Source organism: Salmo salar, chromosome ssa17, assembly GCF_905237065.1.
Source record: "Salmo salar chromosome ssa17, Ssal_v3.1, whole genome shotgun sequence".
Lineage (NCBI taxonomy): Eukaryota > Metazoa > Chordata > Actinopteri > Salmoniformes > Salmonidae > Salmo > Salmo salar.
This window is the reverse complement of record NC_059458.1, coordinates 64,909,436-65,025,540: the sequence shown is the minus strand read 5'-3', so window position 1 is coordinate 65,025,540 and position 116,105 is coordinate 64,909,436. Positions and strand designations below refer to the sequence as shown.

The 116,105-nt window shown below is 42.2% G+C and overlaps 6 protein-coding genes across 15 annotated transcripts; 4 read left to right on the top strand and 2 right to left on the bottom strand.

The window, feature by feature from the left end:
* The first annotated feature begins 3,421 nt into the window (after positions 1-3,421).
* On the top strand, positions 3,422-14,776 carry LOC106576415 (transmembrane 7 superfamily member 3). 4 transcript variants are annotated; one of them, XM_014153571.2, is made up of 13 exons: positions 3,428-3,728; positions 4,748-4,801; positions 5,546-5,700; positions 6,773-6,923; positions 7,398-7,518; positions 8,783-8,954; positions 9,087-9,264; positions 9,808-9,894; positions 10,337-10,417; positions 11,546-11,698; positions 11,843-11,940; positions 12,117-12,279; positions 12,395-14,776. In XM_014153571.2, exons 1-13 carry the CDS (start codon positions 3,656-3,658, stop codon positions 12,646-12,648), a joined length of 1,740 nt encoding a protein of 579 aa, XP_014009046.2. In that variant the 5' UTR covers positions 3,428-3,655; the 3' UTR covers positions 12,649-14,776. The 4 variants fall into 4 exon arrangements, with proteins under 4 accessions (XP_045555930.1, XP_014009046.2, XP_045555931.1 ...); XM_045699974.1 differs by lacking the exon at positions 4,748-4,801 and having other exon boundaries at positions 3,422-3,728; XM_045699975.1 differs by lacking the exon at positions 9,808-9,894.
* A 171-nt stretch (positions 14,777-14,947) lies between these two features.
* On the bottom strand, positions 14,948-21,880 carry LOC106576416 (FGFR1 oncogene partner 2 homolog). 2 transcript variants are annotated; one of them, XM_045699977.1, is made up of 6 exons: positions 21,756-21,880; positions 16,334-16,487; positions 16,092-16,209; positions 15,782-15,924; positions 15,556-15,669; positions 14,948-15,437 (listed from the first exon to the last, which is right to left on the bottom strand). In XM_045699977.1, exons 2-6 carry the CDS (start codon positions 16,466-16,468, stop codon positions 15,300-15,302), a joined length of 648 nt encoding a protein of 215 aa, XP_045555933.1. In that variant the 5' UTR covers positions 16,469-16,487; positions 21,756-21,880; the 3' UTR covers positions 14,948-15,299. The 2 variants fall into 2 exon arrangements, with proteins under 2 accessions (XP_045555933.1, XP_014009047.1); XM_014153572.2 differs by lacking the exon at positions 21,756-21,880 and having other exon boundaries at positions 16,334-16,802.
* Positions 21,881-22,508: 628 nt separating this feature from the next.
* On the top strand, positions 22,509-25,632 carry med21 (mediator complex subunit 21). Of its 2 annotated transcripts, none has more exons than XM_045698489.1 (5): positions 22,509-22,955; positions 23,452-23,541; positions 23,838-23,952; positions 24,546-24,646; positions 25,136-25,632. In XM_045698489.1, the coding sequence occupies exons 2-5, from the start codon at positions 23,500-23,502 to the stop codon at positions 25,313-25,315; spliced, it is 438 nt and encodes a 145-aa protein (XP_045554445.1). In that variant the 5' UTR covers positions 22,509-22,955; positions 23,452-23,499; the 3' UTR covers positions 25,316-25,632.
* Positions 25,633-26,746: 1,114 nt separating this feature from the next.
* LOC106576417 (serine/threonine-protein kinase 38-like) lies at positions 26,747-36,609 on the top strand. Its single transcript, XM_014153574.2, has 13 exons — positions 26,747-27,135; positions 28,706-28,845; positions 29,365-29,416; positions 29,577-29,699; positions 29,917-30,124; positions 30,837-30,991; positions 31,243-31,345; positions 31,472-31,533; positions 31,768-31,885; positions 32,037-32,160; positions 32,655-32,750; positions 32,959-33,050; positions 33,402-36,609. The coding sequence occupies exons 2-13, from the start codon at positions 28,712-28,714 to the stop codon at positions 33,524-33,526; spliced, it is 1,392 nt and encodes a 463-aa protein (XP_014009049.1). The 5' UTR covers positions 26,747-27,135; positions 28,706-28,711; the 3' UTR covers positions 33,527-36,609.
* A 3,747-nt stretch (positions 36,610-40,356) lies between these two features.
* On the top strand, positions 40,357-61,995 carry LOC106576418 (aryl hydrocarbon receptor nuclear translocator-like protein 2). 5 transcript variants are annotated; one of them, XM_014153583.2, is made up of 18 exons: positions 40,357-40,607; positions 40,906-41,014; positions 45,894-46,020; positions 46,130-46,168; positions 46,289-46,330; positions 47,127-47,284; positions 47,803-47,891; positions 48,601-48,693; positions 49,462-49,579; positions 51,503-51,649; positions 51,848-52,079; positions 54,902-55,008; positions 55,279-55,426; positions 55,656-55,708; positions 55,796-55,907; positions 56,115-56,199; positions 57,224-57,329; positions 60,736-61,995. In XM_014153583.2, exons 3-18 carry the CDS (start codon positions 45,971-45,973, stop codon positions 60,891-60,893), a joined length of 1,737 nt encoding a protein of 578 aa, XP_014009058.1. In that variant the 5' UTR covers positions 40,357-40,607; positions 40,906-41,014; positions 45,894-45,970; the 3' UTR covers positions 60,894-61,995. The 5 variants fall into 5 exon arrangements, 4 of the variants coding, with proteins under 4 accessions (XP_014009058.1, XP_014009052.1, XP_014009050.1 ...); XM_014153577.2 differs by lacking the exon at positions 40,906-41,014 and having other exon boundaries at positions 47,806-47,891; XM_014153575.2 differs by lacking the exon at positions 40,906-41,014.
* A 23,807-nt stretch (positions 61,996-85,802) lies between these two features.
* On the bottom strand, positions 85,803-89,359 carry LOC106576440 (protein mono-ADP-ribosyltransferase PARP12-like). Its single transcript, XM_045698686.1, has 7 exons — positions 89,138-89,359; positions 87,879-88,875; positions 87,563-87,656; positions 87,305-87,377; positions 87,050-87,180; positions 86,812-86,957; positions 85,803-86,489 (listed from the first exon to the last, which is right to left on the bottom strand). Exons 2-7 carry the CDS (start codon positions 87,955-87,957, stop codon positions 86,263-86,265), a joined length of 750 nt encoding a protein of 249 aa, XP_045554642.1. The 5' UTR covers positions 87,958-88,875; positions 89,138-89,359; the 3' UTR covers positions 85,803-86,262.
* Between the last annotated feature and the right edge of the window lie 26,746 nt (positions 89,360-116,105).

Sequence of the window (116,105 nt, the reverse complement as noted above, 5' to 3'; positions counted from 1 at the left end):
CTCCATGGATGGAAGGCTCATGGCAGTTCTTGAAAATAAGGGTGGCTATATTGGTCACTGAATATTTTTGAAAGGCCAAAAATTTTATATAATTGTCATTTTGTGTTACTTATCTGTTACACTTACTCTAAAAATTGAGAATCAACAAGTGAGTTGAGAGAAATTATTTTTGTAATTTAGTTGCCTAATAATTCTGCACACTTATATATTTCCCTGAGAAAGACAAAACTCACTTTTCCTTTGTTAAACATTCAGGTTTGAGGTTCAATAACATTTTGGATTGAATGAGAGCATTGTGTTTGTTCAACAATAACATTAATCCCGAGGAATACAATTTGCCTAACAATTGTGCACGCAGTGTACAGTGCCTTCAGAAAGTATTCATACCCCTTGACTTATTCCACATTTTATTGTTTTACAGCCTGAATTAAAAAAGTATTACCTTACCTTCAAATATCATGTTAAACACTATTATTGCGCACAGAATGAGTCCATGCAACTTATTATGTGACTTGTTAAGCACATTTTTACTCCTGAACTTATTTAGGCATGCCATAAAAAAGGGGTTGAATACTATTTGACTTAAGACATTTCAGCTTTTCAATTGTAATTAATTTGTTAAAAAAATATATATACACTACCGTTCAAAAGTTTGGGGTCACTTAGAAATATCTGTGTTTTTGAAATATATATATTTTTTTGTCCATTAAAATAACATCAAATTGATCAGAAATACAGTGTAGACATTGTTAATGTTGTAAATAACTATTGTAGCTGGAAATGCCAGATTTTTAATGGAATATCTACATAGGCATACAGAGGCCTATTATCAGCAATCATCACTCCTGTGTTCCAATGGCACGTTGTGTTAGCTAATCCAAGTTTATTATTTTAAAAGGCTAATTGATCATTAGAAAACCCTTTTGCAATTATGTTAGCACATCTGAAAACTGTTGTTCTGATTAAAGAAGCAATAAAACTGTCCTTCTTTAGACTAGTTGAGTATCTGGAGCATCAGCATTTGTGGGTTCGATTACAGGCTCAAAATGGCCAGAAACAAAGAACTTTCTTCTGAAACTCATCAGTCTATTCTTGTTTTGAGAAATTAAGGCTATTCCATGTGAGAAATTGCCAAGAAACTGAAGATCTCGTACAATGCTGTGTACAACTGGCTCTAACCAGAATAGAAAGAGGAGTGGGCGGCCCCGGTGCACAACTGAGCAAGAGGACAAGTACATTAGAATTACATTAGAGTGTCTAGTTTGAGAAACAGACGCCTCACAAGTCCTCAACTGGCAGCTTCATTAAATAGTACCTGCAAAACACCAGTCTCAACGTCAACAGTGAAGAGGCGACTCTGGGATGCTGGCCTTCTAGGTAAAGTTGTAAAGAAAAAGCCATATCTCAGACTGGCCAATAAAAAGAAAAGATTAAGATGGGCAAAAGAACGCAGACACTGGACAGAGGAAGATTGGAAAAAAGTGTGATGGACGGATGAATCTAAGTTTGAGGTGTTGAGGTGAACATTCTTGAGATGCAGAAAAAAATAAAAAGAAGCTGGAGGAGTGCTTGACGCCATCTGTCAAGCATGGTGGAGGCAATGTGATGGTCTGGGGGTGCTTTGGTGCTGGTAAAGTGGGAGATTTGTACAAGGTAAATGGATCTTGAAGAAGGAAGGCTATCACTCCATTTTGCAACGCCATGCCATACCCTGTGGATGGCACTTAATTGGAGTTAATTTCCTCCTACAACAGGTCAATGACCCAAAGCACAGCTCCAAACTATGCAAGAACTATTTAGGGAAGAAGCAGTCAGCTGGTATTCTGTCTATAATGGAGTGGCCAGCACAGTCACCAGATCTCAACCCTATTGAGCTGTTGTGGGAGCAACTTGACCATATGGTACGTAAGAAGTGCCCATCAAGCCAATCCAATTTGTGGGAGGTGCTTAAGCCATTTTGCCACAACTTTGGAAGCATGCTTGGGGACATTGTCCATTTGGAAGACCCATTTGTGACCAAGCTTTAACTTCTTGACTGATGTCTTGAGATGTTGCTTCAATATATCCACATCATTTTCCTACCTCATGATGCAATCTATTTTGTGAAGTGCACCAGTCCCTCCTGCAGCAAAGCACCCCCACAACATGATTTCTGCCACCCCTGTGCTTCACGGTTGGGATGGTGTTCTTCGGCTTGCAAGCCTCCCCTTTTTCCTCCAAACATAACGATGGTCATTATGGCTAAACAGTTCTATTTTTGTTTCATCAGACCAGAGGACATTTCTCCAAAAAGTACGATCTTTGTCCCCATGTGCAGTTGCAAACCGTAGTCTGGCTTTTTTATGATGGTTTCTCGGAGTGGTTGAAAACAAGTTTGAATGACTTCAACCTAAGTGTATGTAAACTTCCGACTTCAACTGTATATACACTACCGTTCAAATATCATTCCACTTTGAAGTTATGGGGTTTTGTGTGTAGGCCAGAGACCCCCAAAAAATCTCAATTTAATCAATTTTAAATTCAGGCTGCAATACAACCAAATGTGGAAAAAGTCAAGGGGTGCGAATACTTTCTGAGGACACTCTATCTGTTTCATAATTATTATTATGTTTTTTTATAAGATATTGTGCATTTTACCAAAATTTCCACAAAATTCTCATTATCGTAACAGTCAAAAAAGTAATAAACCAATACATTTCTAATATTTTGTTCACATTTCTCGCCAAATGAAAAAATCTGAGTTAAACATAACACTGAAAATAAATTAAATTATAAAATAATTATAAAATGATGTCAGACTTTTCCAATTTGAGTGTTTTAGCGGTTTGGTAATGAGAAGGTCAAGTGAGGTAAAGTGGGTGATTGAGAATAAGAACCTCATTCTGAAGGCATTTGAATGAATCAATTAATTTAACCTCAGCTACTCCTCTGAATTATTCATCATAGGTTAAAAAAACGAAATATGATAGTTTAATGTAAACGTCAACTTGTATTACATTTTTGATTTTTGGACAAACTACAGCAACATATTTTGTGTTTTATTCAAATAAGATTGGTTTTTCTAAAGTAAAATTGTATACAATTTTGGACCCGAGAATTTAGTCTGGATGCATTTCGGTTAATGAGAATTTGGTATGAAAATGTACAAAATTCTTTCGAAAATTAAAAATGGATTTAAAATATACACTTTGCCAAAAGCTATACATCTTAGTCCTTAGAATGATAAAGTTAGTTGATTTTTGCAGATACATCATGGTTTTGTAACTGAATTTGCCACAAATATGTTTAAAACTGGTTTCATTATAATCACCCAGTTGCTGTTTTGTTCGGTGATTTAATTAAATTTAAAATCAGTGCGAGGTTACAATCGCTGCGCTCTGGAACGCACACTAGGACTAGGGACTGGGACCTGCCCAGTTTGTTTTGACGTCTCCTGGAGAAAGGAAGTGGCTTGTAGCAGTTGACATTCGTAGTACGTTTGAGCGGCCGGACGTGGTTGAGTTGTTCCGCGGAAGCAACAACAGCAATGAAAACGAATTTGTAGCCACGCTATGTTGCACTGGCCTGTCGCAGGAAAGCCTTTATTGAATATATCACCAAATGTGTTGCAAGTGAATGTAGCAGACTAGGAAGTAGGAACGTGGGCCTGAAGAAAATGCCGTCCTCCTGGCTAATGTACATATTTTTATATGTCTTGGTCTGTGATGGAGTTGTAGCACAACTGGAAAGTAAGTCGTGCTTTTAATCTTTTAAAATAAAATTGCCATTTGATTAACTTGTATAACTTTTAGATTACATCAAGGTTGATGGCTAAAAGCCAATCATACTCTAGCAAGCGTCTTATTGTTTTATATGAAGAAGATATATACGCCTTCTTTGAATCAGAGATATCAACTCCACTAACTTAATGAATTGTTAACCATTCCTATGTTGGGAGATGTTACCTATTGTTGCAGTTAGTCTTCACATTGAGGTTGGAGAATCTGAACCACTCTCAAATTCATAGATGAAACTATGGATGCACGGGCTGATAGTCCATGACATGAACTAACGTTAACTAGTTGTATTTTGAAATGGCATTGTTTGTTTACAAAGACTCAATTATGAACAAAAACATACAATGGAGTAAAACATCCTTATTGATTGGGTTATGATGAGGTGAAGACAGTTGTACTAGTTGCTTGAAAAGGGGAAGCAGAACAGTATTCAATATGTCTTCAACAGTAAAATAGTTATGTGGAATTAGTCTGGCATTTCAAAGTAGGCTATTATTGTTCATGGTAAAAACAGTTTTATCTTGCCCTCAATTTCATACCCAGGTTGTAAAGGCTATGTAAACGCTACACTAAACAGGATAAAATGCTGATTGTATACACCCACTCTTGCCATGCCAGTATACACAGCATTCAAAAATATATATTTCTCTCATGGAATCTAATTCCTTTACTACTACATATAATTGAAATGTAGGGCTAATTACACTGCAAGTGAAATGGTTGCTAGTGAGGCATCTTGGGATTGGCCCTAGTGAACAGGTTGGATGCCATTGACATGTAATGCTTGTGAAAGCAGCAGGCATTAGGAATTGGCTCTTTAAGTTTTCCCCCCACATCACATGTTAAACGAAAGGAAAAGAACGGTAATGCTTCTTTTTCAGTCTAACCTTGGTATCGGTCACGATGAGAATACAGTATACGCATGCGCAAATTACTCTTGTAACCTGACAAACCATCTTATGTGTTTGAAGATTCAACAGAGAGAGACAAGAGACCGGTGAGAAAGACAGGTGACAATTCAGGAGGTATGGACAGACAGAGAGACCAGAAAAGTAGACAGAAGGCTGCACAACGGAAGGGGAGCAAGAGAGTAGAAAGTGAAAAAAGCCATGTGTAATACACAAGCAGTGAGAACATCCAGTTGCCTATTTGGACATTAGCTAAGCAGTGTCACAACAGTTACAATGCAATAGTTGTGTTGTGTGAGGATCTGGCCTGCCTTGTTTTTGGTATATGTTGTGGATTGAAGGTGTCATTCTCAGATGTACTTACGATAGGCTCACATCCTGGATGATGTTGTCACAACCACAGGGGTAACCACATAGTCACAGCACCCTGTGCGAGATTTGTCAGTGGGACGTCAACGTAAATCAGAATAGCAGAACTGGAAAGACATTCACACTTACGGGTGTGAACCAACTCATAAAATATTTTAGAAAAAGGCTCAGTGCTGTTAGCCTTGTAAGGTGAGGTATTGAAAACAGCGGTGTCAATATTTTTTACCCCTACATTTTTGGGGGAAAAAGTATTACTAGTTAATCTCTTTCTCTGAGCAATTGTATTCGTATAAAATGATGTAATTTCCAAATTTGTTGAGTGTAGAATATACTGTAGCTCAGTTCTTTAATTTTTGATTTTATACAGTCATTTTGGCTCATCTTTATCAACAGTGTCAATCATTTCGGAACCCCACCGTATATAAATGAACCTAGTAACAGGTTGTGGATAGCCAGGGAGGATAATGCTGTAACATATATTTCCTCTCTCAGATCGGGTGGTTTTCCTGTTCAACACCTTTCAGAACGTGAATGTGAATGAGAACGAGACAGTGCAGGCCGTGGTCTCCAGAATCCCCCCTGAAGTGGCCTTTATCACCCTCCAGTTCCATACACAGCACAGCAATGCTACGCTGTCCTACACCAGGGTAAGACACTGGCTCACACACAAACACACATGCTCAAGGTAAAATAGATTTATGTAATAGTCTAATTCAGGTCAGTGTTCATTCATTCAATATGACCTATTAACCTATCAAACACGTACAAACAAACACACACACACACACACACACACACATGATTGGCGCTGATCGGTCCACTGACTTGTGGAGGGAAGTCAGATGATGTGGAACCAGACTGGTTGCTCATCATGGGAGGAAGATGGGGCATGAGGCAAGGGTAAGATGGGTTGACCAATCCTGGCCTTGGTCCCAGAGATCCTAAGGGTTGGGTGAAGAAACAGTCGCCAATCACCCTATCACACACACCGTTTCTAGTAACCCACTTGCGACAGAGTCTTGTGAGATTTGCAGACACTCTGACTGAGTAGAGCTGTGGTCATGTGTTACGCTGGTCACAAGCTCTTTGGTGCTGACGGAAAACGTTGAACGCCTTTCCCTCTTACTACTGAAAACGCTTTGAACTAACTCAAAGTAGTCCTAACTCAAAGTAGTCCTAACTCATGGTGAGAATAGGCTAAAGCAGTTAACATGCTCTGACTGTAGTGAAGTCAACAATGAAAACAGTCCCCAACTGTTAAGGGGAAAATGTACCAAACACAGCATAGACAGTTAATGAGTGTCGTCTGGAAGTGAATATCACTACAAGTCATTCTTTCTCCACTATCAAAACCATCTGGCAGGTATAGCCTACAGCTAGGTGAGAAGAGGTGGTCAGCTGGGCGTCTGTGCACATTTCAGTAGTACTTTACATTACAGCACTGAATAAAGCATTAATAACATGGTGGTAGTATGGTAACTACTACGTTAGAGTTACTCACAATGGAGACATTATTTGCCGGATACGTAGAAAATTGAGAGCAACTGAAAACTTTCAGGCAAATCAGTGCATTGAAATCAACTAAAGATTGACTTTAGAACACAGGTCTTCATGGGATTTCAGGCTTTGGTTTGGTGACTGATTTGGATGGATTAGGGCTGTGTTGTTGACTGACTATTTGAGTGATTTTCTGGTTGTCTGGTTGACTACTTTGGGCAGATGCCAGGGCTGGGTCTCTCTCTAACAGCGGTGGACTCAGGGCTTCTCTCACCCCTGATCCCCGGTCAGACCAAGCTTTCCTGGTTCCTGCTGGCCCCTGATGGGGACTCTGTGGCCGGCACTGGGGTCATCCTCCCCTACACCAGCTCTGGTATGTATGCCCTTCCATCTCCGCATCCCCAAAAAAATCCACCAATTCCTCTACAGTTTTAGGTGGCCTCCCACTATCTGTCAAGGGGCTACAGTATGTTACCTTACATCACATTCCAGGATATTTGACCTCTCACTACTCACCCTCAATCCACCATTGTTTTAACCACTCCATATACCATGTCATAACAATAGCAAGAGGTTCTAGTAGATGTGGAGCCCGTTTCAAACAAACCCCAAAACAAATAGTCGACTGAGGACAAATTTCAAAGCTGTTTTGCCATCCACCAAACTGATTGTATCTGTGTAGAGTAATCTGCACTCTACAACTTCTCCACAGTCACCAGTAGGCCATCTGCATAGACCAATGGTACAAACTCTCAACAGTCTATTACTGCACTGTCAATGGACTTCAAGAAAAAACAGTGACTTTTGATTGGCTGGTTTTAATTACGTGTTTTCTCTCTCTCTGCAGACCCAGTCCCTGGATCTTGTAATCTGGAGTTTGACCTGGACATTGACCCAAATGTGTATCTCCACTACAACCTTTTTGAGACTACTATCCGCTTTGCACCTGCAAATATTGGATATTCAAGGTAACAACACACTAGAGGGTTTATATATGAGCATCTTGGATTTAACCACTTCTGTCTCACTGCAAACAAATGTAAGGCAGGGCACTCTCTGTATATGTTTTGGATTATATGTTTTAAAGTTAACCCTGGTGAAAAGCCAACATTTAGCCAAAGAAATAGTCCTGTGACTGAAAGACAATGCAATCTTATGAGTGCATTATGTGCTGTCCTACATTTGTGTGGCTTTTGTTGTGGTTGAAGCAGAGTAAGACATTTCTTAATGCCAGGGCTCTGACTAGGAATGTGCTTTAGTAGAGAAAAGAGATTTACCCACAAGTGGTGAGGTACAGTGATTGGAACCCAACCTCTTCTGAATTTTTGGATAGGGAAATCATTGATATCTTGTTATGTAAATAAAGAAAATACTTTGTTGCTATTAATCTGGCTATGGTGCGATAATTATCATAAGAGTTGGCAAGACAGCCCAAACAGATCTGGTGACCAGGCTATGGGAAGTGCTGGCTCGCATTACCACGGACCGCAGAGCGGAAACACACACGCTCTTCTGTCAGGGCCAAGCAGACTGCAGAGCGGAAACAAACACGCACAATCTTCCTGTTAAAATTTTACATTGGCCTGTGGTCTGTAGACTGAACTGTATCTAAATTTACCTGGAACAAAAAGAAACTGATATTTTGAAAAGCAGTGATTCAAAAAGCGAAAGACCAGGGAGGTCTGGGGTGGTCTGTGGCAAAACATTTTTGTTGTTGTTGAATGAGACAAAAGTGATGGGGACACTTCTTTTGCGTAGTCTCTAAATTATATATTTTTTTAAAAGAAAGAGACTATGGCCCTTTCTGTTGCATTTTCATATTGCTGTGTTTATTATTATTTGTAACAGCCCTTCTGAGCCATCTTATTTCATTGTGAAAAATATATGTAGAAAAATTGTTAGAAAAAAAATTATTTCGGTTTTTAAAGCTAGAATCCTTAATAGGTGAAAGTGCCATGTCCGTTTAGGATATTACAACAACAAAGAAGTTACTGTAAACAACCACAGTTTTCCTCATCTGACATCACTGCACACGCAGTGATAGAACAGCCAAATATGCAGTGCAATTTGTTTTTACGACGCTGCCAGACTGACTCTTCTCTGTTGTCATCAATAAAACAATAACAAAGGCACTGGGGCGAACAGTGGCACTGTTTCCCCAAATGGGCATTTGTACTTTAAAGCAAACTTTTAGAATCCATTGTGAACTGACCTCTGTTGGCACCTCCTCAGGGGCTCCAATCCGCCCGCCTGTGACACTGAAGTAGGTGAAAACACTCGCTGGCGCCTGAGGTACGACATCTACCAGTACTTCCTGCCTGAGAGCGACCTATCAGAGCAGAGCCTCATCACCAGCATCCAGAGTGTGGCCAATGTGCAGACCATGAGAGAGCATGGGAAAAGGGTGAGTTGATAACAGTGTGAATGTAGTGCAAAATGGACATGTATAAAAATACAGATTGGGATTGTAGACTGTAAACTTGCTGGTTGTGGTGTAATGGTATGCTGAGCTTTTCTCCTTTTTTTCTTCCTGTAGATCATGACACTATCATCCAATGACAAGACAGAGGTAGTGTTTAGCTCCATCCCGGGCCAGGGTATCATCTACTCTGTCATAGTCAGAGACCCAGTGCTTAACACCTCTTCCTCGTATATCCCTGTCCACACCTATGCCTGCAGCTTCTCCTCCACCCTGGATGGCTGTGACACTCTGGGTAAGTGGGACAACCAGCACTGGGCCAAAAGGGTCTTTTTGCAGGGAAACGTCAGTCAATATATGTCTATAATGGAGACATTTCCAAAGATATGAGTATTCCTGTCTGAATTCCCAGGGCCTTATTCAATGAGACTTGTTGTTGAGTGGAACGAGAGCATAATGTCATTCTACACAGAAGACGTTTACTGTACTGCAATCGTTCTGTCTGAGACCTTGAGGGCTATTTCCGTGAAAATCCTATGGAATGCACCTTGAAGGACAGCATGCATTTAAGACCAGGGAAGATCAACACCAGTCCCCTGGGAATATGTTGTCAGCTGATTTCAGCCTCTATTTTCATTAGCAACTGACTTATGAACCCATATGTCAACTCTCGTCAACAGTAACAAACTGTAATGGAGCAATAAGCAATTTCAGAGCAGGAGAAAAAAGACAACCAGTTGACACAGAGTCTGCTGCTCTTGTTAGACCAACAACAAGTTAGACCAACTATGGGGAAAGACAGAATGATTAAAGGTTGATGTACTTTATTTTCTTCTAGGGAAGATATCCACAAGGATCTTCTTCACCATCGCTGGTTTAGCTGGCCTCTTCGTGTGCTTCTTTGGGCACCGCTTTTTCAAATGTGGTGAGTAGGGGGAAACAAGTGTTGACTTACCAAGTTTTCCACTATATCACTGGAAGATAAGTCTGGGAAGTCGAGGGCTTTCCCTCCCTATAGAACACCAGTAATAAATAGCCACTCCCAACTAGCTGTATCCCGGTTATTTATGGTTTGTGAAAGTCCAACTCTCATTTAAAGTTCATGCCAGCCAGCTAATGAAAATATGGGCTGGAGGTTAAAGGTCTTGTTGTAAACTGTTGCTCCCACATAATATGCAAAAAATAATGTGAAAGAAAAATAATAAATACTCTTCGCTGGTCATGTTTTTAGTCCAGTAGCAGGTTTAATCTGGGTCTGGGAAACCAGTCCTAGATGTCATGCTAGAAAATAGAGGAGTGTTTACTGTGTTGCTCTCCCGTATTAAACTTTCCTCCCTTGTTCCCCTCCCCATCTTCCTCCCTCTTAGAGCTATTCTGTATGGGCTTTGGTTTTGCAGCGTTTCTTTTTTTTGTCCTGATCACAAGAACTACAAAACTGGACTATGACAGTAAGTTTAAGTGATTTCAAATGAACATAAGAAGATTGTTGACCTTGTCAGACAGGTTGATAAGGATTTTAATTATGTCGTTTTTTCTATAGTAAACATTGGCTTCAGTTTATTTGGTCATATGCTTGTTCAGTTCTCTCTACTCTCTCTGTAGTTTTTAATTAGTCTCCAAAGCATACAGTATTTTGGAATGAAATTAGCCATACAAACTGGCTTTGGGGCCAGACAAATTGAATTAATCGTCACAGGTCTCTCATAAATGCAAATTAGATAGTCATGCCATATGAATATGATTTTCCCCCAAAATGATCCTATTTTCATTTGGAAGCTCCAGTCGGTGCCTCCTGAAAGCATAGAGTTTTTCTGTGATTCAATCAGGTCAGCTCAGTTGAAAGAAACTCCTGTTGGTCTCCTTAACTGGGAAATGCAATCAGATTAGCCAGTGCTAAGTCAGTACAGTTGTTACAGTATGGAGATAAGTGATGATATGGGACATGTGCCCCACATGCCATCTAAAAGGCCTAGCAAAATATGTCACGTATGCATTTTATGCTTATGTTACAGTTTGTGTATGTTGATTTGGAGAAACCTAGAATGGCTTGCATGGGTGTTAGTGCTCCCCATATGCAAGGTGATGTCAGTGTTGTCATAGAGGATGGAGGTGAGCGTATGAATTCAGAATTACACACTCGAACCCTACTGTGATTTGGTCAGTGGTGGAGCTGATGGATGGGTGCCAGAACTCATCCAGGATGCAATGGGAAACTTCCCCAGTGCACAACACACAGTTCCGTTTGAAACAACACATTTCTGCATAGAACAAACATCTCACTGTAAAAGCACATGTTCCAGTAATTAAGTTGGCGCACGGGTTCCATCATGCTGAAGAGCACATGGTTTAGTGTAAAGACAATTTAAAGAAGGTTAATCTATCTGTAGAGCAGTTGAGTTTAGAATTGATGGAGAAATTCCTGGATTTGCTTTCATTTATTTGGGGTCAGTCTGAGTTGGACCACCTGCCAGAAGCTCAGGTTCTCATTCTTCTATAGCTCTATGAAAAATAAAGATATTTGTCCAACTCCCTCTCCGTCTGACCCTGACAGAAGTGTCTGTGTTTCCTCCCTGCAGTCCGCCTGACGCTGACAGCAGTGATTGGCGTAGTGGGGGGAGTTATCCTGGTGATGAGCTGGTGGCGCTTCGGCTCAGTTATGTCCTGTGTCGTCGTCGTCGGTCTCATGCTGGGGTTCCTCATCTCCTCCATTGTCTTCTTCACGCCTGTCGGTAAAAGAACCAAAAAATACCTACATCAGATTATAATTTATTTGATTTACTAGTTCAAGCAGGATAATGCTCAATCAGATGAATGTTGTATGACACAGAAAGTATTGTAACAACGTTGTAAAAAAATTCTCATCACTTCCTCAGGTGACATACAGGTGTTCCGTTCAAATGTGGTGTTCTGGGTGACGTTCAGCTGCATCGTGGTGGGGGTACCGCTCTTCTTTGTCCGCTGGCCAAGAGAGGTAGGCCCTGATCCCTACCCTTCTGCACGTTCTTTACAGTGGCTGTCCAATTCAACGCCATAGTCCCCTCCCACTTTAAACTCAAGAAGGGCTTAGAACTTTCAAAGATTTGGGAGGACAAATGTGGAAATGGAGCCTCTGGGTAATATTGCTGTGTGGGTGTTGTCTGTCTGCAGGGTAACATCACTACGTGTGGTGTAGCTGGAGCCTATGCTGTGGTGCTGGCTGTGAATGCTTACATATATACCAGCCTATCCTACATCACCCTTAACATTCTCAAACGCTTCCTCAACGACAACTTCAGCAAGGCCTTTACTGATGTGCCTTTCCAGGACATTGGTGAGTAAAATCACTTCAGAGAGTTTTCTTTTATTTAACCTGCAGGCAGGCCATATGTTGTGCACCTGATTTTGACCTTTCAACCTAACATATTTTTGTCCTCTTGGTATTCCAGATTTCATGATGATCACAGTGTGGGTGGTTCTGGGTGTGTCTGGTATCGTGCTACAGCTCTACCGGGAACGCACACGGCCCTTCTTCCCCCCCAGCCCTTACCTCATGTGGCTGCAAGAGCGGGAGCGCCGCAAGACCAACGTTCTGGACCCAAGCCACCACACGTCCTCACTCCCTTCCCGTCTCCTCGCCCGTGCCCGACAGCTGACTGGCAGGAGAGAGTCCGCTGGCGAGCACACACCCCTCCTCCTTTAAACCCACCCACTCAACTTAGACCCATTTTACCCAGCCAGGTAGACAGATTCACCCCACTAGGAGGGTGCTATGGGGCATGGGCTCTCTATCTACGGGGAAGCACCATTGTGTTTGGAGTCTTTCTATTCCAGATTATGGATGTTTTGATTCCATTGATGGTAACAGTCCATTAAGGTATTATTTATATATGCTCGGGGAGGAACTTTGCCACAAAGTGCACACAGAGAATTTTCAAAGCATTATTTTTTAGCATGATTTGTTTCACTTCCTCAGTCTTGTGGTATTTGGCTGCATTTTCTTAGATGGTACTGAGGAAGCTGTTACCACTGCCACTTAATATTGTGCCAAAATAGTTAGGCACCATCTCTCCTAGTACATCACAGTGCCTTTAAACAACTAGGGTTACAGCATACCGGTATGGGCAACATATGTGTTTTAATACCACTGAATAGCACAAGAAACAATTTGGAACAGTAAGATTGAGATGCATCATGCAGCCAGTCATTTTGAGGTGGCTTTGACAGCAACATTTGGTAGGTAGGTAGGTATTCATTTTAGTGTAAAAGTAAGTATACTTTATCTTAATACCACTCAATGAAATTGGAGGGCATATGTCCCCCCAGTTTTAATGGGTATGAAACCACTGTCAGGGAGTTCTGGGTATGCCCATTTTGGCTCCAATGGCTGTAAATTGTTTTTAATGTTTTGTAAACATTTTCATATGCAAACTGTTACTTTTACACCATGTTTTGTAAAACTGTGTATTTAGAGGCCACTCCTTTTTTCTTTGCTTTTTACAAATATGAATAATTCAATTTTTAAGAAATATGAGAGCTGTTATATTGAAATATGCATGTGTTTTGGGGACCCTTTTTGTTAAACATAGTTGTTGAATCAAACACTATTAGTGGTATGGGTGGGAACTTGCAGCCTAAAATGTATCCTCTCTTGATTTCATGGACATGTCTGATAGCACTCTAAAATCATAAACCACAAGTGGTAGGTTTAGCTGGATCCTGAGCACTGATGTTTATAGGAAATGGTGATATAGCCAAGCCCTTCAGTATTTCCTGAAGTGTTAAGCAGTAGCAGGAAGAGCAAATGACAAGAGCCAGAGCCATTGCTCTGTCAGGTGGCCTAACGCTTCATTAAAGTGGGCCTGCTGTTTATGTTCTCTATTGCCAGCTTTCGTTTGGTAAAGCATTTTTGGTGTTTCCCCTATGACGTTTTTTTAGCAGTGGTAGCTGGGTGGGTGCATTGCTAGTATTGTAAGCACAATGTCCTGCCAGCTGTTCCCATAGACCTCCAATCCTTTGAGCCAACGACTATTCCTTTAAAAGCACGCCTTGGCAATTTATTGCAGCAGTGGGCCACCACTGCTAAATGAACCGAGGGGAAACACTGATTTTAAGGGAGTTCAATGTGTGTCTTCTGGGACTTTTCTTTAGGTTCTTTCTCTCTCATTACCCACCCAGTATGTGCTTTGGTATGAAAAGCTGGCTTGAGGCATTAATGATGTGTACAGGAGTTTGCCTGCAGTCACATGACATGGTTTATTAATGCATTCCATGGTTTATTAATGCATTCCATGGTTTATTAATGCATTCCATGACCAATGTCAGTTTTTCCTCCAAATGTTCAGTAATATTGAAGCTTGATTAAGTGGATAATTTAAGAGATTATTTTTCCTCTTGTGGAAAACAACAAGGTATCCTCAGATGCAGTCTAATATCCCACCACTGATTTGTAAATCCTCGCCATTTGCACACGACAGGTTGTTGAATTAAAATTTGATAGAGAATGTATTGATATTTTATGATTATCACCCGACAGGATTCAGATTAGTGTCAAGGATGAAAGACTGAGTTTCTCAGAGTTTCCAAACCAAAACACACAGGGGTGTGAGGCCGACATTGTAAAGTTATAGCCATACTGTTGAAATGCCTCACTAGGAAATGCTTCTATGCACTAAGATTACTAATGATGCTTTCTTAAAGGTTAAGGTTGCCTTTCAGTATTTTTCACTACAGCTCTTAGGTACTTACCTTGTCATGTTTTAAAATGGGCTGTTTGTCTGTGTTTCTGTTTTGTGAGAAATTATTTAATAAATAGTTTTTCCTAAAAATCACTTGTTTGTTTCTCTGCTCCCAAAATGTGTCATCAGTTAAACTGTGATGTATCATGGTGCAACCATTAAGTCCAAGTACAGTAAGTTGTGCATTCAAACGAGTCCTGTTCACACATACGGTGTTTCCACCACTGGGTTTCAGCTGGAGGGCACTAGCCAAACTTTAACATGTTTCTTTCAAGTGTTTTATTGTCATTCAACAGCAGCACTTTCACACATTCACACTTTAAAACCCCACAGGCTCATCATATAGCACAATGCGTGCCAACACAAAAAATGCATGACAGACTACACCGCTGGAGGATTTTCCCATTTGTCTCAGAGGCTTCCTACTGTATACCTCCATTGTAGTGTGACAGGTGGGCGGCAGTATGACCTGGGGCATCGTTCATTGTTGAGTGCCCTCTGGGAGTCTGCGTGGCTTTAGGTGATTGGGGGGCATGGGCTGTACAAGGTGGCAGGGGGGGCATATATACATATATACACACACACACACACAGTCCAAGCTAGTGCTGGTGTGGGCCTAACTCTTCCGGAGGCTGATGTCGGCGCTGGTCAACAGGGCAGACAGGGATGTGCTATCCGAGGCCTCCTCTCTCGTCAGAACTAGGAAGGCCTCTCGACTGATCCCTAGCAGCTCACGAAGACCACTGTTCTCCAGCTGACCAAAAAAAAACATGCATACATTTTTAACAGTATGTTTTAAAATAGTAGTACTGTTAGTACTCAGTCAATGCTTTTAGTAAACAGCGAGAATACAGCCAACCTGTGTGACTCACCTCTAGTTGCTTGATCCTCTCCTCGTCTTCACACAACCTCCCCTCATCCACTTCGATAGCCTTCCTCATCACCGTAGCCATCTCGTTGATCTTGTCTATGTGCGCTTGCATTTCCTGCAGAGTCAGAATAGAAACTATATAAATATTTGCTTTGAACTTCCTCAATACAAGAGGAAAGGGTAGCTCCTGAGTATGATGTGACACTAGAAGAGTGTTGGTCACTCACAGTGGTGTGCTGCTCCTTTAATTGGGTGACGATGGCTGGGTCATCCTTCTTACTGGCCATGAGGAGTCTGAAGACCTGCTCCCTGTATTTAGTCATGATGAGCTCTATGGCCGACTGGTGTTCCTCCAGGGATGTTCTCAACTCTGCAGGGAGAGAAGACATGAATACACACATTATACTCACATTTCTGTGGATTTATCCAGACAGGGTACTTTTTCAACTGGTAATATGCCTGTATTATGAAACCAATAAACATAGTAGGTTAATTTGTTTTTCAGCTTATCACACTCTCTCTCACACACTGCTCTACCTATGTTTTCCTGCTGTAGGTCACGGATCTGCCGGTTTTCCTGCTGGATGCCCATGACGAGGCTGGAACGGGGCCGATGCCGGGCCACCTGGTTCAGCGATTCAATCTCCTCCTGATACTGCAAACAGATACATAGAACTCCAGTCAACTCAGCTCAACTCAACAAAGGTCAGTTAAAGGCAAGTGTGTACCGTTTCCAACACCATTCAAAAGAGCTGCACCACCAGTGTCATTGGCATTACCTGTTTCATGGCCTCCACCCTCTTGTTAAGGGACGTCGTCTGTTCGATAAGTACCTCCGCTGCATTGTCATGGTTGCGAAGTCTTTCCACCAGCGACTTGGCGTCAGACAATACATTTTCTAATGAACACGTCATCCCCGTTTGAAAAAGTACACTGGACGGAAAATAAATAAGGTTAAGATGCCACTCCAAAGCCTCACCAAACATGAATACATCATTACATTTTTCCCCCTTCTCCCTAGAATGTGCACTTGCTCACTGCCCCTCAAAGATTTGAAAGCATTGGATTGGTATAAGAATGTGCTAGACTAGAGCGAGATCCAACTATATTTATCAAATCAGTCCTAAAGTAACTTTTTATTTTATTTATTTCACCCTTATTTAACCAGGTAGGCAAGTTGAGAACAAGTTCTCATTTACAATTGCGACCTGGCCAAGATAAAGCAAAGCAGTTCGACAACATACAACAACACAGAGTTACACAGAGTAAAACAAACATACAGTCAATAATACAGTAGAAAAAAATATGTCTATATACAATGTGAGCAAATGAGGTGAGATAAGGGAGGTAAAGGCAAAAAAAGGCCATGGTGGCAAAGTATATACAATACAGCAAGTAAAACACTGGAATGGTAGATTTGTAGTAGAAGAAAGTGCAAAGTAGAAATAGAAATAATGGGGTGCAAAGGAGCAAAATAAATAAGATAAATAAATACAGTAGGGGAAGAGGTAGTTGTTTTGGCTAAATTATAGATAGGCTATGTACAGGTGCAGTGATCTGTGAGCTGCTCTGACAGCTGGTGCTTAAAGCTAGTGAGGGAGATAAGTGTTTCCAGTTTCAGAGATTTTTGTAGTTCGTTCCAATCATTGGCAGCAGAGAACTGGAAGGAGAGACGGCCAAAGGAGGAATTGGCTTTGGGGGTGACCAGAAAGATATACCTGCTGGAGCACGTGCTACAGGTGGGTGCTGCTATGGTGACCAGTGAGCGGAGATAAGGGGGGACTTTACCTAGCAGGGTCTTGTAGATGACCTGGAGCCAGTGGGTTTGGCGACGATTATGAAGCGAAGGCCAGCCAACGAGAGCGTACAGGTCGCAGTGGTGGGTAGTATATGGGGCTTTGGTGACAAAACGGATGGCACTGTGATAGACTGCATCCAGTTTGTTGAGTAGGGTATTGGAGGCTATTTTGTAAATGACATCGCCGAAGTCGAGGATCGGTAGGATGGTCAGTTTTACAAGGGTATGTTTAGCAGCATGAGTGAAGGATGCTTTGTTGCGAAATAGGAAGCCAATTCTAGATTTAACTTTGGATTGGAGATGTTTGATGTGAGTCTGGAAGGAGAGTTTACAGTCTAACCAGACACCTAGGTATTTGTTGTCCACATATTCTAAGTCAGAACCGTCCAGAGTAGTGATGCTGGACAGGCGGGCAGGTGCAGGCAGTGATCGGTTGAAGAGCATGCATTTAGTTTTACTTTTATTTAGGAGCAGTTGGAGGCCACGGAAGGAGAGTTGTATGGCATTGAAGCTCGTCTGGAGGGTTGTTAACACAGTGTCCAAAGAAGGGCCAGAAGTATACAAAATGGTGTCGTCTGCATAGAGGTGGATCAGAGAATCACCAGCAGCGAGAGCAACATCATTGATGTATACAGAGAAAAGAGTCGGCCCGAGAATTGAACCCTGTGGCACCCCCATAGAGACTGCCAGAGGTCCGGACAACAGGCCCTCGGATTTGACACACTGAACTCTATCAGAGAAGTAGTTGGTGAACCAGGCGATGCAATCGTTTGAGAAACCAAGGCTATTGAGTCTGCCGATGAGGATGTGGTGATTGACAGAGTCGAAAGCTTTGGCCAGGTCAATGAATACGGCAGCACAGTATTGTTTCTTATCGATGGCGGTTACGATATCGTTTAGGACCTTGAGCGTGGCTGAGGTGCACCCATGACCAGCTCTGAAACCAGATTGCATAGCGGAGAAGGTGCGGTGGGATTCGAAATGGTCGGTAATCTGTTTGTTGACTTGGCTTTCGAAGACCTTAGAAAGGCAGGGTAGGATGGATATAGGTCTGTAGCAATTTGGGTCAAGAGTGTCCCCTCCTTTGAAGAGGGGGATGACAGCAGCTGCTTTCCAATCTATGGGAATCTCAGACGACACGAAAGAGAGGTTGAACAGGCTAGTAATAGGGGTTGCAATAATTTCGGCAGATAATTTAAGAAAGAAAGGGTCCAGATTGTCTAGCCCGGCTGATTTGTAGGGGTCCAGATTTTGCAGCTCTTTCAGAACATCAGCTGACTGGATTTGGGAGAAGGAGAAATGGGGAAGGCTTGGGCGAGTTACTGTGGGGGGTGCAGTGCTGTTGACTGCAGTAGGCGTAGCCAGGCGGAAAGCATGGCCAGCCGTAGAAAATTGCTTATTGAAATTCTCAATTATAGTGGGTTTATGGGTGGTGACAGAGTTTCCTATCCTCAGTGCAGTGGGGAGGAGGTGTTCTTATTCTCCATGGACTTTACAATGTCCCAGAACTTTTTTGAATTTGTGTTGCAGGAAGCAAATTTCTGCTTGAAAAAGCTAGCCTTGGCTTTTCTAACTGCCTGTGTATATTGGTTTCTAACTTCCCTGAAAAGTTGCATATCACGGGGGCTGTTTGATGCTAATGCAGAACGCCACAGGATGTCTATCCCTGTTCTCTCCTCTCTGCACAGGCCATACAAACGCTTCACACCGCGTGGCCGCTGCCACTCTAACCTGGTGGTCCCAGCGCGCACGACCCACGTGGAGTTCCAGGTCTCCGGCAGCCTCTGGAACTGCCGGTCTGCAGCCAACAAGGCTGAGTTCATCTCAGCCTATGCTACCCTCCAGTCCCTAGATTTCCTGGCGCTGACGGAAACATGGATTACCACAGATAACACTGCTACTCCTACTGCTCTCACTTCGTCTGCCCACGTGTTCTCGCATACCCCTAGAGCGTCGAGCCAGCGGGGTGATGGCACTGGAATCCTCATCTCTCCCAAGTGGACATTCTCTCTTTCTCCCCTGACCCATCTGTCTATCTCCTCATTTGAATTCCATGCTGTCACAGTTACCAACCCTTTCAAGCTTAACATCCTTATCATTTATCGCCCTCCAGGTTCCCTTGGAGAGTTCATCAATGAGCTTGACGCCTTGATAAGTTCCTTTCCTGAGGATGGCTCACCTCTCACAGTTCTGGGTGACTTTAACCTCCCCACGTCTACCTTTGACTCATTCCTCTCTGCCTCCTTCTTTCCACTCCTCTCCTCTTTTGACCTCACCCTCTCACCTTCCCCCCCTACTCACAAGGCAGGCAATACGCTTGACCTCATCTTTACTAGATGCTGTTCTTCCACTAATCTCATTGCAACTCCCCTCCAAATCTCCGACCACTACCTTGTATCCTTTTCCCTCTTGCTCTCATCCAACACTTCTCACTCTGCCCCTACTCGGATGGTATTGCGCCGTCCCAACCTTCGCTCTCTCTCTCCCGCTACTCTCTCCTCTTCCCTCTGCTCAAACCTTCTCCAACCTATCTCCTGATTCTGCCTCCTCAACCCTCCTCTCCTCCCTTTCTGCATCCTTTGATTTTCTCTGTCCCCTATCCTCCAGGCCGGCTCGGTCCTCCCCTCCTGCTCCGTGGCTCGACGACTCACTACGAGCTCACAGAACAGGGCTCCGGGCAGCCGAGCGGAAATGGAGGAAAACTCGCCTCCCTGCGGACCTGGCATCCTTTCACTCCCTCCTCTCTACATTCTCCTCTTCTGTCTCTGCTGCTAAAGCCACTTTCTACCACTCTAAATTCCAAGCATCTGCCTCTAACCCTAGGAAGCTCTTTGCTACCTTCTCCTCCCTCCTGAATCCTCCTCCCCCCTCCTCCCTCTCTGCGGATGACTTCGTCAACCATTTTGAAAAGAAGGTTGACGATATCCGATCCTCGTTTGCTAAGTCAAACGACACCGCTGGTCCTGCTCACACTGCCCTACCCTGTGCTTTGACCTCTTTCTCCCCTCTCTCTCCAGATGAAATCTCGCGTCTTGTGACGGCCGGCCGTCCAACAACCTGCCCACTTGACCCTATCCCCTCCTCTCTTCTCCAGACCATTTCCGGAGACCTTCTCCCCTTCCTCACCTCGCTCATCAACTCATCCTTGACCGCTGGCTACGTCCCTTCCGTCTTCAAGAGAGCGAGAGTTGCACCCCTTCTGAAAAAACCTACACTCGATCCCTCCGATGTCAACAACTACAGACCAGTATCCCTTCTTTCTTTTCTCTCCAAAACTCTTGAACGTGCCGTCCTTGGCCAGCTCTCCTGCTATCTCTCTCAGAATGACCTTCTTGATCCTAATCAGTCAGGTTTCAAGACTGGGCATTCAACTGAGACTGCTCTTCTCTGTGTCACGGAGGCTCTCCGCACTGCTAAAGCTAACTCTCTCTCCTCTGCTCTCATCCTTCTAGATCTATCTGCTGCCTTTGATACTGTGAACCATCTGATCCTCCTCTCCACCCTCTCCGAGTTGGGCATCTCCGGCGCGGCCCACGCTTGGATTGCGTCCTACCTGACAGGTCGCTCCTACCAGGTGGCGTGGCGAGAATCTGTCTCCGCACCATGCGCTCTCACCACTGGTGTCCCCCAGGGCTCTGTTCTAAGCCCTCTCCTATTCTCGCTATACACCAAGTCACTTGGCTCTGTCATATCCTCACATGGTCTCTCCTATCATTGCTATGCAGACGACACACAATTAATCTTCTCCTTTCCCCCTTCTGATAACCAGGCGGCGAATCGCATCTCTGCATGTCTGTCAGACATATCAGTGTGGATGACGGATCACCAGCTCAAGCTGAACCTCGGCAAGACGGAGCTGCTCTTCCTCCCGGGGAAGGACTGCCCGTTCCATGATCTCGCCATCACGGTTGATAACTCCCTTGTGTCCTCCTCCCAGAGTGCTAAGAAACTTGGCGTGATCCTGGACAACACCCTGTCGTTCTCCACTAACATCAAGGCGGTGACCCGATCCTGTAGGTTCATGCTCTACAACATTCGCAGAGTACGACCCTGCCTCACACAGGAAGCAGCGCAGGTCCTAATCCAGGCACTTGTCATCTCCCGTCTGGATTACTGCAACTCGCTGTTGGCTGGGCTCCCTGCCTGTGCCATTAAACCCCTACAACTCATCCAGAACGCCGCAGCCCGTCTGGTGTTCAACCTTCCCAAGTTCTCTCACGTCACCCCGCTCCTCCGCTCTCTCCACTGGCTTCCAGTTGAAGCTCGCATCCGCTACAAGACCATGGTGATTGCCTACGGAGCTGTGAAGGGAACAGCACCTACATACCTTCAGCCTCTGATCAGGCCCTACACCCAAACAAGGGCACTGCGTTCATCCACCTCTGGCCTGCTGGCCCCCTTACCTCTGAGGAAGCACAGTTCCCGCTCAGCCCAGTCAAAACTGTTCGCTGCTCTGGCACCCCAATGGTGGAACAAGCTCCCTCACGACGCCAGGACAGCGGAGTCAATCACCACCTTCCGGAGACACCTGAAACCCCACCTCTTTAAGGAATACCTAGGATAGGATAAAGTAATCCTTCTAACCCCCCCCCCCTTAAAAGATTTAGAAGCACTATTGTAAAGTGGTTGTTCCACTGGATATCATAAGGTGAATGCACCAATTTGTAAGTCGCTCTGGATAAGAGCGTCTGCTAAATGACTTAAATGTAAATGTAATGTAAATGATGTTTTTGTGTTGGTTAAGGGCAGTCAGGTCTGGGGAGAACCAAGGGCTATATCTGTTCCTGGTTCTACATTTTTTGAATGGGGCATGCTTATTTAAGATGGTGAGGAACGCATTTAAAAAAAATAACCAGGCATCCTCTACTGACGGGATGAGGTCAATATCCTTCCAGGATACCAGGGCCAGATCGATTAGAAAGGCTTGCTCGCTGAAATGTTTCAGGGTCGTTTGACCGCTGACCCATTACGGATGCAGCTTAAAGTTAGACTTTTAAGATCTAAGGCAAAGTTACTCATCATGCAAGGCTACATCTTGGCATCCATTACATAAATACCTGACTCAGATCTTGGCACATATGTCCTGAGCTTGTCAAAATGCATGGGCTAAAATACTGACAGCGTCACCATATCAAAACAATACTAAACATCCTGATCTGATCCCTCATTAATGTACCTTTACTGCCTAAGTAGCTAGCTAACTCGTATCTCCCGGTCAGCAGGGGCGTATTCATTACGTAAACCGTTTACCCTTTAAGAACCAAACGGAAGCAAACAGAGCAAAACGAGAGTTTCTACTGGACAAGTTAAGGTAGGTCCTGCCCCGTTTGCTTCCGTGTAGGAAACGTTTTACAATAGAATCGGCGTAATGAATACGCCCCTGGTACAGCTAACCTTCAGAGTTTGTCTCTGACCAGTGGACATCAGAAGGATGTTTGCAAAGTATTCGAACAAAGTACTTTAGCTAGCTGATAACCTACCTTTCCTTCCAAGCACGCTTAATCGGAATTATGTCGTTAGGCAGTTGTCAGTCAGATACTAGCTAGCTATCGTTACAGCTAGCGGATCAACAAGGTTAGCTATTTAAATGCTACGGAAATCAGGTAAATCGGTCACTGAAAATACAAGAAAACAAAAGCTGAAAGAATCTAATATTGGCATTGTATTTAATTCACATTTGATATACTTAGCTGTCAGAAGAAAAGTGAAATTACACATAAAACAAACCAATACTCGTAGATTTACCTTAGCGATAAACTCCTTAGCCAAGCGGCACTCTTCCTGTTGTTACTGCTGCAGCCTGGGAAATGTATGGGCACGTTATTCAGATAAGCAGCGCAGCGCTACGGTCAAACTGGATAGCATCCCCTCCTATATTCCAGTTAGAATAGCTAGGTCTATCAGACACTTTTCCCCATTCGGATACTGATTTCATTATATAGTTAAATAAAGGTTACATAAACAAATGTATAATGATTTTTTATATATATATATATATAACATATCTGATACTCCTTTCCCAGTTTTGTGTTCTTTTCTTTAATTTTATTTCACTGTTCGTTGTGTACTCCAACCTGCGGATGGCAACAACGCGCTAAGAAACGTCTTGTCTGTCCGGAAATCCAAGGAGAAGGAGAAACAACAAAGATGGCGGACAGGCTAACGCAACTTCAAGATGCAGTCAATTCTGTATGATTCATTTTTCATTTAGCTATTAGTACACCCAATAAATTATTTAATGCTCAGCAAATTGTCATGTTACGTTTAGATTGACTGACTTATAAGTATTTGGAAGTGGACTAGGCTGAATAATGACAGCTAGCTTGTTGGCTAAGTTCTCTTTAATTGGTTCTCGGTTGCAAGGTTTGCTGAGTTAACTTTAGCTACCTAACAAATAATCACGTTATTTAATGTCTCATGATTGTGTTAAATCAATATTCTCCCGTGATAATATGTCCATGACATGTGTTTTTGATGTCATTCAGCTTGCTGATCAGTTTTGCAACGCAATCGGGGTGCTGCAGCAGTGTGCGCCGCCAGCTTCGTTCAGCAACATACAGACAGCAATCAACAAGGACCAGCCATCGAACCCCACTGAGGGTAAGGACCTGTCAGATATTAGATCCAAGTGGGATACCACCGTTTGCTACAATTCAAATATTATTTGTCACATGCGCCGAATACAACAGGTGTAGACCTTACAGTGAAATGCTTACTTGCAAGCCCTTAACCAACAATGCACTGGTGTCAGAAGTGGGCTGTACTCCACAGAAATATAATCCTTGATTCTATTTCTATGATGTACTCTCCTGTGATGCTGTTTGAGTTAAGGATGGACATAGGAAGGCACTTGAAAGAAAGTTGGAGTGCTTCAAGTTCTTTGGGGTTTGTATAACGAACCTAGCCAATGTAAGTCTGTTACAACCTTCCCCAAGTTGGAGCAGTGGTCAGTGTGTTTGCCTTAGGACAGGGTGACCCAATTTCAAGACACACCCTTGGCATTCGCTTACATTATGTTAGCCACTAGCAATGTGAGTCATTTGACACTTTGCTGATACAAATTTAATCTCATGTTGCACAAATATTACAATTTGTCAGAAATCATGACATTGACCGGACAGCGCTATTTGCATATGAAAAGTTTACGGATTACACCTTTTAATTTGAATTGGGGTTGTTTTTTCTTTCCCTAGAGTATGCCCAACTATTTGCTGCACTGATTGCCCGGACAGCTAAGGATGTGGACGTGCTGATTGACTCACTGCCTAGTGAGGAGTCCACGGCAGCTCTACAGGTATGGAGGTTGAATTTACTCCTGTGACTCAACGGGAGTGGAAAACCACCAACTAGTGCCATTCCCATGTTGAAAATTATTATAGTATGTTCTTTCAAGTGAAAGCGATAGTTCACTTCTAATTCTGTATTGCTATACTCTTACTTTTGAAATAGCATGTGGGGCCTGGGAAGGACTGGCTGGAATCTGTAACTACTTTGGTTGCAATCCAAGTCAGACTTGTAAGTGGCTATCATTAGCATTGGTTACCATAGCCCTGCCCCGGACATACATACAAATAGCTTTGGTAAATCACCTTATAAGAAGTGTAGGTGGGAATATTGACTCTCCACTCTCACTTTGGCACACATTACTTCAATGAGTTCACGCTCAAATAACTACAATTTCTATGCATTTTGTATGGCGATTTGATCGACTTTCTTTGCTCCCTCTTTTTCCCCTCACCCCCTCTCTCACTTTTCTTATCTTACTCCCTGCCCCTCTCCCTAGGCAGCCAGTCTGCGGCAGTTGGAGGAGGAGAATCATGATGCAGCGGCACGTCTCGAAGACGTGGTATACCGAGGGGACTTGCTACTGGAGAAAATCCAAAGCGCCCTGGCTGATATTGCTCAGTCACAACTTCGTACACGCAGTGGAGGGCCCAGCCAGACCACACCGCCTGAATCATGACCCCACACAACATGGGGCAAAGACATTCTCACATCACTTTCTCACATAAACACACCAGAGGGTGCAAATGTGTGCAGGAAATCAAATAAAGAGCCCACCTGAACAGCTGACCTCTCAAGGAGGTGAATCTATGGAAAATACTTCTCGCAATATGTGAGTGGGACATTGGGAAGTTGGTGCTTGGGGAATTCAGTGAGGCTAGCCATGAACCCACATGTTCCTTTACACAAGGACCTTGATTTCTGCCAGCAAGGAACTGTTTACTCTGTCCTTTTCTTAGTGCACACTATTTTGGATTAAACAGCACTGCTCCGGCATCAACATCTGCTGTCATTTTCTTAACCCTGGTTATTTTGAGGATGCTAGTTAAGGGTCTGCTGACTGCTGTTGGTAGTCATTTTTGTACATACTGAAAGAAGCTGGTAAAAATAACAATCCTAAATTGATAGAAGCCCATTTTACATGCTGCATGCCAGCAAATCATAATGCTTTACATGCAAGCCCTGTCGTGTTTTAAAAAGTCAGGTTTTGTATTTTATATGAATGTTTTTATCAACTGTTTATTTCAAGGCATAAATGGCATTTTAGAATTAAGTAAAGTGTTTGCATTTTATATGGAATGTTAGTGCTGCACATTTTGATATGCAACACAGACAAACCTTGGCCCCACAGAAAGATGGCTTTCAGAATGCCCCTGTTTTTTTAAAGTCTTATATACTGAGTGGATTCGATTAAGCAGCCCGAGTTGAACCGGGCTATGGACCATCACGTGACTGGGCGAACTCAGTGAGGGAGGCGCACCCTGCTCAAATCGAACGGTAATCTGCGCGGCTCGGTGATATTGTTAACATTGTGCATCATTCGGAAACATGCTATTTTCCATAAAATATATGTTTGAATTGAACTCGTTTTCATTGGGACGGCAGATAAACCCTTACAATCAAAAGCAATACCTTTACATGTGAAAAGACAATCCCACTCATTACTACACATGCTTAATTAACCTACATCACTTTTGTTTTGAGCAGATTTGGGGCACCTGGCTCACCACAGGGAGGCAGCCCAGTTTCAAAACGAATGCAAACAACGCTAACCCGATTCACCCGGCACATAATTCAACTCCTTCACTAGCTGGGAAACCGGGCTTCAACGTTTAATAGACGTGAGAAGTGTTCCAGCGGCTGCCTGCATTGCAGTCCTGTCAGATCGTTAAATAATTTCCTGTATTATACTGTATTTTCAATTACTACAACGTAGGCGGCCTGGAACGCAACTACGCTCAGGGTAAACCGGTGGACCGACCTGAAAAAAGTCATATTACTTTCCTCTGATTGGTAGATAGCTAGGTTACGTCCCCCAATGTTTCCACGAGCGATTGGTTAAAATAAACATTCCTTTCATTTTCTCTTCTTCTATTGGCTAATCTAGGTGTCATTCATGTAGCATGCACTTGCGTGGAGTGAGAGCATTATGTTTTTAATGCATCCATTCCGGGAGTAACGTTAATTGGGTATTTTACTATTTATAGGGAGGGTTCGAGGTCGAAGATGGACGAAAGGAGACGAGCAACGCGTACAAAACCCTTGTACTGATAGTATTGTTAAATATCAGAAATAGTTGTCATTGACTCAAGTCTTATTTTCTCCATACACCGTCCGTGTTTGCAATGTGTGAAGTTAGTTCACGCTAGATAGCTAGTACCGAACGTCCCGTCTCTCCCCTCATCCTGTAGCCAAATTTACGGACCTAAATTCTGTCATATTAGAGCAGGGCTAGGCAGCTAGCCTAGCCATCATTTAAATCTGGAGCAGGATACAGAGGTAGGTAAAAGCTATTATTAAACCCACGCCTGTCTGTCTATCTGTCTGTCTGTCTGGTGGGAGGGCTTTTCGGGATAGTTTTGACATTATGGTCAACGTCGATCAGCAACTATGAAGAATCACAGCATTCAATACAGTTATCTTCTTTTTGGCAGACTCTCGTTGCATGCATACCTGTGGTTTTGTCATGTTTACGTCTGTTTGTTACGCACCCCAATGCACGAATCATGGCAATGACGTATTCATCATCACCTGCTCGTACTGTCCTTATAATAAAGACTGGCGCCACATAAGCAGCGTCCTCATCATGGGCATCTTAAAGACATTGAGTCATTGGAATTGAATGAAATAACATGTCCTTACATTCTAATTTTGCGTCTAAGTCCAATCATTTTCTATTTTGGATCTAGCTATGTATCAAATTCAATAGTTAAACATTCTTAAATAACAATGGGACCTTCGAAACACTGGTTTCAAATCAAGCTTTGGTAAGGCCATCAGAAATAGCCCTATTTCAATTATGCCTGAGTAGTGATGAGATACAGAATGTCTGAAATCCATACAACAAAGGACATTACTACTGGCTTAAATCTCAGGAAAATACAATATGTTGTTGTTGCTAAATTGACATACCTAATAGTATAATTAAAGATGCCCTTTGCATAGGTGAAGCAGAAGAAATTTCAAGGGTGAAGTTTTAGGCAACCAGAGCAGGAACCTGGTGCACAGCTCATGAAAACAGGCATAAGGGAATTGTGTTGTGATTCATTGGCCTGGTACATGAGCTCAACCCTAGTGACCAGTTCCCCAAGACACTCTTCCTCACTGCCTATTGAACTGTAGCTGAGGGCATGTAGCTTGGTGTTGTTCTTGGCTGTGTGTATGTGTCCCAGACAGTCCCCCTCCCTCTGGCATCATGACTGGGTCTTTTCATGCTGAAGGGGAGTTGCTTCCTGTCCGGTGCTGACTCGCAGGGTGGAGACCACTTGGTTTCTTGATTGCATGTTTGTTAACATTACTTTTTTTCCCCCAACTGCACACAATGGCCCTTCTCTCTGCACCTGTCTTTCAAGAAAGAGTGAACTTGCATCAAATCAATGTTTTGTTTTTTTGTCATGTACACTGTTTAGCAGATGTTATAGCGGGTGCAGCAAAATGCTTATGTTACTAGCTCTTAACAATGCCGTAAAATGTCAAGCAAGAACACAAATAATACAAGATTTAATCAAGAAATATCCGATTAACCTAACAACCCAAATAGCACTGTAACAGTCATCCAAATGCAATCTATACCCATCTACACTGGATGAATTTACATAAGATATACTAAGAATAGTACAACAGCAACATTAATGTATTAGAGTGGGCATCACTGGTCTGTATTACACAAAGACCAGTTTAAACAGGCTCCTCACTGCTCGTAAGAGACAGTAGCAATACAATGTCTCTCAGATGTTACTCAACTGGAACTAAAAGCTATTGAATGTACAGTAGGCTTATGTTGAATATCAGTACATGTGTATTGGGCCTCAGTCAGTTAGTGTTGTCATTGTTTCCCTTTACTCTACAGGATAGTATGGCCATGACGGGAGGGACTGCAGCTGCCCTTCCCATGAGCAACCACACCCGGGAGAGGGTGACCGTGGCCAAGCTGACACTGGAGAACTTCTACAGCACTCTGCTGACACAACACGAGGAGCGAGAGACGAGGTGCGTGTCTCCTATAGGCCACCCATGCATGTGACAGCCAGGTGTTCTGAATATTTGCATTTGGCAATGCAAGCTTGTTTTAGGCTAAGTTTTTAAGAGGACCCAAATAGTGGGTTGTTATGTTGAGAGAACGAGAGACTTTGTTCTTTATAAAATGGCTGGGGTTCATTCCAACCCGAGCATCCTCACATTTGTGAGCTAGCATCACAATCACAACTGTTTAGCCAGACTGGTTTCAGAGTAACTAGACTGGGGTAGACTGGTTTCAGAGTAACTCGACTGGGGTAGACTGGTTTCAGAGTAACTAGACTGGTTTCAGAGTAACTAGACTGGTTTCAGAGTAACTAGACTGGTTTCAGAGTAACTAGACTGGTTTCAGAGTAACTAGACTGGTTTCAGAGGAACTAGACTGGTTTCAGAGGAACTAGACTGGTTTCAGAGGAACTAGACTGGTTTCAGAGGAACTAGACTGGGGTGGACTGTTTCAGAATGCCTGCATGTTCCCCTCTGTTTTTCCAGGCAGAAGAAGCTGGAGAAAGTCATGGATGAGGAAGGCTTGATAGATGAAGAGGTAAACCTCCACTCGTGTGGCACGATGGCTTTAATTCCAATAATGGATTGGAATCAATGTCGTGGGTAGCACTTTCTTTGCATGTTTGTCACATCTACTATTTTAGAAGAAACCATATGGAACTGATTATTGGTGTATCTGTGCCTATGTTTCTCAACAGAAGGTCATGCGACGCTCCCAGCACGCCAGGAAGGAGACAGAGTTCCTGCGGCTGAAGAGGACCCGGCTGGGCCTGGACGACTTTGAGTCACTAAAGGTCATTGGTCGAGGCGCCTTTGGAGAGGTGTGTTATGATATCTCTCTCTCTCTCTTCAGTTTATTTTCTTTATATGAACCTTTGCGTGTATGCTGGTTGTGGATTAATATGGTCTTTACTGAAGTTTTTAAGGTTTGCAATGCATGGTTTGGTCTGACGACTCATTTATCAAGCAGTTAGCAACTAATTACACTAAAGCCTCTCATGTGGCATACTCATGTGTGACTCCTACGTTTGTCCTCAGGTCCGCTTGGTGCAGAAAAAAGACACCGGGCACATATATGCCATGAAGATCTTGAGGAAAGCTGACATGTTAGAGAAGGAGCAGGTGGCTCATATTCGGGCAGAGAGGGACATCTTGGTGGAGGCGGACGGGGCCTGGGTGGTCAAGATGTTCTACAGTTTCCAGGATAAGAGGAACCTCTACCTCATCATGGAGTTTCTACCTGGTGGTGGGTTTCTCTTGCTGGACACAGTCTGACTCCACAAATTACATCAAACCATTTTTTATTAGATCTAATTACTGGGAATTAATTAGTGACATTACACATTGTACATAGACATCTAGAGCAGAGATCTTTAACCTTTCCCATCATGTTAGTAAAAAAAACTATTTTCACATCTTATCAGGTGAATGATAATGTCAAGGAGAAGCAATCAATTAATAGATTTGGTAGATAGTTTTTCATTATTTTAACCTCCCCACATTGTAATTGAAAGAGGGAGGTGTGAACTCTAACCTGGCCAAAAATGTATGTCCAAGTTAAGAAAGTTTTACCAGCAGCTCCATTGAGTATAATTAACAATAATGAGTGTAATTTGTTCCGACCAATCCCGGTTCTTGTTGCGTCATGCTGATGGCAGCATCTGGTTTTGGCTTAAAAAGGTGAGTCCATGGCCCCATCCTGTCTGGTGTCTACGGTACAGGCTGGTGGTAATGGTGTGGGGAATGTTTTCCTGGCACACGTTAGGTCCCTTGATACCAATTGTGCAACGTTTGACCGCCACACCTTGTACTATCCATGCCCCGGCTGTTCTTGAGGCAAATGGATGGGTGTACCTAGATGGGCGTACCTAATAAACTGGCCCCTGAGTGTATATTTAATTGGTCATTTGTTACTCACTTTAGTGGCATAGTGTCATTAATATCAATGCAATGTGCAGGTGACATGATGACCCTGCTGATGAAAAAGGACACCCTGTCTGAAGAGGCTACCCAGTTCTACATAGCTGAGACCGTCCTGGCCATCGACTCCATCCACCAGCTGGGTTTCATCCACAGAGACATCAAACCTGATAACCTGCTTCTGGACTCCAGGGTGAGACACTGGCCTGGTTCAGGCCTACCCCTGTACACAAACAGACACATGCTCAGAGACACGCACACAGAGACATCAAACCTGATAACCTGCTTCTGGACTCCAGGGTGAGACACTGGCCTGGTTCAGGCCTACCCCTGTACACATATAGACACATGCTCATAGAAGCATTCACTTACAGGTGGCCAATTAAAGTATATAATAACCATTTTGTATTGAAGGTGTGATCGGAGCCTTTTTCTTTTCTGTAGGGCCATGTAAAGCTGTCTGATTTTGGTCTGTGTACGGGACTGAAGAAGGCCCACCGTACAGAGTTCTACAGGAACCTCACACACAACCCTCCCAGTGACTTCTGTGAGTCCCTCTTTACAACTTGTGAATCATTCACTTTTATTTTCACTCAGACAAAATAGAATTCGTTTATTCAGTGGTTTTTATGGTAGAACACTGCCATGTCTTTGAACTTGCAATATTCCACAGCCTTCCAAAACATGAACTCAAAGAGAAAAGCGGAGACATGGAAGAAGAACCGGAGGCAACTGGTAAGAGTTTGTACATGTGAGAGACTATATATTTTACTGCCCATTCTATCTTTGGTACCACCCTTCCCATTGGTCCTTTGAGTAGGATCCTCTCAGAGATCTCATGAGTGTTTTTGTTAAGGATCCTCTGAGCACCACAGACCATGGACTGCTAAACAAGCACACCCAATACTGTAGCCTGTGGGTTGTTTTTTGTTATTAGTGTCTCCCCATCTGTTTGTGTTTAACCAACAGGCCTACTCTACAGTGGGAACACCAGACTACATTGCCCCAGAGGTGTTCCTGCAGACGGGATACAACAAGCTCTGTGACTGGTGGTCTCTGGGGGTCATCATGTATGAGATGCTGATAGGTATGTCTATGTAACCGAGTCAATTACAACATGCCCAAGTCTGTGTTTCATTATGAACTCAAAGATGGCCAGCTAACTTTATGAAATAACATCCTAACTCATTGTTCCTACTTTGTAACATACTGACATTCTCCCCTGGTGTCTCTCTCAGGGTACCCCCCGTTCTGTTCTGAAACACCCCAGGAGACGTATAGGAAGGTGATGAACTGGAAGGAGACCTTGGTCTTCCCCCCTGAGGTGCCCATCTCAGAGCGGGCCAAGGACTTGATTCTCAGGTTTGTGGTCATATGATGCCTTATAGGATATCCACTGGTGTGTGTGTGTATGTATCAGAGTGTATTGTCCTCTTAGGAAAAAATTATTATAGCACTTTACTGGTATAATGCTTTAGTACTTGTTATAAACATGTATGAGCCTTTTTTTTATATCTTATTGTAAGTCTTATATGTTAGGCCTATGTCTCCCAATCTAGAAAATTTGAAGCTAACTCAGAATGGCTGTTACTCAGTTATGATCATTATGAGATGTTAATAAGACATTATAAGATGGTCATACATGGTAATGCCATGTCTTACGATCCAGTTATAATGCATTATAAGTCACATCTGCAGGCTGAGTTACCAAAATGATCACATAAGAGTTATTCTATTCACATCCACAAAAACACGCAGTATCAAACTGCAGTGAAGTAGACATTTTATTTCAGCGCAATGGATTTCCTCTTGTGAAACAAAGCCTTTGGTGCTCCAACAACATGAACCCATTTCAGGTACTGTAATGACGCTGAGAACCGTGTTGGTGCTGTGAGCGTTGAGGAGATGAAGAGTCACGCCTTCTTTGAGCCTGTGGACTGGGAACACATCAGGTATGTGTTTGTTCTTCAGTACTTACATGTGGGTGTCTAAGCATGTGTGATGGCAATATCTTAAAGGAGGTATAACATTCAATCACATCCCCCAAAAAAGCCAAGTCCCGTAGCCTTCATTGGGTTGTCTTTAATGCGTTTCAGCAAAATGCATTTGGAAAAAGGTTTTAAATAGACCCAACGGCTCACATTTGCCCTCCTTCCATAGGGAAAGACCAGCCGCCATCTCCATTGAGATCAAGAGCATTGATGACACATCGAACTTTGATGAGTTCCCAGAATCGGACATCCTTCAGCCAGGTAATAATAATCACTTTGTCTCTATTACTACTTTTCATACATGAAATGCAGCTCAAAGGTTTTCACAATAAGCATGAAATGATAAAAAATGTAAACTATTAAAGCAGAAGAAACATTTGTGCTGCAGTGCAAGTTTGCTTTGGTGTACAGGAATCTTTTGAGTCATCTCTGCCTTAACTCCAATTTAGATTTAAATAGGACCAATAGTCCTGTTATTCACACATTCCTACAGTTCTCAGGTCTAGAGTAATTTCCTATTCCGTGTTGCCCTCTAGTGGCAAGGAGGAGACAATAACACTGGTATTAACCTTAATACACTGTTGTATATCATTTACAATCTTGTTGTTTCAGTTTCCAACGTGACAGAACCAGACAAATCCAAGGACTGGGTGTTCCTGAACTACACCTACAAGAGGTTTGAGGGGCTGACTCAGCGTGGCACCATCCCCACATACATGAAGGCAGGGAAGGCCTGAGATGAGGGAAAATGGGAGAGACAATGTGGATACAGGGTGGGGCGGTAAACCCCTGCTGTGCTGAAAGCACAGGATCAAGAATGATGAGGAGGTTCTTGGTTTCATGCTTCACTGGGGTTTTCCTGCTTGGTCACAGATCCATTGGCAAGAGGAACAGGGATATAAATAATACATGCATCGTCTTTTGTCTTAGGCCTTGCTTGGGCTGTTAATGGGGAAGTTTGTTTTACAACTTAATGTTCGATGGTTCCTCAACCTGAAAAAACTGAACTTCCCCTTTTGAAATGACTACTACTAGGTGACTAAATCAACAGGCGCGTTCCTCTGCCCAGGCGTTGCTGAAGTGTGCCAGATCTTACAACACTTGGATAGGTATTTTACCTATTGGCTAACCACGTTATAGCAATCTGGTGCCCGACGGCGTAGTCGATGACGAGGTACGCAACCATTGGTTGATGCAACGTCTGAGCAGGGGAACGTGACCATCATATCTGCATGTTTATACACTGATTTGCAGGGTCTAAAACACTGTAGAAGGACTGCCCCACACAGGGTATTCGTTGGGGGTTATCCTAGTGACCTCATATGACTGAAGAAAAAAGCATATAGTTAATGATAAGTAAACGTTGTTTTCTAAACTTGTAGGTATAAAAAGTTCTAACGTTTCAAGTCTTTTATGGGTGCCATGTTAGCCAAAAAGTTTCATTCTAGTTACAATGCAAATAGTAATCCTTCCGTCATGGAACGTTCGCTGCTAACATGGAGTATGGTGAGCTATCCATACATGGATTAATCCCAGAGCCATAGATACATTGTGGTGTCTATTTAATGCCTTGATAATCTGGAATTAATAGCTCTAAATTATTTAATGGTGTCAAAGATGCATAGAAAAGCGTTGTAATGTAGAATCAGATTTGTTTTTGCAAGTTAAGAGGACAAGTCATGGATGTCAATGAAAATTCAATGCTACTAATACTTAAAGGTAGCAATATGATGCAAAAAGTAGACGGCATGTTGGGTCAATTTCCGCAACAACTAAGAGTGTTGAAACGTGATACTCAACTTCTCTGCTTTTTTGGTCCTGTGGCTACCATGCTGTATACGGTATGAAGCGCACATGCGCAGATGGTGTGTGTGACTACGGGAGAGCAATGTCTTGCATCTCGCTCATATCAATATCTGCGGATGTCATTTTGCTGAGTAATTTTACAGTAGTTACCTTTCTGTTCAAATTTATTGACAAAGATGGCACCTTTTTTTATTTTTTATTTTTAAATAACATCGGAAATCATGTTTGACCTCCACTTCAAATCACTCCCCAAAATGCATCCATTTAAGTTAGGAACTACATTTAATTAAATGTACCTTTTTATAGTCAACCTTTACTAAACTTTAGTGAACACCCGGTGTGTGTGATGTCATAAATATAGATATTCAAATTTAGGGGTCAAACATTTCAGCGACTATGATTTAGTTGTGCAGAGGTGGTCAGCACAACTGGCATATCCACTAAACTAAATGAATGTAATGTTGCCCTGGCTATCTGGCACAGGTCAAAGTTCAAATGCTATGTGATCTGGAGCAGGTGTAAATTCAATATATCAAATTATTTATTTTGACAATTAACAAATTGATAAATCCCCAAATGTTTGCAGTAGTAAACACACCACACATTAGGGTGCATCATGTGTTAATGACGAATTAAAGTGTTGATGACTAAAATGAAATACCTAAAATATAACAATGCAGAAAGATACCCATAGACTTCCAGTTATTGCTCTAACGCTAGTTAGCATTAACTTGCGAAACTACCTCTAAGTTCCTTCATACTGGACATAGACCTAAAAAGGGTAACCAGGACTTCATCTGACTCTGGGGAAGTAGATAAAGCGCCTCATTGCCAAAATCCCAAAGTATCCCTTTAACTTGTAAATGATTCAAGAAGGGAAATAAAAACATTGTTTACATAGAGAAGAGTTAACTTTTATGAAAAGTAGTTTAACTTAACTCAAATTCATTATTTGATGCATTTGTTCATTCTGAACTCCATTTGTCTTTCACCAGAACATGTTACAAAATATATTAAAGGGATAGTTCACCCAAATGACAGAATTACACATTGGTTTCCTTACCCTTTAAGCAGTCTATGCTTTGTTACCAAATGTTAATGTTTTAGCATTTGTGGCACAAATAATTATGTCATTTGGGTGAACTATCCCTTTAATATAACTGGGTTGGCACTGGGAGGGAGCAGGGAAGGGTTGTGTATGTGTGGTAGGGGATTTGCACAAAATGCTGATAGGTTTCCATCCAATTGGTGACAGATTTTCATGCGAATATTCTAAAATCTGTATAAAAGCTATGTGCATTTTCCTACCAGAAAGGTTTCCATCAAATTGACTTGTTGTGGATAAAAGTCTGCGTGATGACGCAGTGCCCGCACAAAAACTTTTGCGGTTAAAATCCAATGTACCGAATAAAAAAGACAAGCTAGATGGGTTTCTATCGCATTTAACTGTACTTATGGTTTTGTCACAACAAATGTTGCGTTATATAGTCAATGTGCCCACTCTGGTATTGGCACGTGCGCTCTAGCCAACAGCTCGTATATACAGTGCGGGAAGTCTACCTACATGATGAGATTATTATGGGTAAATGTTTATTTAAAAAATTTTTTAACTAGGCAAGTCAGATAAGTACATTCTTATTTACAATGACGGTCTACCGGTGAACGCCTTGTTGAGGCGCAGAACGCCAGATTTTTACCTTGTCAACTCGGGGATTCGATCCAGCAACCTTTTTTGTGAAAAAGCAGCCAAGCATCGATCATCATGTAACCAGAATAAGACCATCGTTGTTTATTGGAAAGGAGCATCAAGCTCATCACTGTTCACTTTCACTACGGGTGAAATTTATCCTAATTTATTTAATCTTCAGTGTAATAAACTGTATGTTTTCCCGACCACACAATATCGCGTAACTCCCAAATTTACTTCGATATGTTTATTATAGCAATACATGCCCATAAAGGAGTTTCCACCGCCATTTAGAGCATAAATCATTTTATCTGCATAAAGATTGCACCTTGTCTACCGTATTTTGTTTTGTCAACATTTGGAAAGTGTACCGACAAATGCGTCGTCACATTTTTGGGGGGGATGGAAACCTGGTTAGTAACATTATTTCCCCCCAAAAAAATCCTATGTGGTATGTTCTGTTTTAATGAAGCCTGTTTCCTTTTCCTGGGAAAGGAGATCGGAAGAGGAATTCCTTGGATGGAATGCACGTAATTTATGAAAATTGCCAATCGCAATATAAAGTCAAGAGAAAAGGCCTGGAAGGAAGAGAGATGACTAGAAACGATTCGGTTGACCGTTTTGTGTGTGGATTAATTGTCAGAGTAGAGGACCTTGTGCATTTCAGGTAAAATAAACTCAATGATTATATCCCAGGACAAATTAGCTAGCAACAGCAAGCTAGCTAAATAGGACAAATTAGCTAGCAAGTGCTAGCTAAATTGCCATAAATGTTGAATGATGTTCGACCTGTCCCCAAATTAATATAATTGGTTCAGAGTTTGTTTTGGTATTTTAACCTGCTTGTCATGATCGCGTTTGGTGTGGGCGGGACAAAATAAATGTATGCACGATGGCGCACGCACGCAGCCGGTTTGGGTTCCGCGCCATCGTGCATACATTTATTTTGTCCCCCCACACCAGACACTATCACAATACGCAGGTTAAAATATCAAAAACTCTGAACTAATTACATTAATTTGGGGTCAGGTCAAAAAGCATTCAACATTTATGGCAATTGCGCTAGTTAGCTTGCACTTGCTCGCTAATTTGTCCTGGGATATAAACATTGAGTTTATTTTACCTGAAATGCACAAGGTCCTCTACTCCGCCAATTAATCCACACAAAATGGTCAACCAAATCATTTCTAGTCATCTCTCTTCCTTCCAGGCTTTTTCTTCTCTTGACTTTATATTGCGATTGGCAACTTACATAAATTAGGTGCATTACCGCCACTGACCTATTTTGTCTTTCACTCACCCACGTGGTTATAACCAATGAGGAGATGGCACGTGGGTACCCGCTTCTATAAACCAATGAGGAGATTGGAGAGGCAGGACTTGCAGCGCGATCTGTCAGAAATAGAACTGACTTCTATTTTAGCCCTTGGCAACGCAGATGCTCGTTGGCGCACGCGAGCAGTGTGGGTGCAATAATTTAATAACATGTATGTCTAAATTTATTTTGCAATCCTCGTGCATGTGACGTGAGTGGTGTAGTCAGTAATAAGTGTTTTATGTTTGTGTGTAATTGGTAGAGGAAGGATGGATGGGGTAATTAATATATTCACTGTAGAACTATATGTGTACAAAACTTTTTGAATATTTGAGTTCATTAATACTCAAAATAATAAATGATTCTAAAACTACAAAGCCCAGAATGATTTAGAACTTTGAGAACCAGGCTCCTATTGGTACAAAAAGGATCCAAATGGATAAGTCACTACATCGGTTGACTATCTTACTGTGTTCCAAGTATAAGAAATAATTAGCATGCAGTCAGATTTCTGCTGCTGAAAGTATCCCAGTAGGGTGCGCCATTGACTTGTGCTAAAAACAATATCAATTGAGCACAGACAATTCTATCAAAAACAGTCAACTTGCTTCTGAATGAAGTCAAAGGTAGGTTTCATTTTCAGGTGCTTGTGAAACATGGTATGTATGTATACTGAACAAAAATATAAACGCAACATTTAAAGTGTAGGTCCCATTTTTCATGGGCTGAAATAAAAGATCCCAAAATGTTCCATATGCACACAAATCGTATTTCTCTCAAATGTGGGACACAAACTTGTTTACATCCCTGTCCAGTGAGCATTTATCCTTTGCCAAGATAACCCAGCCACCTGTTGTGGCATATCAAGAAGCTGATAAAACAGCATGTTCATTACACAGGTGCACCTTGTCCTGGGGACAAGAAAAGGCCACTAAAATGTGCAGTTTTGTCACACAACACAATGCCACAGATGTCTAAGTTTTGAGGGAGTGTGCAATTGGCATGTTGACTACAGGAATGTCCACCAGAGCTGTTGCCAGAGAATTCGATGTTAATTTCTCTCTTTTTCACCTCCTCTCCATTAAATCGAGTTAAGGAGGAAATCGACCTCTGCAGCCAGAATGGAGAATAGCCGGCTGCATGTTTTCCTTTTGGACAGTAAGATGAAATGACTCAATATCGCCATCTGCCGGCCTTTGGGCCACACTACTACTCAATTGTAGTGCTTATGCTTTTAAATGTCCACAAATAACAAAATGAATATATTATTGCTATATACACTATACATGATTAATTACGCTTATTATAAAGTATTACCAAAATATTTATCTCCCCCAAAAAATATTTCGGGAAATATTATGTTAATTTCCAAACATTCATGTAGTAAGTTCGCATGCCCTTGTAGAGACGGGGCGGATCTTATCCACTGATGACGCAAATACAGTTGTGCCTTTTTATTTAAATGACGGATGTTGTGACATCGCATGTAGAACTACAATGCTATGGCTACACAATAATAAATAATGTCTCACGGTTATAGCCTATGATTTACCATCCATTGGATTTACCTAATGTCACTGAGGCATAGGCCTATTATTCGCCAAGGCAAGACGTTTTGCCAAAACAGCCTATTTTACAGACTTATGACAATGTTTTGTAGGCTAGATAGTAGCGTAAATATGTAGGCAAACTTGTGGTGCAATTTATTTATTCGCAGTGTCGTGGCAATTTTAAGATATCACTGTGACCAATGGTCATGCGTAAAAGGCAACTCGTTGTAAATGTCCTCAATCCATGAGGCTCAAGGCTAACCGATACAATTATATATCTTTTTCACACATTTATATAACGTTGTGTATGGGGCTATAAAGTGCTCTGGGACTCATGTTTACTTTCGCTGTAGACAGGCTGTATTCGATTCTGTTGCAAACCGTTTCTTAAACGGAAGCAAACGGAACGAACGTGGAGTGACTTGCCTCAATTTGTCCAATAGAAACTCTCGTTTTAGTTGCAAAACGGAATGCAACTGTTTGAACTAATGATTACACCCGGGGCTACAGACGGGTTAACGAGACAGCTGCTACACGTGACGGTTATATGGTTGTATAACGCAACAATATTTAGGTCAAAGCGATTCTTGTTTGGCACGTGCATACTTACACTTACATAAAGTCTCGTACATACGTCTCGAATAACAACAGGTGAGAGACAAATATGTTCGAAAGAGGGGGGAAAAGACCACTCGAATGAGTTTACTTATATATGGTAATTTGTCAGGTTGGACATGGATATTTACACGACGAAGCAGTGTTTTCACTCACAACAGAAAACCGTTCAATTATAGGGAGCCTGTGTAGTAGCCTATATAGACAATCACTTTTCCCTCAAATACATGCGAAATTACACTTTAGCCTATCATTTTAGAGGATAGAATGAACGTTTCATTCCTAAATCTGGCTGAGCTACACTATAGCCTATTGATAAGGGACTCATGCAGAATACTCTTTACAATTGTAATGATAATGTCATATTGGTGTTTCATGAATGGTTGTCCTACTTGCTCTGGGCTAGACTATAGCCCACGAAACGATTGTGGGTGAATGCAATGAACACTGTCCCCTTCACGGGTGGTTTGAGTGAATGAATGCGAGTGTAGTGGTGACTGGTGATAAAGGAGAAGACAGATTGACCTCTTCCGCGTTTTCCTGGAGTTGTGTCCTCATTACCCAGGAGGCTACTTTATCCTTGCACGTGTATGTCTACGTTTGTATGTCTACCCCCTCCCCGCCTTATTACAGAGTGAGGGGAGGAAAAACATAAAGTAAATTTATACAACAATCCCCCGCCTCTTCTCCCCATCTCTCCTACAGTAGGCTACTTGTACCACATTTAGGCTACACTACCACTTCCTCATGTTCTGTGGCGCCGGGCTGCTGCTGACCGGCTCCAACCATGTCCGTAGAGAATTTAGCCGCCGGCGACAATGACGTGACCGCAGACAAACGAACAGGTACTGGTATACCTATTTGTACCGCGTTCAAGAGAACTCGGAAACTCGTAAGCTGAGCTCCAGGTTGAAAAGGATCAGATTCAACCAATAGGAAACTCTACGCAAAAACCGTACGCAAATTTTCACTTGGAGGTTCTGATCTTTCCGAGTTGTCTTGAAAGCACCACGTGTGAGTTCTCTAGGCTATGAGGTGATGATAGTTTATTGTAGTCGATGCTATACACCGGGTGGGATTGAGGGGAGCTGTTTCCATGTCTTTCGCTTTGAAAAACAATTCTGGTTCTCCCCCAAAATGTAGGTCAGTAGATCAGTGGAGCAAACGCACACTCGAGGAAGTCCTGGGACGCGCCCGTGGAAGTTTAATAATTTTGGCTATATTTGTGGCATTCTACCATGTTATTTCGCAGGTAGGAGTTGTCGTGATTTCATTAGAATATGTGCATGGTGGAATTGTATTTACGGTAAACCTTGTGTAAAATAGATCTTCTGTTCATGCCTTTGGTAATTTTGCCTAGACTAATAATCTATGTCGGTAAGCCTGTTAATCAAATAAAATGGCACCAATCACGAAATGTATGCTTGGATTAAGTTTGCACCATATCCTGTTCAGTCGCACGTATAGCCTAAATTGTGTTTTATATATGTGTTTGGGTAGCCTAAAGTCATATCCTAGCCTACGTGTTTCGATAGTTGTAGAATTTCAATGTATCGCGGCAAATTTGTATTTTTGGTGACGAGAATTTCCCATGTCTAAAGCGTTCTGATGCATTGCCACATGTTCGTAATTTGATCTCCATGACCCCATTGTGATTCTGGCGATGCATGGTAAAATGTTAAAGAATATTTTCAATAAGTGGGTTATGGAACAGTTTCCAAATTCTCATTGGATTTATTAGAACGCAGCCCAAAACAATTATTATTCATTCCCGAACGTGCAAGCTAGGCTAATATGCTGCATGCATGCCTAATAACACAATTTCCCATTCTGTAATTTGCCCATAACATCCAATAATGTACGTGTTATGAATGTAGTTGAATATGGTCACTCAGGTCGCTCCTTTGAAAAGAATACCTATTTGCAGCATAAAACTATTTTTTTTAAATGTATAGGCCTGCCTGGCACATTTTAATTGAGCCTATATGCTACGTCAAATAGGCTAGCTGCGCTTTGTCCAATATGTAACTTGTTTAGGCTATGTAGGCCTGTGTTCAGTTATTTTGTAAAACACCAGAGCCTATAACTTGATATAACTATTCAACGCAAGCTGCACGTGAGCGTTTGGACTCTTATATAAGAGGTAAGCTGTAGGTCAATCAAGCTGCAACACTTGGGATTTTTTTTATCTTGCCTCTAGTCTTTATGCATTACCATCATAGCCCAATAACATGTCCTGGGTTGGTTTATGTAGGACTATAGTTTCACGTTAACAATATGAAATGCAAAGGGACACAATAAGCAAATATGGTGTGACTTTCCTTTATCAATAACAACATTATCCTTGTTGGGAGACTACTCACAGTCTTGCTCTGGACATTGGTTGACAATTCATAATGGTGTTGTAGGCTTATCACCCAATTACTGTAACAATATTTATTTATTTATTCCTGACCTTAATAATTATTGAACTTAAAGTAGTACCAGACCTAAAGGTGTTCTAGGATGACAAACGTTACACAGGAATGGATAAAGAGAATGGACGGAGGAAATAATGTATTACATAGCGCTCTGTTAGGCAACCAATTGTTAAAACCATATTGCCAACAGTCAACTGTACTTCACCTGAATCGCATAGATTCCCCCATTACAAGATGTATTCCCTCTGTTTTGTATATTGAATAAACAAAATGTATTCTACTGTCAGCCCTCTTTCTTAGTATTGTACCTCATCTCATGTATGCATGTGTCCAACATGATTTTGCCTGGCCCCTAGTATTATTCAACACCAGTGCAGAGGTTGGTGTGGGGGTGGGGCGATTCCTGTGGGAGTGAAAGGGGAATGGCTCTTCTCAGGTGAACTAGTCAGATTGGCCAGTGTGACAGGTGTAGAGTTTCCTCACCGTTGCCTTTCTTTTGTTGGCTTAAAAGACGCCAAAGGATTGGAACTTTTTTCAGATAATAAAAACAAGCTTCCTTAAATGAATGGAAGTGTAAAGCTAATGTTCCTCTGACAGAAAATGTGCAAACACAAGGAGGTATGATTAGCCATAATTTGCTGGTGAGGCAGGTAGCCTAGTGGTTAGAGCATTGGACTAGTAACCGAAAGGTTGCAAGATCGAATCCCCAAGCTGAAAAGGTAAAAATCTGCTGTTCTTTTCCTGAACAAGGCAGTTAACCTGTTGTCATTGGAAATAAGAATTTGTTCTTAACTGACTTGCCTAGTTAAATCAATTAATGATTAACTCATTCTAGGCTTTTACATGTAAGCTTGATGAGTTTGTGCAGGACAACTTCACTGGAACCTCCCTTTTTCCATGGCGGGGTTATGATGGGGAGATGAGAATGAAGTGCATAATGTAAACCTGGACACTAATAACTACCTTATCGGGTGTCTGCAATTTTCTATGAGTATAATATAGAATTTGAACGGAGAAAGATGTGTGTAATGTAAATAAGGGTACTTAAACTAATTACTAGCTTATCAGGTGATAAACTACATGCGTTTTTTTCAGTGAATATAATAGGGAATCTGAACTCGGATACTCACCAATACTGCCTTAACTATATACTGCCATAACTTCATGCTGCCTTAACTATATACTGCCATAACTTCATAATGTCATACTGCTTTAACTAGATACTGCCATAACGTCACACTGCCTTAACTAGATACTGCCATAACGTCATACTGCTGTGCTGTCTAATCAATTTTTAGACATGAATGTTCTAGTTTTACCATAGACCCTTTTGACACACTGGGGTTATTGTGTGAGGGCGAGTTTTTGTGTGAGAGCGGCAGGTGAGTAGTGAGGGATAGGGGAGGTTTATTATGAGGCACCAGCCACAGGAAGCTCATTAGATGAGGGAGAGTCCTATTGAAGGTCCATTCATTTATATGGGCTGTGACTGCCAGGGTCTTCATCATTATCATCATCAGCTGAAGACTTGGTCCAATGGTGTAGTGCGATCCTCGCCACAATTATCCAGCCAGGTGAGAGCATCATCCATGGAAGGTTCAGCGGCTGCATTATCGAGCTCCAATGCAGAGGCTTCTCACTCCGTCACATAGGCCTCACTTGCCATACTGTCATCTCTTAGGAAGCCAGGTGTAATTTAGTGTATCATTCAAGGTGATTCAATTTACCTGGTTTCTGCACCACCCACTCATGTCCTGCACAACCAGGGAACTTGTTGATGTCTGGTTCCCAGTTGTCAGTGAGTTCGCGTTTCCCTCTGCATCTCCTATTAGCGACAAGAACTGGATCAACATTTTAAAAGAATACTGTCAATTTTTTCTTTCAGTGAACAGAAATTAGTTTCTGCTTGTATCCCATCCCCCCAAGACACACACACCACACCCTAAGGGGTTGGAAGCACACTGAGCATATACAGGTTAACTGTCTTGCTCAAAGGCACAACAGCAGGAGATGACATGGAGAAAGGCTGGCCTAGCCAGGAAATGACTGCTGCGTATTTACGAGGGGTTGCTCCGGTCCCTTGATGAACTTTGATCCGAAGTAGGTCAACCAAATGAATGTGTAGCACAACCATTTCCCCACATAACTACCTAATTGTATTTGATATGACATTGTCTTCCCCTTTAGTTAGTTACTGCAAAATAGGGATCTCCACTCTTCCCTTTACAATTGTGTTGGACTTAATGACATTTATGATGTTCTAATTTATATCAATTTTCAGTTAATAAATGTTAATGTATCAAAGCATTCTAAATTTACCTCAACCCTGAGCTACTCGCTGTCTTTGTCAAACATCTAAAAGCCACAATGTTTCTACTTGATTGGGCAACAAACTTTGTCAGATTTGTCTTAACTATTTTCATGAAAATGGAATAATAAATAAATGGAGATTTACCCTGCATGATGATACAACTACAGAATTAGCAAAATTATTAAAATTACCGTAGTTCCACTACCATCTCTCTACCTGTGGAATATTTCCACTTGTTTTGCATTTATGCTACTACAGTTTCTCATGCTTGGTGAGATGCCTGCAGGAAAAGGAAGAGAGGGAGGGCAGGGATGGAATCTTATCTGTATTCCACCTCAATGTCAGAAATTACCCCAAAATTCCTAGACATAGCCTAGGTTAGTTCATTAACCATTATTTGTAAAAAAACATTTTTTTAAGTGTTACATTAGAAGCATTAGAATCCCAAAACATCTTCCCCCTTTTAAACAATATTTCAAATAAAATGTCACAGCTTAAAGTAGAATGGGGAGTCAGTCGTGCAGGAAGTAGGTCAATGTTACAGCATTATATAAGCAGTGAGGTAAGGCGATAGCTGAAACCATCACGTCCCACATGCTGGGGGAAAACTGGGATAAAGCCAGTTGTTAGACGCCCTCTTATGGTGACTTTTACTGGGCACATGGAAACTCATCACATGCTGCGCGACAGCCGGGAGAAAATGTCTGTGCCAGAGGTTGGTGTCTGGTAGGCTGATTTAGGTTGAAGAGTTAATTCACCTCACCTGCCAGGTTTATGGCTTTCAAGATGATCAGTTACAAGATGGAAGGCCATTTCCAGTTAGCTGAACTTAAAACTAATTTATACTGAGGAACATTTGTCAATGGGCTTACAATTGAGAGTTTATTTTACAGTCCTCTCAAGTGGATGTTAGTTAGTGCATACATGCTTATCTTGTGACTGATCAACACAACAACATTTATATTTATAAGACGGTTTAAAAGTATTTTTATTTTGAAACTTTTTACACAATATTTTGCACACCCAGGCAGCTTGTAGTGATACAACGTTCCAACCATGTGTATGGGATGCTTGAGGTCAGCATCCATTGAGTTGGTATTTGTGCCATCTTCTGGGGAAATCAAGTAACTGCATTCATTCGTTATTTTATTTTCTCAGTCCTCAGTTGAGGGTTTCAGTTGAGTATTGGGGATATGTGAATGTTCTTCATGGAGGTTTTCAACATTGGCAAATATACAAATCTGGGGAATTAAACAAAACACCAACCCATTTTGTCTCTAGGCCTCCCTAATAGTGTCAGTGCTACAATAATGCATCGATTTGACCGTGGGTGAATTACAAATTATGAGAAATCAAAACTAATGTGTCAGTTTTGTATGGTTCTTGTGCCTGTGGTTTAGGACCCTTGCAGTTAGGAGAAACCAATAGCCTTCTTGTTTCTCGGCCTGACGTCATAATTCCCCACAAGGCAGGAGCCATGCCAATCCAAGAGCTGTCTAGGAAACGGAAGGGGGATCTAGACAACAGGTAAGAGCAGAGAGACCTCACCTTTCATAAAGCAGCATAAAAAGAACAACATTCTTATTTTTGTCTCTTACCCGGTGGACTTATATTTTGTGTTCTCTATGTCTTGCAGGGAAAATGGTGATGCTCAAATGGAGGAGCAACAGAGCAGGTATTTGAAGATTCTTTAGCAATGATTTTTATTTCAGCACTAATCTTGGCAAGATCTCTCAGGGCCAGGCCAAGTGTTGAAATGAATCATTTTAAATAATCATATATATTTCCAATTCAGATCGGAAGACGATGATCAACAGGTGAAAATAAAATGCTTCAGGTAAGAGCCTGGCATACATATTAATTTGCTATATTGAAAGGGAATTAAAGGCCCAATGTAGTCGTTTAAAAAAACCTCAATATCAAATCACTTCTGGGTAACAATTAAGTACTTTGACTGTTTTCAATCAACATGGTCAAAAGTAACACAAATAGCTTCTTAGCAAGAGCAGTTTCTCGAGCAAGAATTTGGCTAGGACTGTCTGAGAGTGGTCCAGGGGAAAACTGAAAACGAGCTGTTTGGCAGATTCACCAGGCAGGCCAAAACTCCATCCCACCAAAACTGGCTGAAATTTCAGGCTGTCATTTCAAACAACTCTTACACTAAAAGGGTATTATCATCATTTTCACAATTTCACAGTATTATTCCAACCTCATGTTGTGGAAATATATATAAAACACAGGGAAATCACATTTTTGACTGCACTGGCTTTAACAAACAGGAGGATACTTTAATATTATATATGACATAGTATTAGTAATATATATATATATATATATATATATATATATATATATATATATATATATATATATATGACTTTAATATTCTAATATTTAATATTATATATGACACTATAGTATTAGTAATATTAATACTGAAGCTGGTGGTATGATGCGAGCGACCACATTAACGTAACGCCAATAATAACAATAACACACACCCTTTCATGTGTTGTTGCTTTTATAAGTGATATCATGTTGACTTGATAGCAACCCATCACACACCTGTATACTTAAGTGTGTGAGATATGTGTGAGAGAGACAAATAAGTGTATTTGTGCCCTCACTCACAGGGAGCCACACAGCCAAATTGAAAAGCGGCGGAGGGACAAAATGAACACCCTTATCGACGAGCTGTCAGCCATGATCCCCTCCTGGAACCCCATGGCCAGAAAGCTTGACAAACTCACGGTTCTGCGAATGGCTGTGCAGCATCTCAAAGCCCTGAAAGGTAGGCCTCATCATCCCAAAACTGCCCCTACAATACGGTATCACACCAGGCAATCTGTGCAGCACCACACATCTCTTTAAGGTAGGTCTCATGAAGCTATACTAATGCAGTAAGAGCCTAGGACACATTGTGGTGGCAAAATACACAGCCGTGCACAAATAGCTTGGTTCATTGCTGCGTTCATTGCTGATAATATAGTATAGATTGAATATTTCTATATATTTTTAACTCAAGTTATGCTAGAGATGTTGAGCTCCTAAGGGACAGGTACAACACAGACTAACAGCTCAGTGCTGTGTTCGTCTCATCAGCAGATGTTGAGCTCCTAAGGGACATGTACAACACAGACTAACAGCTCAGTGCTGTGTTCGTCTCATCAGCAGATGTTGAGCTCCTAAGGGACAGGTACAACACAGACTAACAGCTCAGTGCTGTGTTCGTCTCTTCAGCAGATGTTGAGCTCCTAAGGGACAGGTACAACACAGACTAACAGCTCAGTGCTGTGTTCGTCTCCTCAGCAGGTGCCAGCAGTTCCTTTACTGACGTTAACTACAAACGCAAGCCTTCCTTTCTGCCTCGGGATGATCTCAAGCACCTGGTGCTCACGGTAGGCCGCCCTTCATTCTGTCTCAATCTCTTTCTCCAATCAACCAAGATCAACCCCATTTGGTATTGTGGCAGCAGTCACAACAGTGGGTAGGATTATGTGGTGTATCAATTTACAGTTTTTGTGTTTTGAGTCTACTAGGCTCCAAAAATAGCTGATCATTTTGGTATTGATATGGGAAATATAATATTAACCAATAATATAGTGACCTAGGGTTATTCCTTTATGATTACAATAATGAGGTGAAATCTACAATTGTGTGGTTCCTATTTTCAAAGTGCTGCTTTTTATCCAAAGTTATGAGAGCGCATGTTTCTTCTTCAGACTTTAAGTCTACACTTTATTTTATGGACAGTAACACAGGTATACCCTCTGGGTTTGCTACAGTATTTTTCCATTCAGTCACTAACTAACTTTACTCTGGAAAATCCCTAATTAGAAAAGGATGTGTCAACCGCTCAATTCCATGTAGAATTAAATCATATAGAAATAGCCAGTTCTTTCCCCTCGCTTGCAGTGTTCTGTTGTATAACCTTTGCCAGCTCTGATCTCCCACAAGTGTGCATGTTTGTCACACAGAGTCTGCCATTTTAGAGTAAACAGAGAGAGTGGATACACACTGATGGTTTCAAAGTACTGTAGCAGTGTCAGTGTTTTCATGGATCCAGATTGAAATATATTGAGGTCGTGCCGTGTCTCATTTCCCCAGGCTGCAGATGGGTTCCTGTTCGTGGTGAGTTGTGACAGGGGGAAGATCCTCTTTACCTCAGAATCCATCTCCAAGTTCCTCAACTACAGTCGGGTCAGTGAACTGGTTATACTTAAGCAATAAAGCCCGAGCGGGTGTGGTATATGGTCTGATATACCACGGCTTTTAGCCAATCAGCTTTCAGGGCTCGACCCACCCAGTTTATAATATATAATAAGCAGGTCTGGCAGTCTTAATTTACTACTTAATTCTAAATTGAGCTAATTATTGCGGTGGATTCCAATAATGTCACTATCACTCAATCCTATCTATTATCCACTTAAATACTCTCAATGACAACTTTAGGAAAAGTCCATTACTTAACAGTGCTATGCCATTCATTTAGTTCCATGGTTTGGTTTTCTTTGGCCATTTGTAACAGGCACCCTATGCCCCTACCACTCCCATTGATTGTTAGCTAGTGGTGGATAAAGTTAGCTGATGTTTGTAGTGGCTATCTAAAGAAAACTGAACCATGGATTATATATTCTCCTGGCCCACAGACTACTTACAGGGTGAGGAACTATCTAACATCAAATTGTCAAATACTGAAATTCCCTTTTAATACCTTATAATTTCTGTACCACAGTAAAGTTATACCTGAATCTGTTTCATGCTTTATATTGTGGAGGTGATGCTTGAAGTGGAGACCGGAGGTTTAACCAGAAAGTTCAGGTGGTTCTGAAGTGGGGGATCTGAATCAGTTGTTTCCCCTAGTTCAGAAGTATAGTTGGCTAGCTAGCTAGCTCACACAAGATTTGGTTCCGGGTTCTGAGATGAATAGTTTGGTTCTGATAATTAAAGTGCTGTTTTTGTTTACAGTTGGAACTAATTGGACAGAGTCTTTTTGATTATGTCCACCCGAAGGACATTAGTAAAGTGAAAGAGCAGCTGTCAGCTTCAGGATTATACCCTCGTGAACGGCTCATAGATGCCAAAAGTAAGTCTGCAAAGACTTTATTTAAATGTATCTGTTGCTGGGATTTTCATATCTATTTCTCTCTGTGTTTTGTCTGTGTCTTGTTGAGATGCAGTTAAAGCTATGTCACCACTATAACGGTATTACTTTAAAGAAAGTTGCATCTTTTATCTGAGTTCTATTAGCACAGGGGAAAGAGCAGAGAGCCTGGGTTCTGTTTGTTCTTGCTTTACTGGTTTCCACTTTGCCCTCGTTCACTTTGGAGGTCACAGATTCTTTCTTTTTATGTTCTGTCTTCAATGTGTTTTTTTATATTATACACTGCTCAAAAAAATAAAGGGAACACTTAAACAACACAATGTAACTCCAAGTCAATCACACTTCTGTGAAATCAAACTGTCCACTTAGGAAGCAACACTGATTGACAATAAATTTCACATGCTGTTGTGCAAATGGAATAGACAACAGGTGGAAATTATAGGCAATTAGCAAGACACCCCCAATAAAGGAGTGGTTCGGCAGGTGGTGACCACAGACCACTTCTCAGTTCTTATGCTTCCTGGCTGATGTTTTGGTCACTTTTGAATGCTGGCGGTGCTTTCACTCTAGTGGTAGCATGAGACGGAGTATACAACCCACACAAGTGGCTCAGGTAGTGCAGCTCATCCAGGATGGCACATCAATGCGAGCTGTGGCAAGAAGGTTTGCTGTGTCTGTCAGCGTAGTGTCCAGAGCATGGAGGCGCTACCAGGAGACAGGCCAGTACATCAGGAGACGTGGAGGAGGCCGTAGGAGGGCAACAACCCAGCAACAAGACCGCTACCTCCACCTTTGTGCAAGGAGGAGCAGGAGAAGCACTGCCAGAGCCCTGTAAAATGACCTCCAGCAGGCCACAAATGTGCATGTGTCTGCTCAAACGGTCAGAAACAGACTCCATGAGCGTGGTATGAGGGCCCGACGTCCACAGGTGGGGGGTTGTGCTTACAGCCCAACACCGTGCAGGACGTTTGGCATTTGCCAGAGAACACCAAGATTGGCAAATTCGCCACTGGCGCCCTGTGCTCTTCACAGATGAAGCAGGTTCACACTGAGCACATGTGACAGACGTGACAGAGTCTGGAGACGCCGTGGAGAACGTTCTGCTGCCCGCAACATCCTCCAGCATGACCGGTTTGGCGGTGGGTCAGTCATGGTGTGGGGTGGCATTTCTTTGGGGGGCCGCACAGCCCTCCATGTGCTCGCCAGAGGTAGCCTGACTGCCATTAGGTACCGAGATGAGATCCTCAGACCCCTTGTGAGACCATATGCTGGTGCGGTTGGCCCTGGGTTCCTCCTAATGCAAGACAATGCTAGACCTCATGTGGCTGGAGTGTGTCAGCAGTTCCTGCAAGAGGAAGGCATTGATGCTATGGACTGGCCCGCCCGTTCCCCAGACCTGAATCCAATTGAGCACATCTGGGACATCATGTCTCGCTCCATCCACCAACGCCATGTTGCACCACAGACTGTCCAGGAGTTGGCGGATGCTTTAGTCCAGGTCTGGGAGGAGATCCCTCAGGAGACCATCCGCCACCTCATCAGGAGCATGCCCAGGCGTTGTAGGGAGGTCATACAGGCACGTGGAGGCCACACACACTACTGAGCCTCATTTTGACTTGTTTTAAGGACATTACATCAAAGTTGGATCAGCCTGTAGTGTGGTTTTCCACTTTAATTTTGAGTGTGACTCCAAATCCAGACCTCCATGGGTTGATAAATTGGATTTCCATTGATTATTTTTGTGTGATTTTGTTGTCAGCACATTCAACTATGTAAAGAAAAACATATTTAATAAGATTATTTCATTCATTCAGATCTAGGATGTGTTATTTTAGTGTTCCCTTTATTTTTTTGAGCAGTATATAATATGATGTTGTTGGATCATGGGCTCTGCTGGTTCTTTAGCAGGGTTACAGGTGCAGGACCTTCCTGTGGGAGCAGTTCATCTGTGTACAGGGGCACGGCGCTCCTTCTTCTGCCGCATGAAGCACAGCAGAACAGTTATGAAGACAGAAGACAAAACCATCCAGCCCAGCAGCTCCAAGAAAAAGGGTGAGAGAGCCATGCAAAGACACCTTCACTAAATACATCGTTTGAGCAGAGAGAAACGTGGTGGTCATCAACCCAGAAGCACAATTCATTTTTCTTGATTCCACCTCACTGAGGTTAGCCCTGATAGGGCCTTGATTGGAATTGCCTATGGGGGTTAAGTGTAAACACGAGTTTTATGTACACTGTCTCCCCCTGCAGAGTCTCAACGATACTGCACTGTCCATTGCACTGGTTACATGCGGAGTTGGCCCTCCACCCAGCTGGATGCTGAGAGCAACGATAACGAGTCCTCCCATCTGTCTTGCCTGGTCGCTGTGTGCCGCGTTCACCCTAACAATGCCTGTCAGCCCTCACGAGAGGTCAAGGTCAAACCCACCCAGTTTGTCACTCGCTTTGCAATTGACGGCAAGTTCACCTTCGTGGACCAACAGTAAGTTGTGCCTCTTATCCCCTCCACAAACCGTTTTGCGATTTTTTGCTCATTATTAAATATTATTGGCAAGTGTTGGCTTAATTTTGAACCAATATTGTTCATAAGGGGGCATTGTGGGCATAGCCTTCACGTGGTGAAAAACACTGGGAGGAAAATAAAACTGAATCTATACCCTGTGAAAGTAACCGCCCCTTTCGATTTACTTCTGGATCAAGTCCGCTATTCTTTTGAGCAGGCTTCACGATTATATAATCAAATTCGTAATATATACAGTATATACAGTTATATTTGTTTTTACAGAGCTTTTGCACTTAAGACCATTGCGCTACGTTTTTGCCCATTGAAGACCATTCAAAAAGCCTACAAAAGTTAAAAAACTACAAGGCTGAGGGAAAGTCGCTTCTTGGTAACTTTCATAGCGTATTGTTCTCAGAGTTTTGTTCAGATTCGATCTCTTTCAGCTGAGTTGAGTATGTTTTGATACATACTGTAATGTTAGCCAAGGCTACGGTAAGTTAAATTGGCCTTGGCTAACATTACAGTTATATCCTGGGTAACCCAACCTGTGCTTGTATTAACAGCGAAAGAAAGAAACAAATAAAGAGAAAAGCAATGACGTTGGTTAAGGCAGGCCTGGCAGGCAGTCATCTTGGATAGGGTTTGCCATGGCACCCCCTACCCATACCACAGTGGCTGTAAGTGTAATGGGGTTACCCCAAGTTTTCCAGCAATTGGTCTGAATGCATTCCAAATGAGACAATATGCCCCTTGAAGAGATGACTGTACTGATTATTTCAAGAGATGGCAACAGTACAATACTAATACTGTTGGTTTGAAATACAGATTATAAGTTGAAAAATGTTTACTTGGAACATTGTGTTGGAAATATAATTTTTTATATAGTTAGCATGTCAAGATAAAGACCTTCTAACTTATCGATGGTCAAATAGGCAGCTCCATTTCACAACAGTAGCCCTTTCACGTATGTGAATTTGTTATTGTGACCCAGGCTGTCCTAAAATGTAACACTAGTGGTGAGATCTTCTGACCAACAGCAGAGAGTGCATTGAAGGCATCAGTCCAGTTTGATTTACAGTTGAAGTCGGAAGTTTACATACACCTTAGCCAACTACATTTAAACTCAGTTTTACAATTCCTGACAATTAATCCTAGTAAAAATTCCCTGTCTTAGGTCAGTTAGGATCACCACTTTATTTTAAGAATGTGAAATGTCAGAATAATAGTAGAGAATGATTTATTTCAGCTTTTATTTTTTTTCATCACATTCTCAGTGGGTCAGAAGTTTACATACACTCAATTAGTATTTGGTAGCATTTCCTTTAAATTGGTTAGCTTGGGTCAAATGTTTCAGGTAGCCTTCCACAAGCTTCCCATAATAAGTTGGGTGAATTTTGGCCCATTCCTCCTGACAGAGCTGGTGTAACTGAGTCAGGTTTGTAGGCCTCCTTGCTCGCACACGCTTTTTCAGTTCTGCCCACCAATTTTCTATAGGATTGAGGTCCGGGCTTTGTGATGGCCACTCCAAGACCTTGACTTTGTTGTCCTTAAGCCATTTTTCCACAACTTTGGAAGTATGCTTGGGGCCATTGTCAATTTGGAAGACCCATTTGCGACCAAGATTTAACTTCCTGACTGATGTCTTGAGATGTGGCTTCAATATATCCACATGCACCAGTCCCTCCTGCAGCAATGCACCCCCACAACATGATGCTGCCACCCCCGTACTTCACTGTTGGGATGGTGTTCTTTGGCTTGCAAGTCTCCCCCTTTTTCCTCCAAACATAACGATGGTAAATATGGCCAAACAGTTCTATTTTTGTTTCATCAGACCAGAGGACGTTTCTCCAAAAAGTACAATCTTTGTCCCCATGTACAGTTGCAAACCGTAGTCTGGCTTTTTTAAGGCGGTTTTGGAGCAGTGTCTTCTTCCTTGCTGAGTGGCCTTTCAGGTTATGTCGATATAGGACTCGTTTTACTGTGGATATAGATACTTTTGTACCTGTTTCCTCCAGCACCTTCACAAGGTCTTTTGCTGTTCTGGGATTGATTTGCACTTTTTGTACCAAAGTACGTTCATCTCTAGGAGACAGAACGCATCTCCTTCCTGAGCGGTATGGCGGCTGCGGGGTCCCATGGTGTTTATACTTGCGTACTATTGATTGTACAGATGAACGTGGTACCTTCAGGCGTTTGGAAATTTCTCGCAAGGATGAACCAGACTTGTGGTCTACAATTTGTCTTCTGAGGTTTTGGCAGATTTGTTTGATTTTCCCATGATGTCAAGGAAAGAGGCACTGAGTTTGAAGGTAGGCCTTGAAATACATCCACAGGTACACCTCCAATTGACTCAAATGATGTCAATTAGCCTATCAGAAGCTTCTAAAGCCATGACATCTTTTCTGGAATTTTCCAAGCTGTTTAAAGGCACAGTCAACTTAGTGTATGTAAACTTCTGACCCACTGGAATTGTGATACAGTGAATTATAAGTGAAATAATTTGTCTATTTTATTTTTGTTACTTTTGAGTGAGATTCTTTCTACTTTGGCATTTGATCCCAATGCAGAGAACAAGAACCCAGCTCACTTTACCGGGGTCAAATGTTTGACAATCATTCCATTTACTCTTTTCCATAGAAACAGAAAGTCTGCATCATGTATATTGATGGTTATAGTTAGTATTTATTATGCCATTCTGAAATGATGTACATAGTTAGAGCTGGTAAGTGGACAGAAGATATCAACCTGGTACTGTAGTTGGTTTATAGAGAATAACAGCCTCCTTGTATTCTATCCTTCAGAGCCACCACTGTTCTGGGCTACTTGCCACAGGAACTATTGGGGACATCGTGTTATGAGTACTTCCATCAGGATGACCTGCAACACCTCGCAGAGACACACAGGAAAGGTAATGGAGAATAGTTTGGTTGTCTTTCGTATCTACATATGGGTGAGAACCATATATTCTCCAGATGTACAGGGTGCTCAAACAGATATGAATTATATTTCGGTTGCACTTTATTTTGGGTTACAGAAAATGACCAGGTTCTTACCTTTGTCGCAGGGTAAAATGGTAATTACACCATAATAACCTGTGCATGACTTGTTTTTTATTGGGAGGTTGGGGGGGGATTCAAGCACATTTCAGTGATAGAAGTGCTGTTTTGTGTCTCAACAGTTCTCCGCAGTAAAGAGAAGATTGAGACCAGAAGCTACAAGTTCAAAACAAAACATGGCTCCTTCGTCATGCTTCAAAGTCAGTGGTTTAGTTTTATAAACCCGTGGACCAAAGAAGTGGAGTTTATTGTTTCTACCAACCGAGTTTTGTAAGTTCCTTTTCACATTAGGTCTACATTGTGGGTTGAACAATCTATAATGATATTCAGTAAAATACATTCAATTTAATAATCTGCTTTGAATCAAGACACAATTTCAGTCAAAATTGTCCCATTTTGGACCCAAAATGTAGCTGTTGTTCGAGAGCCCTCTGCGTTGTACTAATGACATCATACAAGGGATGTACAATGATTTGTTGTCCGTTCCCTCTCCACACAGGGGACCCGGTCACACAGAAGCTGAACAGCCAAGCAGCTCCAAGCTGTTGGACGGTAAGAAAAGGAATATTCTGGATATAACTCAGTTTGGGTGTGTGGACCGACCTCAGCTCACTGTCCTGACCCCTCGCTATGTTACAGAAGAGAGCAAACGTACTATCCTTATCCCTGGCATCTCCAGTGGCATGGCCACTATGATCTACGCTGGCAGCATAGGGACCCAGATAGCAAACGAGCTCTTTGACTCCAACAGGTGTGTTGTGTGTATTATGGCATTGTTTTACAATAGCATTGTTTTTACAGAGCTTTCTTTGACCACCAGGAGGAAGCTGGTACTTGTACAGTCAGCTTACATAGTTTTTTGTTTTATTGGCTCCTGAACATTTTGTTACATTAGTTCTGCCTTCTTCCACCGCCAAAATGTCTCTGTTGCATAGACGATGTCTCTGTGTCTGTGCAGGGTCAATTGTTCTCCGTCCAGTGGAACCTCCAGTCCCTTCTGTCCACCTCAGGACAGGTCTCCAATGGTCTCCTCTCATGCCAACGTGAGTTTCCTTACCTACCTCACCTCTCATCCTACTGTGTCTTTAGGGCCCTAGGCAGTAGTTCCATGTTGACAAAAAAAGATGTTGTAAACTATTTTCATTACAGCATAAAGGGAGAGAGCATGGTGTTTTTTACATGCATTTCACAACCAAAACCACTGGAGGTCTCCCTATGAACTGTCAGAAGAATTTTCTAACCCAATGATAATAACTAACAATCAATAAGCTTTGTCTAATCCCCAAGGTTTGTAAGACCCTAGGTTTAATAATAATTAGGCAAAGACTCAGCTTCTGCAAAAGGTTCGTACAGTTTATTCAGAGAACGTTCTGAAGTCCATAATACAAAGACATTCATTTTATGCTCACTCCCTACTTACGCACATACCTCCACACAAACAGTAGATGTCCTACACACATACCTCCACACAAACAGTAGATGTCCTACACACATACATACACACGAACAGTAGGTGAGTTGTATCCCTCCCCAGAGTTCTCACCACTGTTAATCACTACCCAGCGCTGTCTGTTCCTTTCCCCCGAGATTAGAGAGACCTTGAGAGTTACTCCCTTTCTTCTCATAAGTTTCTCAAAGTTCTCGCTAGGTCGCGTCAAACACAGTCTAATTGTTCTCGCTATTTTCTTAGGCACACTCATACACACATACATTTCTCTTCCTCCCGGGTCTCTACTAAACCTTATGGGACTTACGGTTAGTACTTTAATTATTCATTATACATGCTACATAAACTACTAATTACTAATTAGTTACGTTTCAGAGTAGAATTATTTAATCATTACATTTAAACATATAAATCCCTTATTAGAACACATGCCTTGCATAGACTACAAACTTTTAAACTGATTGTAATATTTTGATGTACTTTAACTTATCAATAACCAGGGTAAATATTACCCCTCTTAATAGGTGCGCTTGAAGAGTTTTGTAAATGGAACTTTGTATCAAAAACTCTACAGAGTAAAGATGTTATGTATTATTATGTACCCACTTCTCCTCTTGCAGATGCCAAATGAGGAGGTGACTGACTCAGATACAGTGAGCAAGTCTGGATCAGAATCTGCTTCAAAGGGGGCCACATACGCTGGCAGCAACACACATATGGACACAGGTAGTTACCATTCAAAATCCTATACAAAGTCATTTTTATTAAAAACACTTATTTCACCTTTATTTAACCAGGTAGGCCAGTTGAGAACAAGTTCTCATTTACAACTGCGACCTGGCCAAGATAAAGCCAAGCAGTCCAACACAAACAACACAGAGTTACACATGGGATAAAAAAAAATGTACAGTCAATAACACAATAGAAAAATCTATATACAGTGTGTGCAAATTTAGTAATACTAGGGAGGTAAGGCAATAAATAGGCCATAGTGGTGAAATAATTACAATTTAGCAATTATACACTGGAGTGATAGATTGTGCAGAAGATGAATGTGCAAGTAGATATACTGGGGTGCAAAGGAGCAAAAAAAAAAATAACAATATGGGGATGAGGTAGTTGGGTGGGCTATTTACAGATGGGCTGTGTACAGGTGCAATGATCGGTAAGCTGCTCTAACAGCTGATGTTGAAAGTTAGTGAGGGAGATATAAGACTCCAGCTTCAGTGATTTTTGCAATTCGTTCCAGTCATTGGCAGCAGAGAACTGGAAGGAAAGGCGGCCAAACGAGGAGTTGGCTTTGGGGATGACCAGTGAAATATACTTGCTGGAGAGCCTGCTACGGGTGGGTGCTGCTATGGTGACCAGTGAGCTGAGATTAGGCCGGCTTTACCTAGCAAAAACTTATAGATGACCTGGATCCAGTCGGTTTGGCGACGAATATGAAGAGAGGGCCAGCCAACGAGAGCATACAGGTCGCAGTGGTGGGTAGTATATGGGGCTTTGGTGACAAAACGGATGGCACTGTGATAGACTACATCCAATTTGCTGATTAGAGTGTTGGAGGCTATTTTGTAAATGACATCGCCGAAGTCAAGGATCGGTAGGATAGTTCAGTTTTACGAGGGTATGTTTGGCAGCATGAGTGAAGGATGCTTTGTTGCGAAATAGAAAACCGATTCTAGATTTAATTTTGGATTGGAGATGCTTAATGTAAATCTGGAAGGAGAGTTTACAGTCTAACCAGACACCTAGGTATTTGTAGTTGTCCACATATTCTAAGTCAGAACCGTCCAGAGTAGTGATGCTAGTTGGGCGGGCAGGTGCGGGCAGTGATCGGTTGAATAGCATGCATTTAATTTTACTTGCATTTAAGAGCAGTTGGAGGCCACGGAAGGAGTGTTGTATGGCATTGAAGCTCGTCTGGAGGTTTGTTAACACAGTGTCCAAAGAAGGGCGTATACAGAATGGTGTCGTCTGCGTAGAGGTGGATCAGCGAATCACCAGCAGCAAGAGCGACATCATTGATGTATACAGAGAAGAGAGTCGGCCCGAGAATTGAACCCTGTGGCACCCCCACAGAGACTGCCAGAGGTCCGGACAACAGGCCCTCCGACTTGACACACTGAACTCTATCTGAGAAGTAGTTGGTGAACCAGGCGAGGCAGTCATTTGAGAAACCAAGGCTGTTGAGTCTGCCGATAAGAATGCGGTGATTGACAGAGTCGAAAGCCTTGGCCAGGTCGATGAAGAAGGCTGCACAGTATTGTCTTTTATTGATGGCGGTTATGATATCGTTTAGGACCTTGAGTGTGGCTGAGGTGCACCCATGACTCACTCGGAAACCAGATTGCAATCTTAGAAGCAATGCATTTACATGATCTTTCATTTACCTAGACTGTAATCAATCAGACAGTTTTAAGTGTATGTTTGGGTTACTTAGTTATACTTAGAGTTATTCTTGGTTAGCATACAGTTGAAGTCGGAAGTTTACATACACTGAGGTTGGAGTCATTAAAACTCGTTTTTCAACCACTCCACAAATTTCTTGTTAACAAACTATAGTTTTGGCAAGTCGGTTAGGACATCTACTTTGTGCATGACACAAGTCATTTTTCCAACAATTGTTTACAGACAGATTATTTCACTGATAATTCACTGTATCACAATTCTAGTGCGTCAGAAGTTTACATACATCAAGTTGACTGTGCCTTTAAACAGCTTGGAAAATTCAAGAAAATTATGTCATGGCTTTAGAAGCTTCTGATAGGCGAATTGACATCATTTGAGTCAATTGGATGTATTTCAAGGCCTACCTTCAAACTCAGTGCCTCTTTGCTTGACATCATGGGAAAATCAAAAGAAATCAGCCAAGACCTCAGAAAAAAAATGGTGGACCTCCACAAGTCTGGTTCATCCTTGGGAGCAATTTCCAAACGCCTGAAGGTACCACGTTCATCTGTACGAACAATAGTACGCAAATATAAACACCATGGGCCACGCAGCCGTCATACCACTCAGGAAGGAGACTGTTCTGTCTCCTAGAGATGAATGTACTTTGGTGCGAAAAGTGCAAATCAATCCCAGAACAACAGCAAAGGACCTTGTGAAGATGCTGGAGGAAACAGGTACAAAAGGATCTGTATCCACAGTAAAACGAGTCCTATATCGACATAACCTGAAAGGCCGCTCAGCAAGGAAGAAGCCACTGTTCCAAAACTGCCATAAAAAAGCCAGACTACGGTTTGCAACTGCACATGGGGACAAAGATCGTACTTTTTGGAGAAATGTCCTCTGGTCTGATGAAACAAAAATAGAACTGTTTGGCCATAATGACCATCGTTATGTTTCGAGGAAAAAGGGGGAGGCTTGCAAGCCGAAGAACACCATTCCAACCGTGAAACATGGGGGTGATAGCATCATGTTGTGGGGATGCTTTACTGCAGGAGGGACTGGTTCGCTTCACAAAATAGATTGCATCATGAGGTAGGAACATTTTGTGGATATATTGAAGCAACATCTCAAGACATCCGTCAGGAAGTGAAAGCAAATGGGTCTTCCAAATGGATAATGACTCCAAGCATACTTTCAAAGTTGTGGCAAAATGGCTTAAGGACAACAAAGTCAAGGTATTGGAGTGGCCATCACAAAGCCCTGACCTCAATCCTATAGAAAATGTGTGGGCAGAACTGAAAAAGAGTGTGCGAGCAAGGAGGCCTACAAACCTGATTCAGTTACATCAGCTCTGTCAGGCGGAATGGGCCAAAATTCACCCAAAATATTGTGGAAAGCTTGTGGAAGGCTACCTGAAACGTTTGACTCAAGTTAACCAATTTAAAGGCAATGCTACCAAATACTAATTGAGTGTATGTAAACTTCTGACCTACTGGAAATTAAATAAAAGTTGAAATAAATCATTTTCTACTATTATTCTGATGTTTCACATTCTTAAAATAAAGTGGTGATCCTAACTGACCTAAGACAGGGAATTCTTTTACGAGGATTAAATGAATTGTGAAAAACAGAGTTTAAATATATTTGGCTAAGGTGTATGTAAACTTCCGACTTTAACTGTATGACTAACATAACTTTGTGTATTGGTTGATTTTGATGACAACCTGTTCTCCCCCAGGAGAGAGCTCCCAGATGGACCTGGACAGCATGGTGGGACCAGGCCTCGGTATCCTGAGCAACGACGAGGCTGCCATGGCCGTCATCATGAGCCTGCTGGAGACTGATGCCAACCTGGGGGATGCAGTAGACTTTGATAATATGCACTGGTCTCACTAGCAGAGATTCAAATGCCATGAATTCAGGAGAAGAATTTAGATTCCAATTCAAGAATTGAAAAGTGATATTTATTCTTATCTACATTACTTCATTTATTTATTTAAGCATTTTCAAAGAGGATTTCTTTCAATTCCTGAATTGGGATTTCAGTTCACTTCCAGAATTGAAATGGAATTGACCCCCAACTCCATCAGTCCTAAACTCTGTAGTTTTTGGTTAGACGAACTCCACCCAGGGACTATTTTCATGTGCTCCGCTACCAAGGAAACAGATTTATGTGCTTCTGAGGGACTTCTACAGCTCTCTGTTTAAGTTTCAGCAAGAGAAATCCAGCCTGCTCTAAAACCAGCAAACTCTTTGGTGGCTTACACAGATGGTTCAATTGGTGGGGAGTTTTTGATCAATGTTTCAATGTAACTGAATGTGTACTAAAACCAACCCGAGTTTGCCTATATCTGGGGGCTCACAGATCGATAGCAGCTGGACCATAGTTTGGTACTCTTAGGGTTCCCGCTGGTGTGAAAGTGATCATTTCAAATTCGAAGGGAGTGGACGGAGGCATAGGTTAATCAATTACAAAGTATATTAACTTTGAACACTGATCACTTGTGTGACTAACTTGAAATGAAACATTACAACTGTGTCTTCACTCAAATTGTCAGTGTCTGTTATTACAAAGTGAAATTGTATATTGTTCTGTCTTTTTGCTCTTGCATTGTAGGCTTCTGTGTAGGTGAATCAATATTGCTGCCATGTCTATTGTAAAGACAGCGGCATACCTTTTTCTGAAGTCACTCAGAGGTATAGCTGCTTCTCTTAATGTTTTCATTTACACTGAACCAGAACACCCTGAAGATTGACCTTCAGGGATGTAATGGAGGCTAAACGCACAAACACTTTTTTATTTTGTGAAAAGCATTTACACATTTATTATGCAACGTTGGCGTTGTTAGCAATAGCGTGTGCGTTGCCTATCCTAGAGGAACACAATGGAAATAAGCTCTCAGGCGTTATTATGTTTTGTCCTCAATGGTTTTAAGTATCTGGTCTTCAACTTTTTAATGATCAAATGAAATAAAATACTCACTGGCCGTCACCACAACCAGCGTACAGCGCTTACCCACTTTAATTCTTTACCACTACATCCCTGTGCATCTGCCTTATACAAACACATCCTAGTTTGTTTGAATGTGGAGGTGTGAAACTAATCCAGACAAGGAAAACAATGCTTGCAAACAACCTTTTGAACCTCGCTTCAGCAAACTATCGTGAAAGCCTCTTTAGTCCCAGAACCAATCTCAATACCGTGGCTGCTTTTGCTATGAACAGAGCATTACTTTCTCTCTGTGTGAAGTTTGCACACCTTCCAAATACTAATAAGTGCTTGAAAATAAATGAAGTCTGTATTGTTGGAATTCAATCTAAATCCACTGTACATTCTGTTCTGCAATTGTGATTGCCACTTGAAGGTCAAAAAGGAGAAGTATCAGTGAATCCGTAAAGACTTGAATTGTAATGTCTGTGTGCACTCCTGCAGTGTTGATTATTATTACACTTTTTGGGTGAGGGAAGATCATGGCTTCATGTGCAAACAATCAAGTAATCTAGTACAGAAAAGCAAATTAATAGGCTGCATGTCAAACTTGGATATTCTTTGTCTCTGACAAATGCATCCACGCAATGCAATTAAACATTAAAAACAAATCTGAACCCATTAACAAAGTTGAATATGAAACGTATGTTTTTATCTTGAAAGTTTGTAAACGTCATTTATAGGCATGACTTAAATATAGAAAATCTGGAAACTGCATTTAAACTCAGATGGAATATTAGAAAATATGTATGTGAATGCAATAGTTATCAAGTTTAATTGTTGCTAGGAGTACTATGGTCCTTACACTACCCTCTTCCTTTAGAAAGTGAGTCCCTCTGCTTCACTCTCACAAGTCCCTTGTGATGGGAAATCATTTTTATGACCTCTCAGCAGCGCTATCCCACTTCTGACACCCAGTGTAGTTAATTCAGGGGGTACCGACCAAGATTAGATCCCGGTCCCTGTGACTGTCAGTTCAACACCTTGGCCAATACTGTATGTCATCCATAGAGATTCATATTTGTTGACTTAACAGACAATTGAAAAATAATCGTCTCAGTTGGTAGAGCATTGTGCTTGCAACACCAGGATTGTGCGTTTGATTCCCGGGGCCACCCATACCTAAAATACACTGCTCAAAAAAATAAAGGGAACACTAAAATAACACATCCTAGATCTGAATGAATGAAATAATCGTATTAAATACTTTTTTCTTTACATAGTTGAATGTGCTGACAACAAAATCACACAAAAATAATCAATGGAAATCCAATTTATCAACCCATGGAGGTCTGGATTTGGCGTTACACTCAAAATTAAAGGGGAAAACCACACTACAGGCTGATCCAACTTTGATGTAATGTCCTTAAAACAAGTCAAAATGAGGCTCAGTAGTGTGTGTAGCCTCCACGTGCCTGTATGACCTCCCTACAACGCCTGGGCATGCTCCTGATGAGGTGGCGGATTGTCTCCTGAGGGATCTCCTCCCAGACCTGGACTAAAGCATCCGCCAACTCCTGGACAGTCTGTGGTGCAACGTGGCGTTGGTGGATGGAGCGAGACATGATGTCCCAGATGTGCTCAATTGGATTCAGGTCTGGGGAATGGGCGGGCCAGTCCATAGCATCAATGCCTTCCTCTTGCAGGAACTGCTGACACACTCCAGCCACATGAGGTCTAGCATTGTCTTGCATTAGGAGGAACCCAGGGCCAACCGCACTAGCATATGGTCTCACAAGGGGTCTGAGGATCTCATCTCGGTACCTAATGACAGTCAGGCTACCTCTGGCGAGCACATGGAGGGCTGTGCGGCCCCCCAAAGAAATGCCACGCCACACCATGACTGACCCACCGCCAAACCGGTCATGCTGGAGGATGTTGCAGGCAGCAGAACGTTCTCCACGGCGTCTCCAGACTCTGTCACGTCTGTCACATGTGCTCAGTGTGAACCTGCTTTCATCTGTGAAGAGCACAGGGCGCCAGTGGCGAATTTGCCAATCTTGGTGTTCTCTGGCAAATGCCAAACGTCCTACATGGTGTTGGGCTGTAAGCATAACCCCCACCTATGGACGTCGGGCCCTCATACCACCCTCATGGAGTCTGTTTCTGACCGTTTGAGCAGACACATGCACATTTGTGGCCTGCTGGAGGTCATTTTGCAAGGCTCTGGCAGTGCTCCTCCTGCTCCTCCTTGCACAAAGGCGGAGGTAGCGGTCCTGCTGCTGGGTTGTTGCCCTCCTACGGCCTCCTCCACGTCTCCTGATGTACTGGCCTGTCTCCTGGTAGCGCCTCCATGCTCTGGACACTACGCTGACAGACACAGCAAACCTTCTTGCCACAGCTCGCATTGATGTGCCATCCTGGATGAGCTGCACTACCTGAGCCACTTGTGTGGGTTGTAGACTCCGTCTCATGCTACCACTAGAGTGAAAGCACCGCCAGCATTCAAAAGTGACCAAAACATCAGCCAAGAAGCATAGGAACTGAGAAGTGGTCTGTGGTCACCACCTGCAGAACCACTCCTTTATTGGGGGTGTCTTGCTAATTGCCTATAATTTCCACCTGTTGTCTATTCCATATGCAAAACAGCATGTGAAATTTATTGTCAATCAGTGTTACTTCCTAAGTGGACAGTTTGATTTCACAGAAGTGTGATTGACTTGGAGTTACATTGTGTTGTTTAAGTGTTCCCTTTATTTTTTTGAGCAGTGTATATAATGTTTTAATGTGTGTTTTAGCTGATACTGAAGTGTATCTGTCTATGTTTTTGTCAGTGCCAGTGGGTGTTATTGCTTTTCAATGTGCGTGAGAGGAGGAGATGAAAATGCGTTTTCTCAAGTCAAATCAAATCAAATTAGTCACAAGCGCCGAATACAACAGGTGTACACCTTACAGTGAAATGCTTACTTACGAGCCCCTAACCAACAGTGCAGTTAAAAAAATATACGGTTAAGAATAAGAGATAAAAGTAACAGGCAATTAAAGAGCAGCAGTAAAAGTAAAAAAGAACAATATATACAGGGGGTGCCGGTACAGAGTCAATGTGCAGGGGCACTGGTTAGTTGAGGTAGTATGTACATGTAGGTAGAGTTATTAAAATGACAATGCATAGATGACAGCAGAGAGTGGCAGTGGTGTGGAGAGGGGAGGGGGGGCAATACAAATAGTCTGGTAGCCATTTGACTAGATGTTCAGGAGTCTTATGGCTTGGGGGTAGAAGCTGTTTAGAAGCCTCTTGGACCTAGACCTGGATTAGCAGAGAGAACAGTCTATGACTAGGGTGGCAGGAGTCTTTGACAATTTTTAGGGCCTTCCTCTGACACCGCCTGGTATAGAGGTCCTGGATGGCAGGAAGCTTGGCCCCAGTGATGTACTGGACTGTTCGCACTACCCTCTGTAGTTCCTTGCGGTCGGAGGCAGAGCAGTTGCCATACCAGGCAGTGATGCAACCAGTCAGGATGCTATCGATGGTGCTGCTGTAGAACCTTTTGAGGATCTGAGGACCTATGCCAAATCTTTTCAGTCTCCTGAGGGGGAATAGGTTTTGTCGTGCCCGCTTCACGACTGTCTTGGTGTGCTTGGACCATGTTAGTTTGTTGGTGATGTGGACACCAAGGAACTTGAAGCTCTCAACCTGCTCCACTGCAGCCCCGTCGATGAGAATGGGGGCGTGCTCTGTCCTCTTTTTCCTGTAGTCCACAATCATCTCCTTTGTCTTGATCACGTTGAGGGAGAGGTTGTTGTCCTGGCATCACATGGCAAGGTCTCTGACCTCCTCTCTATAGGCTGTCTCGTTGTTGTTGGTGATCAGGCCTACCACTGTTGTGTCATCTGCAAATGTAATGATGGTGTTTGAGTCGTGCCTGGCCATGCAGTCATGTGTGAATAGGGAGTACAGGAGGGGACTGAGCATGCATCCCTGAGGGGCCCCTGTGTTGAGGATCAGCGTGGCGGATGTGTTGTTACCTACCCTTACCACCTGGGGGCGGCCCGTCAGGAAGTCCAGGATCGAGTTGCAGAGGGCGGTGTTTAGTCCCAAGGTCCTTAACTTATTGATGAGCTTTGAGGGCAATATGGTGTTGAACGCTGAGCTGTAGTTAATGAATAGCATTCTCACGTAGGTGTTCCTTTTGTGCAGGTGGGAAAGGGCAGTGTGGAGTGCAATAGAGACTGCATCATCTGTGAATCTGTTGGGGCAGTATGCAAATTGGAGTGGGTCTAGGGTTTCTGGGATGATGGTGTTGATGTGAGCCATGACCAGCCATTCAAAGCATTTCATGGCTACAGACGTGAGTGCTATGGGTCGGTAGTCATTTAGGCAGGTTACCTTAATGTTCTTGGGCACAGACACTATGGTGGTCTGCTTGAAATTACAGACTCTGACAGGGAGAGGTTGAAAATGCCAGTGAAGACACTTGTTAGTTGGTCAGCGCATGCTCGCAGTACACGTCCTGGTAATCCATCTGGCCCTGCGGCCTTGTGAATGTTGACCTGTCTAAAGGTCTTACTCACATTGGCTGCGGAGAGCGTGATCACACAGTATTATCTTTTGATGACCTTTATGTTTATCAAAAGCATTGAGAATTAAATAACACTGGTCGGCAGAAAGTAATGTTTTCATATTTTCTCATTTGAAACTACAAATTCGTTACACTTGTAGTTTCAAGGTTCGGCAATTGGCAGCAAAATCATAAACTATTTATGTCTTCTCTTGTTGTCATGTGACTTCTTGTTAATGTTAGGTGGAAAGAGAAATTAAAACGTATTGATGTTGACAATTCCAAGGGACATTCCAGGGAGAGCACACCTGCCTGCCTCCCTAAGTCATATCAGGCCTTGAACAGAGCTTATTGAAGAGCGGGGAAGGGAACCTTTTAAAAAGAGTCATACTTTTATGAGAAATAATTTTTTTGATGGGCAATTCGTTATATTTAAAAGGACACCTTTGTCATAGGAAGGAAAAAGGGCAGGTGCTCCAGCAGCCCTAGGGCTTTATCTCCACATGTACCTCACAGTACACCCTGGCAATAACTGAGAGACAGAAAGAAGACAGAGAGCAACACAATGGAGGTTGATAATCAAATGTATTTATAAAGCCCTTTTCCACATCAGCAGATGTCACAAAGTGCTATACAGAAACCCAGGCTAAAACCATAAACAGCAATCAACGCAGATGTAGAAGAACGGATGGCGAGGAAAAACTCCCTAGAAAGGCAGAAACCTACGAAGAAACCTAGAGAGCAACCAGGCTCTGAGGGGTGGCCAGTCCCCTTCTGGCTGTGCCAGGTAGGGATTATAACAATACATGGATAAGAGCTATGACCCAGGAGGTACCACTTTCAAATGGTAAATGCTGAGTGGAACGCTTGGGACGGCCCAATTCTGACGTCACCCATTTACATTTTAGTCATTTGGCAGATGCTCTCATCTAGAGCGATTTACAGTGTTTGTCCCACCTAGATAGCTAGGTGGGACAAACACATATCTCAGTCATAATAAGTACAATTTTTCCTCAATAAAGTAGCTATCAGCAAAGCCAGTGCTAGTAGAAAAGTGCGAGTGTTAGTTCACGGAAGGCAAGGTTACCGCATTGAAGATGACTTTTAAAACGGATAAGGTAAGGGTTAAGGCTAGTGTTAGGGTTAGGTAAGGGTTAATGTTAGGGGTTAGTCAGGGTATGGGTCAATGTTAGGGTTTAAGGTCATCCCAAGGATCCCACTTATCATCTACTTCAGGGGTAGGCAACCCTGGTCCTGGAATGCCACAGGCAGATGTTTTTGATTCAACTGTCTTGGAAGACCAAGTGTGTAGAATTTAGGCAAACATCGAACTGATTAATTAGCTCAGTTGGTCAGGTGTGGTGCCTATTTGGAACAAAATCCTGCAGTACCTACATCACTCCAGGGACAGAGTTGCCTACCCCTGATCTACCCTCTCAAATTTGTCAACAGACAGGATGATTTAGATCCTAATTAATTATATAATTGCAACTGAACCAACAACAAATCAGAACACTCCACCACTGTTCTGATAAACAGCTAAGGGATGGGGTTGTAGAAATGTGACTAGGAGGAAGAACCCTCCAGAATAAGCTGGTCTCTGGCTTACTACGGTTAGACAGGCAACCTCCAAAGTGTTTCAAAAAGAGGACTGTAATGATATATTATGCAGATGAGAATGGTCTAAATGGGAATACAAACAAAAATGTAAATATGGGTAACCCTTAATTTTACAGCCTGTTAATTACTAGGCAATAACTAGTAACAAAGTAACATAGTAACAAAAAGTAAATACATGGTAACTACTAAGTTCCAAAAGTACTTAATAGGTACCAAACAAGTACTACATACTTACTTAGCAAATACAGTAAAGTAAACAATATAGTAGTCCCGTTTAGTCCGAAAGGTTAGTCTTGAGGACCTTATAAGTAGGTACAAAGTACTTATTATGTAAATACTTAGTAACAGCATCTATGTGCTATTTTATACATTTATTACCATGTACTTATTTTACACAAATACCTTCAAGTCAATCGTCCTGACGTTGGTATTCTCTCAAGTTGTTTCTATGTACTTTGCATTTAGTTACCATCAGTGGCGACCCGTCATTCAGGGCAGGTGGGGCAGAGCTACCGGTCAAAAGTTTTAGAACACCTACTCATTCAAGGGTTGTTCTTTATTTGTACTATTTTCTACATTGTAGAATAATAGTGAAGACATCAAAACTATGAAATAACATATATGGAATCATGTAGTCACCAAAACAGTGTTAAACAAATCAAAATATATTTTATATCTGAGATACTTCAAATAGCCTTGATGACAGCTTGGCACACTCTTGGCATTCTCTCAACCAGCTTCATGAGGTAGTCACCTGGAATTATTGTGAATTTTTCAGTACATATGTGGCAATTATTTATTTCAGATAGAGTCAGCAAAACTAGTACTCTATCTGCTCTAGGTCATTGGACACCATTAGATATGCATTAGATAAGCGCACGATTCCCCACATCGTAGTTCCTCTCCGTGGCGTTGAGGCGGTGGGAGAAGAAGGCACAGGGCAGACCGCTGGGACAGGTCAGCCCCCATTCCGACATCTCAAGCATCGGCCTCCACCAAGAACTGGCGGGACGGGTCAGGATGAACCAAGATGGGAGATGTGGTGAAGCAGTGTTTGAGATCCCGGAACACCCGATCAGCAGCTGGGGACCACGTGAATGGAACCTTGGGAGAGGTGAGTGCAGACAGGGGGGAAGCCAGGGTGCTGTAGCCTCAGATAAAGTGGTGATAAAAGTTGGTGAAATCTAGGAAACGCTGCAGCTGTACTTGGGACGTAGGCTGGGGCCAATCCACCACCGCTCTCACCTTCCCGGGATCCATCTGTACGCTCCCTGTAGCGATGATGTAACCAAGAAAGGGGATGGTAGAGCGATGGAATTCGCACTTCTCTGCTTTTACAAAAAGCTGGTTCTCCGGGAGGCGTTGGACGGAGCTGGATATCGTGTTCCTGGGTGGAGCGTGTTCCTGGGTGGAGCGGGAGAAGACGAGGATGTCATCAAGGTAGATGAAGACGAACCGGTTCAACATGTCGCGGAGAACATCATTAACCAGAGCCTGGAACACAGCAGGAGTGTTGGTAAGGCCAAAGGCCATGACCAGGTACTCAACACTGGCCGTGTTGAAGGCAGTCTTCCACTCGTCCCCTTCCCGTATCTGCACCAAATGGTAGGCATTCCGTAGGTCCAGCTTGGAGAACACGGTGGCACCCGGGAGCAGCTTGAAGGCCGAGGAGATGAGTGGTAGTAGGTAGTGGTTCTTCACTGTGATGTCGTTGAGACCCCGGTAGTCGATGCATTGGCGCAGGGTTTTGTCCTCCACAAAGAAGAACCCTGCTCTGGCGGGGGAGGCAGAAGGACGGATGAACTCTGCAGCTAGGGAGTTCTCAATGTAGGTCTCCATATTCTTGGTCTCCGGACCCGACAGAGAGTACTGTCGTCCCCGGAGTGGAGTGGTGCCTGGGAGAAGGTCTATCCCACCATCATAAGGTCAGTGCTGCAGCAGCGAAGTGGCCCGGGCCTTACTGAATACCTCCCAGAAGTCCTGGTACTCAGTGGGAATGGCTGAGAGGTCCGGGGCAGCTTCCGAGCCCCCAGGAAGATTTCCCGGGGCAGGCTGCACTGACTTCAGGCAATGGGCGTGGGAGAACGGGCTCCAGCCCATGATGGCCCCGGCAGACCAGTCAACTAGGGGATTGTGTCGCTGGAGCCAGGAGAATCCCAATACCACGGGAACCTGAGGAGACTTAATGAGCAGGAACTGGATAGTCTCGCTGTTGTTCCCTGACACACGTAGGTTGATGAGGGTGGCATTGTGGGTGACCCAGCCAATAGAGCGCCCGTCCAGTGCTCTAATGGCCATGGAAATGGAGAAGGGCTGAGTGGGGATATCCAGCTCGGAAGCCAGTGTAGCGTCCATAAAGCTCTCATCGGACACAGAGTTGATGAGTACCCGGAGAGATTTTGGCCGGTTCCCGGGCTGCAAGCTCATCCTTCACTTCCTCCGGTACTCTGTGTAGGAACATGTCGAACAGCGCTTCCGGGTTCCAAGCACTCTCAGCTGCCAACGTGTGGAAATCCACTGCGTAGTCTGCTACACTACGGGAGTCTTGGTGTAGCTGGAGCAGATTGCGAGCAGCCTCTCTCCCGGATAACGGAGAATCAAAAACCTTCTGAACTTTCTCCACGAACTCCATCAGACTGAGGCAGACGGTGAATTGTTGCTCCCACACCACCGTGGCCCAGGCGTGTGCCCTCCTGGACATCAGTGTAATGATGTACGCTTTCCTCGAGCGGTTCGAGGGGAACGAAGATGGCTGCTGCTCGAAAATGTGGGAGCACTGGGAAAGAAAAGCCCGGCAGGTTCTGGAATCTCCAGCGTAGCGCTCCAGAGGACGTAAGCTTGGTTCTCGGGACAACGAGGTGACCGGGGAAGAGGCACTGCTAATAGCCCAAGTTACTGAGGAGCTGGGAGGTTACCGCCGTGGTAGGCTGCCTAACAGACAAGCCGCGGAATTGCTCCAGCAATGTGTTCAACGCTTGGTCATGGCATTCGGCCAAGGTCTGCAATCCTTCCATAAGACCACGAAGCAACTCCTCGTGCCTTCCAATGGTGGCTCTTTGGGAGGAGATGGCGTTGCGGAGCTGGTCTGAGTCTGCTGGGTCAGTCAGGGCCGGTTCATACTATCAGGTTTCAGGTATGACCCAGATGTAGACAATGTCAAAGAAACAAGAATGTATTTCTAGTACAGGGGCAGGCAAATGACAGGTCAAGGCAGGCAGAGGTCAGTAATCCAGAGAGGGTGCAAAGGTCCAGAACAGCAGGCAGTCTCAGGGTCAGGGCAAGCAGGGGTCAATAATCCAGAGAGGTGGGGCACGGTATAGAACGGCAGGCAGGCTCAGGGTCAGGGCAGGCAGAACGGTAAAAACTTGAAGGACTAGAAAACAGGAGCAAGAACAGACAGGAGCAGGGGAACAAACGCTGGTAGGTTTCACGAAACAAAATGAACTGGCAACAGACAGAGAACACAGGTATAACTACACAGGGGATAATGGGGAAGATGGGCGACACCTGGAGGGGGGTGGAGACAAGCACAAAGACAGGTGAAATTAGGGTGTGACATAATTAACAGTTTCACTGCCAGACAAGGCCCCGCTGATTGCCAGGTATAGTTGTTAGGTGTTGGGACTGCTGTGGGGACTCTGCTGTTGGGACAGCTTTATGTAGGCCCTAACAGTTTGTGGGCACCGTTTGTCACTCTTATAGTGCAATTAATGCATTGTTTAGTGTTGTGTTGTGTAGTGGCTTTGCTGGCATGCATCCCACATTTTGTTTTTTGTTTGCCCCACCAAGATTTACGTGCTTAAATCACCACTGGTTACCATGTACAGTGTATGTTTGTACTATAGGAGAATAACGGCAAATTCAAAAAAAAATGGTATATGTTCTTAAACCCCTCTGACTAGTTGTTGGACTGACTGTCTTTCAAAGTGTGCACCTCTATCACTCAGTGAAAGCGAGGTAGAGTGAGAACTACATCATGGGGTTATACAGACCCCCACTCACTGCAGGGCTAGATAGAACTTTGTGGAATAATGCAAATCTATGAAAACTATAGACGTTCTGTCACATCGAAAATACTAAATTGGGGAAGTCCAATCGATTGTGAGATATAATAATAATAATAATATGGCATTTAGCAGACGCTTTTATCTTAAGCGACTTAATCATGCGTGCATACTGTTCACTTACAGGCGGCCTCGGGATATTAACCCACAATCCTGCCGTTGCAACTGAGCCATATAGGATAGTTACAGGTTAAGAGGGCTGTAAAATAAAGCTGTTCATATTATTAAGTAAATAACACATACTTTCAGGTTTAGTGGGAACCCTGGGCCAGTTCAACAGACTGCAAAGTTATAGAATGTTATAGGCAGAAATGTATTGTATTGAACTGGTAGGAAAATAGGAAATGATTTTGGCCCTGTTACATTTATGACTACACCTCTCTAGGTTTAGTTTGTTTATCTGTTGGCCTGATTCACTCCTCAAATCAAATCAAATGTATTTATATAGCCCTTCTTACATCAGCTGATATCTCAAAGTGCTGTACAGAAACCCAGCCTAAAACCCCAAACAGCAAGCAATGCAGGTGCAGAAGCACGGTGGCTAGGAAAAACTCCCTAGAAAGGCCAAAACCTAGGAAGAAACCTAGAGAGGAACCAGGCTATGAGGGGTGGCCAGTCCTCTTCTGGCTGTGCCGGGTGGAGATTATAACAGAACATGGCCAAGACGTTCAAATGTTCATAAATGACCAGCATGGTCAAATAATAATAATCACAGTAGTTGTCGAGGGTACAACAAGTCAGCACCTCAAGAGTAAATGTCAGTTGGCTTTTCATAGCCGATCATTGAGAGTATCTCTACTGCTCCTGCTGTCTCTAGAGAGTTGAAAACAGCAGGTCTGGGACAGGTAGCACGTCCGGTGAACAGGTCAGGGTTCCATAGCCGCAGGCAGAACAGTTGAAACTGGAGCAGCAGCACGGCCAGGTGGACTGGGGACAGCAAGGAGTCATCATGTCAGGTAGTCCTGAGGCATGGTCCTAGGGCTCAGGTCCTCCGAGAGAGAGAAAGAAAGAAAGAAAGAAAGAAAGAAAGAAAGAAAGAAAGAGAGAATTAGAGAGAGCATACTTAAATTCACACAGGACACCGGATAAGACAGGAGAAATACTCCAGATATAACAGACTTACCCTAGCCCACCGACACATAAACTACTGCAGCATAAATACTGGAGGCTGAGACAGGAGGGGTCGCTCGCTCAAGTGATTCAAATTCAGATGTAAGTGCTGTATTATAGTGTCACACTTATTTTGTCAATTAAATTCTTGGATCTTAGTTCATAAAAAACAATATTGGTCACATTCACATTTTATTGGTCACATACACGTGTTTAGCAGATGTTATTGCAGGTGTAGCGAAATGCTTGCTCTCAATAGTGCATCTGTAAAAGTTTGTGAGGGTTTTTGGTGCCAAGCCAAATTTCCTAAACCTCCTGAGGTTGAAGAGGCTCTGTTGCACCTACTTCACCAGACTGTCTGTGTGGGTGGACCATTTTAGTTTGTCAGTGATGTGTACGCCAAGGAACTTGAAGCTTTCCATCAACTCCACTGTGGTCCCATCGATGTGGATAGGGGGGAGCACCCTCTGCTGTTTCCTGAAGTCCACGATCATCTCCATTGTTTTGTTGATGTTGAGTGAGAGGTTTTTTTCCTGGCACCACACTCCCAGAGCCCTCACCTCCTCCCTGTAGCCTGTCTCGTCATTGTTGGTAATCAAGCTGTGTATAGGGGGGCTATGGAAAGCCACTGGGCGGTGGGGTATGGCTATTTTGGGTTTCCATAAAAAGCAGGGGGAAAATGCAGGTGTTCCAACAACACAGAAGTAAGACTGGAGGCTACAGGGCTGCTTGTAGGAGTTGCCTTGGTGATGGACCCCGGCTTTAAGTTTACACCCACCATTACTCCAGGCAAAAGCAACATATCCTTACTGGAGTCAAAGTGGTCTGCAGTGCTTGGAGTGCGTCGAGAAGCTGAGGTGCGACAGTGTGTTCTAAGCTATTTGTGCACAGTGCAGTGCCAGTAGCACTGACGCACCAACACCATCTCCAAGCAAATAATGACGTTATGTAAGTGCAAATCTCCTGCAATACGTGGTGGGCAGCACAGTTGGCCAGCAGGACAGAAAAGAAGAGACTGCGTTTAAAAGACTGTTCTTCAGCAAGTTGGATGCTGTCATTGGTGAAATGTCAGAATGATTCAGCATACCGCCAGTTGGTGGAGGCCCTGTGTGCCCTTGACCCAGAGAGCCATGACTTTCTAGATGTGAAAAGGGTGAAACCACTGCTGGATCTAAGCTAAACAGATTTGGTGGAAGCTGAGTTTAGTGACGCTCGCCAGTTTTTGCAAACTGAAATCGCCTACTCAGCTCTAATAAGGACAAATAAACACGACTTGATACCCTGCAACGATTCTCTGAGCCTCTCTGCTATGTCAACGTTTTTTTACTGCACTGAAACATGGACTGACTTTTGGGGCTTCCGCAGCTCCATGCGATAACTCATTTTCCACTTCAACAAAAGTGTTCAGTCAGCACAGAAGAAGCATGCTATACCCAAGGAAAGCTCAACTAATCCAACCGGCATTTGATGGAGATCTTACAAGAAGGAATGATCGATTACTCAGGAAGTTCCACAGAGCATCAAGGAAGCTGCAACTCGTTTGAAAAGGTAAGCTCGAAACAGTCTAGCTGGTTGGTTTTTATCCAAATCTTGCTTTAGTGTGTAGGGCGCTGCCTATGGTGCTGATAGAGTGCAGCGAGATGTCGTCCCATTGAACCTGTCACTTGTTGGTGAAAAGCATTTTTTAAACTTATGTTTATTGTGGTATAGCATGATATAAGCAGAATTCAATATAATTCCAATGCAAGAACCCAAATGAAGCCCCTGGTTATAGCTACACATTAGTATTTTTCATAATATAAATAGATAAGCTACATTTTATTATGGTTTTCTTGGTAGCCTTTTGGTTTTTGTTGCTGCTCAAATTGATTATGTAGGTAAAATTTGATTCACAGAAATGTATTGTGCCATATCACAACTTTTTGCTGAACTCATGAGCGAGCGACATGATTTTCCATGTATGAAGTGGGCCTATATAGGCCTATTTATTTGGCAAGACTGCTGTGCATGGCTGCATCTCACTGTAGTAGGCTGTAGGCTATGTTTTGGTTATTTGGATCTCCATTCGCTTTTTGTTTACTGTTAATGTAACTAGCCTAAATATCGATTGTGTCATGCCTTTATCGAGCTGATATTTTGGTAACTAGGCCTATTTCTTGGTACCGCTGTTTTGTTCGGTTCCATTCATTCACATTCGTAGTTGTGTCTGTATTCTAAGCCAAACTGCTATTCAGTGCTTTTGTTTGCATGCATGAATAACTAGGCTACTACTTTCAACATTTGGTTTGCATTATTTTGGTAAGTCAACTAGCTCTGTGAACAGTTGCATTCACATAGGCTGTTTGTAATAGGTGAATTGCCCTATTGATCTTGTAGCCTATATTCATTACGGCTTAGCTGTATATCGCTGTCCATTGTGCTGATACAGCGCACCAGAGATAGGCTACAGATTTCAACAGCACTCAGTGATGAGTCTCGGGATTTGAACATTATGTTTATTGTGGTATAGAGTGCCTATATAAGCAGATTTCAATATAATTTTAATGCAAGAACCCCCCCCAAAAGCTGATAGTTTTTCAACTAGATAAAATGTGGACATTTTCCATAAAAACAAATATTTCCCGTTTTGTTTTAAGTTATTGCATTATCTCCCTGGTCCCTAAACGTCTTTGCCGAGTGAAAGAAGCAGAGATCACAGATAACCTTACTGATGTCAACGAGATTGAAGCATTCATTCTATCGATTTATGACATTACTTTGGTGGGTAAAGGCTTATTTAGTCTTTCAGGTCAACATATATTACATGGCCAAAAGTATGTGGACACCTGGAGTTGGCCCCCCCTTTGCTGATATAACAGCCTCCACTCTTCTGGGAAGGCTTTCCAGTAGATAGTGGAACATTGCTGCGGGGACTTCCATTCAGCGCACGTATCGGTGTCCTATTGTTTTCTGCTACTTTGAACCCGTATATGGGTATGACTGTAAAGCGCTACCACACAACCTGTGAATATTATGAGAGTAAAACTTTTTTTTTTTAAAGCTCATGATTGGTAATAGATATTACTGAAAACACTATATACTGTATAATGTATACCGGAGATGTCTGAGTACTATCGATCCAAAATATAATGTTTATATAATAAAAACGATATAAACTCTGACCTTAGTAAGTTGTTACTAACGCTATAGGGGAGAAAATAACATCACAACAATAAATATACCAATGACACTTGTTGACAAACAAAATGCCTTGCATAAACACAGACTGCCCCTGAGACACCCGCGGAGAGATGGGGCAGAGCCAGGGTCAGCCATATCAGCATCCCTGGAGGAATTGGGATTTTGTGTCTTGCTAGAAGGCACCTGTATACACCAAAGCCTGGTCAATCGTCATGGTGACAGAAATAAAAGTAGGATGCAACATGGGCAACAAAAAGTACAGAGCAGCCTCATAGAGGATCTAGATACATTTTCTAACCTCTCTGGATTACAACCAAATTATTATAAGTGTAATAAGTGTAAATATTACGTGTTGGATCACCAAAAAATACAACTTTTACATTACCGTGTAGTTTACCAATAAAATGGTCTGATGGTGATGTGGACATACTCATTATACATATTCCGAAATAAATAAATGATCTCACTCCAATACATTTTATAGAAAGTTAGTAAAAATATATAAGATCTTGCTACCATGGAAAGGTAAATACCTGTCTATTTGTGGAAAAATCACCCTTATTAACTCTTTAGTTTTATCCCAGTTTACCTATTTGCTTATGGTTGTCACGACTTCTACCGAAGTTGATGCCCCTCCTTGTTCGGGTGGTGCTCGGCGATCGACGTCACCGGTCTTCTAGCCACCATTGATCAGTTTTTCATTTTCCATTGGTTTTGTCTGGTCTCCTTACACACCTGTTTCTTATCCCAGTAATTACATGTTGTGTATTTAACCCTCTGTTTCCCCTCATATCCTTGTCGGTGATTGTTTGTTATGTTATGTATGTGTTGTTGATGTATCGGTGTGCGACGGGTTATTGTTTACACGGATTATTTTCTACGTTAGTTTTGTTAATAAATACTCAATTTTTTAACCACTTTGGTTTCTCCTGCGCCTGACATCCCTGCCACCTACATTCACGGATTTTGACAGAATCACCGACCATTTTTTTTAAGTCAGCAGGAGAAGATATCCCGGACAGGGAGGTGGAGGAGCGCATCCAGGAGAATGCGGAGAGACTACTACATCTATGCGCTGCCATGGATCGCGCTGTTCAGATGATGGACCGCTTGGAGAGACGGGAGATTCAGCCAGCGCCTCCACTAGCCCAACAGAGGTCGATCCAAAACGCCCCTTGTCAACCTGAACCGGGTGGTGTCCGTCTAGCCATGCCTCTGGGTTACGACGGAAGTGCTGCCAACTGCCGGGGTTTCCTGCTCCAATTAGAACTTTATCTGGCCACACTCCCCCCAGTTCCATCAGACCGTGAGAAGATTTTCGCCCTCGTCTCGTGCCTCACTGGGAGAGGGCACCGGATTATGACAATGGTCTTGCCTACATCTAGTGAACAGTTTTTTTTAATTAAATGAGAAAAAAAGATTCAATTTTATTTGGAACGGCAAGCCACACAAAATTAAATGAGCCAATTTATATAATGAATATGATTTCGCAGGGCAGAAATTATTAAATATTAAAGCATTAGATCACTAAACTTCAGTCATACAAAAGTTACACTTACAGTGCCTTGCAAAGGTATTCATCCCCCTTGGCGTTTTTCCTATTTTGTTGCATTACAACCTGTAATTTAAAGAGATTTTTATTTGGATTTCATGTAATGGACATACACAAAATAGTCCAAATTGGTGAAGTGAAATGAAAACAATATATTCTTTAAAAAAGTTCTAAACAATATCAAACGGAAAAGTGGTGCGTGCATGTGTATTCACCCCCTTTGCTATGAAGCCCCTAAATAATATCTGGTGCAACCAATTACCTTCAGAAGTCACATAATTAGTTAAATAAAGTCCATCTGTGTGCAATCTAAGTGTCACATGATGAGCTCAGTATATATACACCTGTTCTGAAAGGCCCCAGAGTCTGCAACACCACCAAGCAAGTGGCACCATGAAGACCAAGGAGCTCTCCAAACAGGTTAGGGACAAAGTTGTGGAGAAGGACAGATCAGGGTTGGGTTATAAACAATATCAGAAACAAACTTTGAACATCCCACGGAGCACCATTAAATCCATTATTAAAAATGGAAAGAATATTGCACCACAACAAACCTGCCAAGAGAGGGCCGCCCACCAAAACTCACGGATCAGGCAAGGAGTGCATTAATCAGAGAGGCAACAAAGAGACCAAAGATAACCCTGAAGGAGCTGCAAAGCTCCACAGCGGAGATTGGCGTATCTGTCCATAGGACCACTTTAAGCCGTACACTCCACAGAGCTGGGCTTTATGGAAGAGTGACCAGAAAAAAAGCCATTACTTAAAGAAAGAAATAAGCAAACACGTTTGGTGTTCACCAAAAGGCATGTCGGAGACTCCACAAATATATGGAAGAAGGTACTCTGGTCAGATGAGACTAGAATTTAGCTATTTGAGCATCATGGAAAACGCTATGATTGGCGCAAACCCAACACCTCTCATCACCACGAGAACACCATCCCCACAGTGGAGCATGGTGGTGGCAGCATCATGCTGTGGAGATGTTTTTCATCAGCATGGACTGGGAAACTGGTCAGAATTAAAGGAATGATGGATGGAGCAAAATGTAGGGAAATTCTTGAGGGAAACCTGCTTGCCTTCCAGAGATTTAAGCTGGGACGGAGGTTCACCTTCCAGCAGGACAATGACCCTAAGCATACTGCTACAGCAACACCCGAGTGGTTTATGGGGAAACATTTAAATGTCTTGGAATGGCTTAGTCAAAGCCCAGACCTCAATCCAATTGAGAACCTGTGGTATGACTTAAAGATTGCTGTACACAAGCAGAACCCAACCAAATTGAAGGAGCTGGAGCAGTTTTCCCTTGAAGAATGGGCAAAAATCCCAGAGGCTAGACATGCCAAGCTTATAGAGACATACCCCAAGAGACTAGCAGTTGTAATTGCTGAATAAGGTGGCTCTACAAAGTATTGCCTTTGGGGGGTGAATAGTTATGCACGCTCAAGTTTGACATTTTTTTGTCTTATTTCTTGTTTGTTTCACCATAGAAAATATTTTGCATATTCGAAGTGGTAGGCATGTTGTGTACAGTGGGGGGAAAAAGTATTTGATCCCCTGCTGATTTTGTACGTTTGCCCACTGATAAAGAAAGGATCAGTCTATAATATTAATGGTAGGTTTATTTGAACAGTGAGAGACAGAATAACAACAAAAATATTGAGAAAAACGCATGTCAAAAATTTTATAAATTCATTTGCATTTTAATGAGGGAAATAAGTATTTGACCCCCTCTCAATCAGAAAGATTTCTGGCTCCCAGGTGTCTTTTATAAAGGTAACGAGCTGAGATTAGGAGCACACTCTTAAAGGGAGTGCTCCTAACCGCAGCTTGTTACCTGTAAAAAAGAAACCTGTCCACAGAAGCAATCAATCAATCAGATTCCAAACTCTCCACCATGGCCAAGACCAAAGAGCTCTCCAAGGATGTCAGGGACAAGATTGTAGACCTGCACAAGGCTGGAATGGGCTACAAGACCATCGCCAAGCAGCTTGGTGAGAAGGTGACAACAGTTGGTGCGATTATTCGCAAATGGAAGAAACACAAAATAACTGTCAATATCCCTCGGCCTGGGGCTCCATGCAAGATCTCACCTCGTGGGGTTGCAATGATCATGAGAACGGTGAGGAATCAGCCCAGAACTACACGGGAGGATCTTGTCAATGATCTCAAGGCAGCTGGGACCATAGTCACCAAGAAAACAATTGGTAACACACTACGCCGTGAAGGACTGAAATCCTGCAGTGTCCGCAAGGTCCCCCTGCTCAAGAATACATATACATGCCCATCTGAAGTTTGCCAATGAACATCTGAATGATTCAGAGGACAACTGGTGAAAGTGTTGTGGTCAGATGAGACCAAAATGGAGCTCTTTGGCATCAACTCAACTCGCTGTGTTTGGAGGAGGAGGAATGCTGCCTATGACCCCAAGAACACCATCTCCACATTCAAACATGGAGGTGGAAACATTATGCTTTGGGGGTGTTTTTCTGCTAAGGGGACAGGACAACTTCACCGCATCATTTGACGGGGCCATGTACTGTCAAATCTTGGGTGAGAACCTCCTTCCCTCAGCCAGGGCATTGAAAATGGTTCATGGATGGGTATTCCAGCATGACAATGACCTTAAACACACGGCCAAGGCAACAAAGGAGTGGCTCAAGAAGAAGCACATTAAGGTCCTGGAGTGGCCTAGCCAGTCTCCAGACCTTAATCCCATAGAAAATCTGTTGAGGGAGCTCAAGGTACGAGTTGCCAAACATCAGCCTCGAAACCTTAATGACTTGGAGAAGATCTGCAAAGAGGAGTGGGACAAAATCCCTCCTGAGATGTGTGCAAACCTGGTGGCCAACTACAAGAAACGTCTGACCTCTGTGATTGCCAACAAGGGTTTTGCCACCAAGTACTAAGTCATGTTTTGCAGAGGGGGTCAAATACTTATTTCCCTCATCAAAATGCAAATCATTTTATAACATTTTTGACATGTGTTTTTCTGGATTTTTTGTTGTTGTTATTCTGTCTCTCACTGTTCAAATAAACCTACCATTAAAATTATAGACTGATCATTTCTTTGTAAGTGGGCAAACGTACAAAATCAGCAGGGGATCAAATAATGTTTTCCCCCCACTGTAAATCAAATGATACAAACCACCCAAAAATCAATTTTAATTGCAGGTTGTAAGACAACAAAATAGGAAAAATGTCAAGGGGGGTGATTACTTTCGCAAGCCACTGTATGGGGGATTGGAAGTGATGCAAACAATTACATTGATGGAAGTTACAATCTATCTGCAATATTAAAGCTGATCTTCCCCCTAAAAAAAAGTGGGAAAAAACCACTAATAACAAACAATCATAATTAATTACAGGGTCATCTGAATCTGAGGCATTGGGATTTTGCTGGGGCGTTCTGTTTGGCTGGACAACAGGATTTTTCTGAGCAGTTCTGTTTCGTTGGACAACAGGATTTGGCTGGGGAGTTCTGTTTGGTTGCACAACAGGACTTTGCTGGGGAGTTCTGTTTGGTTGGACAATGGAATTTGGCTGGGGAGTTCTGTTTGGTTGGACAATGGAATTTGGCTGGGGTGTTCTGTTTGGTTGCACAACGGGATTTGTCTGGGGAGTTCTGTTTGGTTGGACAACAGGATTTGTCTGGGGAGTAGGGTTTGGTGGAAAAGTATTTTCAATGTACGCTATGAATTATTCGGGGTAAACCTGATACTTTTCAAAAACTACAAACACATTGGGGTCTTGGATGTTGTCCACACAGCTGTCATAAAAGATGGATCCTCCGGTTTCTAGATGGAGTTTCCCTCAGTGTAGTCTCCCACCAGCACACGACAAACAAACATGGACCTCAAACCTGACTGGCTGGTGAATCTGTGTGAGTACTTAGCATCCCTGGCAAAGTAACTTCCTGAAAATAAGATTTATTGACCATGTTAAGCTCAGTGTTTAGATGCTTTCATTTATTACATCTTATCTATAAAGTGCCTTTGTTCTTACTGACAGTAAGATAAGGCAATTACAAACTTTATTAAACCAGTTGTGACATTTTTCTATGTAAGAATATGTAATTGGCCATTTGAGCAATACTTTTTTTATTATATTGTTTATCCATTGGGCATACCCTAATAGTCTATGATATTCACAGACATGACAGCCTTTGTTTTTGCTAACACAACAGTTATTCATTTGGATTCATTGAAACATTGCATACACAAAGTATACTACTATACGGGCATCCAACCTTTTCCAAATGAAGTTCCATTTGTTCCACATAGCCTCCAGTCAAAGTTGTTTCTGCAAATGCTGTCAACATGTTTGGAGTTAGTTCCATGGAAAAGCTGCTTCTCATTGATGCTTGTCCGTAAGGATTCCATCTGATCTCTTTGCCTAAAAAGGAATATACTTGGGTCAATTAAACCCCAACTAAAGAAAAAAACTAAATACATCTGTTTTTGATAGAACTGTCTTTTAGAAACCTACAGCACGTAGAACTTCCATAGGATAGGGTTTTGCACTCTCTCAATGGTGCAACAAATCTAGAGACCCAATATCATACTCAGTGAACCAAAATAAAATGTAGTAATCTTGTTTTTCCCCTAGAAAATCAATCACTAATTGAGTTTGCTGTATTTTACTCTTGTCTAGGCCACTTACTTTTTTCAATCTTTACTAACGACATGCACTGGCTTTGAGTAAAGTCAGTGTGTCGATGAATGCGGATGAATCAACACTATACACGTAAGCTACTACAGCATGCTAAATCCCTACAATACTTAACAAAGAGCCGCAGTTAGTTTCAGAACGGGTGGCAAGGAATAAGTTAGTCCTAAATATTTCAAAAACTTAAAGCATTTAATTTGGGACAAATCATTTACTAAACCCTAAACCTCAACTAAATCTTGTAAGGAATAATGTGGAAATTGAGCAAGTTGAGGAGACTAAGCTGCTTGGAGTAACCCTGGATTGTATACTGTCATGGTCAAAACATGTTGATACAACAGTAGCTAAGATGGGGCGAAGTCTGTCCATTCTGCCTATGGATGCAAAAGACATCACCGTGCCAGAGGATTTTGACTTGGGGTTCTTACCTCATATTTAGATTTTTTTATTCTGCTTTGCCAGTAAAATCAAAATTAACACTGACAACTAAAATATGGTTTTATTGTTGTTATTGTTATGCTTATTATTATTATTATTAATAATTAATAATAATAATAAATAATAATAATGGGGGCGGGGTTAAAAAATGAACCCAAGTAGGTTGTTAGAGGATCCACAGTTTCAATTTGAAGAACGCACATCTCTCTCCAGAATTTAAAACGGCTCTCCAGAATCCACTCAGCTGTCTCCCGCCAATTCTTGCTATTCATTGTTTCATGCGCATTGTTCTCCCTCTGATAGTTTATTTTTATAAATTCCCCATTACATATGTCACCAGTAGTAAATGTAATTTTAATGCCCTTCATTTGGTTACATTAATGTCTCTTAATGCATTGTATTACTAATTAGGCCTAGAGTCATTTAAAAAAAATTCAGAGTTGACAACCTGCTACACTTGTGAGAAACAAGTTTTGGTTTATTTCATAACATAATTTACTAGTTGGCAATTTTTTAATTGTCTTTTGTTTGGAGTACACCATGTGAGCAATGAGCATGAGTCTGGTTTCTCTGTCTTCTTAATGTTGAGGAAGCGCACGCGCCTGAACACGCATAGAAATAGCCTACCTGCCCTGCTGCGCAAAAATGTAGGAAAGTCCATTTGGGGATGTTTGATTTCTGATTGTCTTAGTCACATCCACATCTAATAAACTGAGCTTCTCAGTAATTTTTTCTTCCCCTCATACAGTAATTCAATGAAGTCATTTTTTTTTTTTACATCCATTGTGAATGATAGTCTAATAGTTCCTCACAGAAGGCCAATTTGAAAAATCTTTCCAACAATCTCCCCCTCGATAATCACCAAGCCTCCACACCAAGCCTCCAGCCTCCCGAGGGTCGCAGCGGTCTAAGGCACTGCATCACAGTGTTTGTGGCATCGCTACAGCCCTGCGTTTGATCACAGGCTGTGTCACAGCCGACCGGGAGACCCATGAGGCGGTGCACAATTGGACCAGCGTCATCCGAATTAGGGGAGGCTTGGGCCGGCCAGGATATCCTTGTCCCATCGGGCTCTAGCGAGTCCTGGTGGCGGACCGGGCACCTGCAAGCTGACTGTGTTTCCTCCAACACATTGGTGCGGCTGGCTTCCGGGTTAAGCGAGCAGGGTGTCAAGAAGCAGTGCAGCTTGGGTTAAATGTGGAAGACACATTTCAGTTGAATGCATTCAGTTGTTCAACTGACTAGGGATCCCCCTTTCCCTTGGCAGGGTCATGTTTCGGAGGATGCATAGCTCTCAACCTTCGCCTCTCCCGAGTACATAGGGGAGTTGTAGCGATGGGACAAAACGAACTACCAAATGGAGATTGGGGAGAAAAAGGGGTAAAAGTACAACAAAACAAAAAAAATGTTTTCGCCAAGCCTCAGTCTGAAAGAACAAGATATCATTATCTGATGATACAACATATCCAGTGGAAACGTCATAAAATACCTTTCCCTTGTGCAAAAACAGCTGTCTGTCCGGAGCTCACTGGCGCAGGAAACTCTGAAGGCCTAGAACAGGCTAGTTGATAGGCTAGTTGTTTGCTAGAGACAGCTTCAGGCAGGATCCAGTTGATTGATTTGATACAATGTTGCACTTCACTAGCAATAGCTCAAGTCAAGACAGATAGAAAGTGAGGCAGACAGGCTGAGTAGAGAGATGAATGTGATTGAAAAAAACGGAATTTATCAGTAGGCTATATTTTCTACTGTTTATATTTGTAGGCGTTATGTATTTTTACTATAGTTGAAAATGGAAATGATAGGCCAACGGTTGCATTGGCCATCTCCGAGTACTATGTGCTCATTTAGGCTATTTAGCCGCCAATGATCACAGTGTATCAATGTGTCCATAATATGGCAGAGGCTGGTGCTCTAACATTAGTTGAATTTTTACTTTTATATTTGTATAATTTTCATTAAGATTTTCATCATCAACCACTTGACAATGATTTGGAGAAAAGAAAACATTATTATTGAAATGAAACTGTTCCATGAAAATGCACATATGAAAATCATAACTGACACCCAGATTGGTAGAAATGGTAGGATAAATTGTATACCTATGCTTCCCCAAACATGATAAAATAATTGCTTCCACCATTCTATGGTCGGATTTTCAAGCAAGGTAAGACATGGGTCATAATATGGTGTAAAACATTCAGGTTTGAAACAATTAAGTATGTTTTCGAAGTGCATACTGCCTCCAGCTCACATTGTAAAGTGGTGAGTAGCCTGCCTACCGTTGTTTTTTCTCCTGGTCAATTTGGTCAGCAACAATTTTATCTACCGGGTTTTCATTTATTTTACGGCCAAAAGCTGCCATTTATCGGCTAACAGAAACCCAGACCCTCAGAGAGATCAAATCAAACTTTATTTGTCACATGCGCCGAATACAACAAAGTGTAGACTTACCGTGAAATGCTTACTAACAAGCCCTTAACCAACAGTGCAGTTCAAGAAGAAAATATTTTCCAAGTAGACTAAAATAAAAAGTCATAATGAAAGTAACACAGTAAGAATAACAATAACGAGGCTATATACAAGGGGCAACGGTACCGAGTCAGTGTGCAGGGGTACAGGTTAGTTGAGGTAGTCTGTACATGTAGGTGGGGGCGAAGTGACTATGCATAGGTAACAAACAAACAGCGAGTAGCAGCAGTGTACGGGGGGGGGGCAATGTAAATTGTCCGGTGGCGATTTTATGAATTGTTCAGTAGATGGGGTCAGAGCCAGAGTCAGCCAAATCAGCATCACTGGAGGAATTGGGCTTAACTGCCTCGCTAGAGGGCACCTGTATACACCAAGGCATGGTCAATCATCATCGTGACAAAAATAAAAGTAGATGGCACATGATGGCACATGGGCAACAAAAAGTCCAGGCTAAACACAAACAACATCCATTAAATTCAGGGTCATCTGAATCTGAGGCATTGGGATTTTGCTGGGGAGTAGGATTTGGTTGGACAATGGGATTTGGCTGGTGAGTAGAGTTTGGTTGGACAACGGGATTTGTCTGGGGAGTTCTGTTTGGTTGCACAACAGGATTTGGCTGGGGAGTAGGGTTTGGTGGAAAAGCATTATCAATGTACTCTATGAGGTATTCAGGCTAAACCTGATATTTTTCAAAAACGACAAACACTTTGGGGTCTTGGATGTTGTCCACACAGCTGTCATAAAAGATGGATCCTCCGGTTTCTTTAGGAGGTGGTCTCACGTAGCTGGAGTTTCCCTCAGTGTAGTCTCCCATCAGCACACGACAAACAAACATGGACCTCAATCCTGACTGGCTGGTGAATCTGTGTGAGTACTTAGCATCCCTGGCAAAGTAACTTCCTGAAAATAAGATTTATTGACCATGTTAAGCTCAGTGTTTAGATGCTTTCATTTATTACATCTTAGCTATAAAGTGCCTTTGTAAGATAAGGCAATTACAAACTTTATTAAACCAGTTGTGACATTTTTCTATGTAAGAATATGTAATTGGCCATTTGAGCAACACTTTTTTTTATTATATTGTTTATCCATTGGGCATACCCTTATAGTCTATGATATTCACAGACATGACAGCCTTTGTTTTTGCTAACACAACAGTTATTCATTTGGATTCATTGAAACATTGCATACACAAAGTATACTACTATAAGGGGCATCCAACCTTTTCCAAATGAAGTTCCATTTGTTCCACATAGCCTCCAGTCAAAGTTGTTTCTGCAAATGCTGTCAACATGTTTGGAGTTAGTTCCATGGAAAAGCTGCTTCTCATTGATGCTTGTCCGTAAGGATTCCATCTGATCTCTTTGCCTAAAAAGGAATGTACTTGGGTCAATTAAACCCCAACTAATGAAAAAACGAAATACATCTCTTTTTGATAGAACTGTCTTTTAGAAACCTACAGCACGTAGAACTTCCATAGGATAGGGTTTTGCACTCTCTCAATGGTGTGGATGTTGAACCCCACTGTTGTTTTCTCAAAAAGGGCCTTGATGTCTTTGTATTCCGTTGCTGAGTTTGGCAACATAACTCTCTGTGAAGACAGATTTACAGGAAGACAAACTCCTCATAAGCTCATTCATATTCAATGTTCTTTCAATGTAACGTGAGACTCCCAGTCAGTGAGTATTGACACAATGTTCAGTGTTTTGCATTACCTCAAAGCCAATCCCAGGCAACCGAGACTGGTCCCAGAAAGGTGGCACAGAAGAAGTGGTGGTATTAGACGTGCTTAAGAAAGAAGTGAAGGGATACTGAGTGTCGTCAACGACCATATGGTCCTCATCATACCACAAAGATAATACAAATCTAGAGACCCAATAGCATACTCAGTGAACCAAAATAAAATGTAGTAATCTTGTGTTTTTCCCCTAGAAAATCAATCACTAATTGAGTTTGCTGTATTTCACTCTTACCAAGTAGCTCTCTGAACATCTATGGATGATTTGAACATTGGCCGTCTTCTTACCAGTCTTTGGGTGTGTGAGCTTGTATTTATCTGGATCATGACTAAACATATATATTTATCAGTTCAGAGACTAAAACGGGTATACACAAATGGATGAGTAACCTACAGACAAAACATACAAGGTACTCCCTATGAAGAATGAGATTTGACTATCCTGTGAGTTTCAGATGGGACAACATGTTTCATTGTTCAATCTTTAGTGTTCTGAAAACCTATTTTTATCAACAGTACACCATACTGAATCACATCTTATATCTGCCTACCTTCCAAATTGACTTCATAGGTGAATCTTCCAGCATTAAACTCAATCACTGAGCCATGAGATGGATCCTTGAACACCATCTCTAGGTCCTCCACAGTCTTAGGACACACGCACGCACGCACGCACGCACGCACGCACACACACACACACACACACACACACACACACACACTAGAGTCACTTATTTTCTTTTTGCCATATTAGCGGGAGAAATTAGGTTGCCTCACTACATACTGGTGACAAATATGGAGTCCAGCCATCATGCTTTTCCTCCCAGTACCAGGTCCACTTGGTAGCAAGGACAGCATCTGGCTGGTCCAGGGAGGAAACCGTAGCAAGGCGGTGAACTTTGCGGTGCCCACGGGTCATGGTGATAAAGTTAACCGGTGGTATCCCGCTACTGTAGGACATAGGAACATCTTCAAAGCTTGTACTTCATTTTTACACATCCCCATTGTCTCACAGCATCCTAACAACACATTATGGACATACATACCTCTGGGTCTTTGCTGGGTCACAGTAGTCCCTTTCAACGCCCTCATTGTCTGGGATACGTGACCAGCCACGTCCATTCTCCACCTCCCATTGGTATGGCATAGTAGAATGAATGCCCTTGCACTTAGCTTAAATAGAAATCAATATCAGTTCAATAGATCTTGCTGATTAAGTGTGGGAAATTAGAACATTGTGTTATTCAAAATACAGTAAAGAATAATTTACAGTGTGAATGGTACTTTTCCACTGATAATATCCCAGTGCTATTGTAAGTGAGTTGGACTGACAACCTCACTCTTCAGCTTGAAATGCCTCCAGCCACACCACTGAATGCCTAACTTTTCAGTGCGCAACATGTCAAGACGGCTATCTCTTGTGTTTGCAAGACAGAGGATCTGAGATCATGGACCGTGAGAAAGGAAGCTATACTGTTAAGCAAGCAGTGACAGTACCTCCTCCAGTGCAGCGTCCAAAAATGAAGTCATGACAAATTAGTTTTTTTCCTGGTGAAAATGTAAGATTTCATATTTTAATTTCAAATTAGTTTACAATGCAAGCTTGCAATTTATTTGAAGACCACATGAAACCAAAATGCAGCAATACAGTTACATAAACAATTCATGACATTCTCAACTCTCAACAGTTATGTGAGTGGCCAATAAGGTCAACATAAAGGTTTATGCAGTATTTCACAAAAATAATGATTCTGTAAATCTGTGCATTGCATTACCTCATGTAAAAAATAAATATTATTTAGATCATTACCAAAGTTGGGCACATTTGATGAACCTTCCATGATTTCGAATAAAAATGTTAACCTCTTTCGGTACAAGTCAGCATGTCCCATGGACGTTTGGTCCTCATCCTCCCTTGTAGGATAAACACTTACAGACGTACTGTATATAGAGAGACAAGAAGAAGAAGAAAGAAGGAAGGAAGGAAGAACAACAACAGACTTCATTCCTCCTGCAGCCGTTGGATAGGCCTATAATGCTGATAGGCTTTAGTCTAATTTACTTTCACTTGTCCACTGTAGCCTACTATTACAGTTTAGGGTAGCTTACTCATCTACACTCTTACAAATAAATGTTCCAGTTGAAAGGTTATTAAGAGCGATGCCATAGTGGAACCTTAAATGGGATGGTTCTTTGAAGAACCATACACAAATCAAAATAAGGTTATACAAAAAAACGTTTTATGGTTATTTGTGGAACTGCACTGCTGAATGAAAATGAGGGTTGTTTTATCATTGTAGGGTGTTGAGCATTATTTGCATATTTCCCAGGGTGCCTTTCAAGTGAATTTTAGAGTTGCTAGTGTCATTCATACATTTTCAGTCCTTTGACCTTCACCAAGTGAGATCCGACGTTAATATTTTTTTATAAAGTTGAAGTCAGAAGTTTACATACACTTAGGTTGGAGTCATTAAAACTCGTTTTTCAACCACTCCACAAATTTCTTATTAACAAACTATAGTTTTGGCAAGTCGGTTAGGACATCTCCTTTGTGCATGACACAAGCAATTTTTCCAACAATTGTTTACAGACAGATTATTTCACTTATAATTCACTGTATCACAATTCCAGTGGGTCAGAAGTTTACATACACTAAGTTGACTGTGCCTTTAAACAGCTTGGAAAATTCCAGAAAATGATGTAATGGCTTTAGAAGCTTCTGATTTAATTGATTAATAACTAGGCTAATTGACATCATTTAAGTCAATTGGAGGTGTACCTGTGGATGTATTTCAAGGCCTACCTTCAAACTCAGTGCCTCTTTGCTTGACATCATGGGAAAAACAAATGAAATCAGCCAAGACCTCAGAAAAAAAATTGTAGACCTCCACAAGTCTGGTTCATCCTTGGGAGCAATTTCCAAATGCCTGAAGGTACCACGTTCATCTGTACAAACAATAGTACGCAAGTATAAACACCATGGGACCACGCTGCCGTCATACCGCTCAGGAAGGAGACGCGTTCTGTCTCCTAGAGATGAACGCACTTTGGTGCGAAAAGTGCAAATCAATCCCAGAACAACAGCAAAGGACCTTGACCCCTCCTGTCTCAGCCTCCAGTTTTTATGCTGCAGTAGTTTATGTGTCGGGGGGCTAGGGTCAGTCTGTCACATCTGGAGTATTTCTCTTGTCTTTTCCAGTGTCCTGTGTGAATTTAAATATGCTCTCTCTAATTCTCTCTTTCGCTTTCTTTCTTTCTCTCTCTCTCGGAGGACCTGAGCCCCAGGACCATGCCTCAGGACTACCTGGCTTGATGACTCCTTGCTGTCCCCATTTCACCTGGCCGTGCTGCTGCTCCAGTTCCAACTGTTCTGCCTGCAGCTATCGAACCCTGACCTGTTCACCGGACGTGCTACCTGTCCCAGACCTGTTGTCCCAGACCTGCTGGAACCCTGACCTATTCACCGGACGTGCTACCTGTCCCAGACCTGCTGTTTTCAACTCTCTAGAGACAGCAGGAGCGGTAGAGATACTCTCAAAGATCGGCTATGAAAAAGCCAACTGACACTTACTCTTGTGTTACTGACTTGTTGCACCCTCGACAACTACTATGATTATTATTATTATTTGACAATGCTGGTCATTTATGAACATTTGAACATCTAGGCCATGTGCTGTTATAATCTCCACCCGGCACAGCCAGAAGAGGACTGGCCACCCCTCATAGCCTGGTTCGTCTCTAGGTTTCTTCCTAGGTTTTGGCCTTTCTAGGGAGTTTTTCCTAGCCACCGTGCTTCTACACCTGCATTGCTTGCTGTTTGGGGTTTTAGGCTGGGTTTCTGTACAGCACTTTGAGATATCAGCTGATGTAAGAAGGGCTATATAAATACATTTGATTTGATTGGATTTGATTTGTGAATATGCTGGAAGAAACAGGTACAAAAGTATCTATATCCACAGTAAACCGAGTCCTATATCGACACAACCGGAGAAAGGCCGCTCAGCAAGGAAGAAGCCACTGCTCCAAAACCGCCATAAAAAGCCAGACTACGGTTTGCACATGGGGACAAAGATCGTACTTTTTGGAGAAATGTCCTCTGGTCTGATGAAACAAAAATAGAACTGTTTGGCCATAATAACCATCGTTATGTTTGGAGGAAAAAGGGGGAGGCTTGTAAGCCGAAGAACACCATCCCAACCGTGAAGCACAGGGGTGGCAGCATCATGTTGTGGGGGTGCTTTGCTGCAGGAGGGACTGGTGCACTTCACAAAATAGATGGCATCATGAGGTAGGAATATTATGTGGATATATTGAAGCAACATCTCCAGACATCAGTCAGGAAGTTAAAGCTTGGTCGCAAATGGGTCTTCCAAATGAACAATGACCCCAAGCATACTTCCAAAGTTGTGGCAAAATGTCTTAAGGACAACAAAGTCAATGTATTGGAGTGGCCATCACAAAGCCCTGACCTCAATCCTGTAGAAAATTTGTGGGCAGAACTGAAAAAGCGTGTGCGAGCAAGGAGGCCTACAAACCTGACTCGGTTACACCAGCTCTTTCAGGAGGAATAGGCCAAAATTCACCCAACTTATTGTGGGAAGCTTATGGAAGGCTACCCGAAACATTTGACCCAAGTTAAACAATTTAAAGTCTACCAAATACTAATTGAGTGTATGTAAACTTCTGACCCACTGGGAATGTGATGAAAGAAATAAAAGCTGAAGTAAATAATACTCTCTACTATTATTCTGACATTTCACATTCTTAAAATAAAGTGGTGATCCTAACTGACCTGAGACAGGGAATTTTTACTAGGATTAAATGTCAGGAATTGTGAAAAACTGAGTTTAAATGTATTTGGCTAAGGTGTATGTAAACTTCTGACTTCAACTGTATTTATTTTTTATTTAACATTTATTTAACTCGGAAAGTCAGTTAAAAACAAATGCTTATTTATAATGCCTACACCCACGAAACCCGGACGACGCTGGGCCAAATGTGCGCTGCCCTATGGGACTCCCAATCGCTGCCGTTTGTGATACAGGCTGGATTCGAACCAGAGTGTCTGTATACAATTATTTAAGACAATACAATACATTTCATAAGGCCTCATTTTGAGTGCCTAATTTTACACTAATACAGTGGCCTGAAACTAATCACATCAGGCCTGCTAGTCACATTATGCTGGCTTGCAAAGTTATGTGTAATTCCTATTGGAATCCAGCCAGGAATATCCAACATTTGGAATTTTTATTCACCCGGAACCTGCATTCAGAATGACTGCCAGGTTTGGGAAGACTTAATATATGAGACTACCTAAATCTTCTTAACTAAAACAACCATTTCAGTAACGGTTGCAAGAAGTCCAAGTAACAGATTGGATTAGTTTTGATAAATATATGTTATTTATAATTGGGATAGCATTGGATTCCTTAATCCGTCAATGTACATGCAAAAACAGATATTGAAAAAAAAGTTCCAAAAAATCTACCTGCAATAGACCATGCTGGACAATTTGCGTGGTTTTGGTTAAACTCTGGTTATTAACACCGCTGGGTGTTCATTTAACTTTAAATCAAATCAAAGTTTATTTGACACGTACGCCGAATACAAAATGCTTACTTACAAGCCCTTAACCAACAGTGCAGTTCTTAAGTAAAAAATAGGTATTAGGTAAACAATAGATAAGTAAAGAAAAAAAAGGAAAAAAGAAAAGACAAAGAAAAAACAATAAACAATAACAATAGCGAGGCTATATACAGGTGGTACTGGTACAGAGTCAATGTGCGGGTGCACCGGTTAGTCAGGCTATTTAAGGTAATATGTACATTTAGGATGAGTTAAAGTGACTATGAATAGATGATAAACAGAGAGTAGCAGCAGCGTAAAAGAGGGGTTGAGGGGGGTGGGGGTGGCGGGACACAATGCATAGTCCGGGTAGACATTTGATTAGCTGTTCAAGAGTCTTATGGCTTGGGGGTAAAAGCTGTTGAGAAGCCTTTTGGTCCCTGACTTGGAGCTCCGGTACCGCTTGCCATGCGGTAGCAGAGAGAACAGTCTATGACTGGGGTGGCTGGAGTCTTTGACAATTTATAGGGCCATCCTCTGACACCACCTGGTATAGAGGTCCTGGATGGCAGGCAGCTTAGCTCCAGTGATGTACTGGACCGTGCGCACTACCCTCTGTAGTGCCTTGCGGTCGGAGGCTGAGCAGTTGCCGTACCGGGCAGTGATACAACCAGTCAGGATGCTCTTGATGTTGCAGCTGTAGAGCCTTTTGAGGATCTGAGGACCCATGCCAAATCCTTTCAGTTTCCTGAGGGGGAATAGGCTTTGCCGTGCCCTCTTCACAACTGTCTTGGTGTGTTTGGACCATTCTAGTTTGTTGGTAATGTGGACACCAAGGAACTTGAAGCTCTCAACCTGCTCCACTACAGCCCCGTGAGAATGGGGGCGTGCTCGGTCCTCCTTTTCCTGTAGTCCACAATCATCTCCTTTGTCTTTATTACGTTGAGGGATAGGTTGTCATTCTGGCACCACCCGGCCAGGTCTCTGACCTCCTCCCTATAGGCTGTCTCGTCGTTGTCAGTGATCAGGCCTACCACTGTTGTGTCGTCTGCAAACTTAATGATGGTGTTTGAGTCGTGCCTGGCAATGCAGTAGTGGGTGAACAGGGAGTACAGGAGGGGACTGAGCATGCATCCCTGTGGGGCTCCAGTGTTGAGGATCAGGGTGGCAGATGTGTTGTTACCTACCCTTACCACCTGGGGACGGCCCGTCAGGAAGTCCAGGATCCAGTTGCAGAGGGATGTATTTAGTCACAGGATCCTTAGCTTAGTGATGAGCTTTGAGGGCACTATGGTGTTGAATGCTGAGCTGTAGTCAATGAATATCATTCTCACGTAGGTGTTCCTATTGTCCATGTGGGAAAGGGCAGTGTGGAGTTCAATAGAGATTGTATCATCTGTTGATCTGTTTGGGTGGTATACAAATTAGGGTGGGTTTAGGGTTTCTGGGATAATGGTGTTAATGTGAGCCATGACTAGCCTTTCAAAGCACTTCATGGCTACGGACGTGAGTGCTACGGGTCTGTAGTCATTTAGGCAGGTTACCTTAGTGTTCTTGGGCACAGGGACTATGGTGGTCTGCTTGAAACATGTTTGTATTACAGACTCAATCAGGGACATGTTGAAAATGTCAGTGAAGACACCTGCCAGTTGGTCAGCACATGCCCGGAGCTCCCGTCCTGGTAATCCATCTGGCCAAGCGGCCTTGTGAATGTTGACCTGTTTAAAGGTCTTACATCAGCTACGGACAGCGTGATCACACAGTCATCCAGAACAGCTGATGCTCTCATGTATGCCTCAGTGTTGCCTGCCTCAAAGAGAGCATAGAAGGGATTTAGCTCATCTGGTAGGCTCGTGTCACTGGGCAGCTCACGGCTGTGCTTCCCTTGGTAGTCTGTAATAGTTTGCAGGCCCTGCCACATCCAACGAGCGTCGGAGCCGGTGTAGTACGATTCAATCTTAGTCCTGTATTGGCGCTTTGCCTGTTTGATGGTTCGTCTGAGGGCGTAGCGGGATTTCTTATAAGTATCCGGGTTAGAGTCCCGCTCCTTGAAGGCGGCAGCTCTACCCTTTAGCTCAGTGCGGATGTTGCCTGTAATCCATGGTTTCTGGTTGGGGTATGCACGTACAGTCACTGTGGGGACGACGTCATCGATTAACTTATTGATGAAGTGACTGATGTGACTGATGTGGTGTACTCCTCAATGCCATCAGAGGAATCCCGGAACATATTCCAGTCTGTGCTAGCAAAACAGTCCTGTAGATTAGCATCTGCGTCATCTGACCACTTCTTATTGACCGAGTCACTGGTGCTTCCTGCTTTAGTTTTTGCTTGTAAGCAGGAATCAGGAGGATGGAATTATGGTCAGATTTGCCAAATGGGGTGCAAGGGAGAGCTTTGTATGCATCTGTGTGTGTCTAGATTTTTTCCCCCTCTGGTTGCACATTTAACATGCTGATAGAAATGAGGTAAGACTGATTTCAGTTGTCCTGCATTAAAGTCCCCGGTTGCTAGGAGTGCCGCCTCTGGGTGGGGGTTTTCCTGTTTGCTTATTTCCTTATACAGCTGACTGAGTTTGGTCTTAGTGCCAGCATCCGTGTGTGATGGTAAATAAACAGCCACGAAAAATATAGATGAAAACTCTCTTGGCAAATAGTGTGGTCTACAGCTTATTATGAGATACTATACTTCAGGCGAGCAAAATCTAGAGACTTCCTTAGATCTCGTGCACCTGCTGTTGTTTACAAATATATACAGATCGCCCCTCACCCTCGTTTTACCGGAGTGTGCTGTTCTATCTAGCTGGTGCAGCGTATATCCCGCCAGCTGAATGTTATCCATGTCGTCATTCAGCCACAATTCGGTGAAACATAAGATGTTACAGTTTTTGATGTTCCGTTAGTAGGATATTAGTGATCGTACTTCGTCTATATTATTGTCCAATGATTGTACATTGGCAAGTGATATTGATGGTAAAGGCAGATTTCCCACTCGCCATCGGCGGATCCTTAGAAGGCACCCCGCCCTGTGTCCTCAATACCTATGTCTCTTTCTCTTGCCAATGACGGGGATATTGGCCTTGTTGGGTGTCTGAAGTACATCCTGTGTGTCCTGCTTGTTGAAGAAAAAATCTTTGCCTAATCCGAGGTGAGTGATCGCTGTCCTGTTATCCAGAAGCTCTTTTTTTGCCATAAGATACGGTGGCAGAAACATTATGTACAAAATAAGTAACAAATTACGCGAAAAAAAAACACATAATAGCACAATTGGTTAGGCGCCCATAAAACGGCTGCCATTTCTTCCGGCGCCATGACAAACAGTGTTAAACTCCTGAATCAACACTAGAAATGTTACACCAGAAAATCTACACTATAGGTAATTAAGACTGGCCAATTTCTGCAGGCTTCCAAACATTTCAAAAACCTTCTATAATTCTGAAGAACCATGGATGCCATGTCAAGAACCCCCCACTTAACTGAAAGATTATTTATCGGGCAAGAGTTTTCAAAATTAACCTTAAAAGTTGAGGAAGAACCATTTTAGAACCTTCATTTTTTTCAGTGCACTTTTGAGTGGTGGCGTCCACTTGGACTATAGACTTAGAAATCTGTTTTCCCAACAAACCACACCAATATTTCAACTTTTATTTTTCAAACAACAAAAGGTAAATTAGAAATGTGAATTTTACAGGTTGGAAAATGTAGAAATAATATTTTTTTAACTACACTCACCAAAAAAAGAAATGGCCTGTACTCTGGAGCGGGATCGATTTGGAGGTGGAGGGTACGTCATGGTCTGGGGCGATGTGTCAAAGCATCATCGAACTGAGCTTGTTGTCATTGCAGGCAATCTCAACACTGTGCATTACAGGGAAGACATCCTCTTCCCTCATGTGGTACCCTTCCTGCAGGCTCACCCTGACATGACCCTCCAGCATGACAATGCCACCAGCCATAGTGCTCGTTCTGTGCGTGATTTCCTGCAAGACAGGAATGTCAGTGTTCTGCCATGGCCAGCAAAGAGCCCGGATCTCAATCCCATTGAGCACGTCTGGGACCTGTTGGATCGGAGGGTGTGGGCTAGGGCCATTCCCCCCAGAAATGTCAAGGAACTTACAGGTGCCTTGGTGGAAGAGTGGGGTAACATCATACAGCAAGAACTGGCAAATCTGGTCCAGGCCATGACGAGGAGATGCACTGCAGTACTTAATGCAGCTGGTGGCCACACCAGATACTGAATGTTACTTTTGATTTTGACCCCCCCTTTGTTCAGGGACACATCATTCCATTTCTGTTAGTCACATGTCTGTGGAACTTGTTCAGTTTATGTCTCAGTTGTTGAATCTTATGTTCATACAAATATTTACACATGTTAAGTTTGCTGAAAATAAACGCAGTTGACAGTGAGAGGACGTTTATTTTTTTGCTGAGTTTATGTTATACTATATTGAAACAAAAATTATATTATTCAATTCGACTGTAGAATTAGATCCTTGGACTGTTAAACGTAACCCGGACCCCACCAAAGTATATATGCTGGCTATTAGTTACCTACTATGAGATCCGTGTACAGGTGTTAGCTTCTGCTATGTGAAGCTCATCTTTGGAGAGGGCATTGCTTGTACTTAAAGACTGGACTATTATCCATTGTTCTCACAAATGTACATCAAATATTAGGTTCTGTACCGTAGACATCTTGATTCTATACAGACAAAATAAAGTAAGTCAGCAACTACATCTGATTCAATAGGAGTCTAAAAACAGGAAGAAGTGCGAATGCTTACCTCTTGTTGAGAGATTCAGCCTCAAATGTGCTCAGAGACTGACACTAAGAGAAATGCTGTGTAACTCCTACAAGGAAATGGCAAATGTCTTACCGTAAACTATTTGCATAATGCCAAACTCCCACGGTAATTACCTGCCTCACACCTCTGACAGCTGACTGATCCAGAGTAATATAATATACTGAACAAAAATATAAACACAACATGCAAAAATGTCAAAGATTTTACTTAGTTACAGTTCATTGCTAACACCACCAACGTTGCGTAATAAATGTGTAAATGTTTTTCACAAAATAAAAAGGTGTTCTGTGCGTTTAGCCTCCATTACATCCCTGAAGGTCAATCTTCAGGGTGTTCTGGTTCAGTGTAAATGAAAACATTAAGAGAAGCAGCTATACCTCTGAATGACTTCAGAAAAATGTATGCCGCTGTCTATGCAATAGACATGGCAGCAATATTGATTTACTTACACAAAAGCCTACAATGCAAGAGCAAAAAGACAATATACAATTTGACTTTGTAATAATATACAATTACAACTGTCTTCACTCAAATTGTCATGTTTCATTTCAAGTTATTCACACAAGTGATCAGTGTTCAGAGTTAATATACTTTGCAATTGATTAACCTATGCCTTCGTCCACTCCCTTGGAATTTGAGTTGATCACTTTCACACCAGTGGGAACCCTAAGAGTACCGAACTATGGTCCAGCTGCTATCGATCTGTGAACCCCCAGATATAGGCAAACTCGGGTGGTTTTAGTACACATTCAGTTACATTGAAACACTGATAAAAAATAATCCCCACCAATTGAACCAGCTGTGTAAACCACCAAAGAGTTTGCTGGTTTTAGAGCAGGCTGGATTTCTCTTGCTGAAACAGAGAGCTGTAGAAGTCCCTCAGAAGCACATAAATCTGTTTCCTTGGAAAATAGTCCCTGGAGTTCGTCTAACCAAAAACTACAGAGTTTAGGACCGATGGAGTTCGGGGTCAATTCCATTTCAAATCTGGAAATTAATTGTAATCCCAATTCAGGAATTGAATGAAATCCTCTTTGAAATGAATAAATAAATAAATTAAGCAATGCATGTAAGAATAAATATAATTTTTCAATTCTTGAATTGGAATCTCAGTTCTTCTCCTGAATTGATGGCATTTGAATCTCTGCTAGTGAGACCAGTGCATGTTGTCAAAGTCTACTGCATCCCCCAGGTTGGCATCAGTCTCCAGCAGGCTCATGATGACGGCCATGGCAGCCTCATTGTTGCTCAGGATACCGAGGCCTGGTCCCACCATGCTGTCCAGACCCATCTGGGAGCTCTCTCCTGGGGGAGGAGAACGGGCTGTCATCAAAACCAACCAATACACAAAGTTATGACAGTCGTATGCTAACCAAGTTTAACTAAGTATAACTAAGTATAACGCTCTTGCTGCTTGTGATTCTCTGATCCACCTCTACGCAGACGACACCATTCTGTATACTTCTGGCCCTTCTTTGGACACTGTGTTAACTAACCTCCAGATGAGCTTCAATGCCATACAACTCTCCTTCCGTGGCCTCCAACTGCTCTTAAATGCAAGTAAAACTAAATGCATGCTCTTCAACCGATCGCTGCCCGCACCTGCCCGCCCGTCCAGCATCACTACTCTGGACGGTTCTGACTTAGAATATGTGGACAACTACAAATACCTAGCTGTCTGGTTAGACTGTAAACTCTCCTTCCAGACTCACATTAAGCATCTCCAATCCAAAATGAAATCTAGAATCGGCTTTCTATTTCGCAACAAACATCCTTCACTCATGCTGCCAAACATACCCTCGTAAAACTGACTATCCTACCGATCCTTGACTTTGGTGATGTAATTTACAAAATATCCTCCAACACCCTACTCAGCAAATTGGGTGCAGTCTATTACAGTGCCATCCGTTTTGTCACCAAAGCCCCATATACTACCCACCACTGTGACCTGTATTCTCTCGTTGGCTGGCCCTCGCTTCATATTCGTCGCCAAACCCACTGGCTCCAGGTCATCTATAAGTCTTTGCTAGGTAAAGCCCTGCCTTATCTCCACTGTTATTTATTTTGTTGCTCCTTTGCACCCCAGTATCTCTACTTGCACATTCATCTTCTGCACATCTATCACTCCAGTGTTTAATTGCTAAATTGTAATTATTTCGCCACTATGGCCTATTTATTACCTTACCTCCCTTATCTTACCTCATTTGCACACACTGTATATATGCTTTTTCTATTGTGTTATTGACTGTATGTTTGTTTATTCCATCTGTAACTCTGTGCTGTTGTTTGTGTCACACTGCTTTGCTTTATCTTGGCCAGGTCGCAGTTGTAAATGAGAACTTGTTCTCAACTGGCCTAACTGGTTAAATAAAAGTGAAAAAATAAATAACTAAGTGTCACTTCCTGACCAGTAAAGGGGGTTATTTGTTATTGTAGTTTGGTCAGGGCGTGGCAGGGGGTGTTTGTTTTATGTGTTTCGGGGTTTTTGGTTTATGTTCTATGTTTATTCTAGTGTGTCTATTTCTATGTTTAAGTTTCTTGGGTTGACCTTCAATTGGAGGCAGCTGTTCCTCGTTGCCTCTAATTGAAGGTCCTATTTAGTAGGGGTGTTTTTTCCTGTGTTTTGTGGGTGGTTGTTTCCTGTTTTGTGTATGTTGCACCTGACGGGACTGTTTACGGTGTTTTTGTTGTTTGTTTGATTTTGAGTTAATAAAAGTGAATATGAGCACGTCACACGCCGCATCTTGGTCCCCATTAGACGACCCGCGTTACACTAAGAAACCCAAATATACACTTAAAACTATGATTGATAACAGTCTAGGTAAATGAAAGATCATGTAAATGTATTGCTTCTAAGATTACTTTGTATAGGATTTTGAATGGTAACTACCTGTGTCCATATGTGTGTTGCTGCCAGCGTATGTGGCCCCCTTTGAAGCAGACTCTGATCCAGACTTGCTCACTGTATCTGAGTCAGTCACCTCCTCATTTTGCATCTGCAAGAGGAGAAGTGGGTACATAATAATACATAACATCTTTACTCTATAGAGTTTTTGAGACAAAGTTCCATTAACAAAGCTCTTCATGCGCTCCTGTTATCAGGGTAATATTTACACTGGTAATTGACAAGTTAAAGTACATAACAATATTACAATTAGTTTAAAAGTTTTAAATCTATGCAAGGCATGTGTTCATACGGAGAACTCCTGTGGTTTTGGTTGTGACCTGCATGTAAAAAACACCATGCTCTCTCCCTTTATGCTGTAATGAAAATAGTTTACAACATATCTTTTTTTGTCAACATGGAACTACTGCCTAGGGCCCTAAAGACACTGTAGGATGAGAGGTGAGGTAGGTAAGGAAACTCACGTTGGCATGAGAGGAGACCATTGGAGACCTGTCCTGAGGTGGACAGAAGGGACTGGATGTTCAAGGTCATGGGCCAATAAAACCAAAATCTATGTAAACTCACTGTACGCTACAAAAACCAGCTTCCTCCTGGTGGTCAAAGAAAGCTCTGATAGAAACCTTCAGTGAAAATGGTTTTAACAATCAAACCGTTGCCACCACAGCATTATGGGTCATGCTGTTGCCTGTGTTGAGACCAATTAACATCCAAGATCGGTACATGTTTTGCATTGTAAAACAATGCCATAATACACACAACACACCTGTTGGAGTCAAAGAGCTCGTTTGCTATCTGGGTCCCTATGCTGCCAGCGTAGATCATAGTGGCCATGCCACTGGAGATGCCAGGGATAAGGATAGTACGTTTGCTCTCTTCTGTAACACAGCGAGGGGTCAGGACAGTGAGCTGAGGTCGGTCCACACACCCAAACTGAGTTATATCCAGAATATTCCTTTTCTTACCATCCAACAGCTTGGAGCTGCTTGGCTGTTCAGCTTCTGTGTGACCGGGTCCCCTGTGTGGAGAGGGAACAGACAACAAATCATTGTACATCCCTTGTATGATGTCATTAGTACAACGCAGAGGACTCTCGAACAACAGCTACATTTTGGGTCCAAAATGGGACAATTTTGACTGAACTTGTCTTGACTCGAAGCAGATTATTAAATTAAATGTATTTTACCGAATATCATTATAGATTGTTCAACCCACAATGTAGACCTAATGTGAAAAGGAACTTACAAAACTCGGTTGGTAGAAACAATAAACTCCACTTCTTTGGTCCACGGGTTTATAAAACTAAACCACTGACTTTGAAGCATGACGAAGGAGCCATGTTTTGTTTTGAACTTGTAGCTTCTGGTCTCAATCTTCTCTTTACTGCGGAGAACTGTTGAGACACAAAACACAATTTCTGTCACTGCAATGTGTTTGTTTTATTCATGAATCCCCCCAACAAAAAACAAGTAATGCACAGGTTATTATGGTGTAATTAACATTTTACCCTGCGACAAAGGTAAGAACCTTTTCTGTAAGACAACCAAAGTATCATTCATATCTGTTTGAGCACCCTGCACATCTGGAGAACATATGGATCTCACCCATACTTAGATATTAAAGACAACCAAACTATTCTCCATTACCTTTCCTGTGTGTCTCTGCGAGGTGTTGCAGGTCATCCTGGTGGAAGTACTCATAACACGATGTCCCCAATAGTTCCTGTGGCAAGTAGCCCAGAACAGTGGTGGCTCTGAAGGATAGAATACAAGGAGGCTGTTATTCTCTATAAACCAACTACAGTACCAGGTTGATATCTTCTGTCCACTTACCAGCTCTAACTATCTACATCATTTCAGAATGGCATAATAAATACTAACTCTAACCATCAATATACATGATGCAGACTTTCTGTTTCTATGGAAAAGAGTAAATGGAATGATTGTCAAACATTTGACCCCGGTAAAGTGAGCTGGGTTCTTGTTCTCTGAATTGGGATCAAATGCCAATGTAGAAAGAATCTCACTCAAAAGAAACAAAATGAAAACTACTTACAGATATGAATTATACTGTAAACATAAATCAAATTGGATGCACTCTCTGCTGTTGGTCAAAAGATCTCACCACCAGTATAACATTTTAGGACAGCCTGGGCCACAATAACAAATTCACATACGTGAAAGGCCTCCTGTTCTGAAATGGAGCTGCCTATTTGACCATCGATAAGTAAAAAGGTCTTTATCTTGACATGCTAACTATATATAAAAAATGTATTTCCAACACAATGTTCCAAGTAAACATTTTCCAACTCACTAGTTAGCAAAGCTTTAATCTGTATTTCAAACCAAAAGTAATAGTATTGTACTGTTGCCATCTCTTGAAATAATCAGGACAGTCATCTCTTCAAGGGGCATATTGTCTCATTTGGAATGCATTCAGACCAATTGCTGGAAAACTTGGGATAACCCCATTACACTTACAGCCACTGTGGTATGGGGCCTTAACCAAAGTCATTGCTTTTGTCTTTGTTTCTTTCTTTCTCTGTTAATACAAGCACAGGTTGGGTTACCCAGGGTATAACTAATGTTAGCTAAGGCCAATTTAACTTACTGTAGCCTTGGCTAACATTACAGTATGTATCAAAACATACTCAACTCAGCTGAAAGAGATCGAATCTGAACAAAACTCTGAGAACAATACGCTATGAAAGTTACCAAGAAGCGACTTTCCCTCAGCCTCGTAGTTGGTTAACTTTTGTAGGCTTTTTGAATGGTCTTCAATGGGCAAAAATGTAGCACAATGGTATTATGCACAAAAACTCCGTAAAAGGCATCTGGTAGAAGTAAATTTATCCACAAACAAAAATATAATTTTATATTTATTACGAATTTGATTATATAATCGTGAGGCCCGTTCAAAAGATTAGCGGACTTGTGTGACGTGGTGAGGTTGGACCCAGGCGCAGAGAAGAGACCAGACGAGGAATCAGTGGTTAAGGATAAACTTAAACACTTTTCTGAGAAACAGTAACCAAAGGATCACAGTAACACAGGGTGGGAAAACAACACGTCTCAAAAACTCACTCAGGAAACAAACGCACATGGCAAACAATTCAAGCTTCTGCAAAAGACAATAGAAAACACACCTCTTTTAACAGGGAAATCAGAATGAGTAATAGGAGACACCTGTCTGTTGTTAATGTCTCTAGGGCGGTCTCTGCCGCTCTTTGGTGACAGGTGAAACCATGACAACTTGATCCAGAAGTAAATTGAAATGGGTGGTTACTTTCATAGGGTATAGATTTCCTCTCTGCCAACACTTTCCTCTCTGCTCATACGATGTATTTAGTGAAGTTCTCTCTGCATGGCTCTCTCACCCTTCTTCTTGGAGCTGCTGGGCTGGATGGTTTTGTCTTCTGTCTTCATAACTGTTCTGCTGTGCTTCACGTGGTAGAAGAAGGAGCAGTTGCTCCCACAGGAAGGTCAATAGTAAAACGTGGATTCGCTAATGCTGTTGAACCATTTTAGCATTACAAAAATGTGAAGCTTGTCAATAGATGGTTTATTATATTTAGACTTTATAAACTATAAAGATTTTTGCAACACCATTCATTAAATAGATTTTTTTTTAAATTTGATATTGTTTTTCAGAATATTCAGCCTCCATACTCATATGTGTTCATTACAACAGTTTCCTAATGTAATGGGTACGGTTTCTCCACAGAAAGATGAAAAGCATCTGGTCTATCTCTTTGCTTATTATTACGTCAAGATTCAAAGATAGAGCGGCATATGTTTGTCTAGAGATACCCTCAGTCTTGGTTATTAGGACTCTTCCTTTTAAAGATAAGTCCCTCTGTAGCTATTGTGGGTTAAAATGTAGTAAGCCTCTAGACTTCTGATCTTTATTAATGGTTATGCCTAAATATTTAAGTTCTTCTTTCACTGGAATACCATAATACAAGGGTGTCACACAATCTTTGACAGCCATGAGTTTACATTTATTAATGTTAATAAAGAAATGTGTTGGTTATCCTGACCTTTCTATTTAAGCTTAGTGCAAAGGCGTCCATTCATTGTCATATGGACAATGAGGGAGGGTGGCGGTTTGCCTCTTACTGAAGAACTCCTGGAGGTCGTAGTATTCAGGAGGGAGAGCGTAGAAGTCTTGATCTTCAATGGATGCAGGAGGATACAGCGAGGCTCTTGGAGGGGGTCTTAGACATTTAGTCTCGCAGTTCTTACCCCAGTCAAGTAGGTGTCCCGTAGACCAGGAGAATATTGGGTTATGTAGCGCTATCCAGGGGTTCCCTAGGATAAGGGGGTACTCAGGAGCAGTGATCAAAAGAAAACTAAGAGTCTGAGTGTTTCACCCCAACCTGCAGTAGAATGGGCTTGGTCTGATATTCCACCTGACCAGAGCCAATGGGGTGTCCATCAAGGGCTTGAATCTGCAGAGGGATGGGACATTTCACGCCGGGAATTTGTAATTCTCTTGCAAAGTTTTCATCAATGAAATTATCGATGGCCCCGGAGTTCACGAAGGCTTGAATCTGGTGCTGACGGTTGTCCCAGTGTAGGGTTGTGGGTAGTGACAGACGGTGACTGGGTAGCCGGGGTGAAACTGCACAGCTCGTCAGGATCTCCCCTTGTCGTGGTGAGCCCTGGCGTTTCCCGTCAGCTCTGGGCATGTAGCATGGAGATGGCCGAGACCTCCGCAGTAGAGGCAGCAGCCTTCGTGCCTGCGCCTGTCACGTTCCAGTGGGCTCAGATGTGTGTGTCCCAGCTGCATGGGCCCCTCAATGCTGGGCTCGGGGGGCTTGGGGTACTCAGGAAACCGGGATACTGGCGTGTTGTCAAAAAAGCATTGTCTCACGTGTTCTCGGAGGCGGTTGTCAATCCTGATTGTCAGCATTATCAGAGACTCAAGGTCCTGTCCCAGTTCCAGAGAGGCCAGTTCATTCTTGGAGTTAGACAAACCCTGGTGGAAAGCGGTGACCAGTGCCTTCCATATTAAGCCCACTCTCATATTAAACTCATCCACTCTCAATGGCGAAGTCAGCCACTGTTCTTGCCAATGGCGGCTGTTGAACAGTCGGCTGGTCGCTTCTCGTCCGCCGACTGGGTGGTCGAAGACTCGTCGCAGCTCAGCAGTGAAAGCTAATATAGAGCTGCAGGAGGGTGGCTGCTGTTCCCACACCACCGTTGCCCACGCCAGGGCCTTGCCTGAGAGTAGAAAGATGATGTAGGTGATCATGGCCTGATCGGTGTGGAACAAGGAGGGCTGTAGCTTGAACACCAGAGAGCACTGAGTGAGGAACCCCTTGCATCCTCCCAGGTGGCCTTCATACCGCTCAGGGGCTGGGATCTTGGGTTTCCGGTGCAGCGTCCCTGGAGGAACTACGGCGGCACCTGTAGCATTGGGCGATGAGACTTGGGCATTGGCTCCTGACGTTGCCCTCTCTCTGGGAACAGGGAGCACAGTTGACCCCCTCCCCCTTGCATCATCCCCCTACCTACCTCTCACTACCAAGGCCCTGTGAAGGCGGTCGTAAAATTCTAAAGGAGAATGTCCTGCCGCATGGCCCAGTTGAGACAGAGAGGGGTTTCATAGAGAGACAAAGGAAATTCTTCCAACTCACAGAATTGGGGAACCGAACGACATTTATGTTCTGGAGAAGGTATAAACTCCATTACGAGTTGGCCAATAGGTTTGACCCTGCATCCCTCTACTTAACTTTAACCATACCACGTGGTTAAACTTTTAGACTATCGATACCGACAGGATAATATCAAGTCTTTGATATTAATTAATAGTCTGCAGCTAGAAATTCTATCATTGAACGCGAAGACCGACGAAACACCCATTCTATAACGACATTAATGAATGTCGCTTTGAACGATCCATTCTAACCGAGAGAGAGAGAGCGAGAGAGAGAGAGAGAGAGAGAGAGAGAGGGAACTCTCCAATAGGACAAAAACTCTCCAACAGGACAAAAACTCTACAACAAGGATCCCGACGACACACTGAGCGTAAATATATATTGATTGCAATTGTTCCCGAATGAGTGAGTGGTCGTTGGGGAAAGGCATAACATATCAATTGTTAATATTTATCAACTCTGTAGGGTCTTCTCAGCTGACCCCCCTTGTTGGTTTAACAAGCCGCCATGCCGGTTTAGCCCACTAGGGCACATTTCTCAACCAATTCTTTGTGACGATAACTACTGTTTGTATACTTTCTGTGAATTACTTTGTTTAGTAAATAAATGATTTTAAGACAGTTGATGTATGGATGATTTAGTAAAGACTGGGTTCGTGCAGATACAACAATTTACGACGTTTGGAATGAGACTGATGCGAGGTAAAATACACCATTTAAACCAGAAGATAATCGGTCAGATACTATAATATAATATATAATGTTATAATATAGGAAAGTTATATATGGAAAATTATAACTTTGTAATCTGAATATTTTCCTTGGTGCCCCGATCTCCTAGTTAATTACAGTTAAACGATTAATCAGTTTAATCGCGTAATAATAATAACAGGGAGTTATTTTGATAAACATGTCTTCAGTTAATGGTGCCCAAAGACACGACAGGGTACAGCGAGCACCATCCCCCTCTCTCTGCGCCATGCCCCTCTCTCTATACTCCCTACACCAGGCTCTGTTAGGCAGGTCATAAATTCCTTGAGGAGTTCTCTCATCATGGACAGAGTAGAAGAGAGAGTGAGTTTTCATAGAGAGAACAAAGTAATTTCTTCCACCTCACAGAACTTGAGAAGCGAACAATATTCATATTCTGGAGAATGTATAAAAGGTCGGTGACGTAGCCAGCTACGAACTGGTCCATTTGGTACAATTTTGTGAAACTCATGAGAGACAATACAGCCACATTACCATAACCCTGTTTATACAAGAGTCTTGGTTGTGGGGCTTGCATCTAATTGTTGTATGGGATGAATGAGTAAAGATTAAACTATTTGTGAAATTATGTAATGTGATTTTAGACTGTTTAATGAAGGAAAATCCAATTCCCTTTGGAGTTTAACCTAATCAGAGGCCTGCCCCGTGAGCACAGGCATGATCTGGCGTCATGGGACAGCCCCTTTCTGCTCTCCCGAATATAACACCCACCTTTGGGAATTTATCTTTAGACCATGATTCTCTCAAGTATGAGAGGGCTAAGGTTTGAGTAGAGACCAGTACCTCATCACAGAGGGCTAAGATTTGAGTAGAGACCATGCGTCTCTCAATTACGAGAGGGCTAAGGTTTGAGTAGAGACCAAGGTTACCTCAATTATGAGAGGGCTAAGGTTTGAGTAGAGACCAAGGTTACCTCAATTATGAGAGGGCTAAGGTTTGAGTAGAGACCAAGGTTACCTCAATTATGAGAGGGCTAAGGTTTGAGCCCATTGCTGAATTCTTAACCATGCCACGTGGTTAAACTCTGGGACTATCGATAGCGACAGAATAAGAACAAATCTTTGATACTAATTACTATTCTGCAGCTAGGAATTATGTACCCGTGAATGCGAGGACCGACAACCGCCGAAACATCTATTCTTTAACAACATTGCTGAATGTTACTCTGAACTATCCATTCTAACCACAGCAGAGAGAGAGAGAGAGGGCGGACAAAATCTCCAACAGAAACAAACTTTCCAACAGAGATCAAGACGACACACTGAGCGTAAATATATATATTGATTGCAATTATCACCGAATGAGTGAGCGTTCATGTGCAAAGGAGTAGCATTTCAAATGTTATAATTATCAACTTTGTAGTGTCTTTTATCTCAGTCGACCCCCACTTCCCTTTTGTCCACCAAGCCGCCATGCCGGTTAAGCCCACTAGGGCACATTCCCCTATCATTTCCTTGTAACCATATCTACTTGTTTGTTTGTGCATTTCTGTGATTATTTAGTTAGTTAATAAATAAATGATTTAAGACAATTGATGTATGGATGACTCATAGTGAAGACTGGGTTCGTGCAAATAACCAACAATTTACGACGTTTGGAATGAGACTAACGTGAGGTAAAGAATAATTCATCATTAATTAGAAGACTAATTGATCGGATATTAAAATATCTGAAAGTTATATTAGGAAAATTATAACTTTGTAATCTGAATATTTTCCTTGGTGCCCCAACTTCCTAGTTAATTACATCTACCTGATTAGTTAATCACGTAATAATAATTACAGAGAATTGATTTGATAAACTACAAATAAGTCTTCAGTTTAATGATGCCAAAGACACGTCACTGATATTTGGGAGAGTTGTTCTTTCTGCCACCCCAGCAGTGCTCCTTGGTGGGCTACTACACTATTGATCTGGGTGATCTCTGCTGGGTCCACGTTGGAGGCAGAAGCTTGCTGTGACATGGTGAAGGCCGGACCCAGGTGCAGAGAAGAGACCAGAAAAGGAATCAGTGGTTAAGGATAAACATAAATACTTTACTAAGAAACGGTAACCAAAGGATCACTGTAATACAGGAAAAACAACAAACACTAAGTCTCAAAAACTGACTCAGGAAACAAACGCACACGGCAAACATTTCAAGCTTCTGCAAAAGACAACAGAAAACACACCTCTTTTAAAAGGGAAATCAGAATGAGTAATAGGACACTATTACATAGTGAGTAATAGTGTCATTAATGTCTCTAGGACAGTCTCTGCAGCCCTCTGGTGACAGGTGGAACCATAACAGTTCCCTCATGCCATAGTTTGTACATCTCAATTGTCAGTAGAAACCACATTCGTTTAACCTCTTGACGGTCGCCTAGGATAGGAGGCGCTACAGCGATTTTTGAAAAAAATTCGTGCCCATTTTAAACGGCCTCCTACTCAAACTCAGAAGCTAGGATATGCATATAATTAATACTTGTGGATAGAAAACACCCTAAAGTTTCTAAAACTGTTTGAATGGTGTCTGTGAGTATAACAGAACTCATATGGCAGTCAAAACCCCGAGACCGATCGTAACAGGATGTGGAATTCTGAATTGCGGACTCAACTTCAGCACCTTGCCTATAAATCACACCGTGAGCAATGGTTCATTGAGCACTTCCTATTGCTTCCACTAGATGTCCCCAGTCTTTAAAAAGTGGTTTGAGTCTCCTACTGTTAAAACTGAATGAATGAGACGCTGTTGAAATTGGTCACATGAGGAGGGCCATCACCATTATGACGCCGGCGCCCCTGCCTACCCTCCCCTTTCGAAACGTTTTGAAAGACAATGCAATCATCCCCCTTGAATCTTATTGGAGCTCTGGTTGAAAAAGGCCCTAAAGATTTATGTTATACAACGTTTGACATGTTTGAACGAACCTAAATGGAAAAAAAATGCATTTTCTCGAAATAGCTGTCCCGCGGCCGACGGAGCTTTTGGATCAGCCTTCAGACGCGCTAACAAGAACAAGCTCTTGGAACATAAAGGAGTAATTTTTTCGAACTAAAATACATTTGTTGTGGACCTGGGATTCCTGGAAGTGCTTTCTGATGAAGACAACCAAAGGTAAGGGATTATTGACAATAGTATACAAGACTAGATGTGATATGCGATTGTTCCAAGATGGCGCTGACCTGTATTACTAGGTCATTTTCTGAGTATCGCATCCCCTTTTATCGCAAAGTGTGATTACCCAGTAAAGTTATTTTTAAATCTGGCATTACAGGTGCTTTCAAGAGATATTCATCTATAAATCTTAGAATGAAATTTTAAAAATGTTTTCGAATAGTAATTTAGTAAATTGTAGCACTGTTTCACCGGATGCATTTGAGGGAAAATAGTTAGTCAACGTTACGCGCCGATGTAAAATGCTGTTTTTATATATAAATATGAACTTTATCGAACAAAAGAATGCATGTATTGTGTAACATGATGTCCTTGGAGTGTCATCTGATGAAGTTTGTAAAAGGTTAGTGCTGCATTTAGCTGTTTTTTTGTTATTTGTGATGCATGTAGTTGGTCGGAAAATGGCTATGTGGCTACTTTTACGATATACTCCTCTAACATAATCTAATGTTTTGCTTTTGCTGTAAAGCCTTTTTGAAATCGGACAACGTGGTTCGATTCAGGAGAGGTGTATCTATAAAACGATATGACATAGTCCTATATTTGAAAAAAAAACGTTTTTAATTTCGTTATGCTAATGTCGATAGGAGTTTTTCGCTGGATGTCCGTCCCGCTTACGGGACGAGACCGTCAAGAGTTAAGGAAGTCAGCTATATCAGATATGTTTTTTTTTAAAGGCTGAATTAACTTTTTCCGCTGCCAGACAGGGCTCCGCTGATAGCCAGGTGTAGCGGTGGTAAGGATTTACTCCATGGTGCTGAAAAGAAAGCTCTGTTGTTGGGACAGCTTTATGTCGGCCCTAACAGTTTGTGAGCACCGTTTGTCACCGTTATTGTGCAATTAATGTTTAGTGTTGTGTTGTGGCTTTGCTGGCAGGCATCTACATTTTTGGTAGGGGGGAGTTTGCCCGACCAAGATTTACATGCTAAAATCGCCATTGATTAGTTCTAATGTGTCCATGATATTCGTGATCTCATTGATGCATGAGGGTGATAGTTTTATAGTGTGATTTCCTTTACTGTCCACTGATGTGGCTAAAACCGTTTTTATAGTCTCCCACCATAATAATAGGATTGTTTGTTGCTTTTGAGCTCAATAGATTGTTATAAATATTTTAGAAGAAGTGTGGATCATCATTATTTGGACCATATAGATTAATGAGCCAAGTATGTCTATCGTCCAATAGCATATTCAAAAGTATCTACCTTCCTTGTGGATCTGTTTGGACAGTTTGCACATTCGTATCAAAATTATTATTAATTCATATCATCACCCTTTTTGAATTTATTTTCTCATTACAGAAGTACATTTGCTTTTGCTCCCTTCCTGTTTCTCTCAAGGTTTCTTATAGATTGTTTATGTTCTTGTGTTTAATCAGGTGGTTTTTCAGTGCTTCTGCTCTCACAATCTCTGCCTTTGTCTCTCTCTTTTTCATTTTATTATTCCGCTTGTAGCGATTAATTACTATATCAGTTGCAAGTCAAGGTGGTATAACGGGGCTACCAATTAGACTGGTTACATGGAATATTTACGGTTGTGGGGGGTGAAAATGAACTGTTCCAGGGTATTTTCACATCGAATATTCTTCAAGAAGCACACCTGCAAGTTAATGATCATACCAGATTATGTAAATTATGGGTAGGCCAGGTTTTCCATTTCTATTTTAATGACATAGCAAATATACATATTTTCCATTAATGTATTTGAATGTCTTCTGTAAATTACTGTGTAGTTGCAGCTTTCTTTGTTTGATTAGTAATGCATAATTGACTGTACAGACACTCCCAAGGCCTTAGTATTGTGTGCCAAAGTAATAGAAAGTAGTTGGCAAAGTCAGGGCTGAACTGTACATTGTGATTAATATAAGTAGGGAAACTACACAAATGTATGGTAGTTTGATCATTTGCTTGGGTTCACAGTGAAGTGTGTCCTGTGAACTTGCATTCAGTACGCTAATAAACGCTTGCTTGTCTTTTATCTTTTTTTTTATTTACTTTGACACCAACAGTGCTGAAAGAAGATTTAGTAATACTACAGTAGTTGAAATGGTCTCAATTCTTGTAATAAGGCTCTGAGCTGTACCAAAGAAGTTTGGAAAGAGGACAGATAATGTCATAAAATGGTCAATGTGAAGTACTGAAAGATGTTTCAGGATAATATTGACAAACTAGTTGCATGTTGTATGATGAATGTAACTTTTATTTAACTAGGCAAATCAGTTAAGAACAAATTCTTATTTACAATGACAGCCTACCGGGGAACAGTGGGTTAACTCCCTTCTTCAGGGGAAGAACATATTTTTACCTTGTCAGCTCAGGGATTTGATCCAGCAACCTTTTGGTTACTGGCCCAACGCTCTAACCTACCTCTTGGCTACCTCTAACCTACCTCTTGGCTACCTCTAACCTACCTCTAGGCTACCTCTAACCTACCTCTAGGCTACCTCTACGCTACCTAAATGAATCTCTATCCATAAACAAAGTTGAATATGAAACTGTTTTAATCTTGAAATTTAAATGTAATTTACAAGCTATTACTTCATTATTAAACATCTGAAAACTACATTTAAACTCTGAATATATACAGTTGAAGTCGGAAGTTTACATACACTTTAGCCTAATACATTTCAAACTCAGTTTTTCACAATTCCTGATATTTAATCCTAGTAAAAATTCCCTGTCTTAGGTCAGTTAGGATCCCCACTTTATTTTAAGAATGTGAAATGTCAGAATAATAGTAGAGAAAATGATTTATTTCAGCTTTTATTTCTTTCATCACATTCCCAATGGGTCAAAAGTTTACATACACTCGATTAGTATTTGTTAGCATTGCCTTTAAATTGTTTAACTTGGGTCAAACATTTTGGGGAGCCTTCCACAAGCTTCCCACAATAAGTTGGGTGAATTTTGGCACATTCCTCCTGACAGAGCTGGTGTAACTGAGTCAGGTTTGTAGGTCTCCTTATTCGCAAACTCTTTTTCAGTTATGCCAACACATTTTCTATAGGATTGAGGTCAGGGCTTTGTGATGGCCCCTGCAATACCTTGACCTTGTTGTCCTTAAGCCATTTTGCCACAACTTTGGAAGTATGCTTGGTGTCATTGTCCATTTGGAAGACCCATTTGCAACCAAGATTTAACTTCCTGACTGATATCTTGAAATGGTACTTCAATATATCTACATAATTTTCCTCCCTCATGATGCCATCTATTTTGTGAAGTGCACCAGACCCTCCTGCAGCAAAGCACCCCCACAACATGATGCTGCCACCCCCATGCTTCACAGTTGGGATGGTGTTCTTCGGCTTGCAAGCATCCCCCCTTTTTCTTCCAAACATAACGATGGTCATTATGGCCAAACAGTTATATTTTTGTTTCATCAGACCAGAGGGCATTTCTCCAAAAAGTGCAATCTTTGTCCCCATGTGCAGTTGCAAACCGTAGTCTGTCTTTTTTATGGCGGTTTTGGAGCAGTGTCTTCTTCCTTGCTGAGTGGCCTTTCAGGTTATGTCGATATAGGACTTGTTTTACTGTGGATATAGATACTTTGGTACCTGTTTCCTCCAGCATCTTCACAAGGTCCTTTGCTGTTGTTCTGGGATTGATTTGCACTTTTCGCACCAAAGTACGTTCATCTCTAGGAGACAGAACGCATCAACTTCCTGAGTGGTATGACGGCTGAGTGGTCCCATGGTGTTTATACTTCCGTACTATTGTTTGTACAGATGAACGTGGTACCTTCAGGCATTTGAAAATTGCTCCCAAGGATGAACCAGACTTGTGGAGGTCTACCATTTTTCTCTGAGGTCTTAGCTGATTCTTTTGATTTCCCCATGATGTCAAGCAAAGAGGCGCTGAGTTTGAAGGTAGGCCTTGAAATACATCCCCAGGTACACCTCCAATTCACTCAAATTATGTAGATTAGCCTATCAGAAGCTTCTAAAGACATGACATAATTTTCTGGAATTTTCCAAGCTGTTTAAAGGCAGTCAACTTAGTGTATGTACACTTCTGACCCACTGGAACTGTGATACAGTGAATTATAAGTGAAATAGGAAACATTACTTGTGTCATGCACAAAGTAGGTCTCCTAACCGACTTACCAAAACTATAGTTTGTTAACAATAAATTTGTGGAGTGGTTGAAAAACGAGTTTTAATGACTCCAACCTAAGTGTATGTAAACTACCGACTTCAACTCTATATAGATTAAATAAACTGGATAATATATATAGATTAAAGTAACCTGGATAATATATATAGATTAAATAAACTTGGTAATATATATAGATTAAATAAACTGTATAATATACATAGATTAAATAAACTGGATAATATACATAGATTAAATAAACTGGATAATATACATAGATTAAATAAACTGGATAATATATATAGATTAAAAGCAGAAGGAGCCTTTATTAGATCTCGGAAAAAATGGCTTGATGAGGGAGAACAGAATTCATGATTTAAGAAATGTCACTTTACAAATAACACTATCCATTACATTTTTGTCATTTAGCAGACACTTATCCAGAGCGACTTACAGTAGTGAATGCATACATTATTTATTTATTTATTTATTCTGTACTGGTCCCCCGTGGGAATCGAACCCACAACCCTGGTGTTGCAAACACCATGCTCTACCAACTGAGCCACACGGGACTATAAGTTATACATTGATGGTGTTATTACAGATGACCAAAAATGTATCGCTAATTACTGTAGCAAATTTTACAACAAATTGTATTGCTTTATGTCATCTCAGGAATCCATAGATGTGTTTTTTGACTGACTGAATAATGTTCACTCTATCAGGAATACAGAATCCAAACAGTGTGATGAACCTATCATAGTTGAAGAGATTATCGATTCTATCAAACATCTAAAGAACAATAAATCCCCAGGTATTGATGGAATTTTGTCCGAATTTTCTGAACAAGTAGCTCCCTTCCTACTTGAATTATTTTTAGAGAGTATTAAAAACAATGTTCTTCCTCCTACATTGAGTCAGGGTTTAATAATACTGATACCTAAGCCTAAAAAATAAGTGCTGCTCATGAATAGCTGGCATCCAATTTGTCTTCATAATAATGAATAATTGATATGGTAGACCATTCCATTCTTGTGGGCCGGTTAAGAAGTATTGGTGTCTCTGAGGGGTCTTTGGCCTGGTTTGCTAACTACCTCTCTCAAAGAGTGCAGTGTATACAATCAGAACATCTGCTGTCTCAGCCACTGCCTGTCACCAAGGGAGTACCCCAAGGCTCGATCCTAGGCCCCACGCTCTTCTCAATTTTCATCAACAACATCGCTCAGGCAGTAGAAAGCTCTCTCATCCATTTATATGCAGATTATACAGTCTTATAGCCAGCGGGCCTCTTCCCGGATTTTGTGTTAAACGCTCTACAACAAAGCTTTCTTAGTGTCCAACAAGCTTTCTCTGCCTTTAACCTTGTTCTGAACACCTCCAAAACTAAGGTTGGTTTGGTAAGAAGAATGCCCCTCTCCCCACCGGTGTAATTACCATCTCTGAGGGTTTAGAGCTTGAGGTAGTCACCCCATACAAGTACTTGAGAGTATGGCTAGACGGTAGACTGTCCTTCTCACAGCACACATCAAAGCTGCAGGCTAAGGTTAAATCGAGACTTGGTTTCCTCTATTGTAATCGCTCCTCTTTCACCCCAGCTGCCAAACTAACCCTGATTCAGATGACCATCCTACCCATGTTAGATTATAGATCGGCAGGTAATGGTGCTCCTGAGCTGCTAGATGTTCTTTACCATTCGGCTATCAATGCTCCTTATAGGACATATCACTGCACTCTATACTCCTCTTTAAACTGGTCATCTCTGTATACCTGTTGTAAGACCCACTGGTTGATGCTTATTTATAAAACCTTCTTAGGCCTCAC

Excerpts from the sequence above, each read along its gene's own strand:
- LOC106576415 (XM_014153571.2), top strand. The coding sequence starts at position 3,656 with ATGCCGTCCTCCTGGCTAATGTACATATTTTTATATGTCTTGGTCTGT. Across the intron at positions 9,895-10,336 it reads GCACCGCTTTTTCAAATGTG|AGCTATTCTGTATGGGCTTT; the intron begins GTGAGTAGGGGG and ends CCTCCCTCTTAG. Across the intron at positions 12,280-12,394 it reads TGTGCCTTTCCAGGACATTG|ATTTCATGATGATCACAGTG; the intron begins GTGAGTAAAATC and ends TTGGTATTCCAG.
- LOC106576416 (XM_014153572.2), bottom strand. The coding sequence starts at position 16,540 with ATGTTTGGTGAGGCTTTGGAGTGGCATCTTAACCTTATTTATTTTCCG. Across the intron at positions 16,210-16,333 it reads GGGTGGAGGCCATGAAACAG|TATCAGGAGGAGATTGAATC; the intron begins GTAATGCCAATG and ends ATCTGTTTGCAG. Across the intron at positions 15,670-15,781 it reads TAAAGGAGCAGCACACCACT|GAAATGCAAGCGCACATAGA; the intron begins GTGAGTGACCAA and ends CTGACTCTGCAG.
- med21 (XM_045698489.1), top strand. The coding sequence starts at position 23,500 with ATGGCGGACAGGCTAACGCAACTTCAAGATGCAGTCAATTCT. Across the intron at positions 23,542-23,837 it reads TTCAAGATGCAGTCAATTCT|CTTGCTGATCAGTTTTGCAA; the intron begins GTATGATTCATT and ends GATGTCATTCAG. Across the intron at positions 23,953-24,545 it reads GCCATCGAACCCCACTGAGG|AGTATGCCCAACTATTTGCT; the intron begins GTAAGGACCTGT and ends TTCTTTCCCTAG.
- LOC106576417 (XM_014153574.2), top strand. The coding sequence starts at position 28,712 with ATGGCCATGACGGGAGGGACTGCAGCTGCCCTTCCCATGAGCAACCAC. Across the intron at positions 29,700-29,916 it reads GTCGAGGCGCCTTTGGAGAG|GTCCGCTTGGTGCAGAAAAA; the intron begins GTGTGTTATGAT and ends GTTTGTCCTCAG. Across the intron at positions 30,992-31,242 it reads ACCTGCTTCTGGACTCCAGG|GGCCATGTAAAGCTGTCTGA; the intron begins GTGAGACACTGG and ends TCTTTTCTGTAG.
- LOC106576418 (XM_014153575.2), top strand. The coding sequence starts at position 40,550 with ATGTCCGTAGAGAATTTAGCCGCCGGCGACAATGACGTGACCGCAGAC. Across the intron at positions 47,892-48,600 it reads TCAAGCACCTGGTGCTCACG|GCTGCAGATGGGTTCCTGTT; the intron begins GTAGGCCGCCCT and ends TCATTTCCCCAG. Across the intron at positions 49,580-51,502 it reads ACGGCTCATAGATGCCAAAA|CAGGGTTACAGGTGCAGGAC; the intron begins GTAAGTCTGCAA and ends CTGGTTCTTTAG.
- LOC106576440 (XM_045698686.1), bottom strand. The coding sequence starts at position 87,957 with ATGGTGTTCAAGGATCCATCTCATGGCTCAGTGATTGAGTTTAATGCT. Across the intron at positions 86,958-87,049 it reads CTATGGAAGTTCTACGTGCT|GCAAAGAGATCAGATGGAAT; the intron begins GTAGGTTTCTAA and ends ATTCCTTTTTAG. Across the intron at positions 86,490-86,811 it reads TGGAACTTCATTTGGAAAAG|GAAGTTACTTTGCCAGGGAT; the intron begins GTTGGATGCCCC and ends TCTTATTTTCAG.